The sequence below is a fragment of the Mixophyes fleayi genome, chromosome 1 (genome assembly GCF_038048845.1).
Source record: "Mixophyes fleayi isolate aMixFle1 chromosome 1, aMixFle1.hap1, whole genome shotgun sequence".
Lineage (NCBI taxonomy): Eukaryota > Metazoa > Chordata > Amphibia > Anura > Limnodynastidae > Mixophyes > Mixophyes fleayi.
Window position 1 is genome coordinate 313,724,125 of NC_134402.1, and position 130,646 is coordinate 313,854,770.

The 130,646-nt window shown below is 42.0% G+C and overlaps 2 protein-coding genes across 3 annotated transcripts; both read right to left on the reverse strand.

Annotated features, from left to right (window-relative positions):
* Positions 1-1,649: 1,649 nt before the first annotated feature.
* On the reverse strand, positions 1,650-55,745 carry SUPT16H (SPT16 homolog, facilitates chromatin remodeling subunit). Its single transcript, XM_075212126.1, has 26 exons — positions 55,397-55,745; positions 54,623-54,715; positions 54,193-54,363; positions 52,009-52,164; positions 51,355-51,501; positions 49,802-49,953; positions 49,482-49,654; positions 49,258-49,348; positions 49,091-49,164; positions 48,669-48,781; positions 40,268-40,333; positions 39,957-40,055; positions 39,641-39,756; positions 39,372-39,525; positions 38,496-38,623; positions 38,278-38,413; positions 32,204-32,330; positions 29,546-29,664; positions 29,313-29,438; positions 28,425-28,537; positions 23,522-23,597; positions 23,234-23,403; positions 22,386-22,515; positions 22,162-22,291; positions 21,884-21,961; positions 1,650-2,735 (listed from the first exon to the last, which is right to left on the reverse strand). Exons 1-26 carry the CDS (start codon positions 55,460-55,462, stop codon positions 2,629-2,631), a joined length of 3,111 nt encoding a protein of 1,036 aa, XP_075068227.1. The 5' UTR covers positions 55,463-55,745; the 3' UTR covers positions 1,650-2,628.
* Positions 55,746-60,493: 4,748 nt separating this feature from the next.
* On the reverse strand, positions 60,494-89,258 carry RPGRIP1 (RPGR interacting protein 1). 2 transcript variants are annotated; one of them, XM_075212173.1, is made up of 26 exons: positions 89,186-89,258; positions 88,874-88,976; positions 88,690-88,749; positions 87,109-87,241; positions 86,547-86,839; positions 86,065-86,146; positions 85,851-85,991; positions 85,545-85,650; positions 84,777-84,800; positions 84,181-84,327; positions 80,855-80,928; positions 80,626-80,765; positions 80,316-80,479; positions 78,430-78,732; positions 77,835-77,952; positions 76,278-76,724; positions 75,761-75,900; positions 75,242-75,590; positions 74,514-74,674; positions 73,939-74,160; positions 72,193-72,319; positions 71,556-71,653; positions 70,793-70,985; positions 70,528-70,618; positions 68,151-68,281; positions 60,494-61,606 (listed from the first exon to the last, which is right to left on the reverse strand). In XM_075212173.1, the coding sequence occupies exons 2-26, from the start codon at positions 88,953-88,955 to the stop codon at positions 61,467-61,469; spliced, it is 3,966 nt and encodes a 1,321-aa protein (XP_075068274.1). In that variant the 5' UTR covers positions 88,956-88,976; positions 89,186-89,258; the 3' UTR covers positions 60,494-61,466. The 2 variants fall into 2 exon arrangements, with proteins under 2 accessions (XP_075068274.1, XP_075068265.1); XM_075212164.1 differs by having other exon boundaries at positions 89,116-89,234.
* Between the last annotated feature and the right edge of the window lie 41,388 nt (positions 89,259-130,646).

Genomic DNA, 130,646 nt, shown 5'->3' on the forward strand with positions numbered 1-130,646 from the left:
AGTTTATAAGTGCCTAAACTCCTAGTCCACCTGCTATACCCCAATGTTCTGTAGTGTACCACAATGGTAGGAAAGAGAAAATAAGTTAACGTTATGCCAGTAAAAAAAAAAAAAAAGTAAGCCCAGCTGCCTTGGGCACTTAACTAGTTTAATGTATCAATGCTGCAACCCCCTGTAGTTTCTCAGTTTTAGTTTAAGTTCCAACTCCACGCTCCCCTCATACAACCCATTGTAGCAGTGTCCCCCAGATAGGATAACAGAGAAAAATAAATGTGCACAAGGTGTACATAAGGAGCTTGTCTTGGACCCTCTTCTACCTGAGAGATGAACATTCTTGCAGATAGTTTGACAAAGGAGGGGAGATGAGAAAAGCAGACTACAAAGTGGGCGAGGGATCTGGCAGGTTCCCTACCAAAAATGAAGGCCTTAGCTGGCAGGGCATTGTAGGTAGTTTGGTTTGGCACATTGCTCAGACATAACTGTAGATGTGGCAATTTCTGGGCACTTTTTGTTAGGAACAGCCACGTGAGTTTGAAATATCACCCCCAAATAAAATTCCCAGGGAAAGAAGCAGAGTCTGTGTTATCCAGTATTCAGATTCCTAAATTGCCACCCGCTATCTTAAGATACCAGGAACAGGATACACGGTGATGGCGGTGACATAACAGTAAACGGGACTGAAGGACCGGAAAAGCTGCACAGGTAGCAGTTGTAATATACACTCCTCATCATAGGGGACTAAGTCTCCACTTTACACACATCCACCGCTGGGGACAGCAGTGGGAGTGGAGCAGTCCAAAGTTCACAAGCAGGTGGATGAGGGGCGTGTGCCATAACACCCCCTGCATAACAGAGGGTCAACTGAATCCACAGCTGTGACCAAGGACAAAAAGATGCAAACTAGTTACATGATGAGGGGATGGTGCAGGCAGATGAAGGGGGTGCAAACTACAACTGACTGCACTCCATGGAACAACTGACTAAACGGCAAAATAAAAAGTAAAAAGAAGAGACAATGTCCACCTCTGGTGCAGGGTGATGGGGGCAAGTTTATTCTATCTAGTGCCCTGACTCCTAGAAGACAGAATATAATAAATTTGTGCAACTGAATTTTTTTTTAAAAAAAAATCATAAAATGAATCCTGATATGTATGGAGCATCGCAGTACTGTAAAATATGCCCTTATCTCATACCTGAAAGATATTTTCTTAACCCTTTATTTGGCAAGCATTGAAATCATACACCATCTAGTGATCAATATTGGAACATCTCAAACAACTGACTACTACTTTAAGCACAAATTTAGCTATTGCTAGAGAGCACCTCTGCCAAGGAAAGGATAAAAATGTAAACTTTATATAAAAGTAATGTGAATTTCATATTGCTTGAGAGCAACATGCAAATAAAGGCTTTAAATGATTAAAAAAACAACCCATAAGTCTGAGAATAGAAACAATTTCATTAAGCAATTAGATCTAACATGTTTACCGTATTTTGTTTCTATTTGCTTTATATTGCATTTTTATGTGCAAACTGTACTACTCTCTCTCTCCTATGATTTTCTTAAATAGTGTAAATGATGAGACTCATATGGGTCAAGGTATATCACTTTTTAAGCAGTAATCAAAACAGAAAAACCACACACCAGGTGGCATTGTATCCCTGAGGAATCTCATTTTATTGTTTAGAACAGGACTGAACAATCCAGGTGTCATTTACAAGTGCTGCTCAACACAATCTGAGTGTTTAGTAAAAATGGTCTGAAACTACCACAGAATTTCAAAAAATAGCAAACTGGAGGGAGAGGGGGGAAAAAAAAAAAAGGTACAAAAAGTTTTTATTTGTTTACATTTCTCCAAGTTCTGAAAAACACCATTTACACCTCACTGCTAGCAAAGAAAAAAAAAATAGAAAGCAGACAATGAAAAGGAAAACAAAAAAGGTAAGAAGAAAAACACCCCCCCCCCACCCCCCATTGTCGTGAAAGAGAGGAAGTCAGAAAAGAAAAAGCAGCCAGAATGATGAGACTCTTGATATTTTTAACAAGGTAACATTTTGCAAATAAAAAATAAGAGTAACATTTTACAGGAAAGCACAAGCAATAAGAAACAGCAAGCTATTAGATGAGGCAAGGGAATTGGTCAAATGCACAGAGGGCATAGGCAAATCACCCAGCACTATAGGCTGGCAGTGCCACGTTTTCCATTTAACCGCTACACAGCATCACAGAGCAATGGAAGGGTTTATAGATACAATGAAAATGTCCTTTCAGGTAAAAAGTGGAGTCATATTTCATATGTGCTGAGAAAATGTGTTATGGTTTCACCTTTGACCAGTCCAGTTTCAAGAAAGCCAAGAGGAAAATTAGTAATAAAATAATGCCATATTGGTCCATTTAACCATCACATAGCATCCCAGCAGTCTGTAGCAGCAAAAGCACAAGTGATGCACCGCAGACTCAAAGGGCAAATGAAAGAAAACCTAAGAAATTCTGAATTTAGGGAAGAGACATAACAAGGAGGAATGAGTAGAAAGAAGGGGGTATGGGGGGGAAAGGGGATTTTCTTCAAAGAAAAAAAATCTGTAGGAAGAGTGTAAGTGGATTGATGGGAAGAGGTAGCGTTGGTGTTACTTCCTCCTCTTTTTTGATGGGGTGGGAGCATGTCCATGACCCTTCCTCTTCTTACTACTACTAGTCTGTTCCTCTTCCTCCTCATAACGACTTTCACGATCAGCTACAAAGGAAAGATGCACCGTTAGCATTAACTAGCACCACTTTGCCTAAATATAAGTTGCTTCATATAATAGTCTACGGACAATATTAATTCCTGTGGAACACCACTAACAACTTTAGGCCAGTCTGAATATGTTCCATTTATAACTACCCTTTATCTCCTATCCTTCAACTAGGTCCTACCCATGTACATACTTTTCACCCTAGATGTAGTGAAAAGTATGTACATGGGTAGGACCTACCATATGTACCTACCATATGTACCAGACTTAAATGGAACAGTAGCAAATGGTTTTGAAAAACAGAAAAAATTTCTGACATTTGCTTTACCAAGAAGAAAGTTTTTGCCTCTTCATAAAACAATCCTATTTGTTAGACATGACTGATTCTTCGTGAAACCATGCAAACACTGCTATCTAATTATTTTCTACAATAAAATTTCAGAACTGCATCCCTTAGAATCCCGACAAATAATGTATACAATACTGAAAATCAGGGTTATAGATATAATTAATTTGTCCTCATTTTCTTCCTTAAAGAGTGGTACCGCATCTGCTTTCCAACAACCTTGTGACACAGACAAGGTTATGAGCAGGTCCATAAATGTAATAGTGGTCAATTACAAGTTACTTTAGCACACTTGGGTGGAAGCCAGCGGGCAAAAATGCTTTACCGTTCTTAAAATTTTCTTTAGGTAAGCGGTTTTACAACTCTGTGCTATATAAATTAAATGTCATTCTGCTACTACTAGTCCTCAAGGCATGGCAGCCAATGATACTGTCAATTTAAGAAAGTTATTAAAAAAATATTAAATTACACCTTGGACCATGCATCAAATACACTAGAAGAGGGAGCAATGTCTGTCAGTTAAAAATTAACAACCTTGCAAGAGAGGATTTTTTTATTCACTGTAAAAGCCATTTCTGACTCCACTGGGGGATAATGCGACAATAGGGCATAGTAGGTGGATCTGAAATAAAGACACTTTAAAACTCAAACTTTTTGAGTGGATAGCTCTTCTCCTACTATGCTCCTCCTAACCAGGAGCCATCCTCCGTTATCATATAACAAAGCCCATAAGAGAGGGTCTAACTAGGTGTAACAAGAAACATCTTAAAGGCAAATGACAAAACAGCCAGAGCAAGGGAAGGGAGCGCATTGTCCAGCAATGGAGTCAGAGAAATTGATTTTATGGTGAGAAAAAGAAATCCTCTTTTCTCATTCCTGCCACTGTGGGACAACGCAACAATGGGGACATACCAAAGCTGCCCCTAAGGGAGGGATTGCTCTGTAAAAGCTGCACCCAAAGATAGCATTGCAAGAGACGCAACGCCCTCTAGCTTGTAGAATTTGGAAAAGGTGTGGACAGACGACCATGTAGCAGCCCGGCACAACTGTTTGGAAGAAGCACCAACAGTTCTGGCCAAATGATCCTTTAAGCCCACCACCACCGTTCTAAATACCTGAACTTAAGCCTAACGAATGGTGGACGCAAGCCCACGAAGCAATGGATCGCTTAGATACCTGCCAACCCTGCTTGTGTGCAGTATACAGGATGAAAAGTTAATTAGTTTTACGAACGTAAACCGCCAGGGGGGGGGGGGGGGGGTTTGTGGAAGTGGGGCACCAAAAGCACAATCTTCTGGTTTAAGTGAAAAGAGGAGACCATATTCGGCACAAATTAGAGTTTAGTGTGATGTACAGCGGCCCCAACTTGTACACCCAACAAGCCGAATGGAAAGAACGAACACCACTTTACAAGTAATATAACAGATCAACAGGCTCATTTTTGGGATCTTGGTTAGCACTAAATTAAGATCCCACGGCTCAGCCGGATCAAAAAAAGGGGGCCAAGCATGTACAAACCCTTGTACAGACTTGCGCTGAAACAAAATGGAGAGCCCTGAAACTTTACATTTAAGAGAAGAGACGAAGACCTTTATCAAAACCTTCCTGCAGAAAGGAGAGCAAGCTGGAAAGACTAAAATGGAAAGAGTGAAACCGTGATTTCTCTTTCCTACCATTTGTGACACTGCAAGACATTGGGGTATAGTAGGTGGGACTAGGCGTTTAGGCACTTATCAACTTGTTTGTTCCTCACACTCCTCCCCTACTATGCCACTCCTCTCCAGCTCAAACCTCCGTTTTTGTTAAGAGCCTAGGACAGCGTTGGCTAACCTGTGACACTCCAGGTGTTGTGAAACTGCAAGTCCCAGCATAACCTCCCAGCAATAAGCTGCTATATATTGGCAAAGCATACTAGGACTTGTAGTTTCACAGGTTAGCCAACACTGGCCTAGGAGATAGGTCACTTTGGTATAGGCTCCTGCCTATACTTTAGTTAGTTTTAGTTATTCCCTTCTTTTTCAGGTGCAGCTCAAGGACCTCAAAAGACCCAGGAGTGTGAATAGCCTGTCGACTTCCTTCACTCTGGGTCCCTGCGGAGGGGGAGCAGCAGCCTTCCAGCTCACTCACCCCTTGCACAGATGCCGGCATTCTGCCCCTAGACAGAACGAGCTAAAGGGCCCTTACATATTTAGCTCACCATTTCGGTAGGACGTGACTAAGGATCACAGGTCGGGAGGGAGTGGAGCAGTTAATAGCCTCCCCCCCGCCCTGACTGAATTACAGGCATCTCCCCTTAAGCAACGAGCAGGGGGCACAGGTCACGATCGCACTCCACAGGAGGCGACCACAGAACCGGACAGGAGACCTAGATATTATACCTGTAGCATTTAGCGCCAACCGACATCCATACTATAGATAGGCTTTTCGGCGGCGTATGGAGGCGGCCATTACGGAGGAAGTCTGGGGGCGAAACTTCCCCCATCATCTACAGTTTTACCGGGCTTCAGCAGTCGGCAGCCATGTTCTGAACCTGGTGCAGTTATACACATCGCGCTGCACGCTTCCCTACTCGGCCTCTCCTAAAGGTACCTCTGTATTTTATGGACCATTTTAATGGTTAAAGGGGTGTTTCCTCCTGAATATTCTGTTCTTTAAACAGACAGAACTGCTTTCAGGGAGTGAATGGCTAAATCAGGAATTACTTGGTAGACAGACTGGGTATAAATCCTAGGACACAGGTTATACATATATATCATTTTAAATATATATAGCCCATGGTGTGTTTCAGCCTTGTATATTATATATTTGCCAAAACAATAAGATTTATTCTGTAACACTTTTCCTAGCATTGCATAATGTCTAACAATGGGACTTTTAGGGGCGAGGAACCCACTAGAACGTCTCCACTGCACTATATACGTTCCAGAGCAATAACATACAGATTTATTCCGCAACACTTTTTCTAGCATTGCATTATATCTAAGAAAGGCGCTTCAAGGGGTAAGAAATTCACTAGTACGTCTGTACTGCATTATATATGTGCCAAAATGATAAATACAGGTTTCACCTGTGATACTCTTCCTAACATTGCACTAGGTTAAAAAAAAAAAAAAGACGACTTCCAGGGGTAAGACACCTGCTAGCCCATCGGTGCTGCATTATATATGTGCCAAAAAAAAAAAAGCTTTATTCTATTAAACCTTTCCTAGCATTGCATCTAGAAAGGAATCTTCCAGGGATACGGACCCGCTGGTATGCCTGTACTGCATAATATATGTGCCAAATGTAATTTTTATATTGTCTTTTAAAAAGTCAAAGCCAGATGCTCTCTGTGCAGGAGTCTGCCAACAGTGTGCTCCCACTCAGGTGTCATCAGCTATGGAGCAGCCTGCCTACGCCAGATCACTGACAGCAACAATGGCCAAACTCACTAAGGTGATTTTATGGTCCGAAAGGGTACGTGAATATCCCTTTTCTCACGCATCTACGCACACTCAGCCCACATAGATCATATCTGTCGCAGGCACATCTTCCAAAACAGAAGCGGCATGCCTTTATCCTAGTCTGAGTCCACCCAGACGCAGACACATTTGCTCACCATCTCACAGAGATAAAGCATAATTTTGATTTTCAGAGTTGTTCACAGTCAAGATATGGTTCATTCCTCGGCAGAGGATGGCTAGTTGGATCTTGATTTACAGACAAAAGCATTTATATCTCTGAAGATTCCACATCTATTCACAGGGAGGATAATCTCAGATTAAGCGTTAGACACGTTTTATCCTTTGCAGAACGCGAGTCTGCGGTTCCATCCACACCCGCCTTATTTAGGAGACCATCTCCTCATATTAGGGACATGGTGTCTGACCTTTGGCAAAAGCCAAACAATTAATAGGCTGGGCAGATTTTCATCTCTTTTTCTTCTCTTGGCAGAATAAATAGTTAGATGGCCAGAAACCCCTGGGGTTGACAACTCTGTTGCTCGTCTGTTCACTTACTCTGCTATCATCCTATGCAGGGCAAGCGGTCATAAAAGGCTTTTCTCGAGGGGTCTCTTATTGTTAAAGTGTAACCTGGCCATCACTCAGCTTTAGTGAAGGCTGGCAGTTTGTTTAGACCCAACAGGGTCATAGCTTGTTTGCATAAGGCCATTCAGCTTTGGTCAGAGTAGTTAGCCAGAGGCATCCAGGATTGTGTTCCAAGAACAGAGCCTCTCACTTTTGCATAATTACAAAATAATATCCATGGGCCACTGGAGGTAGGAGTACCTCTCTTCCCTTCAGCTCCACCAGGTCACGACAAGGACGGTCTCAATCCTTTCATCTCCCCTTTTTTCTGTGGTCGGGTACCACATAGCGTGGTCACTCCTTGCCTCCCAGAGGAACAGAGTACATGCACATTTGCAGTTGTGTGAGGAACCTATAGACCTGGTGACATTCACGGAGGTTGGGGTAATTCAGCCCAACCTCCTCCTGGCTCTCAGCCAGACAGGTTCTTCCAGCCCATTTAAACTTGCAGGCCTCAATAGACATCAAGGAGTCCTTAAATGTACCATTCTGTAGGGGGCACTGGTGACTCTTACGCTTTGGCTGTACAGGGGTTGGTGTCGGGAATGTAGATTGCACTCCCATTTTTTTTCTTTTCCAGGGGGGATAGAGCGGTACGTCACACCGGGTATTATTGGTTAGGAGGATAGTGTCTGCATTTCTCTTGATGAAGGGGTGTGTGGTCAAGCTTGTTATTCTTCCTCCCTTTTCGTGTAACACGCTTCCTCAGCTGGAAGTGGTTTGTGCTCTTGACCGCACGCTCTCTGTCCGTAAGACTAATGTCCTCTTCGGCCTATTGGACACTCAATGGTGGGGCTGGCCAGTTTTTCAAACAGTCTATTACCCGCTACATCTCTCTCTCTCTCTCTCCAAGGTGGTGGTTGTTCCTTGAATGGCACGTCAGGGTGCTTCGGTGGTGCAGTTGGGTAGGTGGCATGTCCACATCTTCTGCAGTTTCTTGGTTCCATGGCTCTCCATCCGCTGACGTGAGTTTTGGACGTAAGATATTGTATGTAGCTGTTCCAGAGCATTCCCTCCCTTAGAGGCAGCTTTGGTATGTCCCCAATGTCTCGCACTGTCCCCCAATGGTAGGAAAGAGAAAAGAAGATTTTTACTCACCGTACAATAGATTTCTCTTGCTTCATTGGGGGGACACTGCGCGCCCTCCCTTGCTCTGAAAGTAGTGCTGTCTTTGGTGCTATTTTCTAGATTGTTTCTCCTTTCTTCCTGGCTTGGTTATACAAAACTGAGATCTGAACTGGAGAGCAGGGGCATAGTAGGGGAGGAGTGTGAGGAACAAACAAGTAGGATAAGTGCCTAAACTCCTAGTCCCACCTACTATAGCCCAATGTCTTGCAGTGTCCCCCAATGGAGTAAGAGAAACCGATTTTACGGTGAGTAAAAATCTTCTTTTTCACACCACTGGATGTAAGCTTTCCACACACGACAGTAATTAGCAGAGGAAGATTGTTTCCTTGCTTTAATCATAGGCCGCACAACCTTTTGCAAGAAACCCCTGGCCTGAAGAATCAGTGTTTCAGTAGCCACTCCATCAAAGCCAGACGACCTAAAGAGTAGCAGCGAAGAGGGCCTTGTACCACAAGATCTGGATGAAGAGGCAACCGGTAAGGTGGACCTACTGCCATCCCTAGCCTGTCAGACTACTACGTCCTGCATGGGCAATTTTGAGCCACCAGAATGGCAAAAACCAGCTCTCTTTAGTTTCTTGAGCACTCGCGAGAGCATGGAAATTGATGGGCAATAAGGACTACTGGGGAGAGGAGAGGCCACGGATTAGGAGATGATCGCACCCCAAGCAAACAGTCTGTTAACCAAAAGGGCCAGTCCCACAATTGGAAGGACTTGACACGATTTGCTCTGGTCAACCACCAAGTGAGGGATCGACACGTGGCTGAGGACAGAGCGATTATAATCCTTTAACGATGAAGGGTGGATTTTGACCATTTTCCGAGAAATTCTCTTTGGAGAGATCTTGAACGAAATTCAAACATTGATACCATGGTCCCAAGCAGCAGAGAAGGAACATTGTCTTTGGCCAGAAGGGACCTGGTCTTGTTTAGAAGGAACACCTTCTGACACACATTGTCAAAGTCACATTCATTGTGCTGGAATCATAGACGACTTTGCATGATTGAGAATACAGTTGTGAGTCTCTAGAAATTGAATAGTAATTTGAATGTGCTGTAAAGGGACATATTCGTAGTGCGCCTTTAACAGGTCGTCCAAATAAGGCATGATAGTGATGCTCCGAGAATGCAGGAGACAGCCATGATCTGGGTGAAAACCCTTGGGGCGGAAGCAAGACCAAAGGGTAAAGTACAGAACGGATAACGCTTCTTGCGGACTGCAAAGCAAAGACATTGATGCCCTTCCCATCCAGGGACCTGTAGGTAGGCATCCTATATGTCTAGCTACTAGCAAGATCAGCCAATATGATCCATACAGTTTTGGGACCAGGAAGAGGTTAGACTAAAACACCAAATCTCGTTCTAGAGGTGGTACCTGAATAATCACACAGGAAACCAGAAGTTTTTGAATAGTCTCCTGGAGTGCCAGGTTCCTGAGTCTACAGGAAGGCAGACCTGTGGTGAAGAACCTGCGTGGAGAGAATTTGATGAGGTCTATAAACATAACCACGAGTCACAAGACCGTGGTGGGATGTCCCGTTATACAGTGGTCTTGTCTGCCAGCTTGAGAGACCAATGTGTGCCAGGGTCCCGACCCCTATAGGAGAGCCACCCTTAAGGCTGAAGATCGCCCTCTGGCGTCAGCAGTTCTCGAACGTATCTCCACCTCACACATTGCATACAGGGAATCTGGGTCTGACTGACCACAAGATAATTTGAGATTACATTTGCACAGGTATAATTTTGCACAGGCTTTCTAGACCCTTTAGTCAAGGAAGTGGCTTTCTCAGACATATTGATGGTAAATGTCACACACCAAAAAAAGATCTACATAAACCCAGTAATAAATTTAATTTTGTCTCATTAAAAACAGAAAAATCTAAAATATACCCTTGAATGCCACATGCTTTGTACACAATAATTGGATTTTTAAATAAAATCCGTTTCTCTTAGTCCATTGGAGGACACCAGGGATATTGGGGTATAGAGTAGGGACAGGGCGAACTGGCACATTAACTTCTGTTTAACTAAGCCCTAGCTCCTCCCACTCTATACTCCACTTCCTGTCTGAGCTTCAGTCTATGTTTAACCAAGCTCACAGAAAGCGGAGAAAACAGGAAAAAAGAATAAAAATAACAAACCACAACAGTCTCTTAATAACAAGACAACATGTCATACAGTAGGAGAAACCAGAGAGCTAAGGGTGGGCGCCCGGTGTCCCCCAATGGACTAAGAGAAACGGATTTTACGTAAGTATAAAAATCCAATTTTCTCTGTCATCCTTTTGGGGACACCGGGGACATCCCAAAGCTGCCCTACGGGAGGGAAAGCTCAGAAAAAAATGGCACAAAGCACCTTTCTTCCAAATCTTGCATCTCTGGATGCAAACCCATTAAACTTGTAAAACTTAGTGAATGTGTGTAGACAAGCACGTGGCCGCTTTACACAGCTGTACACCGTGACGAGCCACCCAGGAAGCAATTACAGACCTTGTAGAGTGTGCCCGGAGATTATCTGGGACAAGCTCCCCAGCCCTACTATAAGCCTGATGGATAACAGCCGAAATCCACCTAGCAAGTCACTTTAGAAGCTGGCCAGCCTCTCTTGTGAGCATCAGAGAATCAAAAGATTCTCAGTCTTGCGCATTTATGTCAAAAGGTCTCAGAAACTGCGCAAGACTCGGACAACATCGAGATAACTAATAGAATTATCGTTCTCTGAAGACGAGGAAAAGAAAAAGTCAGGGCAGGAATGACCATGTCTTGATTTAGATGAAATCTTGACACGACCTTAGGAAGAAAAGGGGGCTTAGTTTGAAGAACTGCCCTGTCTTTATGAAAAACAAGTAGAGTAGACTTGCAAGATAAAGCACAGAGAGATCCCCCAGCAGACTGCTATAGCCAGCAACAGATCTGCTATTTCTACTGTAGATAAAAATGCAAAAGTCTTAGTTGCACACATTTACAAATGTATGTTAAAGCCACTCACCTCTCCACAGCGCTTTTGCTAATAGGGTGGTCCTAACTCTAAACAATGAGAGTCCCATATATTTGGGCCATACATATGTGTTTTTAAATTTCACGCACCTGCTATAGCCTATAAATTGATTGAGCAACTTCCATTTCTTTATGTGTCTGAGAGGCATGTTGGTGTCAGTAGCTGAGGGGGAGTGCTGACATTGGATTGCTATTTGGAGGCTTCTGGGGTACCTCTTTGGTAAGTTAGCTCTCAATTTAAAAACACATATGTATGGCCCAAATATATGGGACTCATTGTTTAGAGTTAGGGCCACCCTATTAGCAAAAGCGCTGTGGAGAGGTGAGTGGCTTTAACATACATTTGTAAATGTGTGCAACTAAGACTTTTGCATTTTTATCTACAGTAGAAATAGCAGATCTGTTGCTGGCTATAGCAGTGTGCTTGGGGATCTCTGTGTGGATCATCCCCTCCTGCTGCAAACTCTTCTCTCTCGGCCTCTCTGGTTATGTCCACACCTGGTTCACCTCATACCTCGCTAACCGCTCCTTCTCTGTATCCATGTCTGGTTCTTCCTCCTCCCCCTACCCTCTCGCTGTAGGAGTCCCACAGGGCTCTGTTCTCGGCCCTCTACTCTTTTCGCTCTATACTTCCTCCCTTGGCCTTCAGTATCACCTTTATGCTGATGACATTCAACTTTACATCTCTTCCCCTGATCTTTCCTCCACCCTCCTCGCTCAGGTATCTGACTGCCTCTCCGCCATCTCCTCCTGGATGTCGGAGCGCTTTCTCAAAATCAACATTTCCAAAACTGAACTCATTGTCTTTCCTCCTCCCAGCCTCCCATCCCACCATGACCTCTCCATTGTCGTTAACAACACTACCATCTCCTCTGTCACCCAACTCCGCTGCTTGGGTGTCACCCTTGACTCCTCTCTCTCTCTTTTGCCCCCCACATTCATTCTCTTGCCAAAGCCTGTCGCTTCCAACTACGCAACATCGCCCACATCCGTCCCTTTCTCTCTCAGGAGGCCACCAAAACCATCATACACGCATTCATCATCTCCCGCCTGGATTACTGCAACCTCCTCCTCACCGGCCTCCCCCACTCCCGCCTCTCCCCCCTCCGCTCTATACTCAATGCGGCCGCAAGACTCATCTACCTCTCACGCCGCTCCTCCTCTGCCTCCCCTTCCCCTACAGAATTATTTTCAAACTCCTCACTACCACTTACAAGGCTCTCTCCCACTCTACTGCCCCTTATATCTCGAACCTCCTCTCCATTCACACTCCCACCCGCTCCCTGCGCTCGGCCAATGACCGCCGCCTCTCCTCCACTCTGATCACCTCTTCCCATTCCAGAATCCAGGACTTTTCCCGTGCAGCCCCCCTTCACTGGAATGACCTCCCTCGCTCCATCCGCCTCTCTCCTACTCTGTGCTCCTTCAAACGTGCACTCAAAACTCACCTCTTTCTCAAAGCCTACCAACCATCCACTTAACCCCTCTCTCCCATTCCCTCAACTGGCTCCTCTTGTGCCTGGTCTGTTTAACCCTCCCTTAGGATGTAAGCTCGCTTGAGCAGGGCCCTCTTCCCTCCTGTCTCCTTACCCGTTCTTCTGCTCCGTGTCTATTGCATCTGCCTGCCTGGAGTTTCTGAAGTATTGGTACTTTTGGAGTTTCTGAAGTATTGGTACTTTTGTTTATTGTACTGTTATACCCTGTATAGTCTACTGTTTGTACTATGTGCGGCGCTGCGGAAACCTTGTGGCGCCTAACAAATAAATGATAATAATAATAATAATAATAATGTGTTTGTTCCTTTTAGGATAACCCCACCCTTTCACGCACCTGCTATAGCCTATAAATTGATTGAGCAACTTCCATTTCTTTATTTGCAAGATAAAGCAGCAAGCTCTGAAACTCTGCAATCCACTGTATTCAGAGGTTCAAAAGGCGGATGCTATAAAGCATTCAACACTAAATTCAAATCCCATGGTGGTACCGGAGAAACATATGGAGGTTGTACATGGAGAACGCCCTGAATGAATGCTTGCACATCAGGTATGACAGCAAGTTTTCTTTGAAAGATCTGACACCTGACCTTTAAGAGAACTAATACGCAAATCTGCATCCAACCCGTCCTGCAAAAACCTAAGTAAACTGGCCAAGCAAAAAGAAGAAGTAGGATATCCTTTTTCACACCAGCCAATAAATGTTTTCCAGACTCGATGATAAATTATTGCAGAGGCTGGTTTCCGAGCACAAAGCATGGTTTGCACCACACATCCGGGAAAAAACCCTTAACTCTTAGGATCATGGCTTCAACAGCCACGCCATTAAAGCCAGACGATTTAAACCTAGATGACAAAAGGGACCTTGAGTTAATCGGTCTGGGTGTAGCCGCAACTGCCACGTCCAAGCTTCTGCCATGGAGAGCACGTCGGTGTACCAGGCCCTCCTCAGCCAATTCGGCGCTATTAGAAGAACTGGAACACCCTCTCTCTTCACCTTTTTTAACACCCTTGGGAGCATAGCTACCGGTGGAAAAAAGTACACTAAGCGATACGTCCAAGGGAACGGAAGAGGGGAACCTTGTGTTTCAACCGGGATGCCATCATGTCGACATCCGGCCGACTCCACCGTTTCACTAACTGCTGAAACACCTCCATTTTGAGGGACCATTCTCCCGGGTGCAGAGTCTGCCTGCTTAGGAAATCTGCTTTCTAATTTTCTATTTCGGGAATAAAGATGGCCATGAGTTCCGGAACGTGAACCTCGGGTCACCGAACTATCGTTTCCCGCATTGTCTGACTGAATCTTCACTGGCTTTCCCTGCAGCAAGTGTTGCGCGCTTATAAGAGCATGAAACACCGCTCGCAGTTCCAAGACATTAATTGGAAACCTGGATTCCTTCAGAGTCCAAATACCCTGAAACAGAGCGTGAAGACAGACAGCCCCCCAACCTCGAAGGCTGGCCTCCGTTGTGATCAAAGTCCAATTCCAAATTGAGATTTTGCGTCCCCTGGCGAGATTCTGTTTGTGTACCCACCAAAGAAGCGAGTGACATGTCTGCGGAGACAGACGGAAAACCTGGGCTGCCAGATTCAGATGGGATTTGTTCCATTGCAACAGAAGTTCCAACTGGAACTGCCGTGTATAAAACTGAGCAAACTGGATCCCCCCCCCCTCCGGCTGCTCAGGCGCATTGTTGTAGTAGTTTCTTCTAATAAAACAGGCAGAAAAATGAAGAGGCAGTGTTACTGACCACTCTCCAAACTTAGAAGCCGGCAGCCGGGGATATCGTTGACTGACAGCCGCCTACGCGGCTCAGTGAGTCGCTAGCTGTCAGGTCTAGGAGACAAGTCTCCGATTCTTAAAAAGTAAAATAAAGTTTAAAAAAAACAGAAATTGGCTGCTAAGCAGCAGACACAGCCCGTTCGCCGGGCACTTAAACTAGACTGAAGCTCAGACAGGAAGTGGGGTATAGAGGGGGAGGAGCTAGGGCTTAGTTTAACAGAAATCAAAGTGCCAGTTCGCCCTGTCCCTACTTTATACCCCAATGTCCCCGGTATCCCCCAAAGGATGACAGAGAAATACTGATTTACAGTAAAGTTTGATCGCCAAGCATAAACTTGTGCCCACAACACTGTAGGAAGTGGAGGTAAAGGCACAGAAAAAAACCTCTGAAAAGCAGCCTACTATTTAAGATGGAACCAGAAAAGAGAAGGCACATACAAGTAAAGCGCTGCAGCAAGACTGCGTGTTACCACTAATGCAGGGAAAATGGCCGCTTTCGTGATAGAAAGTCCACCAACCATGCCTGAGGAGGACCCGCCCTCAGTACAGCCCACAAAGTAAGGGCCGTTATCGCTCTCACCCTCTCAAAGAAGACTGTCAAGACCTACTTATAGGTTATTCTGCCGTTTGCACGAGTCCTGCAGCGATATTCCCCCTGCTTCGCAATACTCTTTCTTTATTGAAAAGATCTGCTCGTTGCTAGGGAGATGACGGCAAGACGTTCAGGCTGAGAGAAGCAGCTTAAATGTTAAGCTCTATCATCTCTACAACCGCCTATAGTGTAATTAAACACAGTCCCCCCTTGATAGAGAGGACAGTGGCTGTCACGACATCAGGGGCAAGGGAAGCAGGCAGGCTGCACAACCTGACGCAGGGACCCAGAGTGAAGGAAGCCCACGTGCTATTCACTTTTTAGGAAAGGGTCCAGCGCTGTAAAAAGAAAAATAATAACTATTATTAATTATAAAGAGACAAAATGGGCAGGAGCCCAACTTCTAAAGCACTTTAACTAAAACCAAGTATGACTCATAGTAGGGGAGAAGCAATACACTCAAACAGTGTCGCAGTGTCCCCCTTCAATGACAGGAAAGAGAAAAGAGGATTTATGTACTTACGTTAAATCCGTTTCTCTGATTCCGTCTGGGGGACACTGCTTACCATGGGTTGTGGAGGGGAGCACGGGAGTTGGCACCTAGATAGTTAATCTTTAGCACTGGTGACAGACCCCTCCCCTCTACAATTCTCCTGCCTCTTCCTCTCAGTTAATTAAAAAGCCCCAAGGAGAAAGGTTAGTCAACCAAGAGCATACAGAGGAAAAGCAGAAGGGAGGGATCGCAGTGTCCCCCAGACGGAATCAGAGAAACGGATTTAACGTAAGTACATAAATCTTCTTTTCTCTTTCATCCAGTCTGGGGGACACTGCTTACCATGGGGACATTCTAAAGCAGCCCCCTAAGGGTGGGACCGCTCTGAAAGCCCCGCTCGTAGAGCACTATGAGCGAAATTTGCATCTGCAGAAGCAAATACATTAAACTGATAACATTTTTTAAAGGTGTGGACAGAGGACCAGGTGGCTGCCCTGCAAAGCTGGTCTGCAGAAGCCCCATTTCTCGCTGCCCATGACGCCCCTACCGATCTGGTGGAATGGGCCGTAAGTCTCTCTGGCACAGGACGGTTAGCCTTGATGTAAGCTTGCGTAATGGTTGCCGTAATCCATCTTGCAATGGACTGTTTTGAGGCTGGCCAGCCTCTCTTATTAGAATCATAAAGAACAAACAGAGAATCTGTACGTCTAATCTGAGAAGTTCTTTTGACATAAATGCGGAGAGCCCTAACCACATCTAACTTTTCCATAGACTGTTGATCCGAATGGGAAGTAGATGAAAAGACTGTAACTACAATTTCCTGGTTCAGATAGAAAGCCAAAACTACTTTTGGAAGGAAGGAAGGGAGGGTTCTCAACACCGCTCTGTCCTTGTGGAAAACCAGATATGGTTCCCGGCAAGACAGAGCTCCTAATTCAGAAACCCTACGTGCAGATGCAATAGCTAAAAGAAAGACGACCTTCCAGGTAAGACACCTAAAATCTGCCGTAGGTAATGGCTCAAAAGGAGGCCCTTTAAGCATATCCAGTACCAGGTTAAGATCCCATGGTGCTGTGGGTGGAACGTAAGGAGGCTGAATATGTAAGACTCCCTGAAGGAAAGTCCTGACGTCTGGCAAGTCCGCTAACTTCAGGTGAAAGAAAACTGAAAGCGCTGAAACCTGAACTCTTAATGAACCTAAACGGAGCCCTGCTTCCAGCCCATCCTGAAGAATAAGCGAGGGAGGCGAAAAAGAGACGTGTGACAGGACTTATTTTCGCACCATCTAATATAGGCTCGCCAAATACGATGATAGATGCGAGCCAAAACCGGTTTTCGAGCCTGCAGCATAGTGTTCACTACACTGGGGGAAAAACCCCTAAGCTCTCCAGAGGCTGGCTTCAACAGCCATGCCGTTAAACTGAGCTGAGGTAAATTCTGGCGACGAAAGGGACCTTGGAGAAGAAGGTCGTCTCGTGACGGAAGACGATATCCTTGTCCTACCGCCATGGATATTATGTCTGCGTACCACACTCGACGCGGCCATAAGGGAGCTATTAGAATCACCGGCCGACCTCCCTGCCTCACTCGTCTGAGTACTCGAGGAAGAATGGGAATCAGGGGAAACAGATAACCCAACCTGAATTCCCATGACATGGATATCACGTCCACCGCTACCGCTAAGAGGTCTCTTGCCCTTGCGCAAAACCTGTGAACTTTTTTGTTGTGTCTGGAGGCCATGAGATCTATATCCGGAAGACCCCACCTCTGAACTAGAGACTGAAATACTTCTGGGTGGAGGGACCACTCCCCTGGCATCATCGCATTGCGACTGAGGTAATCAGCCTCCCAATTTTTTATTCCTGGGATGAACACCGCCGAGATTGCTGGAACATACTGTTCTGCCCAAAGGAATATCTGAGCTGCCACTCGCATTGCGGCTGCACTCCTGGTTCCTCCCTGTCTGTTGACATATGCCACAGCCGTGGCATTGTCGGACTGAACCCTGACTGGGTGGCCCTGAAGAAGAGTCTGGGCCCCCCGGAGAGCTAAAAGAATTGCCTTCAACTCTAATGTGTTGATTGATAAGGCTGATTCCTGAACTGACCAGAGCCCCTGGAGCCTGAGGTGCAGGACTACCGCCCCCCAACCTCTCAGGCTGGCATCTGTCGTGGCTATGATCCATGAAAATGGAGCAAAAGACCTGCCCACCGCCATGTGATCCTGATTCAGCCACCACTGTAGCGATTCTCTCGCCCTCGGAGACAGCGAGATCCAAACGCAGGTGGGATCCTGACCATTTGGTCAACAGATCCCACTGGAATCCCCGAGAATGAGCTCGACCGAAGGGGATGGTCTCGAAGGAGGCCACCATCTTTCCCAGCAGCCGCATGCACAAGTGAATTGAGGGGCTGGGAGAAGACAAGACCTGAGATGTTCTACTCCGAATTGAACTGATCTTCTCAGCAGGCAGGAACACCTTTTGCTGACTGGTGTCCATGATGAGCCCTAGGAAAACCATGCGTTGACACTGAACCAGCTGGGATTTCTTTAAGCTTATCAGCCACCCATGGCTCTCGAGAACCGCCAAGGTGAGGGATAAGTGCTGATGTAAGCAAATCTCTGAGGAGGATTTGATGAGATCGTCCAAATAAGGCACGACCTGAACTCCCTTTAAGTGAAGACACGCTGTCATCACTGACATGATCTTCGTGAAGACCCTCGGAGCTGTGGAGATATGCGTCCTTTATGTCTATGGAAGCCATAAACTGATCCTTCTCTAAGCCGTTTATTACCGACCTCGGGGATTCCATCCGAAATCTGTCCACCCGTAAGTGCACATTGAGGTTCTTTAGGTTTAAAATGGGTCGAAAGGACCCATCCGGCTTCTTGACCAGAAACAGATTTGAATAAAACCCTTTTACGTTTTGGTTGTCTGGGACCCTGCAAATGACCCTTTGCGAAAGAAGAGAGGCGACACAAGCCTGTATTGCCTGTCTTCTTGTTGGATCTCGGGGTAGCGGGGTTACAAAGAAACTATGTGGTACCGGACCCAGCAGGTCTATTATGTACCCCCTTGATATAATGCCCCGAACCCAAGGGTCTTGGGATGACGCTGCCCACTGTTCCTGAAACAAAGACAGACGTCCCCCCACTGGCGCCACCTCCGGAAGAGTAGACTGGTCGTCAGGACGCAGGCTTTTCCTGGGTCTTGGAGGCCTGGCGCCTAGCTGCAAACAAGGATCTACCCCTGACAGAGGAGCCTCGAGCATTTGGTTGTCTACCTCTAGGCAAGGAGGTCCCCCTAAAGGGCTGACGAAAGAAGCTGAACCGAGGGCCCCGGCCCCTACCTGAGAATATCGGCAAAGAAGTGCCTGAGAAATCATAGTATCCAATTCTGGGCCGAATAAACCTGCTGCTGAAAAGGGAATGGTTTCAACTGACTTTTTTTGATTCCGAATCTCCTTCCCAGGATTTCAGCCATAATGTTCTTCTTGCTGAAATAGATGCAGCCTGAATAGAGGAGGACATAGACGCTGTGTTCTGGGCTGCCTCATAAAGGTACCCTGATGCCTCTTTCAAATGTAAAGCCAGGGGAAGTAAATCAGAGTCCTGTAAAGCCTCTGCCAGTTGATCTGCCCATGCTTCCATGGCTCTAGCAACCCAAGCTGAAGCAAATGTGGGCCTAAAAGAAGAACCCGCAGCCACAAATATAGATTTCAGCTGGGATTCCACTCTGCGATCATTGGCATCCTGCAGAGTTGCTGAACCTGGGACTGGTAGTAAAGTGTGTCTGGCCAAACGGGCTACTGGAATATCCACCTTAGGAATACTCTCCCAGCGAGCCACGTCTTCCTCCTGCAATGGATACAGGGAAGAGAACCTTCTGGGAACAGAGAACCTTCTATCAAGCTGTTTGCAGGCTCCCTCTGCAATATCTCTGAGTTCTACAGAAGGGGGAAAACGGATAGCCTTCCTTTTGGCCTTCTTAAAAAGACTTCTGTCTCTAGGACTAGGATCCTCCGGTTCTGGGAGGTCTAACGCTTGTCTCACCGCTAAAACCAAATCATTAATAAATTGTCTTTTAGTGTTCTCTTCCTGCTCCAAAGGTTGAACCTGGTCAGAATCAGAATTTGTTTCCCCTTCCTCCTCTGAAACCCCCTCAGAATCTGAAAGGACCATAAGGGGATTAGCGGATCTAAGCCGCTTCCTTTTAGCAGGCGGGATATCTGGGGATTCAAGTAACTGGTTAAATTTGTCCAAACCTTTTATAAATGCTGCGGACCATGCCGGTTCTGTGGGAACAGGGGGCTGGTCCGTAAGCAAAGAGGAAGGTCCTGGTATAGACGTTCCAATAGGACCTGTGGTAGCAGGGAGGTCCAAAGGTGTACTAGCATTATTAGCCGCCGAGGCTGCCACACTAGATAGCAACTGAGTAGATTGTGAGATCATCTGTGCTAAAGAGGAGACCGACTGTGTCAGGGAGGCCACCCAGGCCGGTTCCTCCGTCAGTGGGGCTGGAATATGCTGGGTTTGCGCAGGGGCGACCCCTGCTTCGCAGACAGAGCAGAGCGCCAACGGGTCTTTCTGCCCACATGGTAATTTTACATTACATCTTGAACATGTAAAATACTTTGCCATAGAGCCCTTTCCTTTATCTGTCATTTTTTTTTTACAAAGGAAGGCACACCAAACACACAGGCTTAAATTGTTAGATTTAGCTGAGAGACACAGAGAGAGACTGTAGAGAGAATAGTGGTAAAAAACAAGTAATCAACTAATCTGACATAAAAGTTGTACTTGTATTTTGTTAAACAACAATATAATATTTTAGGCAAGTAGGAGAACTACAATATAACCCCTACTAGCCCCTTTGCAGTCAGAGCAAATACAGTAATATTGTTTAAATAAATCAGATACTTAGCCCACAGGCCAAACAGGGGATAAGTCCAACAGCAGTGTCCTGGTGCCTGCTCCCTCGGATCTGTGTCCTTTTCCCGGGCTTCTCCTTGGCGCCAAAAGACCGGGCTAGTCCACTTTTCTCTGGAGGGCAGGGGAGCTCTATGTCTTAGCTCCCCCCCTCCTAAAATGCTGTCTCTCTTTACAGCTTTTCTCTGTTTTTCTTTTTTATAGAAAAAATGGTATGTAGCAGAGTAGTGGAGACCTCAAGAGTTGAGGTCTCTGCAGCGGTTTGCACCCCGATGCCCCTTCCTATGTATGAGGGGGGATCTTGGGTATGGCCCCCTTCTCCTCGGATTCAAGATGGCCGCCGGCATGTGTAATCTCCGATAACCGGCACTCTATGACTGCAGTGGCAGCGCCGGTTATCGGGGAGGCTCCAAGAGTGACAGCGGTCCGGAGAGACCGCTTGTCACTCTCTATTCAGGCACCCTATTCTTTCCTCTCGGTCAGTGAGAGCCTCTGGCTCTCATCTGACAGAGTAGTGCCTGCGCTGCTATTCTGGGAGTGTGTTCCCTATAATAGAACACACTCCCAGGTCTGCCACCTAGATAAAAGATCCTAAGGACTAACAAAAATGAAAAATAAATAAAATGAAAGTAAAAATTACATGCAGTACTAAAACACTGCCCAACTCCATGGGCACCTAAAAAAAACTGGAAGGGGGAGGGGTCTGTCAGCAGTGCTAAAGTTAACTAGCTAGGTGCCAACTCCCGTGCTCCCCTCCACAACCCATGGTAAGCAGTGTGCCCCAGACTGGATGAAAGAGAAATACCTATTTTGTCTCACATAGCAATGGATGTAACAAAGTTATCAGCCCTTGTTCAAGTAGTTGTTTAAGCCATTTACAGTACATGTCCAAATGGACTCATGCCTTCTTATGACTCAAGGAAAAGTTTTAGAACTCCTGATGCAGTTTTATAGAGATTCAGAAGCATTGCTAGGCACAATTGGGTCAATCCTGCAGGTTAGCCCAAGTACCAGAATCAGCGTCCAATTTGGCCACATTCAGCCATTTAGGTGCCACTTTAGCACCAACCCACGTAAATTTGAAGAGAAAAGCATACTGGCAGCGATTTCTCAACTAGATTAAAAACCATGGCCAATAACTCAGGTTATTATTGTGTTCATTTTAATGCCAACAAAATATACTGCAGCATGTGGCTTTACTTTATACTCTTCAGAAATCTGGGTAAATTTCGTCATCTTTAAAATGTTTTAAACATTGGTATTTTTCACACTCATCAACACATTTAAAACAATGAATTTCATCACAGCAAATGCTTACCTTTCTTAGCTTCCTCTTCAAGCTCATCCCAGTCTTTACCACTTTCTTCATCAGTGCCTAGAGATTCTTCACTGTAAACTGTAATTAGAAGTAGAAATTATATTTCACTCAAAACCAGTTCAGTTACCATTACCCTTCACACCAGATCCTTAATTTATCCCTTGGCCTCCAGAATCTTCCTCTGTCCGATAGTTTCATGAAAGTTATGCCACCTAACCTAAAACATCCTAGCGGGCCACTAATTCATATCTAATAAAATAAAAAATATCCATGCATACCAGATTCTTCTGTCTCATCAGAATAATCTTCATCACTGTCCTCCCCCTCTTCCTCATATTCATCTTCTGAGGGATTGAATGTCTCGTCTTCTACTTCAGACTCTGAACCCCCGGCTCCTGCATCACTGCCCTGAGGAACACAACACACAATGTACTTACAGAAGTAAAAGGGAACACTGTAAAATGCTTTATAAATTGATTATAGCCTTTCATTCTTGGCTCACCTCTCCCTCAGGTTCAAGGAAAGACCAACCACCCTGCTCAAAGAAACCCTCTGGGTCATCAACAATGGTTTTCATGATTTTAGTCCAGTTCAATGACTGAACTCCCTCTGTGTACTTGAGATCACATGAGCTGTGTGAAGAAAAAATGTGCATACCTGAAATGACCAAATACTGCACTTCTAATGAGTGACATTATAAAAGGTAACATAATGGAATACATTTTAATGTACTCTTGTGTAAAGAATACAGATTGTGAGGATGGCATTATAAAGGAGTAACATCAGGCTCCCATACAATCCTAGTCTGCTTCAGAAAGCTATTGTGCATCCTTAGGAACTCTTCAGACAGGATCGTTGGATGTCTCTAGTTAAGTATTGGTAGTGAGTGGAAGTATATGGGTTCTCTCTCAGTTAAAGTAGAGTGCCGTTTGCGTAGAAAAATGAAAATGTGTATGAGGGGCCTTTCCTGTTAGGAAACCATAGCAACATAAAAAGCTTCCCAACAGCCAATTTCCACCCTACAACAACCATCAACCTATGACACTATTCAGTGTGACCAACTTCATTTTGTATACACACATTTATCTCCTCTCTTTATAGGTATTTGCAGACCACACATGTATGCAACAATACATATATACGTTATATAAGCACTAAGTAATATCTGAGCTTTAATTGACAACCCAGTTTAGAGATTGTTGGCAAGAGACAGGAAGCTTGCAGAGAAAATGCAGTATTGCATGGAGTTCTGGTTTTAAAGAGATAAGCATTTTTAATTCATAATTGTTACAACAGTTTCAACTTTAACTGACAATTTACTCTGTTCAAACTACTAGTTGAAATACTCACTTTAACCACTCCTTGATTGGATCAAGCGATGCCACAGGTATAGCATTGATCATGGTGACCTTTTTGTTGTAATCTTTGTAGACTATGACCATGTCAAAATTCTTCAGGTGGAACTGGACTCTCTCAAAGTGTACAAGCTCCACTTCATCTAATGTTACAACAAATGGCGGCTGTGGATTCAAAGTCAACAAAAATGTAAAAAACAGGACCATTTTAGGAGAACTTCATAAAGCAGAAAAACTATTTTCAAATTTCTATTTGTGGTCACTCAAAAGGTGAAATACTTACCCATTCAGTTGTGTTCACCAGAGCACTGCTGGTTGGCTGCAAGAGACAGGTGCTTCTATATGGAGCTCCATTGAACCTAGAAGAACAACATATAATTTGAAGACAACAATAAGGGGTAGATTCAATTCCCCACGTTGCTCTTTAGAACAACGCAGCCCATACATTATTACCGATACTACTATAGCTGCGCATTATTAGTTACTACAGTAATTTCTCCGCTGAAATTACCATAGTAACTATAATAGTGCCCAGACCTCTAAGTGTTTTTACCTTAAATGTCACATAAAAAGATACACAACAGGTTTGTACACTTGTACAAAGGTTTGCTCCACCCAAAATATAGTTTTGGGGGGTTTTTTTGTTCTTTTTTAAAAAGTTGATTTTTGTACTTTACATTCTCAATTTATTTTCAGATGCTGTAGAAATACACACTGAATTCACCTGCTGCTTTTCAGTTCACAACTAGCACTGCAAGAATAAAAAGGAGCAGAGCCTACAAAAATCCCCACTTCTGCTTCAGCATTATGGAGGACGGATTGTGTGATTTCCAAATGCCACCCTCAGTAGGAAGGGAGGAATGTCTAAGAACAGAATGTCTAAGGACAAACTGCTTGGAGGACCTCACAACCAAAAGTGGACTCCACAAAGACTGCATTGTCAAAAATTTGTGGCAATTTGAAAAAGTATGTGGGTATAATCAGATTGCCTCTGCAAACCTGAGCCACTGATTCTCCAGGACCCTCGAAGGTCCAACCTCTTTGGTTGATTGTTTCACAAGCGCAGAGGGAACAGGTACCAGGACCACCTGGCCAGAAGTGAGATAGATTGGGCAAAGGCACTGCACCCCTTCGTACGGCCCTTATAAAAAAAAAAAAAAGGACAGACAATGCGACTAAATGGAAAACTTGAAGGGGGCTCAAAGGGAGCACCCAGGTTCTGGTCCCACAGGACAAAGAAGAACAGAAGGGGTGGCTGAACTGGCCCACTCCATGTAACAAAGTAGTAGTGCCAATTAGCACTGCATATGCAGAGTTTGGAAACCTGGGCACGGAGAGAAATCTGAGCGTTTTAAATGCCCCTCTGGAAGAAAATGAGAGATACTAAACACCAAAGGCAGATAAGGTTAAGAGAATTTTTGTACTTACCGTTAAATAATTTTTTTACGAATCCATTTGGGGGACAATGCTACCCTTGGGGATGAGGTGAGGTTGGATGACCTGTTAACTGTTAAACATGGAAGCTGCTTCCCTCTCCCAAATCAAAATTAAGTGCTCAATGATTTGTGCTTTTTCTGGGGGATGTTTTCCCCCAACACAGAAAAAAAAAAAGTTTCTTCTTTTCTTTGTCACAGCACTTCTGTTCTCACACGGTCATATGAGAATGTGTGCCTGTGTTTAGATTGTTGGAGGAAGTAGTACCCTGTTGGCATAACACATCTCTCTGCTGGTACCCAGTTAGGGAGATCATGCTACAGGGTAGTGTTCGCAGTATAACAGTATTCAATTCTGCACCGACGGGCTCGCCATTTAGCCAGTGCTGCGTTGCCAGTATTTTCAAAGGCGGCCATTGGGTCAGCCAATTCAATTCTTCCAGGGGAATTTTGTGCCACTTTAAATCCATTTATCCGATTCCATTAGTGGACACAGCAACAATGGGGTATAGTAGGTGATTTGGAGCAACGGCACTTTAAATCTCAAAGTGTTGAGAGAATAAATAGCGCCTCTCCTACTATGCCCCTCCTAGATGTTTTGTTTTTTTAACAACAAAGTCCAGAAGAGAAGACCTAACAAGGAGACTAAAACTCCCTGAAACAGGCAATAACCAAACAATCAGAGAAAAGGGAAGGAGCGCAGTGTCCCCTTATGGACTCAGAGAAGTGGATTTTACGACAAGTAAAAATATCTTTTCTCGGTCATGCCATTGGGGGAACTTGACAATGGGAACATTCCAATGTTGCCCCTATGAGTGGGATAGCTCTGAAACAGCAGCATGTAAATCCATGCGCCCAAAGCTAGCATCCCGAGATGCAAAGCCCTGCAATGTGTAGAATTTGGAAAAGCTGTGGACAGTCAACAACATAGCATCCCCGCACAACTGTTCAGCTGACCACGAAGCAACAACAGCTCTGATCAAATGAGCTTTCAAGCCCATCAACAATGACTATTCGGTTGGCTTACCTTCAAGTGGCTAGGCCAAAGTGATCCAACGAGCAAGAGACTGCTTAGTGGTCGGCCAACCATGCTTGTGCGCATCATGCAGAACAAAGGAGTCATTAGTCCTATGTACCGAAGCCATAGGGTCCACATAGCACCTGAGTGCTCAGACCACATCCAGAAGCTGCAAAGACGCATCAGAAGACAGAGCTAGGAAAAAACCTTCGGATGACAATCTCCTGGTTTAAATGAAAACGTGAAGCCACTTTTGGTACGGGAGGGCTTCGAGAGAAGCACTGCCTGGTCAGAATGAGACACCAGAAATGGGGGTGGGGGTTTAAAGCATAGCGCCCCCAACTCAGACACCCTACAAGCAGAAGAGATAGCAAGTAAGAACACTACCTTCCAGATGACATAACGGAGATCCACCAACTCCAACGACTCGCTCGTAAGAGCCTGGAGCACCAAATTAAGATCCCATGGCTCGACAGGGTGCACAAAGGGTGGCTGAGCATGTAGAACCCCCTGTAGGAAAGTCTACACATCCTTTAGAACTGCCAACCGGTACTGGAAGAAGATGGAAAGCATAGAAACCTGCAGCTTCAAGAAAGAGAGACTGAAACCTTTGTCGAGAACGTGCTGTAGGTAGGAGAGCAAACAAAAAAGATTAAAACGGAAAGTGTGAAAACTCTGATTCTCACACCATAGAATACACGCCTTCGACACCCGGTAGTAATTAGCGGAAGACTGCTTTCTAGCCTTTAATCAAACCTGTACAACCTTGTGGCCCGAAGAATCAGGGTCTCCGTAGCCATGCAGTCAGAGCTATATAACTAAAAATAGCAATGAAGCGGGTCTTGGACAAGAAAATCGGGGCTAAGTGGCAACCGGAAGGATGGGCCTACGGCCATCCCAGGGATGTTGGGAGTACCAGGTCCTGCGCAGCCAATCCGGAGCCACCAGAATGGCAGCCATGAGATTTATCTCCGGTTGGCTCCAATGATGGACCAGAAGAACTAAACATCCGTGTGATGAGACCATTCAACCGGAGATACCCTGTGGCATCCCAGTTCTCCATTCTCGGGATGAAAATGGTCAATATCGCAGGAACAGGTTGTTCCGTCTAGGACATGGTCTGAGGTATCTCCTTCACAGCCATGGTGCCGAGAGTTCCCCCCGATGGTTCAGGTAGGCAACCGCTGTAGCACTGTCCGATTGGAGTTCCAGGAGCTTGCCAGTCTGAATCCCCTGAGCCTGTAAAAGCTCATTGTAGATCGTCCCACATTCCAGCACGTTGATGAGCAATAGGGCCTCCTGTGGAGCCTAAAGGCCCTGAAAACAGAGAGCACCGATGACCACACCCCACCCAGACAGACTGGCGTTTGTAGTAACTAGGTTCCAATCCCACGATAAGAAGGAATGACCCTTGGTGAGATTTGACCTGGTCAACCACAATGAGTGACTGACAAGCAGTCTTGGACAGCCTGATGAACTGCTTTTTCCAGATGAGTGGATTTGGACCAATTTTGGAGACGCTCCTTCTGGAGTGGTCGAGAATGAAACAGGGTACTGCTTTGAACACAGATACCATGGTCTCTAGGCGCGGAGAAGGGACACTTCCCGCTTGGCCAGGAGGGACCTGGTCATTGATAGAACCTTGTCCTCCGGAAGAAACACCTGCTGACACACTGTCAAAGTTGAGGCTAAAAAAAGGAATGCTTTGCATAAAAATCAAATTACATAGGCAGCTGAATGTGTGGTAGGACAGAATGCAACAGCAGGTCATCTAAATAAAGAACATTAGTGACACCCTGAGAACGCAAGAAATCAGCCATGACTGCCATAACCTTTATGAAAACCCTCGGGGCTGTAGCTAGGCCAAAAGGCAAATCCTGCAACTGATAATGTGCATCGAGGTCAGCAAAGTAGACACTGATGCCCCTCCCAAACGGGGACATGGAGGTACGCATCCTTTATGTCCAAATTAGTTATATTTAATGCTGCACCAGACTAGTACAAGCATATAAAGGAGTACTACATGCTACAAGATATTGCATAATGTTATTAGATATAAAAAAAAATCAACTAAAGTCTGTCTTATACAAAAGAGTGATTAATAACATTCAAAAATATATGTAGACGTTCCTGTAGAATGACAGAAGTAGACACTTTACATTTGCAGTGCAAGCTATAGTCTTAGTAATCTTCTAGCCACCTTTTGCAGAAAATGGCTAACAATATATGTTTTCTGACAATGATTCGCTTCCAATAAGCTCCTTGAACTTAAATATGTATATTGGTGAAAGTAATTAGTAGCTTATTTGAAAACTTGGCATTTTAGGCTTGGTGGCCATTTTTATTAAACCACTGTGTCAGTTATTTTGGAAATGCTTTACATTGATAAAAGGATTAAAACAATTCTCAAAAGGTCACTTGACCTGCATCTAACAAGAACAGAAATCAAAGAGTCAAACATTTGTACAGTAGCAGCCAAAGTAGTATACTCCAACAGCATATATGCCAATAGACAATATTTTCAGCAACCAGAAAAAATGTGTGACGTTATGGAGGGTAGTGGTCTTGCCCAAAAAAATCCTTAATTGGACAGACAGGGTCACAGCCTATTTCATCCTGAATTTCTAATTGGGATTGTTGGTAGGTATGCAAAGGGGTCTTCAAAATTTAAATATAGGCTAAACATAAGAATACATTGAGTGCAATGAAAACAAGAGTGAAGAAATAAACATTACCCTAAATCTCTGAAAGGCACCTCAAACTCCATATCCTCTTTAGTCAAAGATTCAACCTTCTCAATAAAGTTCTTGAATGCAGTTTTCAGTTTATGCCTCATCTCTCTCTCCAGCTGTTACAGTTGTAGAGAAAGGATACATTGATTAAATTAGGTAAAACACATGTACACGGACTACAAATAATTAAGCAGAATGAATAAAACTGACCATTCCCAGGTACAACTTAATTTGTTATAAAGACATAGGGTATTTATGAGTATTGAGGCAGATTAATGGGAGCAAAACAAAGGAAAGTTTTACAAACATTTTTGTCCCTTGTCTACACAGACAAGTGAATGGATTATCATGGGAGCTGATAAAATAGTCAGAATAGAGTATCTCCTGAAAAGTGGGTGCCCTGGACAAGGAAATCCCTGTTTTATTACTTCGGTGGATTTACACTACCCTCGAAAACAGAAGTTCTCAGATATCAAGGACCTAGTGTTTTGCCAAGGTAAACCACAGTTCTAATTGTAGACTTTAGCAGACTGAGATATTCAAGTTTGAAGCCCATTCATAAAGTCACATAAAGCCCATTTTCCAAACTCAGATTGATAAAAGACTCCAGGTTATCATAGTACTCCACACATTAAGTGTCTTAAGGTCAAGCTCTTCACTGCAACAGGTCAGCATTGGTGACAGGCATACGAAAGTTACTGCCTACCAGTGAACCAAAACATTGTACCAAAACATGCAGCAGTCTGTGCTAGTGTGTGGCAATTTCAAAAGTCTGTGCTATTCTTATAGAAACCTAAATGAAGTACTCCACTGATTTTGTAGGAAGATTTTTCACAGCCACAGAATCAATTTCATCGTTAACCAGTTAAGACTATGACTGTTCTTGCTCACCTGTTCAGCATACAGGTCATCTCGATCATGCATGTGCTGATGCTTTCCAAGATCTGTGGTGATCTCTCCAACCTCTGTGTAGAACTGGACATCTGTGTGCCTCTTCTTTCCAAACATTATAGCATTCTATTTAGAGACAAAAATTGTATGGGAAAAGATGCCATATATTTTCCATAAAATATCTTCCAAATTTCTTTATGCATGTCAAAATAGGCTGTTTCATTACATTATACCTTAAGGTGGAAATGAAGTACAATAATCATCTCTCCATCACAAGGCTGGAAAATGGCATGTTTGATGTTGTTATATAAAATATCCACTTTATCCCCTCTCACAGAGGTGAAACGAAAGCCTAAAGCAGAGAAACAAGTATCACATGTTGAATTGTCTATAGACAAAATGCACAACCTGTCTTAATAAATTGCTGAAAAAACATGTTAAATTTGCATCTCTCCAACCAAGACAAGACTAAGCGTGTTGTAATACAGGCTATTTTTTTTTCACTCCAGGGGTTAAATGCATCATTCTCCATGTTCTGCAAGTCGCCAGAAATCGGCAACTTTGCAGTGAAAATTTAAAGCGGCGATGGCTTGTAAAGGCTTACCTTTACAAGCTATCGCTGCTTTAAATTTTCACTGCAAAGTCGCCGATTTCCGGCTACTTGCAGAACACTGAGAATGATACATTTACCCCTAGGTCTTTAATTTTTTATTTTATTTTTTGTCTAGATGGTGTCACACAAGCAGATTTCCAGCCCTCACAGCTTTTTAGAAAACTGCAGGCAGAATTATGGGCTAGCAGAAAATGAACTGAAGAACACAGGATGTTTATTCTTTATATTTTCATCTGAATCCATTTGGGGAATACTGGAGCTCTGGGGTATAGAGGCTCAGCCTGGAGTTTGTTCACTTTACATTTTCTTCACAAAGTTTGAAATTCTTCCCATCTATATCCACTTGCCTGCCAGGAAGTCTGTTATTTTTCTAATAAAGCCTCACAGGAACAGAGCAACTAAACAAGAGCAGAAAGGAACTAAATGAGAGAAACAACATTCTCCAACATCAATTAACTTCAAACTAAAAATAAGGAGAACTATAAAGAATATGGAGTGGGCGCACAGTGTGCCAGTATACATGTATTTAGAGAAAAGGGCCCTGAATTCAAAATGCTGAATCTGCAGTGAACCTGATGAGACACTGGTGTCACCCCCAGACCAGTATGTGCAGGTAGGCGTCCCTTGATGTCCATGGACACCATCAGCACCCCGTTAGACACTGCTGATCATAGATCTACACAATTCTATTTTGAACTTGTCCAGCCATAGATGGCTGTTCAGAACAATCCTTTATTTAGTGTCCTTGAAGGACTGGTCCAGTTTCTGGACTAAGAAAACTTTGGAGTAAAAGCCTCATCTCCTCTTTCCTTTTCTGGACTCTAGAAGACAGGATAATTTGAATGGCTAGTCTTGTGTGTTTTCTGGTAAAGCCGTGGTGAAAAATCAATATTGCAGTGGCACGTGAGACCCGAGACTCCCCCCCCCCCCCCCCCCCCGCCCCCTTTCCCCGTGATTTAGGAGGTATTCCCTTGTGACAAGTGTCCGATGTGTAATCACACTACATGTCCAGGTACTGGAGCAGCCATCTGGCAATCAGTGGAATCTAGGCGCCTGGATGCCTAGGATTGCATTCATCCCTGCTCATCTGCTGGTTTCAGGCTACCTCTAGGACACGCAGGCTAGGCCCTAAACTGTATTAAAGGATGAAAAAGGGACCGAAAGGAGCTTTAGATCTAGAATCTTTTTAGATGGAAGGAAAAACTCTTTCCCATCCGTCCGCCCCTCTGTAGACATGGAGATATTCTCATCTAACTTTAGGCCAAATAAACCCTCCCATGAAAAGGAGTCTAGAGTATTTTTGGACTCTGCATCAGCTTGCCAAGCGCAAAATCTGAGTGCAGGCCAGGTTGCCACCGCCGAAGTAGAGATCATGGCCTCTACCAGGCTTGCATCAATGGAGGTCTATCCTAAATATTTTGCTGCATCTCGTATGTGTTGAGAGTAAAGGCAATTCAGACCTGGGACTACCTGACTGCAGAACCTTCACCGGCTTGTCTGTCCACCATTCCACAGCCTTACTAACCCAAGATGAGGCCAGGGTGGGTCTGAGCTAAGGGTCACTTCCATTTTTCTGTCTACTGCTGTCTTTAAGGGTAGCTGCTCATGGAACCAGGATGGTGGTATATCTGGATAGGCATGCCACAGGCGAGTCAACCTTAGGCCGTGATTCCCACTTGTGTGTCAGCACTATGAAGAGAGTACAGTGTCTCAAGTCTGTAGGATACAGGAAAATGGATCTGGGAATCCCCAGGCCTCGCATAACAGGTCCTCTAAATGTGGTGATGATGGGAAAGGGACCACGTTCTCCTTCTGACTTTTAAAAAGCGATGCGGAGTGAACCACAGATTTCTCACTCTCCTGAATGTTCAGAAATTGACGGTCCTCCGGGGCCTCTACTCCCTGTGATCGGGTGGCATCTCCCTTCGCCATTGTGGAAGGCTCTGGATCAGAAAACTCCAGAATTTCTCACCTTCCTCCTGAGAAAAAAGACCCAAGATGGAATTGTCCCTGGAACACAAGACCGCAGGGAGCGGATGTCTACGGGATCTGGAAGTGGATCACGAGTCTTTCACCTCCCTGGAACGTCCGCTTCAAAGAGGACGACAACTATTCTAACCCTTGAATAGTATTAGGCAGTTTCTTGGCCCTGCCGAAGTACCTAGAACCGAATCTGAGAGACCCTGAGCAGGGGTTTAGAGCAGGTAAGGTTCAATTAAATAATACTGTCTGCTACAACCAACTGAGGTCTTTGGCTATATAGTTCATGTCAACTCACCATTTACATGGGCCTCAAGGGAGCCCTGCATTCTCTTCTGGGCAATGTTGGGTCTAATGTAAAGGTCCTTCAATTTCGGGTTACTACGGTTGAGGTTGATGACCAAGGAGTCTTGCTTGACAATGCCCTGTGAAGGAATTGAGAAATCAGTAAACACTAGTGAGCAAGGACAGAGGACAAAAGGTAGAAAGAGGATTTTTATACTCACGATAAATAAGTTTTTCTGATTCCATCTGGGGGACACTGCTACCATAGGGTTGTGTGAGGGGAGTGGAGTTTGGCACTTAACTAGTTAACTTGTTAATGTATCATGCTGACAGACCCTTCACCTCTGCTACCCCCTGTAGCTCCTCAGTTTAATTAAAAGCTCCAAGGAAGATAGGCCAAACAACATACAGTAGAAAAGCAGAAGGGAGGGAACGCAGTATTCTGCAGATGGAATCAGAGTATAAAAATCCTCTTTCATCCTATCTGGTGGACACTGCTACCATGGGGACTCTCTAAAGCAGCCCCCTAAGGGAGGGACCGCTCTGACAACCCGGCACATAAAGCACAACGGCCAAAACTGGCGCCCGCCGACGCAAAGACATTGAATTGGTAAAATTTTGTAAAGGTATGGACCCAAGACCAAGTGGTTGCTCTGCATAACTAGTTCGCTGAGGCCCCATTTCGCGCAACCCAACACCAACCCAAAGCCATCTAGCAATAGATTGCTTGGAGGCCGGCCACCCGGCCTTCAAGCAATACAAGCATTTATTTGATTAGCCAAGTAAAATAAATAAAGAATCCGTGCTGCAAATCTTTGATGTCCTATGGGCATAGATTCGGAGAGCTCCGACCACATACAGAAATTCCATAGAGCCTGTTCCAGACGCTTGTGGTTCCTCTGTGAACACCGGAACCACTATTTCTTGGTTAACATGAAAACCAGAAACTACTACAGAAACCACCCTATCATCGTGAAACACAAGATAGGGTTAGCGACATGAGATCTCCCAGCTCGGCGACTCTACAAGCTGACGCAATAGCTAGTAGAAAAGCAACTTTCCATGTTAAAAACTGTAACTCCGCCGTCCAGCGGTTCAAAGGGAGGTCCCTTGAAGCATATTAAGGACCAAATTAAGATCCCAGGGTGCCGTGGGCAGGACATGTGGAGGTTGGATGTGCAGGACTCCCTGTAATGGTATGTCCGCCAGGCGAAGGTGAAAAAACACTGAAAGAGCCCGAAATCTGCACTTTTAAAAAAGGACCCCAGGCGAAGGCCCCCATTCAGGGCATCCTGGAGCAAGGCAAGAAACCTTGACAGGCGGAACGAAGCCATGAGGCAGGTCCGGCTCTCACACCATCCAATGTAGTTAAACCAGTTTCTGCTCAGTGGCAAATACGAACAGAAACTGGTTTTCTAGCCTTAAGGAGGGTCTCCACTATTCGTGAAGAGAACCCTCTGAACCTCCAAAGGTTGGCTTCAACAGTCATAACGTTAAATTCAACCGAGGTAAGTGCTGATGTTGGAATGGTCCCTGTAGGTCTTCTCGAAGAGGTAACCGAAGACCTGGCCCTACCGCCATCACCAGAATGTCTGAAAACCAGACCCGCCGCGGCCAAGATAGAGCCACCAGTTTAACCGAAAGTCCGCCCTGCTTGACTCTCCCAAGGACGCGGGGAATCATGGAAATGGGAGGGAACAGGCATCCTAACCTGAAGTCCCAGGGCATTGTCATTACATCGACAGCTACAGCCAAGGGATCCCTTGCACTTGAGCAAAAATTTAGGAACTTTCGGTTGTGACGAGATGCCATTAGGTCTAGGTCTGGGGTCTCCCATCAAGCGACCAGAGACTGAAAGATCTCCGGATGAAGAGACCATTCCCCCGACATAATTGCATGGCAGCTTAGATAGTCTGCTTCCCAGTTCTGGGTGCCTGGAATAAAGACTGCGGAGATGGAAGGAACGTGATTTTTGGCCCAGGTCAAGATCTGAGTTACCACCTCCATTGCTCTTGCACTTCTGGTGCCCCCGTCTGTTGACGTACAATAACGCCACTGCAGTGTCGGACTGTAGACGTACCGGATGGCCGTGTAGGATGGACTGGGTGCCCTGTAAGGCCTTTAACATGGCTTTCAGTTCCAGTATGTTGATGGGGAAAGAGGTCTCCTGAGCGGACCAGAGCCGCTGAAGTCTCAAATGAAGGGCCACAGGCCTCCATCCCTGTAGGCTGGCGTCTGTGGATACAAAGATCCAAGACCATGGGGCAAAAAACCTGCCGACTAGCAAATTGTCCTGGGCTAACCACGATATGAGGGATTGTCTCGCCTCTGGTGACAAGCGTATAAACTGGCATTCTAACTTCTGATGGGATCCTGACCACTTCTTTAGATCCTGACCACTTCTTTAGATCCTGACCACTTCTTTAAGAGATCCCATTGGAAGCAACGAGAGTGAATTCAACCGTGAGAGAGAGTCTCGAAGGTCGACACCATCTTGCCTAGTAAGCTCATGCATAATAGGATCGATGGTCTGCGGCAGGACAAAACTCGAGTCGCAGTGTCCCGTAAGGATCGTGATGTGTCCTCTGGAAGGAATACCTTCCGTCTGTTGGTATCCATTATCAGTCCCAGAAAAGTCATTCTCTGGAAAGGGGTTAACTGGGATTTTTCCGATTTATGAGCCACGCATGCATCTGCAGGATCCTGATGGTGAGCTGTATATGCTGGTCGAGCAAATGAGCGGAGGCAGCCTTAATTAGTAGATCGTCCAGGTAGGGCACTATCTGCACCCCGCTGGAATGAAGACAAGCCACCATCACCGCCATTATTTTTGTAAACACCCTTGGCCGAATGGGAGAGCTCTGAATTGGTAGTGAGAAGGTCCCACTGTGAATGTGAGAAGAGCCTGATGTGCCTTCCAGATAGGAACGTGGAGATAGGCATCCTTGATGCCTATCGACGCCATAAACTGGTTTGCTTCCAGTCCGTTGATAACCGACCTGAAAGATTCCAGATGAAATCTGTTCACCCGCAGGTGTAGGTTTAATGGATTTAGGTTTAGAATAAGGCGAAAGGAGCCATCTGGCTACCGGAACAAAAAGATTGGAGGAGAAACCTAGTCTCCTTTGTTGTTCCGACACTTCCCGGATGACTCCTGTGGAAAGAAGAGAGGCAACACATAGGAGAATTGCCTGTTTTCTTTGTGGGTTGAGGGGCAAGCTGGTTGTGAAAAACCGACGAGGGGCTGGGCCCGATAGGTCCATTCTGTAACCTCCCGTCATGATACCGCAAATCCGACTGCCCTCCGAGGACTCTGCCCACTGATCTTTGAACAGAAGCAGACGTTCCCCGACTCCCGCAGCCGCTAGAAGGGGGGACACCATCAAGTTGCCAGTTTATCCGGGAGCTTGGAAGAGGGACGATTCGTGGAGGAGGAGGAAGACCAATTTTGGCAAGTGTCCCCTGGTGCCAGATGGTCTGGACCAGAGTGTCTGGCCCCGACAAGATGAGCCCCCCCCGAAAGGGCTATCTAAATGATCCAAACCTGGTTGTCCTAGGTTTTGGGACATTGACTGGTAGGAAGGTACTTTTGCCCCCTGTGGCCTGGCAACTTATGCTGCTCAATTCAGGCCCAAATAGCACTCCACCGGAATAAGAAAGAGACTATGAAGATTTCTTTGATTTGGTGTCTGCATCCCAGAACTTCAGCCATAGTGTCCTCCTGGCCGCAACTGCCGTTGCGGAAACAGATGAGAAAATGGGAGCTGCGTTCTGGGCAGCTTTGTATACGTATCCTGAAGCCTCCTTGAGGTGAAGGGCAAGGGGAAGTAAGTCTTGTCGTTTCACAACACTTGGAGTGCCCCAGGCTAGCCAAGCCTGGTATAGAGCAAGGTACCTTCATGGAATAACAATCCTGCGATCAGGTTGTTTCCAGGATGCTTCTGCGGTCTCTTTCAACTCCAATGATGGAAGAAAACAGATCGCCCGACTTCTGACCTTTTCAAAGAGACTCCTATCTGTAGTTCTAGTCTCCTCCAGGTCTATAAGGCCCAGTGCCTGTCGCACTGCTACCACCAGGTCATCAATCCCTTGATAACTGGGAGATTCCTCTGGGTCCATAACCTGTGCGGAATCAGAATCCTTTAAAACCTCACCCTCCTCTTCTGAGGATCTTTCCGAATCAGAGAGGGACAGAAGGGGGTCATTGGATCTGTGTCTTTTTCTTGGGTAAAGGTCTTGGGGCCTGCAAGAACTGGTTTAATCGATCTAGGCCTCTGACCAATGTTGTAGACCAAGCCGGTTCTCCAGTAAGAGGGGCTTGAGAGAAGACTACGGATGAATCCCCCGCCTGTCCTGAGGCAACAGACTCGGAGGTCCCTGTGATCCCCCCAGAATTAAGGGGGTCTACTGTTCCAGAGGTTGAAGGGAGTACCGCAGCAACCGCCGGAATCTCTGCCGGTTTAGAAAGCAGGTGTACCAATGTGGTAACTCCCTGGGTCAGGGCAGCCGCCCATGCTGGTACGTTAGCGTGTGCCTGCGCTATCATGGGAACCCCGCCGCAGTCAGTACAAAGCTCCCCCGGGTCCTGCTGTTCAATGGGTAATTTAACTTTACACTTGCAGCAGGAATAATACTTAGCACAAGGTGCTTTACCCTTGTCAGACATTTTAAGTTAACAGTGTATAGCAATAAAATGTAATAGGCAATCACACAAGAAATTCAAAGAAGATACTAACTAATCTATGACAGAAGTCAAAAGATAGTATCGCTGTAAAGGCTATGTGTGAGACAACAGAATATCTATGCAAGTAGTATTCTATGTTATAAATCTAATTGCATGAAATAAATTTTCTAATACACCCCTATTTAAATTATAGTGAGTATAGCAAAAAATAAGAATTTTTTTTGGCACTTAGCCTTCCATAAGGCTATGATGTCTGTAGCAGTAGAGGTCTGTCAGCAGCTCTGTGTCTCAAGAGTAGCTGCTGTCTTTCTCGGGCAGTTCTTTTGGCGCCTTCAGGAGAGTCCACAATGTCTATGCAGGCGGGGGAGCTCTATTATTTTAGCAGTCTCCATACTACACTTCTGTTGTCTGCCTCATTTTTTTTTCCAGATGTCAGCCTGGCGATTTACTGCCTCTTCAATAGGCAGTAATCGATAAAATCCTGCTGCTCTGCCACCGTTGTGGCTGCTGCAACTTATAACTAAGTTCCTCCACTCCTCCTTTTTCTGTGGACGGGACTTGGTATGCTCCTTAATGGCAGCCTCCGACCAGGGCCGGATTAACCCGAGGTCTAACTGGGCTATAGCCCAGGGGCCTCAGGCATCCTGGGGGCCCTTCAAAGTCCTCAGCAGCATTATTGATCGGTCCGGGGGCGCCCCCAGCCCAATCAATGCTGCTGAGCACTGTCAGTGCAGTCCTTCGTCCCCGGCGCCGCTCAGTAATCTGCTTACTGAGGAGATCTCGCGAGAGTTCACGAACTCTCGCGAGAGTTCACGAACTCTCGCGAGATCTCGCCAGTAAGCAGATTACAGCGCGCCGCGGAAGGAGGACTGCACCGACAGGTAAGTGCTTGGGGGGCGGCTCACATTGGGGGCCTCACGGGTTCCCTTAATCCGGTCCTGTCTCCGACGCTGATTACTGGCACTCTCTCCCACTCATTGTAGCCTCATAATCGGATAAAGATCAGTGCGACAATGGCTTATAAGCCACCTGTCACACTGAGAAGGGGGAGATACACGGACCTCCTGTCAGTGAGAGCCGTCCGGCTCACTGTGACAGCTGCCCCCTTTCACTGAACTAGTGTGCTATGTATAGGACAGAGCACACCCCTGTATAGTAAAAGAAAAAAAGAAAAATCAGTTAAATAAAATAGTAATAACCCCTAGCATAAGTAAGCCCAACTCCCTTGGGCACTCAAATAAAACTGGAGAGCTACAGGGGGTTGCAGAGGGGAGGGGTCTGTCAACTAGTTAACTTGTTAAAGTGACAAACTCCACTCCCCTCACACAACCCCATGGTAGCAGTGTCCCCCAGATAGGATGAAAGAGAAAATACAATATAAGTCCAACACTACATCCACTCACCTCCTTCTCCTTCTCCTCTGCCTCACGTGTCTTGTACCTTTTTTGCACCTCCTTGATAATGCGGAAAGCATTTTGCAAGTTAAGTGATGGCACAGCAGTTTCCCCAGGAGTCTTCATATTGGAAGCTCGGTAAGTTCTGAGAAAGACAGTGTTACAAATCAAAAGATCATGAACAAGCTACTTAAACTTAAAAAAAAAAAAAATCCATCTTCACTTACATTTCCTTTACAAAAGTGGCATCAGGGTTGGGAAATATGTTGCCTTCGTTTCGTCCTAAAGCACTGCCTGGGCAGTAGAAGTTGATTCTGAGATAAGTGTAATCGCCTTCAACTGACATACTAATGTTCTACGTAAACAAACAAAAAAGAAAATAAATTAAAGACCTATGCTTCCAAATCTTAAAAGGCTGCACATGATCACACGTAAGAATTGCAAAATTTACTGTGGATTTAAAATACACGACACAAATATACTAACAAATTGTGTGGGGAAGGAAATTCTTTCTGTCCCTAGAATGATAGAACAATTCAAATCCATCAGAACATTTACAAATGGCTATATAATACCATTTCTTGCAAGAAAGTCAACTAATTAATGTTCAAAGAAGCTCGTGGATCTACCACTTTTTTCAAAAGAAAAAGCAATGATGATAAAATGGGGACATTTGACTAACATTTGGTCAAGAGTTATCATTTGAAGCCTTCGCTCACTAAAATTTTTCAACATAAGCCCCAAACCATTTAGCATCAGTATTTGAAAACAGTTGAAAGGGAAGAGAGTGGTATATTGCTTTTTGAATCATAAAATATACTGCTAAGTTCCTAGATGGTAGGTTGGTATTTTGTACACAAATAGTGCTCTCAACAACCAAAATATTTGATTACATTTTCTTGAACATGAAAACGTCTAGAATTTGAGAATGACAATTATAAATAAAAGAAAAAGAAGAAACCCCACAAAGCACACTAAAACATGACACAGAGGACAACACAATAAAAATGTGTCAAAGTAAAATTAGTATTAAAAAAAAAAACACTTTCAAAAGCAACACTGCAAAAAACATGTTCAGGGTACATACAGACAGATGTTACTACCTTTATGGTGGCAATGTGGAAAGGAGTAGCAATGCCAAACACAGGCATAATTACAGTCTCATACTTCTTGTCTATATAAATCTTCATCTCCCGAATATCTGGCTCCTTTGGCATTTGAGAGGAGTTTTTGTATGAAACATTGGACTTTCGTGCCCTGGAGGAAGACACACCACTTACTACGAATGACTGTAATAGCACAAAACAAAGATGTGCAGTTTAGCCTAGACACTGACAAGTACGAGAAACATTTACCAAGCACAGGAACTTACTTCATTGTCTGCTGTTCTCCCTTTTGTTCAGTTAGTCTCCTTCGAGCCTCCTCATTTAGTTGGTTGGCAAGCTCTTTCTGATGTGTGCGCCGTTTCTCCTCTGCTGTCATCTCATTCTGTAGAATAGATGAGCAGTGAGAAACAAAAGAAGACAGCACAACAAAAACAAAGAAACAGGCAGGTGAAAGAACATAAAAGTCCAGACATGGGACATGAAAGAAGAACAAAGAACCAGAGGGACGAAAAGAACAAAGCACAACTGTAGTACTTCATTCATTTGCTGGGATATTTCACCACAAGAATATATAGAACATACTCTGGTCCTTTCAGTCAGGAGAGCAGCAGCTCGGGATCCTCGGCCTAAGAGGTCCTCTGCTTCATCTTTCTCCTCCTCCTCCTCTTCCTCATCTTCATTCTGTTGGAACAAACAGATTCTTATAGTGTTTTGATTGGAGAAAGAAAAGAAAAACAGTAAGTCACACTTCTAAATTAATGCATGATCAATTTGAGAACTTTGTGCTACATAAACGAAGATTCTACAGAACTAAAGCAAGGCTAAGGATAAAACGGTTAGATTATAAATAAATGCTACCGGGGGATCAAACGTCATTATTTTCTACAGCTCACCTTTAAGAAAATGCCCACATTCTTCACCTTCTTCTTAACACTGGTGAGAACAGTTGCGGATCCCTCCTAAATATAAGAAAGAATGCTTATTTACAGCAAGGCAAAATCTTACACTTGTTTGTTGGGTGGCACTTAATTTTATGCCATCTCAATAGAGCGGCTATGAATGAAAAATTGTTCAAAGAAAATCCCACTGACATTGCCATGTAATGTCACTAGACTTCCTCCTGGTAGTTAGGTCAGCAATTTTGACGGAGATAGCTGAACCAGCCAATAAATAAAAGGCATTACCATTAGATAAATGCTGACATATATCCAACAACAACTATTGTAGTTACTAATTGCATTTCAGTCTCTTATAACCCCTAAAGTCAACCCTGGTTATAGGAGACAAACAAGCAAAAAATAAACAAAAAAAACTACAAGACACAATATACTAAAAGTAAGCACATTTGGTTACCCCATACTCACGAGAACTAGAAAAATACATTTAAAGGAAAGTTATATAAAATATGTTACAGTAACCAAGCAAAAGAATTATGGAAAAGAGGATTTTTATACGACAAATCCGTTTCTCTGATTTCATCTGGGGGACACTGCTACCATGGGGATGTATGTGGGGAGCTTGGAGTTGACACTTAAGTTAATCTATTTAATACTTTCTGACAGAACTCCTCCCCTCTGCAATCCCCTCTAGCTTCAGTGCAATACAAAAGCCCCAAGGAAGGGGAAACTACCGCCGAAGACCAAACAGCAGAAAAGCAGAAAGGAGGGAACGCCGAAGTAGGTACTTAGCTCCATGAGGTCCAGTACACCGTGTCTCAGAGAAAGGAGCCTGTCAGCAAGTTTGTATCTGCAGACTCTTCTCCTCTTGTTTCTTCCTGCTTCAGTAAGAGTCCATGTAGGCTGCCAGGACATGGGGAGCTCAGTTCACCTCCTTCATGAAGGCTCTGTAGTGGTACCTGTTGGCTGTGGTGCTGCTTCTATGTTTAAGCGCAGGACAGCCATTACACCTATGTCTCTTTGCTAACAAAGATGGCACCAAAAGTGTGACACAAGTCCCCCCCATGCTCTGAAGAGCGGACGACTTGGTAGAATCCATCCAAATGGGCGGCGCAATTTACAGAGTACCGGCGCTCTATGCCCACAATGGCAGTGCTGGTACCCTTAACTGTAGTGAGCTGATGGTCTCTGTGCAAGGAAGGGGCTCCAGTGTGACAGCGGTCCCAGAGACCGCTGGCAGCACCTGTCATGAAGCGCTGGCAGGGAGAGCCATCCTGCTCTCACTGAACTGTCGGCTGTAGCTGTTTTCAGCATAGGAGTCTCCTTCAGTTCTGCATAGTATCCCAGCCAATGTTTGTGCTGCAGTGCAGCAAAGACACAGTTCGTAAAATAAATGAAAATAAGATAAAATTAGCAAGATGTAGCTGCAGAGCAGCCACAGTAAGCTCAACTCCATGTGCACTCAACAAACACTGAGGCTAGAGGGGATTGCAGAGGGGAGGAGTTCTGTCAGCAAGTAATAATTAAGTGCCAACTCCAAGCTCCCACATACAACCCCATGGTAGTAGTGTCCCCCAGATAGGATGAAAGAAGAGAGGATTTTTGCAATTACGTTAAATTTGTTTCTCCGATTCCATCTGGAGGACACTGCTACCATGGGGTTGTATGTGGGGAGCTTGGAGTTGGCACTTAACAAGTTAATTTAATTCTTGCTGACAGACTCCTCCCCTCTGCAACCCCCACTCTAGCCTCAGTGTAGTTCAAAAGCCCCAAGGAAGGGAAAAACCACCACTGAAGACCAAATAGCAGAAGAGCAGAAGGGAGGGATCGCAGTGTCCCCCAGATGGAATCAGAGAAACTGATTTAACGTAAGTACAAAAATCCTCTTTTCTCTTTCATCCTATCTGGGGGACACTGCTACCATGGGGACGTTCTAAAGCAGCCCCTTGAAGGGAGGGACCACTCTTTAAAGCCCGGCACGCAACACTGCGTCCAAAATCAGTGGCCGTAGGGCCCACAGCAACTAGGCAACGCATGTGAAATGGCAGCCAAAGGACTATATAACTCCTTGGCCAAGTTGATCCTCTAAAACACTATTAAGATAAAGCCAGATCAGCCCCACAAGTGGGTGGAATTGGCGCTAAGAAAATATGACACAGGCCGAGTCGATAGAGACCTGTCGGACAGAGGACAGAATGCTCCTAGCGAAGGTCTGCTTAGCAGACTTTTCCAACCTCCGTATGGAACCATATGATCAGAACTCTCTTCCTAATATTGGATGGCAATATTGGGCTAAATGTGGACTTACTATTAAAAATAGGCAGGCATCTCTAGAAGATGTGGTATCTGTATGTATGTATGGGGCTGGTTACTGATTGCATATATCCTCACAATCCAATGTAGCAACCGCCATTCAAACAGTGCTGTTAAAACAATGTCACAATAAAAACAAAGGGCCACGAGTCTGGGAAGGTTGGGTAGTGCACTTACCTCCCTCCCCAGATGTTGTGTCCAGATAATCTATGCAGAAGATCCTCCTTCCAGATAGCGATCCCGCTCCTGGCCGGTGTGTGCTTCTAACGACGTACCAGGAAGCAATCTCAAAGTCTCTGTCTGCAAATATTCACAACGCCATACTCGGTAGGACAATACCAAAGGTTAATCCAGGCAGTGAGAAAACTGATGTTTATATAAGGGTCTATTTTCCAGTCAGCGATCCCGCTCCTATACGTGGTGTAGATCTCACGACAAAGCCGGAAAAACAAACTCGGGGTCCGGTCCGCGCATGCGCGTATAAGACCATATGTGAATATTTGCAGACAAGAGACTTTGAGATTGCTTCCTGGTACGTCGTTCGAAGCACACACCGGCCAGGAGCGGGATCGCTATCTGGAAAGGGGATCTTCTGCATAGATTATCTGGACACACCATCTGGGGAGGGAGGTAAGTGCACTACCCAACCTTCCCAGACTCGTGGCACTTTGTTTTTATTGTGACATTGTTTTAACAGCACTGTTTGATTGGCGGTTGCTACATTGGATTGTGAGGATATATGCAATCAGTAACCAGCCCCATACAAACAAACATACGGATACCACATCTTCTAGAGATGCCTGCCTATTTTTAATAGTAAGTCCACATTTAGCCCAATATTGGCATCCATAACTGATTTTTTACATTTTACATATTTGTTATTTCTATATTGCTTCTTATTTACACTATCCCTTGTATCCCTCTTTTGCGCTGGGGAATCCATTGTTGTTTATTCCTAGGGGTCGAGACCACCTCTTCTATCTGTTCCTCCGGCTGCCTATTTTCATCCATCACGCGGATAGCGCGGATCCCCCACACTCTATTTTCTAATATTGGATGGCCCCACCACTAGTAAGAGACTTGACTCATTAGTGATCCCAAGTTAAGATGCTATTTTTAAGAAGAAACGGGGAAATAAAGAGTGAAGTTTAAGATGGATTTTCATCTTTACTTAAGAAATTCGTCATTTGCACAGTGGATTTTGCTTCTTATCTCCCTTTCTGAGCATGTACATGGAGTGGATATACTCAAGTTAAGCAAAAAAATGGCAGATAAGATCACACATGAATCAGGCCCAAGAACCCTATGTTAAAGTAAAAACCTCCAGATATAAGGTCCAAAGAGGCAGCCAGCTCGCAATGAACCAGCACCAAAACCTCCAGATTCATTTTGAACCCTAAAAGGCATTGAAAGCTGATCGAAGGGACTGAATAAGAAAAAGGACAGACTCCACGGGCGCTCTAAAGATGCAGTCCAATTGTTCTACCTTATATTTGGTTTTGAGTGAAGGAACTGTACGAAACAGCCCTTACATTGCATAAAATGGAGAACATGGTATAGCCACAAGGGACTATATAACCTTATACCCTGGACCAAGGACTCCAATACCCCGTGGAAACCACTCTACAGCTGAATACAAAGTTTTGATGAAGTTGGTAAGGAATGAATACCCAATGTCTTAGGCCCCCCTGGTGCTGGGGAAGGAATCCTGGAGTTATGTGCAGATCCCCTTTGGGAAGGGTTCGCACCTGTTGCATATCTTCAGGTCTCTGCAATAACAGAGCAAGTCCCGGAGGGAAAACTGACTCCCGAACAGTCAGGAACTGAGCCAGAGAATCTTCCTGCAGTAATCTGCAGAAAACTAGAAACAGGGAAAAAAGAAGTTGTGGTGCTCACCCCCGCCTACGAATTACTGAGCACCCTGTTCAACTTTGCAGCCACAGGTTTCCTGGCCACTATTGTGGATGAAAATCCCCTGAACCATCACAAACCGACCATAACGGACCTGAACCTGGGGAGGAGGGATGAGGGAAGAGGTCTGTGCGAAGCAGACGATTCCCTTCTACCTGGACCCAGCAAAGAGAATACGGCAGCCGGAACTGGTGCACAATTTAAAGATAGTAGAATTCTAAAAAGAAAAGGCCTCTTTCATAGAGCTCCCGGAGACTCAAGGACCCTGCAAAGTGGGAGGAATAGGTGTCCTATGTGGAACTTCCCTGCCCTGGTCCAGATATAATCTAGGTTCTGGTGACCTGGCAAGACCCCCTGAGATGTATATCAGGTAATCCACTGCTGGCAGAGCGTCTGAAGCTGTGCATGGAGAGACTGATTTCTCGCTGGACTGCTGTGACAGAAATCTACCCAATGAACCAAGGCTCTAATTTAATGCCTCCTGGCATTCCTGGTTCCACCCAGTCAATTGACAGGAATCCCAAACCTAAGATTGTCAGACTGAAGGAGGAATGGAACCCTTAAGGAAGTGACCGTGCCCCCTGCTAGGGCAGAAACATGTCCCTTGGTCTAACTTATATCTGTAGAGCACTCTCTCTGATCGGGTACCTGATGTTGGATACCGATCCCCTCTGTGTTAAAAAGACCAATGCTCTCCAGCCCCATAGGCCGGTCTCTGTGTCACAGTGTTCCATGAGCTCAGGGCCAAGGCCTTGTCTGTTGTGAGATGGTCCCGTCTCAGGCATCCATTGAGATATAGGAGTGTGATCCACTGCTGGTACACATCTCCCCGTCATTCAAGTTCCGTTTCTAGACGGATCCCCCCCCAAAAAGGGCAATCTGATATCCACTGAAAAGAACGGAGACCACAATAGATCTTAACCCAAGGTCGAGAAGATACAGAATGAGGGCTCAGAGCAAATATGGGACTCAACGGCCTAGCTGGCTGGTGAAGCAGAAGGAGGATGAATATAACTCCTCTGCCCTATATTATGGGATCCCGGCAGAATAAGCCTTGCTGATCTGTCTGTGGGATCCTGTGTAATAGTGCGGTACTGGACTAAACCAGATCCAGGCCAAGGCTCTTGACAGCCTTTGGAAGCTAGGACTCTGGGTGCCTCTCTTATGAGAAGAAAAATCAGCCCCTCCCTGAATGGCCCTGGCCGAACGGGGTCTGCTACGGACCTCTGTCAGATACACCACCCCAGAGGAACTGGCAAAAAAAAAAAAATCACTCTCAGAGCCCAAGTTTGTTTTGAAATATTCCACAGAGTAGGGCACTCACCTCCTGTGGGCCAACATGAAATGTATGTCAGCCTCTGGCCATACTGATATTCCAACCTGATAAGGGGAATTTTTACAAACTCTGTGTCGGCACAGGAGGACCTTAAATAGAAGGTCCTGCCACAGACTAAGGACAGGTAATGAACGGATACAGCATACCCTGTTTCGCATACCTGTATCCCTAAACCTCCGACAATGGCATGCCATCGGGAGCAGTGCCTTGTAACTGCACTGGCCGCTGGTCTGCTTAAGTTTTCCAAGCCCTACCTGCCTTAAGGTAGGCTGTGATGTCAGGTAGGTGTTTGTATTAAACAGATACCCGCAGTACAATACTTCAACGCGGCAGAGAATAAGGGTCAAGTTTTATAAGCCTTCCTTTTTACCATCAGGTTACCTCACCCCCCGTCTCTAATTAGATAGGTTCTAAGTCTAGGTGACCGGTCACCACCAGATCCACAATGTTCTTATGCCTGGAGGTTTCTTTCCGACCCACCGTGGGGAAAGGCAGAATCCTCCATACCTGTTCTGATTTAGAAGAGTCCTAGTGTTGACAGACTACGAGGGCAGGCTCGAGTTAAACCTTGTTCACTTGTGTTCATGGCTTCATGTGGGTGGAATCAAGAACCATGTAAATGGTTGAAGGTCTGCACTAACCCCCGAGTGAGAGGGTTCTCCTGGGAGGACCTCCAATGCTATGTGACCAAGCTGGCCCAGGCCCGTAACTACGTTAGGGTCGTACTTGTCCCCCTTCCTGGCAAGTAGCTGAACACGTGTCACTACTGACTACTCTCGGTTGCACACACTGACGTGTGTATATATCTGAGGGGGGGGCGTTACCCTGGTCCTACTTAACATAGGTGAGCCCCACAGTCTGCACGGACAGGCCCGGGTCTTTCAGTCCACAAGAGAGACTATTATTTATATTATAACCAGTAAATCTTTTAACCCAGGCGCTTCTTTTTTGCAGCCATTGTTCCTGAGACCAGGTAACTTCTGCAGCAAACCAGTTTGTCGTGGTTTTCCTACTTTAGGAAGCAACACAGTCAGAACAGGTGGCAAATATACAAATATAGATAACTGTTGTTTCTCAGCTTTCAGCCCAACAGTATCACCATCTGAATTAATATATGTGATATCTGTTTCAGAGTATACTTCTTACTTAAGTTAACTCTAGACAGGATAGTGTCCACTGCCCAATGTATATTAACTGTGGAATATCATTTGTCAGTTAGCAAACGGAGCATCTCATACTTAAATACATGTACACAAATAGGTGCTGAATATCATAATAGTGAACTGTACATATACACATATTTATACATACATACATATAGACATATATACAAATCCACAGATATACATATATACATGCAAATAAATTCATGAAAGTACTTAGCCCTCCTAGTGGCCAAGGACCATCAGTGAGAGAGGAGCCTGTAGTCATGAAACCGCCTTTCTGTCTGCAGTTTCCGCTTCAGGAATACAGCATTGTATTGTCGCAGATGAGGCAGAAACACCGAACTGGTCTGTTTCACCCTGCCTTCTCTCTTATCTATAATTATATCTGTCGATAAAAAAACGGTTTCTGCTGTGCTTCTCTAGCAAGCCTGCGGCAGTCTTATAGAAGTATGTCTTTTTTTGCGGGCCAAATAGGGATCCCCAGTCTTCCTCCGCATTTGCAGGGAGTGTTACAATCCGAATTAGAAATGGACGTCCACATTTGCGGTGTCCGACGCTCTCTGCCTAATGGCAGCAGCGGACATCTAGGGTGATAATTATTTTTTTTTTTTATATACAATAAATATCTATAATAATAACAACAACAATAGAAAAAAAAGCAGGTACTTAGCTCCATGTGATTTAGTACACCATGTCTCTGAGAAAAGAGCCTGTCAGCAAGTTTGTATCTGCACTCTTCTCCTCTTGCGTGTCTTTCTGCTTCAGGAAGAGCCCATGTAGCCTGCCAGGACAGGGGGAGCTCAGTTCTCCACTCCCTTCATGAAGGCTCTGTAGTGGTACCTGCTGGTTGTGGTGCTGCTTCTATGTTTAAGCGCAGGACAGCCATTTCTCTTTGGTAACAAATATGGCACCAAGAGTGTGTACCTAAGTCCCCCCTATGCTCTGAGAGCGGGTGACTTGGTACAATCCATTCACATAGCGGGTGCCATTTACCGAGTACCGGCGCTCTATGCCCACAGTGGCAGTGCCGGTACTCTTAACTGTAAAGACCTGATGGTCTCTATTGCAAGGAAGGGGCTCCGGTGTGACAGCGGTCCCTGAGATCGCTGGCAGCACCTGTCATGAAGCACTGGCAGTGAGAGCCGTCCTGCTCACACTGAATTCTGTAGGCTGCAGCTATTTACAGCATAGGAGTCCCCTTCAGTTCTTGCATGCTAACCATTTAGCAAAATAAAATAAAATAAAATGAAAATAAAGTAAAATCAGCAAGGTGTAGCTGCAGAGCAGCCACAGTAAGCACAACTCCTTTGGGCACCTAACAAACACTGAGGCTAGAGTGGGGGTTGCAGAGGGGAGGAGTCTGTCAGCAAGAATTAAATTAACTTGCTAAGTGCCAACTCCAAGCTCCCCACATACAACCCCATGGTAGCAGTGTCCCCCAGATAGGATGAAAGAGAAATATGTTTTTTCATATAAATGTAACTTTTTGTCCTATTCCCTAGCTAGTAGACATAAAAACAAAATTCAAAAACTATTTCAAAATTAGCACAATTCTGTCTAAAACAATATACAATTTGCTTGGTAAGACAGAAATTATTTCTAGTAACATAGAACGCACAAAACTATAATGAGCCTGATAATGGTGTGACCTTGAACAGGTTAAAAAACTTACCTCGTTCACCAGCAACGTGTCCCCAATAAACAAGGCATAAGTCTTTTCCTCCTGCTTCTTTCCCTCTTTTTTTGTGAGGTCTGCCAGCCCCAAGTGAACACTGAACACCATACCTAGAGTACAAACCTCTGTGTCAGCAAAAAGCACAAGTTACATTTCCCAGCAAGTATAAATGTATTCATGTGAAGACTACAGAAGTCCAACCCAAACCTTTAAATTGAGTTGAAGCATATTTTGGTGTGATATTAAAAACAAACAATCATTAAGGAGGTGGCCTAGCATTGTTTTTTACTGAATGCAGTACAACTTTTCATTCCAATTTATTGTTTGTCATATTTATACACATAACTGACCAGTGACAAAATATGTACAATTTGTCAATGAAAAAATGTTCATGGTATGAAACAGATTAGGCCACTTACCTTTCTTGAGTTTGTATTGATTTTTACTGTTGATTACAAGAGATCCTTCCCGGAACTCTATTCCCATTGCAAAGCTGCAGAGAAAAGAAAGAGAAAGGTCAATGAGAAAATTGATGTGGTTAGGTCATCCACATTATAGCATATAATGCAGAGGGCACTGTACACACCCCAGGTTCTTAGTGATCTTGCTCATGAGATCTGGTTTCTGCTTCTTCACCTGATCCATAATTGCCTGGTAGACATCACAAATTTTCGTGCCTAGTGTCAAGACAGAACAATGGTATGCAATCAGCAATTTCGGAAGTACATGCCACTTCATTTTGCATATATAATAGAAACAAAGTTATAGCCACAATATGCAGTGTCAGACCAATTCCAAAATGGCACATACCATGCTTGAGTTCCTTGCACAACTCATCCTGTAGCTGTAGCAAGAAGTTATAGTTGTCTTGCATTTCCTGTGTGGGGTCCACCATAAGAGTACGCACTAAATTGGAGCAGTAAGATTTATAGCGAACACCCATGGCACATGTGATCGCCCCAAAGTGCATGTGATTTTTGTCACTGGAAGCAAAAAATCCAAGAAAAAAAATAAATAACTAACAGTCCACATGTGAAACTGAGGGGAGAAGCATTTATATTTTGTATAAAACTTTCCTATATTCAGATGCCAAACCTTTTTCACTCCCTTCACTGAAGTTCAAAACTCACCTGACCACGCTGAACTTGAGGTTATAATTGCCCCCACTCTGGATTATGGGAGGATAACACATTTCAATGGTGGAGGGGTCTGTTCCCCCCAGATATTTTTTATCTTCAATGGCTTTCTCTACAGACTCAGCAAGCTTGCTGTGCCGCACTTTCTGTAATGATGAAATCAGTGTAAGTAGGTGTATACTGGCATTTGTTCCTGTGCAATAACGTTACACCTTTTAATCACAGTTACTGAAAACCTTCACATCTCAAACTATAGATATCACTACTTAACGCGACCAAGACCAAAGCTGTCAATTTGACATACATACAAAATGTACGTCATTATCATCACACATTTGTCTGAAGACAAAGATTGTAACATACAAAAATAAAAAATAAAAATATATATATATATATATATTTTTTTATTTTTTTAAACAATTAGCCAACTGAATATGCCAATTGGCGCTAGGTGAAACACCAAGTGCAAACGCAATATAAAATATACTTCATTTTGTATATGTAGTAGGCAGCTTCTTCTCTTTAGAACATTTGTTTGCAAAAAGTGTCAATCTAGGAAATCAGAAAATAAAGAGAGCGCCAACACAGTGTAAATCTTTAAAAACACATAAATAAGTGCAAAAAGTGCCAATGTGACTCGTACCAAAACGATAAAGATAGTATGCTTATCTAATGTATATGATGGTAATAGATCCTCCAACTTCCAGGGATAAAAGTACACACGGACCTATGGCTCAAACAAATAGGAGCAGATAGTGTAATACATTCCAAAACACATGTCTCAGTATGATCAAAGTAAGTAATAATCCAAAAATTTATTAAGCATAAAAGACAAGAAACTGCCCATACATTAGAATCCTATAAGAAGGCTTATCTGTACTCCACTAACAGGAACATTCATCTCAAGATATAAGTACTGGCCAGATGAAGACACACGTCCCAGCAAAACCCACAAGTGGAGGATACAGTCCGTCAATCCATGACGAGTTTTGTCATTTACGACTTTCTCTGATCGTAGTGTGGTTAAACCCTTTGAGAAAGTCGTGACTGGCGGACTGTATACTCCACTTGTGAGTTATGCTGGGACGTCTCTTTATCTGACCAGTACTTGTATATCTTGAGATGAATGTTACTGTTAGTGGACTACAGATAAGCCTTCTTATAGGATTCTAATGTACGGGCAGTTTCTTGTCTTTTATGCCTAGTAAATTTTTGGATAATTACTTATTTTGATCATGCTGTGACATATGTATTGGAACGTATTACACTATCTGCTCCTTTTTGCTTGAGCCATAGCTCCATGTGTACTTTTATCCCTGGAAGTTTGAGAATCTATTACCATCACATACATCAGTTAAGCATACTATCTTTATTGTTTTAGTACGAGTCACAGTGGCACTTTTTGCACGTATTTATGTGTTTTTAAAGATTTACACTATGTGTTGGCGCTCTCCCTATATTTTCTGAGATATATATATATATATATATATATATATATATATATATATTTATTTATTACACACACACACACTTTTGCATTTACTCACTTCATCGGCATCCACGATCTCCATGACACGCTCTTTGAAGAATTTGTTAAAGACATCAGACGTAATGGTAGATGCCTTTTTCATCAGGTTTAGTTCACCATCCTCTTTTACAGCAAATGTGTAAGCTACAGCAGCACTAATATCCATCTATAGAGATTGGGGAAGTCACACTTTATCTCTTTTCAGACATGTCAAATAAATACCCTTCTTAATTCCACTTATATAAAATCATTTTTTCCCCATGAAAAAAAAGTCCAGGAGAAATTCACACATAGCATAATTGAGCTACTCATGGTGGGTCACAAAACCTCACGTACCAGGAGCAGGTGAGAAAAATACACAATTTATAATTGAAGATGAAAAGGAGGAACAGAATAGTACAATTCTCTTCTCCCACTAAAAGTGAGCTTGCCATGCACTCTTGCAATATCTAAATTATGCCACCTAGCATTTTTAGGCATAAACTAAGCACACGTCGGCATATTCTTGATGTAAGGTAGACAAGAGGATTTTAAACAGAAAAGGTTTTATTTTTCTTGGTCTTTTTTGTTTTGGTGGGTGTGAGAACAATTTTAATAAATAATCTATTATGAATATAGCTTAAGTGTATGTGTATACACACACTTTTTGGCATAAAAAGGGTTAGTCTCTTACCTTATCCAAATCCTCTTTATTCAAGCAGTCATACCAGCTTTTCATAAAATCCCCAGGGAATTTGTCTTTGCTAAAAACACCAATGCGTTTTCCCTTCTTGCTGCCTCGAATGGCCTCTAACATCTTGTCAAAGTTTGCCTTGTTACTATCATTTTGCTGTAGATAAAATGGATAAGCAATGGTTAAGTGTGTTGTTTTTACATCCACTTTAACACTAAAACCCCAAATAAAAACAAATGCAAAGAATAAGAGGTTAATGGAGACAATTCTGGTGCTTTATTTACAAAAAAAAAACCCATTCTGCTAGAGCATATACAAAACAAAAAACAATTCAAGCAAGTTAGAAAAAGGCAGCCAACCCCGCCATTCTATAGGCTAGTGTCCAAAGCAGACTTTCTCCTAAAGCAGATATCCAATCTTATGGCTAGTATAAAATACAGAGAACCCAATCTGATCTACCTTATTTCCATCCTTTGCCACCCCCCTCTCCCACCAAAAGTTGCTCGCATACAGTTTCCCCTCAACAGCATTGAGCCCATCCTATTTGCGTCCTCCCATCCAACCTCCTCACTGCCATTTCTTTCCTTGTCATGCCACAATGCCGCCTTCTCTATTTACAACTCTACACACTCTGCTGTCCTTCATACTGCAGCCCCAGTCACCCCACTTCATCTCTACCAATCTACACCCCAAGGCTGGCAGTCCACTCTTACTTGTCTTCTCCAAAAGTGCCCCCGGTCCGCCAATCGGGGAAAACCCACTCCCTCGCTGACTTCATCCACTTTAAATCCATTCTTTCCTCCTATCATTTTACATCCCTCATCTCCGTCCTCACCAACAAGGCCCGGTGCCTCTACCATTAATTCTGCGTGTCTTCGCCCACCTCCTCCCCCTCATCCATCAATGACCTCTACTTTAAAGACAAAAATGACTATCCACGATGATATATGTTCTTGCCAGATTTGCCTCCCCCCACTCGTCCTCTCTATTACTCCCTCTGCCATCTTTGACTCCTACCATCCTGTAACTGTATCCGAGACACTCAATCTTCTCGACCCTGTTCCCTACAGGTTTCTCCGTTTTTCTCTCCCAATACCGTCACCTGTTTAACCCCCCCCCCCCCCCCCCCCCCTCCTCCACACTGGTATATTTCTCTTGGCCTGCAAGCACACTCATCTCCCCTATTCTCAAGAAACCTTCCCTTGACCCATGTTCTCTCTTCAACTATTGCCATGTATCTCTGCTTCCATTTGCTTCTACAATTCACAATAGACTTGTCTTCAATTATCTGTCCTACTTCCTCTCTTCTTGACCCTGTCCAGTTTGGCTTCCGTCCCCATCACTCAACTGAAACTACCCTCACTAAAGTAACATACGACTTACTCTCAGCTAAGTCCAAAGGTCACTTCTCCCTTCTCATATTCCTCGCCCACGCTGCTTTTGACAGTGGATTATTCTATTATCACCGTTTACTTCCTAGGTCTTCATGAAAGAGCTTACGTGGATTGTCTCCATTTTCTCCCAGTCGATCCTACGGATCTCTCACCACCTCTCTCTAGAATGTAAGCTCTCACAGGCAAGGTCCATTCTACCTATTGACCATGTCAGCCTCCCTCGTATGTCCTGTCATGCCTTTTGCTGCACTCTGCGCGAGTCCCCATAGCATTACTCCCACTCATCTATGCTACTTATGCGTATAACCATCTATTTGTTACTTGCTTCTGTATTCGGTGCTACAGAATCTGTGGCACCTTATAAATTAATAATTATCAATAATAACAACTAGTGTCCACAGCAAACTTCCATGCGGATGGTTCCCTAGTCTAGCACTTCTGTCTGGGATGCTGCTCTGGTGTCCCCGCTGGGTAATAATGCCAGACAAGAAACTGTTTGCACAGTGTATCTCATTACCTAACAAAGTGCACTGGAGAGGTAGAACACAAATACCATTAACAAGACACTTTCTTGGCACTCTTAGTTGTTAACATCTAATGTTAATATCTGCTGCCAGTGCCTCTTACCTTAGCTATGAGAAAGCAGGGAGTAGCATATGCTGCTATTCCAGAGGTAAGGAAAGCTGGTCCTCTTCCTTAACTACGGATCTGCATGCTAGTCATGCACATCTCCTTTTAGACCTCCATGATGGTGGTCTAGACCTAAAAGTTTTCCAACAAAAGTATTTACCTTCTCTCGGATGAGCAGCGTGATTGCTGGCGTGCCATTGGCATTCTCGTTGCCTTTTGTGTTTGCAATCTGTTTTAGAAATTCCACTTTTTTCTTGCTGGCCATGAAAATTATTTTCTCCTCACAGAAGACCATTATTGTGTCAGTTAACTCGTACCCAAAAAGCCAGGTCTAAGAAAGGCAAAAACAAAGGTAAACATATGACCACATTGCAGAATGCAATGATGTTCTATGCAAATTACAATTACAGACTCAGCACACCAAGAAAAATAACAGTATTAATACATTTTAATCTAAACAAATATTTAACTATCTCAGCCTTTCAAAGTAGTCTTACTTAGATTGCATTTCTTCACATATTTTAGACATTGACTACTGCAATAAACTATAATAACTTAAGCTTGCATTTCATTATATTGACCATTCTTACCTGTAGAGCAGTGGACTTGGCATAAACAATCTCTTCGTCTACTCCCACCGATACCACAATAGCATCCACATTAGAGAAATCATCTTCACCTTTCTGCAAAAAAACAAAACCCCACAAATTACTGTAAGTTGTAGCTTCCCCCCAACCCCTCACTATGTGAGTGAAAAAAGTAATTGACCACTACAGTAGAAACACAAATAATAAAACAATTTAAATGATACTGGGGAGATGTCTTTTTTTTGACAGCCTCAGTTAGTTGGTTACACTCAGACGCTGCCAGCACAGATATATTAGCATGGCAACTCATCACAAGCAATGTCAGATATTGGCAGGCCATTAAAATACAGGCACCACAATCTTCCACTAATATAGGTGTACTGAGCCGTACAGAACATGTAAAGGAGAAGCCAACAAAATATTTTTTAGCATGATGAACGTTACATTAGCAAACGTTACATTGTTACACACTGCTAATTGCTTGCCTTTCCAATTCTGGTGAGCCTCCGAAATGATTCACAATTATGTCACACATACATTCTTTAGCAAACAAATAAGCCTTTATTCCCACCATATAAAATTTAGGTTAAATGGTCAATTACGTTACATTTTGGACACCACGCGCGACAAATAGCACTTAAGACTTTGAAGTGATCTTCAACGAGGTACACAGTAACAAGTTATCTGATGCATGATCTAAATTTTTTTTTCCATGAAACCAAGAGAAACACGAGCGATTACATGTATATTTGTTGCTATAAATCAGCAATTCATCACCTTCCAGTTGCTGTATAGACGTTTAATACGCCGGTAATAGGCCTCTTTATCCAGACTGACCGCCATCCTGAACCCGGGCCGGGGCTCCTCTACTCCCTCCCGTACCAGGCCGGGCTTCCCGCGTGTCTTTCCTACTCTGCCCGCCGGACCACACTACAGGCGACTGGGACGTCTCCCTGGAAACACCGCGGACTGAAGGATGGCCTCTAAAGGCTCGAACCACTAGTAGCACAGCCGATAGCACGGAGAGCGGGAAACCCCGACCTGGGAGAAAGGACCGGGGGGCGGAGAGACAGGACCGAGAGAGGCGGAGAGAGCAGGGTCCACAGCGCCCCCTGTAGCCGGATAGCTGCAGTCAACACATCTATGACTTCCATGTGTACAGCAGTACAAATAATGATGATTCTCTGATGTTTACATGGCTTCATTCAAACCGCTTGATTGACGTCATATTATATATATATATATATATATATATATATATATATATATATATATATATATATATATATATATATAATCATCATCATCATCACCATTTATTTATATAGGACCACTGATTCCGCAGCACTGTACAGATATATATTTATTTATATATATTTATATATGTATATATATATATATATATATATATATATATACTTATATATATATATATATATATATATATACTTATTTATATATATATATATATTATATATATATATATATATATATATATATATATGTGTGCAGGAGCGGGCTGGCCCGGGGTGCAGGGCCACTCAGTCAGACCGCTATTAGGGCCGGGGGGTAGGCCGGCCGGCCGCCCCCCCCCCCGGATGTAATATACCATATTTTCAACGGCGGCCGCATCTGAGGACATGAGATGCGGCCGCGTCAGCGCACAGGCAGCCGCATCCCGTGTCATGGAATGCGGCCGCCTGTGCGCCCCCCGGGCTTCCCTCTCCCAGCCCGCGCCTGTATGTGTGTGTGTGTGTGTGTGTGTTGAAACACACACATATGTGTATAATTGTCTTCCCCACTTAGGTCATATTAACTCAGTTGGACAAACAGTCAGAGGTCAGAGGGTTGTTGTCTTGTGTTAGTTGTGTAGAGGGTGGTACACTGGACCCTCCTGAAGCCTGGACTTATAGAAGCAAGCCACATCATCTGTATTGTTTTCTCTGTAACACTGATGGGACTGGTGGGACCAGCTTCAGTCATCTCTGACCACAGTCTTCTGGGCTGAAGTACTGTAGCTGGTACCAGTGAAGCGCAGCGGGCGCACCGGTATGTATGTAATTGGTTTCGGCTGTACTGTATTATAATTATGTATTGAACTGCTAAACTTTTGCTTTTGCTAAATAAATCGATTGTGCTTTGGACCCACAAGAAATAGCTTAGACAATGCTTATTGTAAAATAATAAAATTACTTTAATAATTTGGGGGCTCGGAGTTGGTGGTTACGCTACCGGACGATACGCAACGCATACGGATTTTGGTTCCTCAACAAAGGGTGGAAGATACGTCACATACGGGAAAGAACGCAATGTGTTCAAAACCTGTTGTTCATTCTGTGTTGTGAAACCGAATGTCCGTTGTTACATAATCTAAAGGAGCGCTAACTTGAATCTAGGGACAAAAAAGAAAAATTTCTTTTTATTGTCGTTTTGCGTTTTATATATATTGCATTGCATAGCGTATGTGCACTTCCGGTATTGTTTGCCACGTGTTTAAACAGTCGTTTTGATAGTTTGTTATATGTATAGTATAATGACTTACTAAAAGCTTCTGAAACGTTACTACTATTGTTTGGGAAATTGATTTTACGCGATGAAAAGGTGCATTTTGTGTGATTTTGTAATCTGGATACACAAAGAGGTGATTTACTGTTGAAAAGACAGGGATATCGGTTGCTGCCTGACGAGGTGGACTGGACGGCCGAGGTTGTGTTTGAAAAGAGAACACTATTCTAGTAGTATGCGGTATTTTGAGTAGCATACGGTGTTGGAATTTTAGCAGTATACGGTTTATTAGTAGTATACGGTGTTGGATTTTTAGTAGTATACGGTTTATTAGTAGTATACGGTGTTGGATTTTAAGTAGTATACGGTTTATTAGTAGTATACAGTGTTTTTAGTATTATACAGTGTGTTTTTAAGTAGTATACGGTTTATTAGTATTATACGGTGTGTTTTTAAGTAGTATACGGTTTATTAGTAGTATACAGTGTTGTTTTTAGTAGTATACGGTATTTTGAGTAGTATACGGTGTGGTTTTTCAGAAGTATATGGTATTGTGAGTAGTATACGGTGTATTGAAGAAGTATATGATTTGAATAAGTAGTATACAAGGTATACGGTGAGAACAGGTTTCTAAACAAATGTTAGAGATGGTTGATGAGGTTAAGGAAGGGCCGATTGGTTCGGCGCGGCTTCTTATGCTTAAGAAATATGGTGCGTACGCAACGGCGTATTGCGACAAATGGGTCCAACGATTGTGAGAGACCTCTTCCAAAGATCGGTAGTTTCAATTCAGAGGTGTTGAATATTGTTACAGATAAAGAACAGTTGATTAAACAAAAAAAACCCGAAAATTAAACATGATGACTGTTTAAAATTGTGGCAACAAGAAGGGTACACGTGGCAAGGGAGCGCGTGCTCAGCGGAAGTAGGCGTGGCACAAAGCGCGCACACAGTGGAAATGACCATTGAGAAACGTGGAGAACTGAGCGCACGCGCGCCCTCGCAGCCAAATGCGGTTGGGGTGATAAGTACAGCTGATACCAAAAATGTTAAGAATGTAACCAGTAACTTGTATCCTATAATTTATGTTAAGAATAATGTATCAAGGGAAGAAGGTGAACCCACCGTCATTTCGGCCACTGCCCATGCTAGTAACATGCAAGAGGCACCACCTGAACAGGGAAACGGAACGGTTCCACCAGCAGGGGCAGCGGCTGAAATTGGTGAGAATAATGTAGAGATTAATAGAAGGGGGGACATCCATTATACTGCAACAGCAATTCCAGCATGTAGTGATTTGGTAGGTTTCCATCCTGTCCACACAATAGCAGTTCCCAATGGGTAGGCGGGCAGAGATGGCGTAGTTCCCATAAGACATGTAGAAATGCATTGTCCGTGGACTAGATCTGAACTGCGTTCAATTATGTCTGATTACCCAGATCCTAGGAAAGATTTAGCCAAGTGTCAGAAATTTGTTAGAGATTTAGGTTATGCACATGAGCCAACTAATAAAGATTGACGAGTGTTGTTTAGGGCCTGTCTTCCTCCCGGTACTGATTAACAAAAGTTTATTAAGGATTGTATGTTGGAGGCAGAGAAGCCTTTAACAGATGATGGTAATCATGAACATATTAAACGCATAATCTCTCAGTTGGCCATATACTTTCCTGTGGTAGTGGACTGGAGTAAAATTTTCACTATCAAACAACAGGATAGTGAAAATGCAGTGGACTATTTTTCTAGAGTTCTGATAGCGATGGCAAAATACACTGGGTTATCAGACATAAAGGATGATGTACACTACAGGGAGGTAGCTGTTTCAGTCTTAATCGATGGCCTCAAGGAAAATTTGAAAATAAGGGTGCAAACTTCATTGCCAAACTAGAGAGGGATCACTGTAGATGCTTTCAGGGAGTCAGCTATAGATCATGATAGAAATGTAAATAAACAGAAAGAGACACTAAGTGATAGGTTAATGATGGTAAGTTTCCAAGCACTAGAGGAGATTTAGATGCTGGTTGAGAAATTGCATAAGGTGAGAGGTGAGTTTTCAGAAGGTTTGAACACTAGAGGAAAGTCTTATTGTGCGAGGGAGGGAAACCCACAAAGTGGGTGCAGCCCAAAAAAAGTCCTGTAACCGAGAATGGGAGGATGTGGTGAGAGTGGAAGAGAGATGCAGATCTTGTACAGAATGGAGGTGTTGAGTTGGGAGATATTTTGAGACAAGTGAGGAGATGTATGCCGGTGCAATTTTGTTCATGGCCTTGTAGGTTAGTAGAAGAATTTTATATTGGATTCATTGAAAAACAGACAACCAATGTAGAGACTGACAGAGTGGCTCAGCAAAAGAAGAACAGTTTGCAAGGAAAATCAATCTAGCCGCTGTGTGCAAAATAGATTGTAGGGGTTCAAGTCTGATTTTGGGAAGACCAGTAAGGAGGGAATTACAATAGTCGATGCGGGAGTTGAGAGCATGAATTAAGGTTTTTGCAGTGTCTTGTGTGAGATATGTGCGTATTCTGTAAATGTTCTTTAGATGTATGCAGCATGACTTAGATATAGAGTCAATGTGGGGAACAAAGGATAATTGTGAGTCAAGGATTACACGTAGGCAGCGAGCTTGTGGGGTGGGATTTATGGTCATGTTATCAACAGAAATATAAATGTCAGACAGGAAGCTGCTGTTGAGTTGGCGAGAAGACATCCAAGATGAAATCGTAGAAAAACAGTCAGTAAACTTGTAGAACAGGTAACAGAGGTATTAACCTATAGCAGCCGCCTTTCCCGTAGAGCTGAACGTGCTCACAGGTACTCAGATGCCCCCAGGTCTTTAGCTCAGAGTAGTACAAGTTTATAACCTTACCGTAGCACAGGCGAGGGCCAGGTGGTAGAAACAGCAAAGTCCAAAACGGGCCGACGTCAAGGGGTACTACAGGCAGTGGTAGTGACATCCAGGCAGAGGTCAGGGCTGGCGGCAAACAGCGTATCCAGGTAACAGGCAGAGGTTAGGGTCACAAGCAATTCAGTCCAGTAAGCGAAACCAGAATCAATCCAAATAGTAAGAGCAGAGGGGCAGAGAAAGGAGCAGGTAAGTACACTTGAAGCAGGAACTTTAACCAGCATGGAGGTTAAACCCTCCTTGCCTAATATACCCAGGAGGACCAATCACAATAGGGTATGGTAATAATAATAATTCTCCAGCTGGGAATGAGTAATAAGAGGAACACGCACTCACCCGGCTGGCCAGCCGGCCGGGTCACGGCGGTGTTAGAGGAACGTCTCGACCGTCGTCATGGCGCATCTGTGGGGCCGGAGCGAGTCGCGGCGGTGCCTGAGCCACCGCAGCTCGTAACAGTAACCCCCCTATTGGGTATGTGTGCATAATAAATTGTCATTAAATATGTTTTGCTGATTCTTATCAAAAACTTATGTAAAAATGTGAATGGAACTGTATACAAACTTTCTGCCATTTTTTTTTATTTTGCTTTGTGTCAATGTTTATGCTACCTGCAGTGTTCAGAAGTGTTACTGTTTGGGGAAATACCATGGATTCTATGGGAATGCTCATTAAGTACATAGTACACTCTGCTACAGGGAAGCTTTGAGATGTGTGAATGGATGCTTTTCTAATGCTCTGTTAAAATGAGGACAAAATACAAGATTTTGTTTGGATTTTAACTTTATTTTTCTTCCAACGCTTGTGTGGTTTCTCGTCCACCATTCAACCACCACCACCTCTCAGCACTTCAACGTCTATGTTCTCGCTGCACTGTAGCTAGCACAGTCTTATGTATGTTGCAGAGGCACTACATCAGTAATCACTTTAGTGGCGAAACCTCTACAGAATAATGTGCTTAAATATTCACAGGCAATATTGAAAGGCTCATCCGCTGAGATTTGAAATATGGCTTGTGGAATTCTATAGATGAACTAGTCTATTTTTGAACAACCTTGGCTGATATGTTTAATGTACTACAATACATTCCCCGATTCATTTAGTTGTTATACAGCATACAGTTAACATATGTAAATATTTGTATTTCTGATTAGTATTAATTTGCTTGAGCTCTTCCAAACCATCCACGTTGTTTTGGGTACTATTGTCCTTTTTTTTATTGTTATGCATACACTCATTATCCTGCACATCAGTCGTAGCTGAGGACCTCATGTCGCAATGAGCCATTCTTCTGATACTCCAACATGGTTCATTCACAGTAGAATGTATTGAATATCGGACAAGCCCCCACAGGTCCTAAACCTCTGTTTTACATAATGGTTTTAAAAACTTAGTGTATGCGCATTTTATGGTGTTGCATTCAGGTCTTTATAGCAGTTGGTGTATTCATTTTGTGATAAAGAAAGGTGATGATGCACTTCTGGCCTTCATTCTTTTCTCTCTCTGTACAGCCTGAGCTGCTTCTCTAGCTTCGATCACCACACGAAGAGCTCCAATTATTTGTCTTGGATTAGACACATCCAAAACTAAAGAAAAATAGAACACACGTTTGTAAATGGCCACAAGCAACAATGACGTTCATCTCCATTGCAATAAGAAATTTGTGTTGTTTTTTTTTGTTTTTTTTTAAATATTGGATTGTCATGATCATGTAACAGAAGAGTGGGTGCGTGTATTTTCTACTCCACTTAATTGTCTATTTAATTTATATGAGATATGCAATAATTTACTATTTTATTATAATCTCCAGTTGATTATATCATTGTCTGCATCTTGTGTGTCATTTCAAAAATGCAAACAAGCTCTCCTAGAGGGCACCACTGATCAAATTGCATGTTCCTTTAAATCTCTAAAATTAAGTTAACACAATCTATACATGTTCTAAACTTAAAGATTTAGTTCAAAAATATCTATTTTGTTTTATATTGTTTACTGTTTATTACACATGTAACAAACACTTTATATAAATAAACACTTATACCTATCTGCTTACTCTAATGGACCATTCCCCAAACATAAATAAAGTACACTCCTTAAGCAATGTTATTTAAAATGAAGACCAGTGCACAGTCTGTGAATTTAATTGCTGTGACTATGTTCAAAGGTCATGGTTCTGCCTAGTCCTGGGACATTTATCATCTGTCATTGTGTAGTGTGAATATATATATGGGGCTAAATTCCTATTATCAAATATAAAAATAAAATATAAGTTATACATTTTTGGAAAAGGAATTTTGGCTAGTTTCTTAAAATTAATTTATATCTGGCCTATCTGGTAAATGTAAAACTTTACATCTATTTTAATTTCCCCCTGATTTTGAGATGTGTAAACAACAACACATCTTATGGGCAACACGGTGGCGAAGTGGTTAGCACTTCTGCCTCACAGCACTGGGGTCATGAGTACAATTCCCGACCATGGCCTTATCTGTGAGGAGTTTGTATGTTCTCCCCGTGTTTGCGTGGGTTTTCTCCGGGTGCTCCGGTTTCCTCCCACACTCCAAAAACATACTGGTAGGTTAATTGGCTGCTATCAAAATTGACCCTAGTCTGTGTGTGTATCTGTGTTAGGGAATTTAGACTGTAAGCTCCAATAGGGCAGGGACTGATGTGAATGAGTTCTCTGTACAGCGCTGCGGAATTAGTGGCGCTATATAAATAAATGGTGATGATGATGATTATCTTATATCTAATTAACTGTAACTGAATGACAACACTGTATTCCCACAATGCATTGCATTTTCAAGTTGCTACAACCTTGAAGAAGCATGCCATGATGTTTTAATGTATAAAGATTAAAATGTTTTCTTTATAATTCAGTATAATATTTTCAGTTAGTCTGTGACAACTATAGCATGTTTTCAAATGCATAAAAGTTATGAGAAACAGAAAGTTGAAACATAATATTTCTTACTGCTGTCATAAATATAAACAAAAAATGCATAGTTATTAAGCTTGGTGGTCACAGACTGACTTTGGCACTTCCAATGTTTATAGCCAATATTGGTTCCCAGTTCATGTAGGCAACAAAGTTATTGCATAGTGTACATGTAAACTATATACAGGCCCGGCGCTCCCATTAGGCAACCTTAGGCAGTTGCCTAGGGCGCCGGGACCTGCAGGGCGCCGCTGACTAGATTTTCTAATCTAGTCAGCGCCTCAGGAGAGGGTTGCCCCGCCGCCGCTGTTTTTCAGTGTCCGCGGCGCATCAGTGAAGTATCACACTGTCACTGACAGACAGTGTGAATAAAGTTCTTTCCCAGCGCCCCCCTCCCCTTCCAGCATGCATCACTCCGCCTCCTGTGTGAAGAAGGCGCGGATCAGCTACAGAAAAGAAAGAAAAGGTAAGTAAAATCTGTGATGTTATTGCATTAGATATGCTTAATGTTTGTAGACACTCCCTTATATGTTTAAGCTTGAATCTTTAGTGATGGTCCCTAAGACCATGGGGAATGCTGGGAAGTGGGTGTGGCCAGTGTGCAATGTACCCAGAGTCTGCAAATGGCTGAATAAAGAGCTCAGCAGTGCCCACCCATGCTTCAGTGTCCTGATGAACTGATTTACAAGTATATTAACAAAACATGGTGTCAGAAGAAGTTTTAACTGGACTGCTAGAGCTCAGAGTGTGAAAGGATCCTACAGAAGTCTGTAAAGCTGTGACACGCAGTGTCTGAATATCTGCCTTGTGCTCTGGTCACATCAAACAGTGAGTAACTATGGATAGGCTGTCTCCTCCAGCAGGCATGCTCATGTCTGGCAACTTGTCTGAAAACTGGAAAAGATTTAAACAAAGGTTTAATATATATCTTGCTGCATGTGGAGCTGATGCAATGGAGGATAAAACAAAGTCATCCATCTTCCTCCATGTGATAGGAGAGGATGTGCTGGACATTTATAACAGTTTTCAGTTTGCTGAAGGGCAGAATATGGTGCTATCTTCTATAATGCAAAAGTTTGAAGATTACTTTGTGCCAAGGAAAAATGTGACATATGAAAGATATAAGTTTTTCACCTGTGATCAGAAGTCTGGAGAAGGATTTGATCAGTATGTTACAGAACTGCAATCACTCAGCAAAACCTGTGAGTTTGGTGATTTAAAGGACTCACTGATTAGAGATCGTATTGTCTGTGGAATACCTGATAATGGACTCAGAGAAAGATTGCTGAGAGAGCAAGACCTAGAACTTGACAAGGCAATGACTATGTGCAGATCTACAGAAATGACCAGACTGCAAGCCAAACAGTTACACAAGGAATCTGATACTACTGTACATGGGGTGAAGAAAACAGAGCCAAGCAAACCACCATTCTCTAAAATGAAGCAGTCTAAAATGCAATCTAATAGGAAAATCTGCAGTAGATGTGGAAATACTCATAATCCTAAAATGTGCCCTGCTTATGGTAAAACCTGCATGAAATGTGGTGGACTTAATCACTTTGCCAAATGCTGTAGAACCAATAGTGAAACAAACAAAGTGCATGCCGTTGAACAAGCTACGTCTGAAGATTTTTTTGTGAATTGTATTGAACTTTGCAGTACAGACAAGAAAGAATGGATTGTTCCTTTAACAGTGAACGAGATTGTCATTCCCTTTAAGCTTGATACTGGTGCGCAGGTGAATTTGATATCGTTTCAAGACTATAAGACTTTTAGAGTAAAACCTAAAATTCATCCAGCCAATGTGAAAGTTACAGGCTACACTGGGGAGGAAATTCCTGTGAAAGGTACATGCCTAGTGACCCTGAGCTACAAAGGACAAAAGTTCAAAACATCGCTACTGATTGTGGATAAAGATGTACAACCGATTCTAGGATTAAGTTCATGTGAGAAGCTTAACTTGATAAAGAAAGTTTTCATGGTGACATCACAAGTAGAAGATGAATGCAAATCAGTGTTTACAGAATACAGAGACATGTTTGAAGGTTTAGGTTGTCTGCCTGGTGAGCATAAGATAAATCTAGACACGCAAGTTCCTCCAGTGATACACCCCTGTAGAAAAGTGCCATTTGCGCTGAGAGAAAAACTCAAACAGGAGTTAAACCGCATGGAAGCTTTGGGTGTGATACAGAAAGTTGATGAGCCTACTGAATGGGTGAGCTCCTTAGTAATTGTTGAAAAGAAAAATGGACAACTCAGAATATGTCTGGATCCAAGAGATTTAAATAAGGCTATTAAAAGAGAACATTTCAAACTACCAACCAGAGATGAAATCATGTCACAGTTTGCGGGAGCAAAATGGTTCAGTAAATTGGATGCATCTTCAGGATTCTGGCAAATGAAGCTAGATGAAACCAGCTCAATGCTGTGTACATTTAATACCCCAGAAGGTCGATACAGATTCCTTCGACTACCATATGGGATATTGTCTGCTCCAGAAGTATATCACAAAAGGATACACATGATTTTTGAACACATTCCAGGTGTTGAAACAATGATGGATGACATTATTGTCTGGGGATCTACAAAAGAAGAACATGATTCTAGACTGAGACAAGTAATGGAACTTATCAAGAAGGTGAATCTAAAGCTGAACAAGGACAAATGTGAATTTGGTGTGAAAACACTTACCTTTATGGGTGACGTGGTCTCGGAGGAAGGTGTGAAGCCTGACCCGAGGAAAATATCAGCCATAATAAACATGGAACGTCCTAACAACAAAGACGACGTGAGAAGATTCCTAGGAATGATTACTTACTTAGGAAAGTTTATTTCTCAACTCTCCGAACAAACAGCACCTCTAAGATGGTTGTTGGACAAAAATAATGAGTGGATGTGGTCACATGAACAAGAAGAAAGTTGGCAAAACTTGAAATGGACCATCACAGAGCAACCGGTACTAAGATTCTTTGATCCTACAAAAAGTATAAGAATTTCAGCAGATGCCTCGCAATTTGGCCTAGGCTCAGTGTTGTTACAAGAACATGAGGATACATGGCAACCGGTAATCTATGCATCAAGAGCATTGACAAGTGCTGAAACAAGATATGCTCAGATAGAAAAAGAACTTCTAGCAATCACATATGCATGTGAGCGATTTCATCAATTTGTGTATGGTCAAGCGTTTACAGTGGAAACTGACCACAAGCCATTGGTAGCTATCATGGCTAAATCGTTACATGACTGTCCCATGAGAATTCAAAGAATGCTTATAAGACTACAGAAATATGATGTCCAATTGCTGTACTGTCCTGGTAAATACATGTACATTGCTGACACACTTTCCCGTGCTGTGAACAAAAGTGAAGGTTCTGAAAGTCTGATGGATAAAGAGATAGACGCATATGTTAATTTGATTGTAGCTTCTCTACCTGTGTCTCTTGCAAGACAAGAACAGATAAGAAAAGAAACAGAGACAGACATCACAATGAAAGTGTTACAAGACATCATTCTGAAAGGATGGCCAGCAGAAAAAAATGCGTGCCCACTGTCTATTCATGATTATTGGATGTACCGCACTGACCTTACGGTTGTCAATGGTATTATTTACAAAGGCAATAGAATTATTATACCTGCACGACTAAGAAAAATTATGCTGTGCAAGATACATGAAGGCCACTTAGGAGAAGAGAAATGTAAACGGAGGGCGCGTGAAGTGATGTATTGGCCAAGAATGAACCAGGACATAGCACAGACAACAGCTACATGTGAACTGTGTCTTACGTACAGACCAAAGCAACAAGTCGAGCCGCTGAGTCCTCATGCAGTGCCAGAGAGACCATACCAGAAGGTAGGCGCAGATTTGTTTGATTGTATTGGAAAAACACACATTGTCGTGACTGATTATTATTCTAATTACCCTGAGGTGCAGACTCTACCTACAACTACTAGTAAAGCCGTAATCAGTTGCATGAAGTCAATCTTTGCAAGGCATGGTGTTCCTATGGAAGTGTTCACTGACAATGGACCTCAGTTTTCCAGCGCTGAATTTAGACAGTTTGCTGAAGAGTGGGAATTTGTCCATGCAACATCGAGTCCCCACTATCCACAGTCAAATGGGTTGGTGGAAAGTTCAGTAAAAACTGTAAAGAGTCTAATGAAAAAAGCACAAGACGGCAAAGAAGATTTCTACAAAAGTCTTTTAATCTACCGCAGTACACCTTTACAGAATGGACTCTCTCCTGCACAAATGCTGATGGGAAGGAGGATTAGAGCAAATCTTCCGATAAGTGACGAACTGCTTAATACGCATAACTCAGCATTGGTGAGACTGAGTAAGGTACGTCAACAGGAGAAACAGAAACTGTACCATGATAGGCGAGCAAAAAGCTTATCTGATCTAAGATCAGGTGACCAAGTCCGTCTCCGAGATCATGAGAAAGGCATTTGGATGCAGAAAGGTATTGTGCAAGCACAAGTAGCACCAAGATCTTATATTGTACGTACAGATCGTGGAACAGAAGTAAGAAGAAATCGGGTCGATTTAAGATCTCAACCCAACCATAGTGATGGCAACACGACTGAAGAATACCCTTCATCTGACATGTATGATGGACTTGATAATGGTGAACAAACCATGATGGAAGAAAGGTCCAACATGGTTGACGATACACAGACTTTGTGTGAAAGACCCATAAGAGAAATACGCAGACCTGAGAGACTCATTGAAACGTGTTAGATGATGTTCTTAATGTTATATCGTTAAATTGTTATACTGAAGGATACAGGGCTTATCTTTAAAGAAAAGAAGATGTGATGTTATTGCATTAGATATGCTTAATGTTTGTAGACACTCCCTTATATGTTTAAGCTTGAATCTTTAGTGATGGTCCCTAAGACCATGGGGAATGCTGGGAAGTGGGTGTGGCCAGTGTGCAATGTACCCAGAGTCTGCAAATGGCTGAATAAAGAGCTCAGCAGTGCCCACCCATGCTTCAGTGTCCTGATGAACTGATTTACAAGTATATTAACAAAACAAAATCTACTTATTTTTTTAATGTGTTCGCGGTGGGGGGGGGGGGGATGGGGCGCAAAATTTTGCCTAGGGCGCCGTGAACCCTAGCACCGGCGCTGACTATATAGTGTAGATATATAACATTAAATCATGATGTTCTATTTAGATATGTACTCACTCTGCAGAGTTTCCTCAGCTGGATCTACAGCTCTTCTCAGTAGGTGGCGCAGGTCCAGATAAGCATATCCCACATCACGACACTCATCTTCTTCATCATTCATTGGATCACTCACCACTGTGAACTTTAATCTTCATGACACCATGAGAAAAATGGAAACATGTTTTGTTTCAATGGCTCATTCATACCTATCTGCTTTTTTTTTTTTACGCTTTTCACATTTTAATAAATGCAAATAAGAAGAGTCAGGGGTTCTCACCACATTTACTGTGATTTAAGATTTTAACAATGCATTTAAAATTTTTAGAACACTGCACATCTTATTTCTCATGTATTTATGCACTCTACCAGTGCAATATATTGGATTTGGGTAAGCACAAGACGTGAAAAAAGTGCAAGAAAAACACATTGATAAAAAACATGCCCTGTGTGTTTGATATTGCCAATATGATAAACTGATTTATTTACCAACAGTAGGATTGCCTTTGTTCCATTAACAAAGCAAAACATTTCCTCTATGCCAATTTATTCTCAAAAAGTATATATATAATAGCAATTCAATGTATTACAATAATGTGCACACCTGTACTCAACTCATCCTGCTGCCTCACGCCTTTATACAGGTCAGTATAACATATGTTTTCTCTGTAATACTAATACTACTCTGTAATACTAAATTGTATTTGTTTTACTTTTTGTAAAACAATGCTTGAATTATAAAGTTCTATAAATAAAATTAAATGGTGTGAAAAATGTAGTTTATGCCCTCATTGTTTTAGCAGTGTTTGTCTAGGCAAGAAACTCCTCCTGCTCTTGTCTACTCCTCCTTGCTAAAACAAATAGGGATAGAGTGACAGAGTACATCATGCGAAGAGGAGGAACTATGATGGGAATACAAATCACGCCTATATATTTTGCTATTTTTGTTACTTCTAATTCTACAGTTCGCTGTAATGCTCAGATGTCAAGTCGGTGGAGGGAAAACACTCCTAGTCTCGAGAAACTGTGTACTGCAGAGGTCAAGATATAGAATAAGTTTATAAATGGTTCTGACATCACAGAAATGTATAAGTATATTATTGCCTAATATGTATTATAAAATTATCATCATTATATTTATTTAGGGTTTTCCCTTTAAATCAGGGGTGGCTAAAGTTTTTGTAGATACCTTATACGGGAAGGGTTAGGGGGCGCAATCTACCAAACAAAACAGGTGTACCTGTTTTACCTATGCTGGCAGTGTACCTTTAAGACAAGGCTTGAGGAAATATAGGAGCCAGCTCCAAAACTACATTAGCCAGATGAAAGGAGTTCATGCTAATTTAGGCAACGTTTGTGCTTATGTTTGCGTGGTTTTAGTCTGGAATATTGCATAATTCATTAGGGTTCACTCAATGGTAGAAGAGCTCAACGGTCTGAGGTTCATGAATCCCAGTGAGCAGGTCATCCACTCCATAATGAGAACACAGTTATTTCTGAAAGGAATCCTGCACTTTCTGTCACAGGCTCTATGCCCGTTCCCCTTCCCTCTGTCCACTGCCCTGGACCACTATGGCAAGTGCAGGATATCATGCTGTTGCAGGAACTCTTCCTGCTCCCTTCTCATACACTGGCTTCCTCTCAGCGATCTGTCCAGACCACTATGACACGTAGCCTATGTCCCTGCCAATGAATACTACCTAACCGAAGCAGCTCTCCGACCATTAGCTGGTCAGCTCACACATGAGGTTGCCTCAAGAGTGATTTTTATAGTTACCAGGGCTATAGGGAGGTTAACAGAATCTGCATGGATGGCAAAGCAAAGCTGTCAAATTATGCATCTTGCCTTATTCACAACAGATAAGGGATTATAAAGTAAGGTAATTAACCAGACACCAGTATAAAGCGTGGGGGGGGGGGGGGGGGGGGGGGAAACATGACTCTGCACTTAACATTACTGGAAACACCATCCACTTAGGGTCCTGCCCCGCTTGTTTTATACTATACTTCACATGGATGCAACCTATGCAAGAGGCTGCAGCTTCCTATGGGTCTTCCAGCTCACATCCAGTTTAAAGGCCATCTTAGAAGAAGCACTCCCATGGCTAAGTAGAAGTGGTATTTGAAGTAATTTACAGGAAGGGGTGCAAATCACAAATTCGCACATCCTAAAAGTTTCCAGTAGCAGATTTCTTGAACCGAGGTTGAACTGGGTTTCTGTCATAGTTGTAAGTATCTTGTTTGGTATTTGATATTCTACTTTTATTCATTACAGGATTTTCTAGGTTTTAAAGTGTGTAAATAATGGTCATACAATAAAACCACATATCGTAGCTGAATGTAAAATTTTGCATCACTTTTTTTTAATTTATACTTTTCTTTTTCCTAAATATAGTACCTGACTCTTTCTCTTGCAGTGTCTGATCCTTCCAGGAGTGTGCAGAGGAAATGTCTGCGATCTGCATGCTCCTTATTGTCTAGGTGTATTACTGTGTGAGGAAAGGGAAATTATTCCATTTACAACTTGTGACACACATATGTGATTGTTTACAAGTGTTCACATCTGCTGAGCAAGTGCAAAACAAAAACTACAGGAAAGAAAAAACATAAGGTGATAGTTATTGGGCTTTTGTCATCTAACTCTGCAGTGCTGCTGTTTTGACCTTTGCTGAAATGGTAGTATATCTCCTCGCCATTCCTTGGTTTGCGAAGTGACAAGGGGGTCTCTGTTTCTTCAGGGGGGACACCGGGAAATTGAAATTCCACAAATACTCTCTCCACTGATTTGTCACCAACCACCTCTGAACATGGATCCAATGTCAGTGATGCAACTTCCACCCGGATCTTGGTTGAAGGCTGTGTAAACAAACTTCAGTTACATGAACTGATTCTCGTACTTGTTTATTAGACTAAATAATTAGGACCTCATATGCATACAGACAAAAACAGGACAAATCACTTTAAAAGATGACTCTATGCTTATGTTAGGTTTCAATAAGTTCCCAGTCTTGAAGCATATAGGCCGATAAAGGACTATAAGCATAGCAGAGCACTTCTGACCCATATGAAAGTTGGCCCATTGTAGCAGTGGGAACGAGACACTAAAAATAATAGAAAGGCTCATCTTTAATAGTAAGATCTACTCAAAGTTTTGTTATTTATGAGTTTATTCAATGAGCTGCAAGTTATCAGCCCTCCTTTGTTATAACATAGAGGATTTAGCTGTAAATTAGGATGACAAGGTCATGCTATATAGCTCATATATGCAGTTTCATGACAAACGCCATCCCACACAATAAACCATCCCTGACCTTAATAGTTTACCTTCCCTTATTTTGATATTCAGAAGTTAGCTTCAACAATGAGCTTATCAAAGGGGAATTATAACATGAAGGTCATTTTATTTTCATCATTTCATGCACTCACCGGTTTATATGGAACTAGGGGTTCTGCTACTATGATATCATTATCATCATCATCACTCTCTGCAATCTGTGATTCACCACGGTCATTTAATTTTTCACCTGCGCAAAAGCAAAATGACTTTGAATCTGAGTTGTCCAGTGCATTAATATGTATCACCAATCAAGGAGGCATATTTATTATCCACTGCATATTAAACACGATTCATTATAGCAAAGATAAGGATTTAAATATTGTGACTTATTATTAAAATTCTTCACTAGGAACAGCAGTCACAATAAACTGCTGTTCCTTTTTCACTGCCTCTTCTCTCCCAATGACATGTGAGATCCACAACATGCCTGAAAGTCCATGTGCGCATGCAGCGCCCAAAAACATTGGGCATGCGTACAAACAGCACTTAAGGAAGGACATGCATCATGTGACAGGGAGGGATCACATGATCCCTCTACACATGTGCTTTGACTCTGCTCTTTGAAGCAGAGCTGAAAAATAACATACAGAAGTGTACGCCAGCATGAGTCGGCATACATTAACGTGAACAACTTCTGAAATTCTTTGATATGAGTCTTTCCCCCAGAAACGAGGATTATGATGTAAGAACTGATTTATAAATAGGCCCCAAAGGGTGCTACTTTACCAGCTTCCTTCGGTAGGATTCGTCTGTCTTGTTTAGCAGAGTGAAAAGAGCTTGTTTCCGGATCTGATTCATTCACGTCTTCATATATAAGTTGTTCACCTTGCCACTCTTGTCCTATTGCAATATCCTGAAAAGAAACAGATTTTTTTGAATAGTAAATCATATAAGAACTGTTCTTTGTATACAGGAATCTGCTGTATCTGCCTATTTGCATTTATATAAGCTTAGAAAATAACTATTCTTTATTAGTTGAAGCTTGGCAAGAGCCAACACATTGGCGTAACATATTTGCCATTGTTATCTTTATGCCAGGAACAATAGATGTGACAGAGATGTTAAACATTGAGGCTCTTATGTAGAGTTTGGCGCATTTTGTTTTAAAAAAAGTAGACTGTCTTCATTCTAAGAAACCTGTGACACAGCGTGATATGTAAGATGTGTCTGCTGCTCTATGCGTGTTACTATTACTAATGGTATGGTTTGGGGGTATCATCATGTAGTGGAGAGATGCCAATCATCATCATCAACTTGATGATGATGACTGGCATTTTAATGTGTTTTCTTCAATACCTAAAAATTTTTTTTCTTTCTTTTGTATTGTGTCTCCCCACCCAAAGGAGCTAAAGACAGTAGCATTCATAGCCTAGGCTGGTAGTGGAAATGTTGGGGGGATTAACAGTGTGGGGGTCCCCCCCAAGTAAACGGCAAGCAGCACTATGCTTTGACAGGCTGGGCAGGTGACATAGCAGGGAAAGCAGCAGCACATTCAGCGCAGGGCTCAATTCCTTAGGGGAACTAGGCCCGCAAAAAAAATGCTCCACACAGAAAAAAACAGCCATGTGCCGCTGGTGTGGGGGGTGTGTGGTGATAAAGAGTTAATTGTTAAGAATGTATTTTTTGGTGGTGCTTCACAGGTGCAGTCCTAAACTGCTTGGATGTGCTGGCACTTGTAGAACGAAAAGCGTCAGTATGCTCTGGCATCCAGGCCCTGCTGGGACTTGTAGTGAAACTGTAGAAAAAAAGACATTTAAATAAAGACAACCACACCAAGTTTTCCCCTGGGGTTGCTGTTAGAAGCCAAGGCTATGAATGCTAGTGCTAGCAGCACCTTTGTTTGGTGATGGTGTGTGTGTATGTTGGGGTGGGGCACACTGTGTAATTTTTTTTTTGTTTTGTTTTTTTTTACTTTATCATCAGCATTTTTCATGCATATGTCCATAAAATGGACTTTTGTCCAACTCTACATAAGACCGGGAAGTGTTAGTAGCTAGGCCGAGTCCATTTTTGCTGATCTGTATTCATTTTGGTAATACATGGCTTATAACAAGGTTCACTATAATGTTTCACACAGGAAGTCAGGGGCAGAAAATTGCATCATCCATGGACTCTATTCTTTAACCATCTTAGACAAATATCTTTGTGAATCGTATGGGGTGCTAATGATTTTGTAAACCTGTCATTTGGTTTAACACTATTTTATTTAAGATCTAAGGATTACTTTCTGTAGTAGCTGCACATCTTTTTTCCAACACATATAGCAAAATCCTGCTTCCATCCAATAAGCATAAATATTTTATTAGAGAAAGAATGGGCAACCACTAGCACTTCAGTTGCTGCTGAACGATAATTCCTATTCTGCTCAGCCAGTTAACAGCTACTGTGCCAGAGATCACCCACTATTACTGTACATACAAGATTATGACATGTTTCCTAATACACATTTTGTTGTATTAATCTCTTACTGACCTCCACATGTATGTCCATGTCGTCATCTGTTAAGCAGGGCTGTCTTTTCTCTTTCATATTTAGATTTTGATGATCTAATAAGTGAGTATCTCTCCTTCCTCTTTTGCTAGAGCTCACATCTATGTGCAGGTCACCCTCAGCCTTACGAGATTTGGTTTGTCTGGATCTGCTTAAATTAAATTTTGGAGCATCCTTGGGCATTGGCTTCCCATGCGATTGGCTCTGGCAAAATACCAATTTTTATTTTTATGTATATTAAATCATTCCCCTACACGTTGACATATTTGTGCACACAGGTCAAATCAGGTTTTATTAACACAACATCTCTTAGCTCTATACTGTAGTATGGCTGTTTCATCAGATGGCTGCTTCCAATCCCGTTGCCGTAAACTGAGAGCCTATTTGCAGCAGTGCTGTAAAATACCAAACACTAACAAAAGAGCATACATAAACAAACTTCAGAACACTGTCTCTATTTACTACCATTAATCTTCAGATGAACCCACCAGTATAAACTTGCAGAGCAGTCTTCATATAACACCATTATGTTAATCACTCTGTGTGCTCTCTCTTACCTGTGAAATTGTAACATCTTGGAGCTTCCCAGGAGTTAGGTGTCTACTGATGGTTGGCTCCCAAAGGCTCTGGCCCGGACCACGGTAAGGAAACTTCCATTCCAGGCTCATCTGCACTGATCCAGTACATTTACCGTAGGAATTCGTAAGTGCAAAATCACCTTTGAAAAAGGAGTAGTTAAAAGAAGATATCGAGGAAAAAAGAGCAAAATACCATAGGCTCTCTTAAAAATAATATCTATTAACAAGTTGAAAGTGACTTAATACACGTTCACTTATCAACAATGACAACTTTACAGCACATTAAATCGGATCTAAATTATTGCCTTCAATTTATTTGTAATTATTACAAGTAATGATATTATAATCCAATGAATGCAGCTCCCTCATTATTAACCTTGTTCTCACAGAGCGAAATTTGTAAATGCCCCTGACGTAGGAGTCACCATTTTGCTTATCCTGAAAATGGGCACTAATCTCTTTTCCAGTACCTGTCACAACTGCTCCTTCTAACCCTTTCAATGGGCATTACATCACATACAGGGGGCATTTATTAAAACTGAGGCCAGGGACAGAGGAATCTCCCTAGATGCCCCTTCAGGTCTCACTAAAGTCAGGAAGGGTAATTAAATATTAAAATTCTCAACAATTGGTTGACATATATATATATATATTTGTTAATATAGTGTGTTTTCCTTTTTGGCTTTAGTTCCACTTTAAGTTCTCACCTTGAATGCTGTTTCCCTGTGCCAGTGTCAACAGTGGTACTTCTGCTTTTCCCAAGTAATCTCCTGGCTGTGTCTCTTCATCATCAAACACATAAACATTCAGGCACTCATGCTGGAGATATCGTTCCAGATCGATGGTCGACTGTAAGGGGTAGACAACTTCATCCCCAAACTGAGGGTTGTTACTACAGGGTATGATGGAGGTGGCGTGGTCTGGGTAATGGTAGAAGTGATAAACAATGTATGGACTTGGTTGATGCCCCAAACAGCTCACTTTTAGACTTCTGCACCCCCAGATCCGGATGGTCAATTCATTCTGAAGTCCACTATTTAATGTTGATTTCCAGGACTGAGGAACAAAAAATTAAAAATGCATCAGTTATTTACGCCAATGTACATAAAGGTTATTTTGGTCTGAGCGGATTCTGATTTCACTACCCAGTGCTTAATGCATAATCTTCGTCCCCTCTCTTTGGTCATTTTATAGCACGTTTCTCTCTTCAACTTCATACTTCTCACCTTTTCGGCACCACCAGGTCTGCGAGTGGATAGGTAGCTACATGCTTTGTTTCTTTGTTTTTGGAGGCACTGAGCAAGAGACAGGGACCCGTGCATTCTCAGCCAGTAGTCCAATTCTCCTATACTTTCCCCATTGACATCTAAGGATAGCAGGGGAGTGTTATCATGGTATTAATCATTGATTTTCTTCTCATTTCAAGTTTTAATTATTATATAAAAAATGCACAGGAAATAATATACTGTTTAAGCAGAATGTAAAGTGCTGATTATCTGGTTACCTACTGCTCTGTCAACAGGAAAAGACTGGAGGTAAAGTGCAACTTACCTGACCTGAATATCAAATAATCACAAAATAGATAAAAATAATGAATAGTAAATAAACAAAAATGATGGAGTAAATACATAAAACTAATACTCAAAACAAGAAACCAACATCCAAAGTAAAGCACAGTCAGTTTTTCATGTTTTAACAGAAACCAAAGAATGGTTTATGGATTGCTATGACTAGAGAATTTACCAGTTAGAATTATAGAGCTGTGTACTCTGTCTGTAGTTTGCAGTACTGTGTCCAGTTTCAGCCGACCACGTGCCACTTCACAGTGCTCCCCACCTATAACTCGATAAAGCTCAACTGTTAGTGTTGCAACCCTTAGGTAGCGCAGGAATTCAGGATCTGGAGTTACGGCATAACAAGAAGTGAAGTTGTATTGTGGTCTGATGCCAGTTACAACGGGAGTAGCATGAGTCTCAAAGTCATACAATGAATATATACAGAAAGTGGTGGGTTGAGGATCTTCAATAATGCTTATTCCATAAGGAGTGAAGCAGATGCTGCCAATATAGACCTCAAAAAGAGTTTCCCCACGATGTAGAGAAGGTGGGGAGACACCAACTTCAGAAGTGGGAGAATCGTCAGTGCTAAGTCTCGCAGGATATGTACCATATGCAATGTCCTTGAGCTGAGCTGGAAACAAATAGAAACCAGATTCAATATATTGATGATATATTGAAGTACACAATTACAACATTTTTAACGTACAAAGTATGTACAAATCTAATAACCGAGCCAAGGATTAGACAGGAGCAGGAGTGGTTTTTTTTAAACGCGAGTGTGAAAAATTTTACAGAAACCAAGCAACATTTTTACACATTGGCCAAATGTCATGATTTAACAACATTTTTACATGTAACTGGCCTTTACTGAATATTCCTTGAGAAAATTCTCCACACATTACTCTGCATTTATGAACCAAACAATATGGACCTACTTTGCTTCTTTTTTTGTGCAAGTGCATCTAATTGTTTTCACAGCGCATTTGAAGGTGCAAACCAATTACTGAGTCTTTACAAACATCCCTAAAAGCAGAGTGCCTAGGTTTCTGGATACACATGGGGCTAGATTTACTAATTGCCTATAGCAACCAATCAGATTCTAGCTTTCATTTATTTAGTACATTCTCCAAAATGACAGCTAGAATCTGATTGGTTGCTATAGGCAACATCTCCACTTTTTCAAACCCGCAGCTTAGTAAATCTAGCCCATGGTGTAGAGAGTGAAAACACCACTACAAAGTCCAACCAGCTAATGCTGTAGGACCAGCCTCTTCATTAACATAAAAAAAACATTGCTCAGAGCCACAAAGCAGGGAACACCCATGCAAAGTACCTTCTCCACCTAATTATCTCTCACTGTGTGCTGCTAAATTTTGCACCTTACAGACACCATCTTTGCCCAAATTAGTGTGCATACCTATAAAAATTACTTATATTTGCACAAAAATAGGCACCTTTATGCAAAATTAGAAGCATAGTGTTACAAAAGAGAATTTGTGCTGCGGGTTTGCACTATTTTCTTGTTTGTAAATGAGTCTTCTTGTTTGAGAGTAGAATACATCAAAATGCACATTTATATATATATATATATATATATATTTAATCAAGAATCATTCAGAGTCTATGTAAGCAAACAATATATGCAGTATGGCTCCAATTCAAATATTTTGCACACTTACATGCACAATGTAGTGTATTTGTGTAACTCTCCAGTGTAAGAAAAATTTGGACTTAATGGTACCTTCCAACATCTGGATCCTGGAGCTGCGCTGAAGCAGCCTGGCTTCAATTTCACGCTCCTTTTCTTCTCTTTCTCGGCTCTCACACTCTGCCTTAAGTTTCACAGACTTCAGCTCCTCCTGTCATTGGGTGGAAAGAAAGAGCAAGATAAAAGAAGTGGAAAAAAATATATTGTACAATAAAATAAACATCAATGACATAAGAACATTTACACACTGTACAGAGTAATCATAGATGCAATAACTTGTAGATGCTTACTGTGCTTTTCCGACTCATTGTAGTGTTATTAATGTTGAAGTGTCCACGTGTAATTAATGCCTAACTAGCGCTTGGATATGAAATCTCTAGGCTATTAATTGTGGGTGACGCAGTGGTTAGCAGTGCTACCTCATGGTGGTGTTATATAAATAAATGATAATAAATAATAAAACCTATTACTTTAAGTAAGTAACTTTTTAATGGTTCAACCAAACTTGCCAAAGTCTAACACATATTGTCAATTGTTTAATGAGTAAACCTAATGGAGAATAGCAACAGGTCAAGATGATATATCAATTTCTTTTGGATATTAAGTCAATAACACTGTTTTCCCTTACCTGGTAATCCTTGTTAATTTTATGCTGCAAGAATAACATCTCCCGAATTTTCTCTAGTTCCAGAATGGTCTCAGCATGAGCAGCATCCATTTCCCGCATCTTCCTTTGATTATGTTGCTCCATCTCTCTTCTCTCCTCCTCTCTCCGGAGATCTGTACACTCCATATATGACTCTGCTTCAGGTTGCTTCTGGTTATTTTTTTCTCCCTCATTTACTCTTTTCCTCTCTCTACCTTCATCCCATAGATCCTCCTTCTCACCATCTGTGTCTCTCAATATTCGAAAGTCTTCTGTATTGCAAACCTAAATCAAGTAGACTAAATAGTCATCTTGCTTCTTGGCCTTTTGGCTAAGATCAAGTGAGTACCTGTCTGAGTATGGGTTTCTGTCCGCCCTGAAAAGGCCATGGGAAAGCTTGGTCTGGCCAAAAGGCCAGTAGCATGAAAGCCTGGGATAGTGCCCCTGGAGTAGTGACCCAGGGGTGCCTGAACTCACCTGGGGAGTGGTGACCCTCACTTGATTCAGCACTTAGCACGAACCCTTGCCCCGGCCTTTTGGCTAGGCAGGATCAATTTTTAACATCTCGGCCGAAAGGCTGGGGCCGTTTTACACGGCACTAATTTATTTATTTATTTTTCTCACTGTTTGTCACTTTACTTTTTTATATGTTTTTTTCACGGATTGGAGGAGGTGCTGGAGCCCTTATGGGTCCTGATCCCCGAGAATCTAGGGGGGAGGGGGGTGGTGTGGTCCTAGTGGCTCCCACCCCCCTGAAACCATCTGAGGTCTCCTCTTTCGGGGGGAGGCATAAGTGCCAAGGGAGAAGCTTCGGCAGGAACCCTTGGTTAAAGGGACCCCACTAGCATTGCGGCGAAGGGGGTCTGAAGACCCTTGCCCCCTAAGGGTCCTTATGGAGATAGAGGGACCCTTCCTCTTTGGAGGAGGGTCTGAACGACACCTTGGAGCACGTTTTTTTAAGTTACTCACTTATTTTTTCGAGCACTAGGGTGAAAGCACGATTTTGGGCTTTCAATAATAAAAAAAAAAATAGTCATCGTCTAACTCATAATCCTTCTTCTGCTTTCATAGTAGTTAGAGAATATGCAAATATGGAACTATAGTTGGCAAATGAGATCACATCACATCAGTTTACTGATAACTTAAAGGACATACACCAATCACTTGTGGCTGAAATGATCTAAAATTATATTTATCTGCACTACGACGAAACAGCATTAGTAGTAGAGAGTTTGAAAAAATTATTATTGGATCAATAAGTTATTTATTTTATGCTGTAAGATTTTAAAAGGAATTTAATTGAGTTTTTGCCCAAAATGTTTTTTTTTTGCAGTAGATAAAAGATAATATTTTTTATAAAAGCATTTCTTTAATATATTTTTGTTTAAATAGTGGAACTGGAAGCTGAAGCCAAGCATTGTGTACCACGCATGCTCGGAGCCCGTGCACATGCTCAGTAGATATAAGATATTTTGCTTTGCCAGTTTAGTATCGTGCACCAGGCAAGTTGATAAAGAATGGTAAATTGCAAGAAAAATAATGCAAAATAGAACCCTCATACCTTTATAATAAAGGGGAGATGTAACCAAATGATGTCAGCGGATCGGAATATTCACCATATAATGTGTGAATCACTAAAGTTATTGGCTCACTTTATTGTGTGGCAGAAAATGAAATGTACTAATTTCTTCCATGAGATTTACAGTAACTCAGAAGAATAACACTAGATTTATCATGTAAACCTCTCTCTTTTGTTTTTGTTTTTTTGGTACAGGGTTACAGCAATGTGTATTATTATCCTCATAAATCCTAGACGTAAATTTATAAAGTAAAGGTCAACTTGGATTTTGGCAGCAAATATTGTTCACCTGAGTTTTTTGTGATGTCATTTCCTGCTCACAAGGAACTTTCTTAGCAACAGCTGAAGATAAAACGGTTGATATTTTGTCCTGAAGATTGTGAATTTCTTCCATCTTTTCAAAGAGTTGATACTGCAGCTGGGAGACTTCTTGTTTTAGGTGAATAATTTGTTCTGAGAATGGCAGAAGATAGACTTACTTACTGTACTGTGCAGTGACATCTATAAAACTAATACTGCATTGTCAACAACTATATATCATGTTATCTATTATTGTTTCTGAATAATAGTTATTAGTTTTTTCCTTAATAAACATGAACCTTTCTCATGCTGAAGTTGCTCCTTTGTTTGTGTAAGATCAAATATGTGGCATTGATTTTGTCCCTCCAGTCTAGTAATCTGTGCCTTCAGCTCTGCTTCTGTCACTTTCCATGAGTTCATGCGCTCCGAGTCCATAGAGCTGAGAAAGCAATGAGACCAAGCTCTCACCCACTACTCATCCATTTATAAAGCCTTATCTGTCGTATCACATGACTTTTCTCATCTCACCTTTTAAGAAGATTCTCATAGTTTTCTTTGAGAAGTTCTTTCTCCTTCTCCAGGTCACAAACCCGCTCCTGAAACTACAAAAAGCCACCATATGACTTGTCACCTAAAGATAGCAGCATTATAGAGAGCAGCTCACTATCACAGCCAAGTGACTGATGACGTTATTTATACCACTGTTTACAAAAGAGACTATGGGAAGAAAAATGTTAGAACTCTTTACCATCACCAAAAGAAGGACCTAGCATAAGCTACTGAGCATAAGGTAAACCAGTTTACGTTAGAAATTCACAGATTGTCACTCACATGTATTTAGGGATTGCTCCTTTTGCACACGTGAAAACCAAATGGTTGATTGGTGATGATGAGTGTCCAGTATTCAAAATGACTGAATAAGAAGTGTTAAAAAGTGGCTATATGGGTGACAACAGGATGGCTGAATGCAAGACTGCATGTAGAGCATTTTCTTATAATCATGCATGAAGACAGGAACTCATATATAAAGCGCCCGCACATCAGTTTGGTTTTGCTTTGTTGCACTTAGAAGGTCCGCTCAGTGCATGTCACAGTGCACACCTACTTTCTGGAACTTAGAGATATCTCCGCAAAAACTAAATGTGCACCTCATTCTGCATGAAGGTCTGAAGAACCGCACTGTGCGAAAATGTCACATAAAAGTCCAACCTCCTACCACTTTAGAACTACCCCATTCATTGCTTTATTTTGCAGAACAGTTAACCGTTTGTGCTGCAGATAAGTTGCTGTTTGCATTTTTATTTCAACCTCTAAGCAGCATGTAAAAGGGCTTATATTTCCCTCCACATAGCCTTCTCTAAGCTGCTGAGCACTAGAGCACCAACATTATAGGCAGCTTTTGGCTCCAATGGATTTTTTATTGAAGCTTAGAGAATAGAAACATCTGGAGCCTTCTGAAAGGTGTTCAGGGAGAATAGCAACATCTCATATCTAAGCATATATACTGTATATTAAGTGAATATAGTGAGTGTGTGCAGACAGAGTCTAGTCCAGGGAAGTAGAGGAGGATGTTTTTGAGGTAATAAACTGAACAGAAGCGAATATAAAAGGAAGGCGCTAGTGGAGATGGAACAGTTAGTAGAAGTGGACAGTGAAAGAATGCACAGCAGAACAAATAACCTAGAACACTACAAACAGAGGAGAAAATATAAGATATGCTGGCCGATGAGGAGACAGGACTGCAGTTACACAACTGTGAGTTGTTACTACTCTTGTTATTTATGCTCTTCTGGTCAATGGATTATGCACTGTTATCTACACTCATGGCCAAAAGTTTTGAGAATGACACAAATATAATTTTTTCCAAAGTCTGCTGCCTCAGTTTTTATGATGACAATTTGCATATACTCCAGAATGTCATGAAGAGTGATCAGATTAATTGTAATTAATTTCAAAGTCCCTCTTTGCCATGACAATGAACTTTATCCTAAAAACAAAATTTCCCCTGCATTTCAGCCCTACCACAAAAGGACCAGCTGACATCAGGTCGGTGATACTTCCGTTAACACAGATGAGAGTGTTGACGAGGACAAGGCTGGGAGTTTTAAAAGGAGGGTGGTGCTTGAAATAATTGTTCTTCCTCTGTTAACCATGGTTATCTGCAAGGAAACATGTGCAGTCATCATTGCTTTGCATAAAAAGGGCTTCACAGGCAAGGATATTGCTGCTAGTAAGATTGCGCCTAAACCATTTATCGGATCATCAAGAACTTCAAGGAGAGAGGTTCAATAGTTGTGAAGAAGGCTTCAGGGCACCCAATAAAGTCCAGCAAGTGCCATGATCACCTCCTAAAGTTGATTCAGCTGCGGGATAGGGACACCACCAGTGCAGAGCTTGCTCAGGAATGGCAGCAGGCAAGTGTGAGTGCATCTGCATGCACAGTGAGGTGAAAACTTTTGGAAGATGGCCTGGTATCAAGAAGGCCAGCAAAGAAGCCATTTCTCTCCAGGAAAAACATCAGTGACAGACTGATATTCTGCAAAAGGTACAAACATTGGACAGCTGAGGACTGGGGTAAAGTCATTTTACCCTTTTCAGATTGTTTGGTGCATCTGGAAAAATGCTTGTCCGGAGAAGGAAAGGTGAGTTCTACCATCAGTCCTGTGTCATACCAACAGTAAAGCATCCTAAGGCCATTCAGGTGTGGGGTTGCTTCTCAGCCAAGGGAGTGGGCTCACTCACAATTTTGCCTAAGAACACAGCCATGAATAAAGAATGGTACCAAAACATCCTCCAAGAGCAACTTCTCCCAACCATCAAAGAACAGTTTGGAGACGAACAATGCCTTTTCCAGCATGATGGAGCACCTTGCCATAAGGCAAAAGTGATAAATAAGTGGCTCGGCGATCAAAACATCGCAATGTTGGGTCCATGGCCAGGAAACTCCCCAGACCTTAATCCCATTGAGAACTTGAGGTCAATCCTCAAGAGGCGGGTGGACAAACAAAAACCCACAAATTCTGACAAACTCCAAGCATTGATTAGGCAAGAATGGGCGGCCATCAGTCAGTATGGGGCCCAGAAGTTGATTGACAGCATGCCAGAGCGAATTGCAGAGGTCTTCAAAAAGAAGGGTCAACACTGCAAATATTGACTCTTTGCTTAAACTTAATGTATTTGTCAATAAAAGTCTTTGACAGCTATAAAATACTTGTAAGTTTACTTCAGTATACTATAGCAACATCTGACAAAAAGGTCTAAAAACACTGAAGCAGCAAAATATGTGAAAACCAATACTTGTGTCATTCTCAAAACTTTTGGCCATGACTATATACTTTCCTACTTTTTATACATTATCTCCAGGGGGGGAGTTACTAAAGGAGGTGAGCATGAATTCAGGATTTAATTTGCATCGCCAAGTAAGGACATCAATGCTTTTGATGAACGTGTCATTACTTCCTGCCCATTCAGTGTTCATTGAGGTGGGAGTGGCTTCATGACGCAGTTTGCAGTATTACAACACTACACATTCTGGGTTAATTATCTGCTGTCCTGAAACTCCCCCTAATTCAGGAGTTTCCTGGAATGTAGGTACCTATGCAACTTTTTTTGTAAAGATATTCTAAAATTAACACCTGCCTGGTTTCTTTCTACTGTTGCAAGTTTGTCAACCTTACAAGTTGAAGACAAGTAACAATGATTTGAAAGCATCTTATTATAATTTCATATATGAATTATAAAATGAGTTCATATTTTCTAGAAAAGCATCATAACCACAAACGTACCATTCCATTGTAAAATATCAGCTAAGGTCCTTAATGCTTCTCACTAGGGATGCTGAACTGATGGCTTACCTCAAGAAGGGTCCTCTGAAGGTTCTCCATCTTCTGCTGATCAAACTCCATTGCCACCACTTTACCCCTTTCTTCTTTTAGTTGTGAGCTGAGATCCTCCAATTGAGTCAACACCGCTTTGTGACTCAGTGTCAATGACTTTTGCTTCTACCAAGGTGAAAAAGATACATGATTAGCAGTATCCAATAGGACTTCTGAATCAGTACTTTTTAAAATTTCTATTGTGATTGCAGAAATTCAAACCCAGATTGAAATAATTTACCACCATTTTTGCCCACACCATACCCACAACTTCTCCATTGTAGAAGTTCCTCATGAGTGCATCCCATAGGTATAATATTAGTAAATGAAAATCCCAAATCAGCCTTTAAATGTGCAAATAATAAATATTCCTATGCAGCATAAAATGGAATCTAAAAACAACGATGTGCAATATAGTAAAAATACCCCATTTTTCACCAGCCACCCTAGACCCAGGCTAAATAGGATCATGCCCAAAACTAGGCCTGTCAGTCATGTAAGAGATTGTTTTAGACAGTACAAGTATGATAGAATTGGAAGCTACAATTAATATGGACCAAGTGATTAAAACCTACCTCTTGCAGCTCTGTCTCATAAGACTGACAATGAAAAAGACCAAAAAGGGGAAAGTGTCAATGACAATGATAAAAATGACTATATTAACACTTAAATATACAGCCTGACACACTGATGGGATATTTCAGAGGTTACTGTGCTCACTTGTGAGTGCAAAGAGAACACATGCTCAAAAATAAAAAAAAGGGAAATGGGTAAACCTGGTGGAATATGCTTTATTTACAAGGGACCACAAAGCTTTTACAGAGTGCAGAACATGCTGAATTGTTACACTTGTTTGTAGGACTTGTAAAAAAAGCATATGATTCAAACAAACATTGCTTAGACATGACATTTGAAAAAGTGTCCCCAATCTCTTCTGAGATCACCCATAAGATTGAGCATATTTATGCCTATCTCACTATATGCATCTCACTCAAAAAACACAGACAAACTGGTCTTCTGTAGTTTTAAAGTCCACTGTGTGTAAAAAAACAGTGTTTCCTGGTGTTGTCTGAGTGATATGCTAACTCGGGACCCCGGCAGTCAACCCTAACTAACTGTGTGCCTTAACTGTGTGCCCTTGACCTGGTTTTGGTTTTGGTCCTGACTACCTGCTTGCCTTATATATGATCAACCTAAAAACCTGACGACAATTAAATTGCTTGAGTTAATACACTAACAATTTGGATGAGATGGAAGGAATAGAGAAATTCTTTGGTCAATTGTCAAAAATAGTTTTGTCCTTATATGGTGATAAAAATACTTAAGTAACTTGAAGGTACAACCTCTTTGAGTTGTTGGAATTGTTCTCTGAGAGCGCAGAGATTTGTGTTCTTCTCCCTGAGTTCCTTTTGCAAACGGATATTCAACACATTTTCCTGGATAGTTGTCCTAAGAGAATAAAATTATTAGCCACTCTATGGCAACAATAAAGCATCTGTATTAAACTTACGGTATCATGAGATTCTGTACAATAAGAATTGTTATTGGCATAGTCTAGTAGATATATTTTGTGAGTTCAGAGCACTTAAAGAGTCAATGCTCAGGTGATATCTAAATTTCAAGATGTGTTTTGGTGAGTTAAAGCTCACCGCTGATCCTCAACTTGCTGCATGTGGTGCAGGGAAAGCATCTCTGTGCCTAGATCTCTTGGCTTCACAGTAGACAACTCCTTTAACGAGATTGCAGATTTGTCATCCACGTTGCAGTGCTGCCTTCCAATTATCTGGAACCTGGGGAGCAAGAGATTTATTTTGTCTCTTTTGTCAACTTCATTTTCATGGGACATTTTGATGGGATACTTACAGTCTGTCAATATCTGCTCTGGTTTCATAGCAGTCAGCAGTCACACGTGGGGATCCAATTTCCAGACCTTGCACACGTAGACCTGGAATTATAGTTAGTATTATAATCATTTCTTTATAAGGTGCCACAAAGGTCCTCAGTAAGGAGTAGAACAACAAATTACAATGTACAGTGCTGGGGAGGGAACAAGCTGGAAACAGACTAGCATGAGATACTGTATGATCAGACGTAGATACCGGGGTGAGCAGTAGGAAGACAGGAGAGGAGTAGGCAGGACAGCAATGTAGAGGGTAGATTATAATATGTGAATTAACTCATAGTATTTTAACTGTTGTCCCAAAGAACAACTGTTACCAGGCTTTCACTTACAACATTTACAATTTGGAAATTTTTACAAAATGTACACTATTGGTTATCCTTTAGAATTAGAAGCTACATAATTTAATTTCACTGATATTATAGTTACTCTGCATTTTACCCACCTTTCTTATATTTATCTGGCAATACTGTTTTTTTAACACCGGAATCTATTCTTGCTGTTACTGCACTGTAGGGACAATGCCTGCACCCATCCTGCAACTGCAGTCGTTGCTTATATGTAGACAGCCGGTGCTTTAAGGCTTCATTTCTGTGCTCCAAGTCTCTGACACGGTCTTGTAAGTCGTCAATGACTTCCTCAGCTTCCAAGTCTCTTCCATCTCTCCTAGCACCCAGTGTTTTCTTCCCCCCATGCTGTGCAAGATCCGAACTCAAACGGAGCAATTTTGTAGCCATTCTGTTCAAATAAAAGTCAGATTTCTTTTATTACTCCCCTCTGAGAGCCCAACATTTAATGGATTTACTAATTGATGCACATTTTGTTCCATATTATTACTATATGTAAAAATTGTCAAAGCATGAACAAAATTGAAATATGAGAACTTTGTAACCTCATTGATTTTTCCATTTTTACTGGCAGACAACTGCAGATATAAGCCCACCACATTATGAGAGACATAGCGAATAATTGGCCAGGTTATTATTTTGAAGAGTGGACTATAATACCTCTTAATTTTGTCCTCTTGCTTTCTGACATAGTCCTTTAGAACTAGATTCTCGTCATGGAGGCGCAGGAAATTGTCCTCTAGCTCATTTCGGGATATTAAAGACACTCTGTATCTTGTCTTCAGGTCTTTCTCTACATGGAAAGATTGACATTCAGGTATGAGCAATCATATCAATTTATACATATAGGGCATGATTCAGTAAGGAAAGTAAAGCAAAAAAAATTAGTAACTTTGCACCTTGACAAAACCATGTTCCTTTGGAGGGGGGATGTAAATTTGAAAATGTGGGGATAGTTTTATAGTTGGGGTAGGGCATGTCCTAGATCATCTTTAAAATTCAAATAAAGCATTTGTGTGCTATATGAAAAAACAGCCAATATTTAACTTATGTGCAAAGTAAAAAAAACGAATTTTCACCCCTTGCATTGTAACATGGTTTTGTCTAGGATCAAATGTACTCTTTTGTTTGCTTTGCTCTCATTAATGCATCAGGCCCACAGTGTAATCAAGCAATGCTCATCAAAATATGGAACTGTCAATGGGTGGATGGTTTAAAGGTGTTGGAGGGGTATCCAGGGTCCCAGGCCCTCTCCATTTAAACTTATAGGTGGAAATACGACATTGGCAAACCTTGAAGTAAATTTGAGGTGAGGGGGCTGTTATATACTTCAATAGACTTAGCGAGATGCTGTTTATTGCAGAATATTTGGGAATAAGCTGTGCATAACTTGGAGTAATTGTATATTCTAAATGAATGTAAAACTGAAGCGTAATTCAGAGTGGATATTAATGTTTTTATGAGTGATCAAGAATTAAATAAGAATGATCAAGTGTTTTAGCCTCTCACTGTATCTGTATTTAGTTATCCTCTACCACTAGACAAGTTTCAGCTACAGAGGGAGAAACAAATGTTCATCATTGACATAAAAATGGGAATTTTGGATAGTTTTAGAGGTGTTTATACAGAATCTTTTGCTAGAGTGTGTGTGTGGGGCCTGGGTATAATTAAAGTTTAGTACCTGATCACAGACATGAGTGAGCAAATCACATTCTGCATACACCGTGTGCAGTGTGTCTATGCCAGCAGAATTTCTGGGGACACTTTGGGAGGCATCTGTCTATGTCATAATCCTAACTATAGAATTTTACCTCCACATAGTCCCGATTATTGGATACTTAAAGAGTTTTACAAAAAGTCGGATGTGATTTGGGTGGATTGCGGATCAGTATTATAGAATTATATTGTAAATGTTGGGAAATGAGTCATCTTTTTACACAGGTTGTCCTTACTCCTTTGTCATAGATGTCACCCTTGTATGAGTACAGGCTATATGTGGAAATCTGCCTGCAGACATAGAACAATACACTTACCTTGAATAATATTACTGCTTACAACACACAATATACATTTATAGTGAGAACTGCATCCAGCAACTAAACTACTGCTCCAAAAATTGTCAGCAATAAAAACCAAGGACATTGTTTAGGGACAGAAAAGTCCAGGGAGAACCCTTCAAAACCTGAGACTGTCCCTATAATATAGGGACAGTTGCAGACTGACAGCTATAATATATTGTACCTTTTATTCTCGGAGCCTTTTGAGTCAGAGACCTATTGGAATGGGATCCTCTAATTACATCTGTAAAGCAAACATCAGTAACTTTATTTGTAACTATTTAAGGTCAAAGCAGACTTAGTAATGGGAGTTAAAGAAATGCAAATAGAAGTCAAAGTAAAAAAGGTATAGAGGATGAATTCATTACCTTGTATAGCCGTTATAACTACTGGTCTGCAATCTGTGTCTTTCACAGGAAGGTCTGAAGATGTTTCATCCAACAGTGACATATTCACCCTCTTATAGGTAGTCTAAGATATTGCCAACATTATATATGTCAATATATTGCTATTCAACGTAAGACAGTTAAATCAATGGCTCTTATGGTACTGACCAGCTTTCTGTGTAAAATATTAATCAGTACAATAAAATATTATTAATTGAATCTACCTCCTGGCTTCCACTTTATATCACCTATTTTATCCTTTCTGTTCCATCCTTACATTGCCCTGTGAATTACCTCTTGCAGCTCTCTCTCTGCGCTGTCTCCTTTTTCACTCTGTCACTTCTTCCTCAGGATTAAAGTGTTGATAATCTCAGCCCCATCTGCTCCTGGTGGGGGATGCACTGGCCAATCCATTGAGGATGTTAGTCAGACTCATAGTTGAGCCAAATCCTCACAAAGGAGAACATAGTAAAGATTTACAGAAGAGTAACAACACGATTAAACATTGGATGCTATGTTGTGTTCAATAACGGTATGGCAATGTTTTTTTAAATAAAAAACCCTCTCTGATATCTTACTGTATCGAGCTGCCGAATGTGTTAACTGCATATACATAAGACATAATAATTAGTATAACTGTTATTATTAAACAAGAAATAAATGCTGATATAATAGTATAACAGATTACAGTTATGTACAAAGGTACATTTATTGACTGAACTTAATTAACACTTGTGAATTTAACAATCAAAATGTTTTATTTACTTTACTAAAATAAACAAAAACATCAAAAATGTAAAAAAGAGCCTTAGTCCCTCAGGCAATTAGTGCCCCCAACGTTTTGCAAATATTGCTACAATCAGATAAGTTACTTAAATTGTGTTATAAAGTTACCTTAGTTTTTATCCCATTACATCATGGAATTACTGTGAGATCTATTTATTTAATGGCATCTTTAATATACCTAAATCATTATGTGTCTTTAATGAGACCTAGATCTTTTGAGAAAGTAGCTGTGTCACTTACTATGCTGAAAATGGTTGATGTCAATCAAGCCTCTCCTTTTCCCTCACTCACCTACCTGCTCATCTACAGTACACCTACCTGCTCATCTACAGTACACCATGTTTCTCAGTCTGTGGTGCATGTGCTACAGGGAAACTATTTACAGACTTGTAAATATGAGGGCGCACTTGGTGAGACATAAGAAACATAAAAGACATATGTGGTTTATTTAATAATAACTGGCGGTAGGTCCGATAGCCTATTGCGTTACCTATTGCCATAATGTATAATTTAATAATTTCATTTCAGTTCCACTAATGGACAAAATAAAATAATAATTAAATGTACAATATGTTATAACTATTGCTGAATGAAAACATGCTTTACTCAAATAATAAATCCTTCTTTAAAATGTATTATCTTCTGTTATTGCCATCATGAGAGAGTGTTAATAGAAGAAGGATTGACATAATATTTGTGCCACTGCATTTCTTGCTAAGTAGGCTATCGCCGTTGGTGACTCATTGATGTATAGGATGTTTTAGCTGGAGATAGGGCTTTTCACCCTAAAATAAATAGACCCATGTGTAAGGTTTATTAACAGTTTTTTTTATATATAGCATCTATATATAATATCATGCTTTGCAGATAATATTTAATCATTCGCATCAGTTCCTGCCCCAGTGGAGCGAACAATCTTTAGTCCTTACACACATGCCCATACTAGTCAGGAGCCAATTAACCTGCCATGTGTCTCTTTGGAGGTTGGGAGAAAACATGAATACCCGGAAAAAAAATCACGCAAACATTCAGAGAGCATACAAACTCCACATAGATAGGACCCTGGTTGCAATTGAATCCATGACCTCATGAGGCAGCAATGCTAACCACTGAGCCATCCCTCTGCCTAAATCTGTTTTCATAATATTTTTTTTTTACACAAATCCAGGTAGTATTTCTAATGGATAATCACTTTTCTCTACTTAATCTCAAGCATCCAGTTATCGGAATGTGGTTGCTGCCATGCAAAGCAATAAACCTACCTATATTGTAAACAAATCATGGAGCAGGGTACTTTCTATTTGTTAATATGATAGAACGGCTGTATTCTGGGAAATTGTATACCAGGGAGCAGTACACAAGACACTGGAGATCTGTATAATGGGGAACTGCGCATTGGCTATTGGTGAGCTGTATTCTGGAGAGGTATATATTGTAGAGACAAGGTGGTGTATACTGGTAATATAGAGAATATGCTGCACATGATAGCTGTATAAAGAAGAACAGGATGTGGCCAGATGATCTGCACTATGTGTGGTGCAGTATATGTGCTTTAATCAGTTCAATAATATGCCAAATATTAATGGCTACATGGAGGTACACAACAACAGTTTTGATAAAAATTTGATTTAGGACTGTAATTTTAAAATATAGCATAATCATAATATAATAAATAGGCCACCTATGCACACACGACATCCTAGTAAATAAAATATTATTCCTGAGTCCTGAACTAGGATATATAAAAGTATCCTATCTTTGTGCCTGCTACTTTCAACTGCAAAAAGATTTACTGAAGGCAGCTAAAAGGCTCTGCCAATAACATACTGTAACTGGTAGAACCTAGCATTTATTCTGTTATATAACTCCATGGTAAATGCATATAGAGACTGGATATGAAATCCCCAAATCTCATTCAAGATTTGTTTTTTTTTCCCCTATGTGACACCTTTGTATTTTCAGCCTAGATCAACCTATGTTCTCAGCATACACGGCAGGAAGATGACTGGGCATCTTCTCTGCCCGGGACACCAGCTCTGGTCTCTGCGGCAGATGCTCTGAAAATTGAGTTGCACAGACCTATGCTTACTCATAAAAATGGACGGTTAGAATCTATCTTGCTGCACATATTTTTCTACTCCTGCCAAGCTATAAGTTTCCATCCAATCCTCAGAAGATTTTATACTTGTACCATGGCGTGCAGGCATATTTTCCATTGATGAATGGGCATATAATATCTAAATCATTCTCTTAGTGCATCAAGTCTGAATTCTAAACGTAATTGTTACAAATATTCATTGACAATAACTGAGACTGTCTCATGCAAGGTATCACTATTAAATCCATGCTAAAATCAATATATTAGTAAATAGAGGTATAAATAATAGCGTATTAGTTGGGCAAAAATAACTTCTGAATATATATATATATATATATATATATATATACAAGTTAACCCGTGCATGATACTCATGCATTCTAGACAAATCAAGCTACTTAAGGTGTTAAAAAGGTTCTTGTCATGCATTTGGGCCTAGCACAGGCCTCCTCAGGGGCAGAGCGTTACTTCCCGACCCAAGCGCCCTTTTTTAACGTGGTTTTGTCCACATGTCACCACCTCATCATTTTTCTCCATCACCTCATCCTTCATCTTCATCGCCACATCCTTCATCAAGCTACTTAAGGTGTTAAAAACTCCCCACTGTCACCCCCGGCAACCACCAACCACTCCCAACTGTCACTTCTCCTTCAAGAAATATATAGGTCAGTGTATAACTCTGCCCAGCAGGTGGCGCTGCAGCTTGTTTTTTTTTTCCCACACACGCCACTAGGCATTTATATAGTAGATATATATATATATATATATATATATATATATATATATATATATATATATGTTTGTAGCTGCAGAATAAAGAAGTACAGATTGTATATTTTCACAAAATTACTGTGGATGAAGGTGATGTATACGTATACATTATATGAATGATAAAAATTATAAAATTATACTCACAAGAAAGTACAATGGTACTGTGGTAGAACGATAGAACGAATCCACTTTCCCTAGAGAGGATTGGTTTATCCGCCTAAGGTTGAGTTTTATGTTAATGTAATTTCTCCTATAGGTTAGTCATTGGTTTTATATTTTTTTATTTGTGTGTTAAAAAAAGTGTCAAAAGAATTTTTGAGCCCTTTATAAATAGTACTTTTACACTATACTTTAGGTACTTAACACCCCCTTTTGGATCCTGCTCCCTTATTAAGGACCCTGATGACTTCAGATGCAAACAACAGTGAATCCATTAACATTAATCTTTTTTTTTTAAGTAGGCCACATGTATCAGTGATAATGAAGTTGTTTAGGAATTTGTTTTTATCTTTAGTTGTAATCAGGTTTTTGATCCTGTTTGCTGCCAAAAGATGGCACTGTTGTACAAATTTTGCCTTAGCTTGTAATGGAAAACTAGTAGTTCTCATGTGAAGAAACAGTACCTGATTCAGCTTCCAACGCAACCTGCACGCAACTGCTTTAAAGAAAAAAAGAGCACAGATCTTGAACAGAATTCCGACTGTGTTCAAATCCAAGCAGAAATAAATATACATTTCCATTTGAATCTGGTTCTAAGTATGCTCTGCCTAGAACACAGTGCAGGATACACACCTACATTCATGTGTAACATAAAGTTCCATTAGAATGCATGCAAAAAAATATATTTTATACCGTGTCAGTCATCACTATCAGTCAGCACTTACACCTGCCCTGTAGCTGGTGCAAATGATACAACTAAAAACACGTACTTAAGAGAAACCCAGAACTTGAATTGGCCACATCTGCATTGGCACACACTTACTGTACATTGCCTACGTTCATCCACCCCTTCCTTCCCCCATTTCGCCCTTCAAAACGTAGGCAGTCGTAAGTGTCATTTGTGTTCAGACATGAATTGCATGCAATTGTGTTCAATGGCGTAAGTCCTGTTATGACACATTGGAAGAGATATTTTGCGCAAGATACGCCATGAAAATGGACTTACGTCTACAGATGAATCAGGCCCACAATGTTTACATAGCTGTTGTTATGACAGGGACAGTTAAACCAAGAGGACATTTATTACAATTTAGATGCTATTGAGTTGTACATCTAATAATACTTTTTAATATAAATCATGCTTCCAGATTTCTCAGTAATAAATAATTATTGTCAGTTAATTTTCACAAACCTATCATATTTATTATTATTTATTATTAATTTTTATTTATAGGGCGCCACAAAGTATCCGTAGCGCCGTACAAGGACAAACAATGGCACAGTACAAGGTGAAACAGCACAGTACAAGTAACAGTAAGCACTATAACTCTGGGGGCTCAGGCACAGCATGAAAGAGAGGGAGGGAGGGGAAAAGTGAGTATAGGCAGGTAACTATGGCCCAAGAGGGTGGGCACGGATGACAGGTTGAGAGTCACTGAGGGGAGCATAGAGAAGCGAGAGGAAACAGAGGGCAGAGGGACTGAGAGGAGGTGAGCTGAGTAGCTGGAGAGCGCAGTTAAAAGTGATGGAAACAGAAGGTAGGAGAGCCATGCTCAAAGGAGCGAACAATCTAAAGGGAGGGGAAGACAGACAGACACATGGATGAGACGGAGAGACGGGAGAAACGGAGACGGAGTCGAGGAAGGGGGAGAAGGGAAGAAGGGATGAGAAAGAGAGGTAGCTGACCCGTGGGAGTTTAGGCATGAGACTGGAAGGCTTTAAGGAAAAGGTGGGTTTTTAATGTTCGTTTGAAAGAGGACAGATTAGGGGAAGTTCTGATGGAGCGGGGGAGCTTGTTCCAATGGAGGGGAGCGGCGCGGGAGAAGTCTTGGATACATGCGTGCATATGACATATGTTAAATTCCCAAACAAGCGTGACTGCTAAAGTTAGGAAGAAACCTTTAGACCAGGGATGTCTAACCTTTTAGCTTCCCTGGGCCACAATGGAAGGCGACAAGTTGTTTTGGGCCGCACATAAAATACACTAGCACTAATGATAACTGATCATCCAAAAAAACATAGAAAACATTGCTAATGCTCCTTGTTGCTCAGTGCTTCAATGACATGCTAATGGCTGCTGTCAAACATCAAGTGATATTGTTACAACATTTTATGAAGGGCTTCAATACAGCAGTCATTAAGACAGGAAGATAAGGTCCGTGATGCTCCAGGACCAGGTGAGTTTATGCACTAGACAGCGTCCCTTGAAATAATAAAAAAAAACAAAAAAACCCCCTTAACTTACCTTTTAATCGGCTTGTTCTCTGATCCTCTTCTCTTGTTTTTTCCGTTTCACTGCTGCTGATAGTTCGCGCGGGTGACTCCTATGTGCTGTGCTCCGCAATGGATGTCGGACGTGATGACGTCACGCCCGACATTCACTGCGAGTGCCGCACGGAGGAGGAGACCAGGGAGGGACCGCGTGACCACAAGGTAAGTATTTTCTTATCTTTTTCTTTTTTTGCAGGATTTTTTTCATTAACAGTGCTGCCCCCTTGCCACAACCAAAACTCCTGCTGGGCCACATTTACAGGCATGCTGGGCCTGCATGCGGCCCATGGGCCGCGGGTTGGACAACCCTGCTTTAGACAAAGCACAGATTCCATATTTATTCATAAAATGTTAATTTATCAGGAAATATCAGTTCTAGTCATTCTGCTGTCAGAGGGGGCAATTAAACGCTACCCTATCAATGTTTACAGAAACTACAATAAACATGTATTTTGTTTGATCTAAGGTTTGGTATTGTGGTGCTTTGATTTATGTTTTAGCTGCAGTTGTTTTATGGTAGCGCCCATTAAGGTTTCTGTCTAAGGGTAGTTTGTATTACTATTTTTTTTTTTATAAATTCTTTATTTATTAGAAAGAGAAAGTACAACAATGCAGATTATCAATGAAGCGTGGTAGATATGCATATTGTTACATTTAGTACAATAATATTATATGTTAACAGAGAGAAATATGCAAAGTATATATGATAGAAGTCTATCTGTCGACAATTACAATAAAGCAAGCAAACAGTTGTTTCCTCTTTCTCTTTTTTTTTTTTTCTAAAGAATCCTATTGAACAGAATTGACACAGGAAACAAGAGAAAAAGAAGGGGGGTTAACACACGGTAGGAATTGGGGGAGAAACAAGGGGAAAGGAGGAAGGGGTAGGAGGAGAGGGGGGGGGGGAGTATGTGAAACTCTTCATGCTATTTTCAAATGTTCACGTGATGAATGGAGGGGACTGTCAAATCATATACCTGAGTAGGTGGAGGATAAGCCGATTTAAGTTACCTTATATAAGAATTCAAAAGATACATTTTTGAATGTGCAGCCCTCAATCGATCGAGGTTGGGGAGCAAAGAAGGGTCTTAAATTCTACTGTTTCCTTGAACTCCAACCAGCTGAACCAGGTGGCTGTGAAGTCTGAGTATTTATCTTTTACAGAAAAAATAATATCATCCATTGACATATAAAATTCGACTCTGGTGAACCAGTCCTTGAGTGAAGGGGGAGATCGAGATCGCCAATGCATTGGAATAACTGCTCTGGCTGCGTTGTTTAAGTGTTTTAAAAGTGATTTCTTGTATTTAGATGAGGGAATGTTGGAGAGAGATAAAAGCCAAAAACCCGGGTCTACCGGAACCTCATGACCAACAATGGTCTTAGAGAGCCTGATAACTTCATCCCAAAAGGGAGTAATATGAGGACATTCCCACCATATATGCACCAGAGAGCCAAAGGCCCCATTACATCTCCAGCATAATGAGGACATGTGAGGGTGATATTTATGTAATGTGGAGGGGCACCTATACCATCTTGTCAGAAGTTTATAATGGTTTTCTATGACCGAGGCACTCACAGAGCAACTATGTGTGTTTTGATAAATCTTGGGCCATGAGGTCTGTGATATATAAGGTGCTAAGTCTCTCTCCCATGGACCAGTATAAGATGGAGCTGCTTGAAATATATCATTCATTAGGATTTTGTAGATACCTGAAATGGTATGGGAGGGAGTGTTTTTAGATAGACACAGAGCCTCAAAGGGAGTAGGTTCCCTAGCCAGGGAATTGCTGCCTCTCACTGATTTAACATAGTGCATCACCTGTAAATATCTCCAATACTCACTTGAGGGAAGCGAGTAAGTAGACCGGAGCTCCTGAAAAGAATAGAATTTCTCTTTGACCACCAGCTGGCTGAGGCTGACAATCCCAGCTTTCGACCATTTCTCAAATGCACTTCTGGACAAGCCAGGAGGAAAATCTGGATTGCACTCGATAGGGGTCAAAGGGGAGGGGACTGACCCCACACTACTCCAGGTGCGAAGTTTATTCCACACCTTCAGAGTGGGCCCGATTGTAGGGTGGTTTATCTTAGGGACTCTAGGCAACCATGGAAGAGTACGTAGATGATTTCCACTGAAATTACCCTCCAACTCTACCCATTGCTTATCCTCTCCTCCTCTGGTCCACTCTAGGATTCTATTTAAATAAACTGCCTGGAGATAGCTTTGAAACATGGGTAATTGAACTCCTCCTTGGTGCTTTCGTCTATATAAAATAGAGTGTCTAAATCTGGGTTTTCTTCCTCCCCAGACAAATCCACTAATGAGATTTTGGAGATTGTCAATAAATACCTTCGGGATCTGAATTGGTAATGCTTGCATAATATATAATACCTTGGGTAATATATTCATTTTTACGATACCCATTCTGCCAAACCAAGAAAACTTCGGAAGGGACCATAATCCTAATTCTTTTTTAACTTTAGACAATAATGGAGAGTAATTCAGACGGAAAAGATGTTCATTATTTTTTGCAATGGAAACTCCTAAGTAACGTATATGTGACTCTTGCCATTTAAATGGGAACGCATCCTTAAGACCTGCAATCGTATGTTCTGGAGCGGAAATGTTGAGTGCGGTAGACTTGGAATAATTAATTTTAAAGTTAGAGAGATGGCCAAACTTTAAAAATTCAGACATTAAATTAGAGAGAGAGATGACTGGATTTGTGACTATTGCCAGTAGATCATCAGCAAATAGAGCTAAACGATATTCCTTTTTTCCAATCTGCAGACCCGAAATGTCAGGGTTACACCTAATAGCCCTCGCCAGAGCTTCCATACATAATACAAATATCAAAGGTGATAATGGGCAGCCCTGACGAGTTCCGTTAGAGATAGAGAAGGAGTCTGATAAAATACCGTTTATTCTGACTTTAGCTGAGGGACAGCTGTATAAGGCTAGAATTTTACTTAGACAGGAGGGGCCTAATCCCATATGTCCTAAAATCCCTCTCATAAAACACCAATCCACCCTATCGAATGCCTTTTCGGCGTCTGTTGACAGGAGGACTGTGGGGACTGAGGAGACGGAAACTGTGTGTATGAGATCAATTATTTTAGTTGTATTGTCTCTTGCCTCTCTTCCAGGGATAAATCCCACCTGATCGTTAGAGATCAAATTAGGTAGAAGCACTTTCAACCGGTTAGAGATTAATTTGGCAAATAGTTTGACATCAATATTTAATAAAGAAATCGGACGATAACTGGGGCATAAAGCGGGATCTTTCCCCTCCTTAGGGATGACCGTAATGTGAGCTTCTAAAGACTGGGGCGAGAAACTATTTACACTGGAAACATCGTTAAAAGCATTTAGAAGAATGGGACCAAGTTTTTCCATGAAAGCTTTATAGTATGAGATTGAAAAGCCGTCCGGGCCAGGGCTTTTCCCTGATGGGGAAGATTTAATGGCCTCTGACAATTCTTCAAAAGTGAAAGGAGAATCGAGCATGTCCCTAGTTTCTTGTGAGATCCTGGGGAAACTAATATCTCTCAGATATTTGTTTATCTCCTGTAGCCTAGAATCCTCATCATTACTTGAAGGGGAGGGCCTGATGTTATATAAATGAGAATAATATTTCCGAAAGGCTCCCGCTATATTATTGTCTGTGTGTTTCAAGGCTCCCTTATTATCTTGGATCGAGTGAATGTAAGTAAGGGATCTTTGGGCTCGTAAAGCTCTTGCCAAAAGGCGTCCTGGTTTATCACCCCATTGGAAATATTTATTTCTGCATTTTCTCCAGGCCAATTTCATTCTATCATTCAACAGTTTGTTTAGAGTAGATCGTTTCTTTTGTAACTCCACTAAAATCTCGGGGGAGAGAGACTGTTTGTGATCCGTCTCTAATTTTTTAATGTCTAAAAGGAGGGCATCTCTAACCTCAGCTTTCTGTTTTTTGAGAAAAGTACCCAGCTGTATACACTTACCCCGGATAAAACATTTGTGAGCCTCCCACACTACCAATTTTGAAGTCTCCCCATTATCATTTATAGAGATATATTCATCAAGAGAAGACTCTAATTGGGCTTTACAATAGTTGTCTTGTAAAAGTAATTTGTTAAACTTCCACATCCATTGTCTGGGAGGGGGAACAGCCATATTGATAATCATATAGACCGGGGCGTGGTCGGAATCTGTCACTTGCCCTATCCAAGAGTTTTCAACCAAGTCAAGAAACTTGTGATTAATAAAAAGATAGTCAATCCGGGAATTAGAGGAGTGAGGATGTGAGAAGAAGGTGTAATCCCTGTCAGAAGGATGGAAAATACGCCAAGCGTCAGCCAGCTGGTGGTCATGGAACTCCCCTCTGACCCTACGAGCATCCCTCAAAGACGTCCTAGGGGCACCAGTGGACGAGTCTATTCGAGGAGTCAGAGCCCAATTCAAATCTCCACCCAACACCACCACACCCTCAAGTTGGTCCCCAATTCGAGACAAGGTTCTAGTTATGAAGGAGGCCTGAGAGCTATTTGGTGCATATATGTTGACAAAGGTAAATAATTGGTTGGAAATCTTAACTTTAACCATTAAAACTCTACCTTCCTCTAGAATGGTCTTAGAGAGTTCTGTCAGTCGGAGGCATTTGGCAAATAATATCGCTACTCCTCTCGTCTTACTGGAAGAATAATTACTAAAAACGCCTGTTGGATAATGGTGATTACCAAATTTAGGGGATAAGTCTTTCTTAAAATGGGTTTCTTGTATAAAAGCTACATCCACCCTGTCTATATGAAGTGTGTGTAGTAGGCTTGATCTCTTTTGCGGAACATTTAAACCCCTAGCATTTATGGAAATAATTTTTAACTTATCCATTGTCGAATCTCTTCAGAGAGAAGAACGTTGAATCAGGCTTTTCAGGAATCTGGTAGATGAATTCATCGGGTGGCGACCATTTTTCCTCAGAGTATATCTGAAATAGAGTTTCAATAGGTTGGGGAAAGAGGGAGAGGGAAGGGAGGAAGAGGGAGGATAAAGACAGACAAAAAAGACATAGAAAAAGCAAGGAAATCATCACATTTACAATTAAGAACATAGAATCTGTAATGATTGAATTTGGAGACAACCGTCACAAATACCAGAGGAGTAAGAAAAAGAAAACCAACCCTCTGGACAAATTTTACAGGACGTAGTTAAGTGGGGTAAGGGGGGGTGTCGGGGCAGCACCAACCAGGCATTGGTGTGTATAAAGGAGCAGAGGAATAGAAAATAAACCCTGCTTATATATTACGTATGAAGCAACTGTATTTTAGAAACAAGAAGTATTAAGTGCATAGAAAATGCATATGTGAACTTTTGATAATATAGAGAGAAAGGGGGAAACCGTTTTCTCTATTAGGCTATATCCTAGAACTATGACCACATCAGCTTGGAATCTAGGTCAACATGTATATAGTTCCAAAAGATGATGGGACGAATATGAACTGTAGAAAGTGGCATCGACAACCCAGGCCATCTTTTCAAGTCCCCTCCTGATCCTCAGAGATGTCCAATGGGCGAGATCGCCTTCTATTTCTTGAAACCTTGTGCCAGGCATTTTGACTTGTTGAAGGAAGTGAAGGCAGCAGAGATGCTGGATTCTGCCAATCCGGAATGGATATTTTGGGAAGGTTAAGACTTTCACAGAATGAATCTATTTCTGAATGATTATGGATAGCGAAGACTTTACCCTCTAGATTCACTTGGATACTCAAGGGGAATCCCCAACGGAATCTTATGGAGCATTTCTTGAGTTCATCAGTGAGGGGTTTCAAAAGCCTTCTTTGTTGTAGGGTGGACCACGACAGGTCTTGAAATATCTGAATCTCGTGACCATTGAATTCTAGATTTGAAAGACCTCGAGCTTTTCTTAATATTGCTTCTTTCACTGTATAGTAATGAAGTCTACAAATGATGTCACAAGGCTTATCAGACTGTGCACCTCTTGGCCGCAGGGCTCTGTGGGCCCTATCAAATATAATTTGCTCATTTGGGTCTGCTTCCAAGAGTTCATTGAAAATCTTAGTCAGCGCATCTATGATGCCCTGAGGGGGTACATCTTCTGGTATTCCTCTGATCCTAAGATTATTTCTTCTCCCTCTGTTATCAATGTCATCTAGTCTCTTACGAAACTCGGTAGCATCTTTTGCTTGATGTATGACAAGATCTTGGAGTTTGTCAATACGAGAGTCCATCGCCTCCTTGCTTTCCTCAAGCGATACCACCCTATCAGCCACCTGGGTGAGGTCAGCTTTAAATGAGGCCAACTGAGACTGGAGGGTCTTCTGAATTTTATTTTCAAGTGCCTGAAAGTCCAATTTAGTGGGTAAAGTTTTTAAATGCGTTAAGATTTCCTCCAGGTCACTTTTGTCGTGTATGCTAGAGGCCGATCTAGAGGGCGACACTTGTGATGACCCCGGCATGTTGGAGTCGGTTGGTTGAGGTGAGTCTGGGGTAGCAGCTAGGGAAGCTTTGCTAGAGAAGAGTTGATGAAAAGCTACTTGCGTCGTGGGTTCTTTCGATTTCTTTTGAGTTTTCTTTAGAGGTGTTTTCTTATCCTTCCCCATTTAATCCCCTTGTGTAATCATTAATTCACAATTTGCATTCAGAAGTTGCTTTACATAGGAATCCTGATTCTGCGGAGCCCCGAGACCCCTTCCCCCAGGGGGGACATGCTATTCAGCCACGTCTATGGAGACAGGACCATTGTTACTGCATAATGCACGATTTACAACCTCCGTCCACTTGAGAGGATTGTATAACTGGATTGGATGACAGTCATTAATTTCAGAAATTTTCCAATATATATGTTCAATACTGAGGAGTGCAATATGAAGAACAGCCACTAGATGGGGATAGAGAGCTGGTTTATTCCTGTACGGAATTATATGGGGAATCTAGTCTTCTAATGCCACTGAATAAGTTTATACTTGTTGAGGAGAAACTATTCAGCACTGGAGTATTGTAATCAGCATACTACTGTGTTATGATGGTGTATGTGTCGATCCTTTATCAGGGGGTATACAGTGAGGTAATCTGCTTAGACTAATATAGGGCTGCTATTCTCCATGCACTCACCCTCTGCACCTCCAAGACTGTCTGGATCTTCTTGTTTCTGGGGTCACAGGACCACAGGGCGCCACAGTTAAGCCGCAGATCTCTTCTTGTACAGGGCTCCAGCGCCGACAAGGGATGTATGGAGGCTCTGAGCGGCAACTAAAATGGCGCTCCCGCCAATCAATTCACCGCCGGGGCTGCGACCCGTCAAGCGCTGGATCCCGCAGTTTCTAGCCCTCCAGATGTGGGTTAACGAACTATCCCTCTTGAGACTCACCAGGTCAGGGCAGTTAGATCTCACACTTCAGGCGGTGGGTTTATGAGGACTCTGCGTCTGATGTCCAGGAGCCGTCAGCGCGATCCCGCGCGAAAGGGAAAATGCTGTTTTTCTTCTGAAATGGTGTGACCCCAGCCTCGAGATTGGACCCAATCTGCAGCGCCTGTGTTCTGGCGCTGAGTCAAGGTAAGTACCTCTTTATCAGAAGGGACAGGTAGCCAAAAAGTATTTGATTTAAATTTTTGGTGGACGGAGCTTCTGTGTCCAGCGACCTCCTAAGATGGCTACCAAGCCACGTCCCTTGTATTACTATTTTAATGCTTATACAGATCCAAAATAACTTATGGTAGACAGTCTTTATTTCAAATGTCATAGTTGTAATATCAAATTCATTGTTATATTAGTCCCCAGCAAGGTACCAGGCACAGGGCTGCCATCAGGTGTGTGAGACACATACTGAGCTTGGGAATTGGTGATGGGAGGTCTATAGTGTCGGGCCCTTGCTGTGCTGCTTGCTCTATGGTAGATTCAACAAGAGCTGTCATCAACGTGTAGCAGAATATGCTGGCACTCTGATTTGTTTATATGGTAAGACAGTGTCCAACAGTGGTGGATTTGTTAGGAACAAGCAAGCTGAAGAGCTTGTGCCAGGCAGATGGTGAGTACGTCATGGGGGGGGAGGGAAAGGTGAAGTCAGCTATACATTGCTACAAGAGATTTAAGGTCTGCTATACACTCACCACCAGATTGTTGCGCTCCACAGCTACAGAAAGCTAAGTATCAGATTGGAAGGCTGGTTTACACTAGTCATCAGAATTAGAGGTCTACAATACACTATCCACCACAGATTGCAGGTCTGATGTACACTAGTCACCAGAGATCAGAGAATTGCTATGCACTAGTAAGCAGAGCTCTGCTAATTAATAGCCACCAAATTGATATTCATTAGCCATCATCTATATTCTAGGCACCAGAGATTGCTTCTTCACTATTCACCAGCTACCCGAGGTATGAAATTCAAGGAAATCTAGTTGCCCAGATTTGACTGTATTCACAAACCACCCCAAACTGAAAGTGCTTCTAGGTTTGTAGACAGTTGGAAAAATCAGAAGAGGTGCACTGTGCACGAATGTAAACGTCTCATCAAAGTCCAATTGACGATAAAATGTCTTTATTACATTTGGCTTTTTTTTTTTTATTGTTTAAGGTTTTTATTACATTGTCCAAAGTACTTCTTGAAATGCGGTTCCCACCACAGGATCAGGGAATCACATTATAAGTATGAGGATAAACCCATTGTCTGCTTTTTATGAGCTGTTGCAAAATTCAAGTGTCTCTGTGAATTGCAAATGCCAGTGTGCCCTACTGCAAAGCAGGGAATGCCCTTAAATTGCACACTCTCCCTGAAACTGCTCTGTGCATGCTCAGAAATGGACGTTACACCAGTGAACACAAGTGCATGCAATTCATCTGTAAATGCAAATGGCACTTCCGACAGCCTACTATATGAAGGGCGGAATGGGGGAGGGAAGGGGCATGTTCCCATAGACAGTGTACAAGATCGAGGGAACGGACATTCATCCGATTCAAGCTCTGGGAATCTCTGAGGTACGTGATTTTTAGCTGTATCACTTGCACCAGCTACAGGGCAGGTGTAAGTGCCTATTGATAGTGATGACGGTTGGGTATGTATGCCAGAGCATGTGTTTGCAATTAAGAGGAACTGTAAACATGCATTTTATGTCCAGCAGGCATTAATAACATACTGATAAATGTATATTTTTTTAAATATATTTGTATTCATGATTATAGTTTTAACAGGTGTTAATGTATTTAATTTTTTTCCTGTGCGTTCTGATGGGAATATAACGCACAGATTTGCAATACAAGAATTTGATTCTTATATTGCAAATATGCATTGTGGGTATCCTGCAGTGTGATCTGTATATCTGCATACAGCAAGTACTGAATAGCCAGAGCGTACTTCAAATGGAAACATTTCTTGAGATGTGCTTGTACTTGAATATGGGCATGCCATTTCCGTTCATCTTAAAAAAATGCAAATTGTGTTCACTTTCCGTTCCTTTATGAATCAGCCCCTTCGTTTGTAACACAGAAGTGGGTGTACACAGAGTATAAGCAGATTTAAATTACCCATTCCCCCACCTAAAAAAGCTTCTACTCACAAACAAAATTAAATCAGGATTGAGGAACGATTAATCAGTGAGGTAGGTGCGTGGTGAAAAATGTTGTTATACCATTTGGAGGCAGTCATGTTCAGATGTCAGATCAAACGTTGTTTGATCATAGATGCCATGTTCGGGCAGTTTCAAAGAACTTTAGAATCTATGGACTTTATGCAAAGTAGAAAAATGCGTTTATAAAGCTGAGTCTATAGAAGTAGTGCATCTGTTAAGACCTGAGCTGTTGAAGAATGGTCTGTACCTAAAGACTCTAAGGCAATACAATGTTTCTTAGGTTTTGCCAATAATTATTGGAAATTCATTACACACTTTTCTAATATGGTTCAACCAATTTATGCTCTCATGCGTAAAGGTGTTCTTTTCTATTGGCCTTTTCCTGCTAAAGAAGCTTTTTGTACCCTTAAGAAGGATTTTGAAATGCCAACTGTCTTGGCACACTCATACACTACTCAGGCCTTAGTGGTAGAAATTGATGCTTACAAAACTGCAGTTGGAGCCATTTATTCAAAACAAGATGACAAGCTACTAATTTCTTGTGCCTCTCTCTCTATAAATTTATCACCAGTAGAACAAAATGAATCAGTGGGAGACAGATAGTTATTAGCCATTTGTCTAGCTTTTGTTTTTCAACAGATCTAGTTTTATAGTCATCTTTAGTCCCTTCTTTACAAAAGATGGCCCTGCATCAATATCATAATTGTATGGTAGCTAGGCATCTAGGAAACATCAAGATGCTGTATCTTGTATCTATATATTTTTGGTGGCCACAGATCTCCAAAGACTTGTGTCACTAGGACTCTGCTTGTCAAGGATGCACTCTAACCAAACCATCTCATTTATGTCCTACCAGCCTTTATCAACCACTACTGATTCCTTTTTGCCTTTGGAAAGAGATTTACATTGACTTCATTACTGAATTACCTCCCTCACAATGGTTTACCACTAACTGGGTAGTCTTGGATTGTTTCACCAAGATGGCACATTTTGTCCCCATCAAAAAGATACCATCAGCACTTCAAACTATTCATTTGTTTCTGACATATATTTACAGATTACAAGGCCACCCAGAATATATTGTGTCAGATAGAGGAACACAATTCACAGCACAATTTTGGAAAGCATTTTGTAAATCCCTAGATATCCACCTAGATCTTTCCTCTGTACTTCATCAGTATAACGGGCAAACAGAGAGTCATAAAGGGGTTTTGAACAGTATCTAATACTCTATGTGGGGTTTCAGCAAAATGATTGGGCTGATTTAAACTCTGTTGTGGTTTAAAATGCATTGCTTCCTCCCTGTGCTTCATGTACCACAATTCAAACCTGTAGTACCCTCTTATTGGCAAAACCAAGCTCCCTGACCATAAGTATTTAATGGACATGAATAATTAATTGTAGAAAAGTTTTTGAACTCTCAGATTTTCCATGAAAAGTTGCAGTATCTTATTAAATGCAAAGGTTATATCTTTAATTGACAGTTATGGGAACCAACTGTCACGAGCCGCACCGCCGCGACTCAGTTCCTGTGTATTCGGATGTCCCGGCCGTCGCCATGGCGACCGGGACGTCACTTCCGGAAATCCGGCCCGACAGTTGCCAGGGCAGCGACCGGACGCCGGGAAGGTTGCCTAGGCGCTCTGGGCGCACTAGAGAGTAGGGCACATGCGCACTCTGGCGCAATCAGGCAGGGGCTGTGATTAGTATCAGAGTAAGCTCTGATTGGCTGATACTAGTACTTAAGGCAGTGAGATCTGCAGCCTCACTGCCGGTTATAGCGTTCTGTTCTCAGTCCTGCTGCCTGCTTGTGCTATCTGTTTTGGTTCCTGCTACCTTGGATTTGACTACCTGTGTTTGACCCCTGCTTGTTATTGGACCTGTGACCCTTCTCCTCGGTCGGCCCGCAGCCCAGTCTGTCCCCACAACTAGGGGCTCCAGCGAACACCTGGCCTTCAGAGTAGTTCCCGAGTTTCACTGTACTGACTTGGGAGTTCCTAACATTATAACCGGCCAAAAAACAGAAATTCCGGAGACCAACTTTAATGGAGGAAAGTGGAATCAAATTGTCTCCACTTCAAGTGCTGGCTGGCCATGTTGACACTGTGTATAAAATGATCCAGGGATTGGCCCAGCATTTGTCAGCGCAAGAAGAGACTTCCAGAGACCTGCAACCTCAGCAAGCTGCCTCTGGCGTACCTCCAGAGCCGAAGTTGAATTTGCCTGATCGATTCTCAGGAAGCAGGTCTGTTTTCCGCAACTTCAAGGAGAGTTGCAGGTTATACTTTCGACTGAGGCCACGCTCCTCTGGTTCCGAACAGCAACATGTAGGGATTGTTATCTCCCTACTCCAGGGCGATCCTCAGTCTTGGGCCTTCTCCCTTTCACCAACAAGTCCAGCCTTACAAACCGTGGATGCCTTCTTCCAGGCCTTGGGGTTGCTATACGATGACCCAGACAGAGTGGCCTCAGCTGAGTCTCATCTCCGGGCATTAAGGCAAGGACGTCGTTCCGCTGAGGAATATTGTGCGGAATTTCGGCGTTGGTCTACTGATTGTGCCTGGAATGATCCGGCACTATGGAGTTAATTGCGTTTGGGCCTTACCGAGCAAATTAAGGACTCTCTTGTTCAGTATCCTGTACCCGCCTCACTTGAAGATTTGATGCAGCTTGTCATTAAAATTGACCGTCGAATTAGAGAGCGGAAAACTGAACGTGAGTCATTAATACCTTCTGGCTCATCACCCAGTTCCGATTTTTCTTTGCTGGATACCCCTGAACTCATGCGGCTGTGTGTTTATTGCCTGCCTCCAGAGGAACGCTCCAGAAGATGCTCACTAGGCCTTTGCTTGTATTGTGGCCAATCAGGCCACCTAGTACGTTCCTGTCCCAGCAAGGCGGGAAAACACCTAGACTCAAGTGCTGGAGAAGTGGTGCGTTTAGGTCTCCAAATAACCTCTTCGGAAAACTCTCTGTTAGTCCCTGGACGCTTAGCCTTCAGACATCGTTCCACTGACTTGTCGGCCTTCCTTGATAGCGGTGCAGCAGGTAACTTTCTGGACATTCTGTTGGCTCAAACCCTTGGAATTCCTGAAGTCAAACTGGATTCGAGCATTACCGCCTGTGGCTTGGATGGTAATCCACTGGTTGGGGGCCGAATACTCGCCAAGACCCCATTGGTTCGATTATCCGTAGGCGCTCTCCATACTGAAGAACTTACATTCTTCCTGATCACCTGTCCCTCCGCTCCATTGATTCTGGGGTATCCATGGCTGCAAAGTCATAATCCCCTTATTGATTGGAAAAGAGGAGAGATCATCCGTTGGAGTCCAGAGTGCTCTACTTATGTTTGACCCTGCCTCTCAGAACCCTGCAGCCTAGTCCAGAATTGTTGCCTACTCCTTACCAGGACTTCAGTGACGTCTTCTGTAAACAGAGGGCTGATTCTCTCCCGCCTCATCGAGACTACGACTGTGCTATCGATCTTGTGCCGGGATCTAAATTGCCCAAAGGGCGTCTGTATTCTTTGTCTGCCCCGGAAACTCAAGCTATGGAACAGTACGTAAAGGAGAATTTAAGTAAAGGATTTATCCGTCCCTCTAAATCCCCGGTAGGTGCCGGCTGTTTAATCGTGGCTAAAAAATATGGCAGTCTGAGACCCTGCATCCACTACCGTGGCCTGAACGAAATCACAGTCAAAAACACTTACCCGCTGCCTTTGATTTCTGTTTTGTTTGATCAGCTCAAGTCTGCCACCATTTTCTCTAAGATTGACTTACGGGGTGCTTATAATCTCATCCGCATCAGACAGGGAGATGAATGGAAGACCGCCTTTAATACCCTCTCTGGGCATTATGAATATTTGGTGATGCCATTTGGATTGTGTAACGCTACGGCAGTCTTCCAGGATTTAATCAATGACATCTTGCGAGAATTCCTGGGTAAGACCGTGGTGGTTTATTTAGATGATATTTTAATTTATTCGCAGGCCCTGCCTCAGCACCGCCAACAGGTTCGGAAAGTTCTGGAGAAGTTACGTCAACACCACCTCTACGCTGTCACGACTGATAGTGGGTACCTGCTGTTGTTGGCGCAACTCAGAGGAAGGCGCGGAGTCTAACGTGCCTCTGGTATTCACCAGGAACCCCCGCAAGGAAGTATGGACTCCGCTGCAGGGACACGCAGGTCGCGGTCCTTCCTAGAGTCCACAGCGAGATACAAGGAGGTGTCAGACAGGCCGGGTCAGCAACGTTCAGGTAGAAGAGGTACAAAGGGAAATCCAGAAGAATGGTGAGGCAAGCCGGGTCGGTAACTTTCAGGGAGAACAGTACAAAGGCAGAATCCAAATAGGGGTGGTCAAACGGTCACAAGCAGCACGAGGATAGTCAGGAACGAATACAGCAACTGGTATACACAAACGCTGGAGGCAGGAAGACCTGATACTCTGGCACTGGTGAGAGGGCAGGAAAAGGTTTAAATACTGTGGTAGCCCAATCAGAATCAGCGCTGCAGCGCTGTCATACCTGCCGCCGGGAATCCTTCATAGCGTCCCGTTGCCTAGCAACGGGGCGCGTCATCACACCCAGAGGTCGGACGGCAGGGGGATCCGGAAGTGATGCGTCTGGTTGCTATGCAACCAGACGCGCTGTCAGCAGACAGGCGGCCGTGCGGAACGGCACCTGACATACGCAAAATTGGAGAAGTGTGAGTTCGAAGTCTCCAGGGTGGCCTTCTTAGGCTATATCATTTCTTCATCTGGCTTCTCCATTGACTCCAGTAAAGTCCAAGCAATCCAAGATTGGGTTCTTCCTACTAAACTCAAGGCGATCCAAAGGTTCCTTGGCTTCGCCAACTATTACCGGAGGTTTATACGCTTCTTTTCCTCCTTGGTGGCTCCGATTACCGCCCTCACCCGGAAGGGCGCTGACCCAACTAATTGGTCTTCGGAGGCGTTAGCGAGCTTTTCTGCCCTTAAAGTAGCTTTCACATCTGCACCCATTCTTAGGCATCCAGATCCTGAGCTTCCGTTCTTTGTGGAGGTAGACGCCTCAGATGTAGGAGGAGGCGCCATTCTCTCTCAAAGAGATCCTCAAAGCAAAAAATTGCACCCATGTGCATATCTGTCCAAGAAATTCTCATCTGCCGAAATTAACTACGATGTTGGGAATCGAGAGTTATTGGCCATCAAGTGGGCCCTCGAAGAATGGCGGCATTGGTTAGAAGGAGCATCTCACATTATTACCATCTTCACTGACCAAAAAAACCTTCAAAACTCTAAATCCTCGACAGGTCTGCTGGGCTTTGTTTTTCACCCGATTCAACTTCCTTATCACTTACCGTCCAGGATCAAAAAATACTAAGACTGATTCTCTGTCTCAAAGTTTTATGGCATCTTATCCTCAGCCCCCTGACCCGCAACCAATAATTCCCTTGACCTCCATTCATGTCGGTCTAACCCAGGATCTTGGGGCCACACTCCGCCACTTCCAGAAAATTGCTCCAGCTCAGACACCTGCTGATAAATTGATTGTCCCAGTTCATCTGAGGAAGTCGGCCCTCATTGAATGCCACGACAACCGCTCAGCAGGTCATCCAGGTATCCAGAGAACCATAGAAATACTTTCCCGCTGGCTTTGGTGGCCCACCTTGTCTTTGGATGTGGAAAACTATGTTCGTGCCTGCCCAGAATGTGCCAGGAGCAAGTCTTCCAGAATCCGTCCTCCAGGTCAACTTCTACCCTTGCCAACTCCAAACAGGCCATGGACCCATACTTCCATGGACTTCATTGTCGACCTCCCTTTGTCCTCGGGTCATAACACCATTTGGGTAGTTGTTGATCGATTCAGCAAGATGGCACATTTTATACCCTTGCTCAAATTGCCGGATGCCAGAAGTTTGGCCACCTTATTTATTACTCATATCTTCCGTCTCCATGGCCTTCCAGAAGACATAGTCTCGGACCGAGGGTCCCAATTCATTGCACAATTTTGGAGGTCTTTCTGCAATTCCCTAAGTTTGTCCTCAGCTTACCACCCTCAGTCAAATGGTCAGACGGAAAGAACCAATCAATCTTTAGAGCAATTTCTGCGCATATACATTTCCAAGTTTCACGATAATTGGTCCTCCCTCTTATCCTGGGCAGAGTTTGCTTATAACATTGCTTGCCACTCTGCAACACGTACCTCCCCGTTCTTCTGCAATCTTGGGTTCCACCCGAAAGCGAACTCTCTCTCCTCTGCTGTTACCATTGGTGATCCTGGAACACTTGCCTTCACTGCCAGGATGAAGTCAGTTTGGAAAAAGGTACATTCCGCTCTGTGTCAAGCCTGTCTTAGGTCTAAAACCTTCGCTGATCGCCATCGTGGTCCATGTGTATTAAAAGCAGGAGATCGTGTATGGTTGTCCACACGGAACATCAAATTGAGACAACCCTGCAAGAAACTTGGTCCTCGATTCATCGGCCCATTTTTGATTGAGAAGAAAGTAAATCCAGTGGCATTCCGACTCAAACTACCACCATCTTTAAAAATTCCCTGTACTTTCCATTGTTCTCTTCTGAAAAAAGCCGTTGCTCCCAGCAAACACAGTCAATCTTCCTCTAAAAGAACTCGGCCTCTGCTTATTAATGGAGACCGCGAGTTCATCATTGAAAAAATTCTGGACTCAAGGAAGGTTCAAGGGCAGGTCCAGTTTCTAGTCCATTGGAAGGGTTACGGCCCAGAAGAGCGAACTTGGATACCCCAGAAGCGTCTCCACGCTGAGAAACTACTTAAAGAATTTTTTAGGAAGTTTCCCACTAAGCCTGGATGTCGGGGTTCTTTGACCCCTCCTCAAGGGGGGGGTACTGTCACGAGCCGCGGCGGCCGCGGGCACCGCCGCAACTCAGTTCCTGTGTATTCGGATGTCCCGGCCGTCGCCATGGCGACCGGGACGTCACTTCCGGAAATCCGGCCGGACGCCGGGAAGGTTGCCTAGGCGCTCTGGGCGCACTAGAGAGTAGGGCACATGCGCACTCTGGCGCAATCAGGCAGGGTACTTAAGGCAGTGAGGTCTGCAGCCTCACTGCCGGTTATAGCGTTCTGTCCTCAGTCCTGCTGCCTGCTTGTGCTATCTGTTTTGGTTCCTGCTACCTTGGATTTGACTACCTGTGTTTGACCCCTGCTTGTTATTGGACCTGTGACCCTTCTCTTCTGACCTCGACCTTTTGCCTGGAATTCGGATTTTGCTTCTCTGCCTGTGAGTTTGACCCTTCGCTTGCCCTTGGATATTGCATCTGTGCCTGTGACCCTTTGACCTAGGATTCTTCTTAACTACAGTCCGCCAATCACTCCACTCCTGGGAACTCCTTTAAGTCAGTATACGTTACTCAAACCTCGGTCGGCCCGCAGCCCAGTCTGTCCCCACCACTAGGGACTCCAGCGAACACCTGGCCTACAGAGTAGTTCCCGAGTTTCACTGTACTGACTTGGGAGTTCCTAACACCAACCAAGAATGTACATGCCAACAAATCAATTCAGGCTTTTTACTCTCAACATACCACCAAGCCTGGAGTGCTTGGAAGCTGCCTATTAAGGAAGGGGGTACAAACTTCCGCAACAGTATAACAGACCCTGTTACCACTAATCAGATTGGCTATGCTGTCAGGGCCACCTTCTATGAATGCCCAAATTGTAGGTATTTCTTACATACTTTTCTGTCTCTGGTGTTCTAATTAAGATACAGGGGCAGGAGCATGTCCCTCCTGAACATGATTATTGCTACTTTTTAGCTCTTATATGCTCTATACTTTGTGCAGTAACACTTGCTGATACATATCAGAAATTTCTGTGTAGCAAAATGTTTGCTCTTCACTTGAGTATGATTGCTAACCAGTCCCTGGTGTTAATGTGTACTCAATTTTCATCATTAACCCTGGCCACAAGTACAGACCACCCCTGGGTATTAAGTTCTATGACAGCCACTCCAAAACCTGCTATGTGCCAAACCTTGTACATCAATCCCAATTCCAATATGCTAAGCTATAAGTGGCTTACTCATTTGGACAAAATCCTTTTTTTTTTTAGGGAGGAGGGGTGACTATGAGTGTGTGGGGGGTGAGAGGGCAGATATGATCTCCATTCTTTTGGATGAGATCCTTAATGGACCCTTTAGCCATAAAGTACATTAACTTTTTTGACTTCATAAAGCAGGAAATGCAATTTTTCTAGAAAGAACACAAGTGATTATTTGTGACCCTTCAGATTGTCAGTCTTCCATATTCTCATCACCACAGGATCCTAAGGCCACAACAAGCTCTGCAGGAACGCCATAATTTCCAGGCAAAGTAGGGAATTGCCACAGAAATTGGTAGCTGCAGTGGCTGAGTGGATCTGATATTATCAAAGGCTTGCTGCATGGAAGATTTAAGCCACAACATGAATTATTCTATAAATCAATTGGATTATTTAGCTTAAAGCTTCCTTAAAGCTGAGCAATCAAGAATGAAAAGAGTTAAAGTTCAATCAAATGAAGACTCCACCCTAACGAGCTGAATTCTCAATATACAGGATTTTTTCTAGAAAGTTAAATTTGTAACAGTAACATTTCCACATTTCTTAGCTTAGAGGGAACAGTGGTTGCAACACTTCTGGCCATGAACCTTCTGATGTAGAAATGACAAACTCTCTTAATGTAAGAGGTATTCATAACAGTCACAACATGAAAAAACTGATAACAGCTTTATTGGGGTCCTGTATTATCTCAAATGGAAAGACAATATTTCTCAGTTTGGTAAAAACTCCTACACTCACGGCATAAGGATAGCTTCTTTTACAGTTCTGAAAAGGCAGTTTGCTACTGCCACATTTCTTTCAATTTTGTGATAGTAAAGAATATCTCTTATATAGACAGGATTTGTGATTTTTTTCCTTTCATCGGCAACAAAAAAATGAACTAATGGAATGAAGGCAGTGGATAGTATCACTATTCTGCTGTAATGGAGTGACTCAGAGCAGCACACAATGTAAGCAAACAGTACAGAAGTTTATTTCACACATGTGCCCAATGCTTTGATTCCTAAAAGAGATCTTTATCAAAGACTAAATATATGTATTTTTGAAACTATATATACACATTGCAGATGAACACTTTGGATTTGGAGAAATCCGACAGATCTAAGATTTGGTGTCCCGAGTGAAACGGAATCATTTTCAGGTCTCAAAATGAGTCAAAGTGTAATATCCGGGAAAATATCGAAGCAAAACTCATGAAAGTATATATCTTTTATATATAGCCCTCCCTCGTTTTCTCATGTGCAATTTTATAACAGGCAGCGTGTAGGTTGGGATGTTAGCTGCAGTGCTCTGCTCTGAAAACAGCGTTTAAAGTTAAACTACAGAATACAGTATTAGACAGGGTGAAAGAGGGTCAGAGAAAACAATAGAATAATTTGCGATTATTGTAAAGCAGTTCTGTAGGGATCAGTCAGCTAGAATAGTTTGCTGATCAATTGGTTTCAATTTCAATCTGTCAGAGAGTTTCGATGGAGTAGTGGCTATTGGTTGTTATTAATGCATATATATAGTACTAGCATATAGACTGAGTTAGATATCATTCTGAACTAACTAGTTTACTTATTGGAGAAAAACACTGTACTTTTTGACTATGTGTATGATTATTAGCAGCAGGACCCAAAAAACAATTAGATTTAATTCTTTCAAAATTTAAAGTTTTTCTAGCAAAAGTAATCTTGGGGCAGTGACATCTGTACTAAGTAGGAACAAAACTGGATGTTTGTGTGTGAAGGTCAGTAGCAGAACCCATCAAAAAAACTGCTGCATTCTAAACTTTTTGTATTTTTCAATACTTGTGAAGTTGCTAAGGATCATTCAGTGGCATCTATATTAAGTGGGAAAAATGGGTGTTTGAATGTGAAGGTTTTTTTTGAGCATTTTCGGCATCCGGTGACGCATGTAGAACATTGCAAAAGCTGCAAAAAATAAGTCATCTGCCATGCCACCAGCTGAAGCAAGCCCATTAGATAAATTAAACAATAAAGAAATGAGCCTAAGGTGCAAGAGATAAAAATGGTGAAACACTACGCACACACTAAATTTGGAATGTTAGTCAGCATGAATCATGGAGAGTGAAGAGAAGTAGCAATCAGATGTCATTAGATGGACAGAGGCAGAGGTAGATATTTAGACAAGTAGATACCCAATTGTAAAGCGCTATGTAATTTGCTGTCTCTATATAAATAAATGTTGATGATGATAGACAAATGTGGCCTGCACCCATGCTACAAAACTTCAAAGACTACATATGCAATACAATTTGAATGTTACAGGGCATGCATCATAGACAGTTAAGTTACAGTAACAGGCAGAGGTCATTGAATGGACATTTATAAAAGTAAATAGATGAAGGTGGCCTGCACCCACACTAAAAAATTCAAAGACTAGCACTATGCTCTTCTCGATGAACAGAACATTCATCGGTAGCCAATGTTAGTGACTTAAAATTACTGACTATGTGCATGTCCATGCTCTCTCTTTATTGGCACTAGTGTGGTGTTACTATTTTTTTTTCACTGTAATTGGTCCACCTCTTCATGACTACCTTGTTTGTACAAAAAGTTGACGTTTACCCGCTAATGTTCTCATCTTGGAAACAATGATATTCACTTGGTATTTAGACAGTTTAAAACAAACATTTTTTTTATAATTGTGGGTCTGACGGTCTTACCTTGGGCCAGCCGGTTCTCCATCCTGCTTCTGTCATTCTCTGCTTCTTTAGTCAACAGCAGGAAACTGTTTATTATAGCTCCTTACTGCCAATCCTTGGCACGGAGCTCTGTCTTCTCGGAGCGCTAACACAGCTCTCTGAGGGAGCAGTTATCTGCAGGCTGATTAGCCTCCTGCATGCAGGCATCACTCAAGGCTACAAATGGCTGCATGCTCCCTACTGCTGGTCCAGATGGTCTATAAAGGAGAGTCATCATTTTCCTGTGCTCAGATGTATTTTCACAAATGTCAGTGATGGTTTCAAGCAAGGTAGTCAGAAAAGACTGCAACGCTGAAAGCATGTAAGAAATGGTGTAGCTGTTACCTTGTTCTTAGTTTTTTTCAAAACCTGTTTTCCAAACCATGGCTATCAAAAACATATGTAAAGAAAATTTATTATAAATTCTGCTTAATTTTAAAATCTAATCTAGATGTAAAACAAGATATGGAGAACTACAGAATTATTAATCTTTTATAATCCTGTAGTTCTGCCCACTCCCAACCAACTAGTAAAATCAAAGGAGATCAACTGCCAGGACCTCCAGCAACCTTGGTTTTCCTCCTCACATTGGCACACAGTTTCCACTATTATCAAGGCTGTAGCACCAGGAGAATTTATTTTTTCAGCAAATCTCCAGACAGTATGTTGCTAGAGATGACTGGATAATCCACGAATCAATAGCAATCTTATTCTCAACCCCTTTCTATAGGTGTATTTTTTTATAAATGCAAAACAGGAAGTTGTTATTTTGTTTAAGTCAAATGCATGTGAAAATGGTTATGTAAACACTTCTTAACCACATTGATAAAATACTGATTAAATAAACCATAAAAGCTAAAAATGAAGCACATGAAATAAAGTGGGTTCCAATGTTCCCAAAGCTCAGTTCCCAGGGGTTTTTTTAAATTATTTTTTTTATTGATTTATATCAACTTATAAAATATACATAATCGGATGAGTAAGTAAAAGGCAGTATACCTTTAATAAACAGAAATTATATTTTATCCATGTCATATGTGAATATAAAGAAGTATGGTGCGCAGGGCTATAAGACCAAAACTAGGCCTTTTGAGAAACTAACATTGCAGGGGCACATTTCCATCTGGGCAAGCAACCTATTTGTGCAAAGTGTTTGTCCCCAGGCACTTATCAAACAAAGATATTGGCCCTAACCTAGATATATGGAAGGCTAACAATTACAATAGTGCAAAACTAAACAAATTCTGCATATTACACTTTATATCTTGCAGTTAGTAAATGAAGTTTGATAGCTTTATAGTTCTGCCTACAGTATTTTTTATTAAGGCATGCAAAATGAACGGAAATTAAATTTTTCTTAAAACGCATTTAATTCGGGCATAAGCAGATCCGTATTCAACAAAGAGCGGATATGAAGAAACTTCGTTTGTTGAATATGGGTCTAGGTGTGCTCTGCTTTGTCAAACACAACACATTGCAGTATGCGTCCAATACATATATGGAATATAAAGTCCCAATACAACGCACAGAAAAAAAAAAGTATTTAATGATTGGCACCTATTAATAATTTAGTCATTAATGATAAAACATTTTAAACAAAAGGAATTTTATTTACATTTTTCCCCTCCATTAAATACATGTATCATAATGTAAGTACTGTCTTCTGTACATAAAATGCATGATCCTGATTGCAAAAACATGTTCTACCATGCATGCGCCACTGTCATCGCTATCACACGGTACTTACACCTGCCCTATAGCTTGAGGAAATGATACGGCAGAAGGACATTGTTATGTACGCTTGAGCTTGGCACACACTTTCTGTACATTCACTACGTGCATATGACAATTCCCCTCCATGTTCCGCCCCTGAAATTGTAGGCTGTCATAAGGGTCCTTTGTGCTAAAAAATTAATTGAATGTTGCTGTGGTCACTGGTGTATAATCTGGCTCTGGGCATTCGCAGAGCGATTTATCTAAATATAGCACTTATGTCAGCGTTTACATTCATTAATGAATCAGACCACTTGAGTATATTCAGCTTACAGAAAAGGTATTGATCATCATCATCATTAACATTTATTGATATAACGCCAGCAAATTCCGTAGCGCTTTACAATTGGGAACAAACATTAATAAGACAATACTGGGTAATACATACAGACAGAGAGGTAAGAGAACCCTGCTCGCAAGCTTACGATCTATAGGACAATGGGAGTTTGAAACACAAGGGCATGTGCTACATCATATTGCACAATGGACCAGCTAGAATGCAAAGGTAAAAGTACTGAGTGGGCTGTGTGTGTACCAATGTTGGTCAGAGGGTTGTTGTCTTGTGTTAGCTGTGTAGAGGGTGGTAATAGGGTAACCTAGGAAGATTAAGATGGTGGCTGAGGAATATCATAAGCTGGTCTGAAGAGGTGGGTTTTCAGAGAATGCTTGAAGGTTTGAAGACTAGAGGAAATTCTTACTATGCGAGGGAGGGAATTCCACAAAGTGGGTGCAGCCCGGAAAAAGTCCTGTAACCGGGAATGGGAGGATGTGATGATGTTCAAAGATCCAGTTGCTGGAAATTTGCTTCATACTCCACAGATGAAACATCCAAAATAAGATCAACGCGTTCTATGGAAATTAGGGATGTGCACCGGCGACTTTTGGTGTCTCTTTTTTTGTGTTTTGGATTCAGATTTGCTTGAGGTTTTGGGTTCGGATTTGTCTCGCAAAACACCTGCCGAAAGGTTTTGGTTCGGATTTAAGGTTTTGGATTCGCATTTTTTTTGAAAAAAGCATAAAAAGTTCAAAAATCAAGTTTTTGGGCTTATTTTCACTTCTACGCTATTATTAACCTTAATAACATTCAATAACAGACATTTCCACTAATTTACAGTGTATTCTGAACACCTAACAATATTGCTATTAGTCCAAAACGTTGCAACGAGGTATCTTTCTGGACTGCATAGTGGAGTGGTCCCCACAATATAATAAGAAAACCATCAACTGGTCTTAATTACACCAAAAATTGTACCTGGACTGCGTAGAGGAGTGGTCCCCACAATATAATAAGAAAACCATCAACTGGTCTTAATTACACCAAAAATTGTACCTGGACTGCGCAGAGGAGTGGTCCCCACAATATAATAAGAAAACCGGCATCAACTGGTCTTAATTACACCAAAAATTGTATCTGGACTGCGTAGAGGAGTGGTCCCCACAATATAATAAGAAAAACGGCATCAACTGGTCTTAATTACACCAAAAATTGTACCTGGACTGCGTAGAGGAGTGATCACCACAATATAATAAGAAAACCATCAACTGGTCTTAATTACACCAAAAATTGTACCTGGACTGCGTAGAAGAGTGGTCACCACAATATAATTTAAAAACCCTCAAATGGTCTGAATCCCACCAAAAATTGTACCTGGACTGCGTAGAGGAGTGGTCACCACAATATAATTTAAAAACCCTCAAATGGTCTGAATCCCACCAAAAATTGTATCTGGACTGCGTAGAGGAGTGGTCCCTACAATATAATTAAAAAACCCTCCACGGGTCTGAATTCCGAAAAAAATTTTTCTTGAGTGCGTAGTGGGGTGGCCCCGGTACACAACTTTTTACCGGGGCCACAATATAATAAAAAACCCTCCACGGGTCTGAATTCTACCAAAAAAGTTTATGGACTGCATAGTGTAGTGTTCCCCACAATATTATTTAAAAATTTTGCAGCAACAGTCAACGTTGTTTAATATCTGATACACCTCTATCTGGACTGCATAGTGGAGTGGCCCCGGTACTAAATTTGGTACCGGGGCCACAATACCTCCTCCAACTTCCAAGTGTAGTGTTTATAACATATAAACACTACAGTAGTTCTAGCACGTCAATACCTCTTGTTTTAAATTATGACAGGGCATTTTACTTTTGGTTTAATTTTTTGAATTTGTTGACATTTTGTTTTACTTTTTGAACATGGCAAACGACTGTTGAATAGTCACATAATGCCAAAAAAAGAGTTGCAAGATGGAATTGTCCTTGGGACCTCCCACCCACCCTGGGACCTCCCACCCACCCTCATGTTGTTGAAATAGGACATGCATACTTTAACAAACCAATCATTTCAGCGACAGGGCCTACCAAACAACTGTGGCTGAAATGATTGGTTTGTTTGGGCCCCCACACCAAAAAAACAATTCATCTCTCCCTGTACAAACTAAACAGGCTCTACTGAGGAAAGATGTCGTCCTCATCCTCAACCTCTGATTCCTCTCCCCCTACAGTGTGTACTTCCTCCTCCTCACACATTATCAATTCGTCCCCGCTGGACTCCACAACCACAGGTCCCTCTGTACTATCTGGAGGGCAGTGCTGTACTTCATTGAGGAATTGATTATTCATTTTTATAAACATCATTTTTTCAACGTTATGAGGAAGCAACCTCCTTCGCCGCTCACTGACCAGGTTCCTCGCTGCACTAAAAACTCTTTCCGAGTACACACTGGAGGGGGGACAACTCAGGTAAAATAGAGCCAGTTTGTACAGGGGCTTCCAAACTGCCTTTTTTTCCTGCCAGTAACAATATGGACTGTCTGACATGTCTATTTGGATGGTGTCAGCAAAATAATCCTCTACCATTTTTTCTATTGTGACAGCATCCAATGCAGCGACAGTAGACATGTCTGCAATGATTGGCAGGTCCTTCAGTCCGGACCAGATGTTATCAGCATCCCCGCCAGCTGGTCTTTTAGGGAAACTGAGCTTTTTCCTCGCAGCTTTATCCTCCAAATTTTTGTTCCATTATATGTAGCACAAGAGAGCGTACCCCTAAGCCACACACACTCGGCAAAGCCTTTAAAAATTATATGCGGCACAGGAGAGTACCACTGGACTTATACTGCAGAATCAGTGAACTTTGTAATATTGCAGTACCACTGGACTTATACTGCAGAATCAGTGAACTTTGTAATATTGCAGTACCACTGGTGGACTTATACTGCAGAATCAGTGAACTTTGTAATATTGCAGTACCAATGGACTTATACTGCAGGATTGTTTTTGGATATTTTTTTTTAATTTCTTTTTTTTTTTATAATTATTTTTTCTTTATTTTTTTTTATAACTTTTTTTTACATTTTTTATAACTTGGGAATAATGGGCAAATAACAATGCCCTTAGAAGGACAGAGCACAGGACACAGCACCACTGGACTGAACAGGACACAGCACAGGACCCAGCAGCACCACTGAACTCAGAAGGACAGAGCACAGGACACAGCACCACTGGACTGAACATGACACAGCACAGGACCCAGCAGCACCACTGAACTCAGAAGGACAGAGCACAGGACACAGCACCACTGGACTGAGCACAGCACAGCACAGCACAGCACAGCACAGCACAGCACAACACAGGATATAGCAGGGCAGAGGACCACCTAACACAACCTCCCTCTACCCTGATCAATGCCTGAGTGAAGATGGCGGCGGCCAGCGGGGAATTTATAGAATCCGAGTATCGCGAGATCCGACAACGGGATTATGACTCGGAGCCTCGCTTTCAGTTTTGCAATTGGCGGGAATACCCGGATCTGTCTCGGATCCGGCTTGGATCGGCAAGGTTCGGGTGGGCTCGGATTTCAGATATCCGAGCCCGCTCATCCCTAATGGAAATGGCAATTTATTTCTATATTTGTTAAAAATTGTGTGGAGTTAAATTTTCAACTATTCTGAAAGCGCTGTTTTAATAAGAGGAAGTGTAATTATAGAGCGGAGCAGTGAGCACAAGCTGCAGAGCAGGATGATGCTTCATTCTGAAACCATACTGCAGACAAAGGTACGTGATCTTTGCAACCACAGGTGCTCTGGATGGTTTAATGAGTCACACTCTCTTCTTTTACAATATGTTAGTTGTGAAATGAAAGTAATGCATCAAAACAACAAAAACATCATAAAACAACAAAATGAATGTGTTTTTGCCATCATTAAAAAATAAAATATAAACAAAGGAACAGCAGTTATTGCTATCACACCATCAAGTTTAGAATGAATTATATATCTCTAAGCAACTCCAACTGTAAACCCAACCTATATGCAATATATGGCAATAATAACTAAAAGGTGAACTATTGTGCAAAGAAAGATAATGACTGCCATTTTTAGGAGAAAGGTAGTGTCTGAGTAACCAGAACTGACTAATAAATACAATAAACTAGGGACATATACCTGTCTTGTCAGGGCCGTAACTAGGGCTGTGCGACAGGGGCGACCGCCCAGGGCGCAACGCTGAAGGGGGGCGCAATTTAGGAATATTTTAGGTTAATTTGGTTAAATTGAGGGCTAGGGGGGCGGCATTTGTATTTTTCGCCCCAGGCGCTAGAATTCTAAGTTACGTCTCTGTGTCTTGTGTCGTAATTTCTGGCAACAGAAAGGGATGGGACCTACCAGAAAAGTGGCATGACCTCATCCTAGATGAACATGGTTTGGTTGGGTGTGGAAAAGGTGCAATTTTCTAGTCTGTGGCATAAAATGTCCTGATTGTCCCAGGTATTGCTGCTACATATTACCACTATGGGCTGAAATACAAAAGATTCAGACAAATCTCATAGCATTGATTTGATCCTTTTCATATTTTTCTGTATTGGGGTTTCCACATTTGCACTTTGACACTTTCTCAGCAAATAATCTCCATGTCTTTGGTTTCACCAATAGGAGTTCATTGAAAGTATGATCAGAAAAGAAAGGCCTAGTTGGTTTGTGAGAGAATATACGTCATATCCTTAGGCCTAAGTGTCAGTGGTGGTTTCAAGCAAGGTAGTCAGAAAAGACTCTATAGAACTGGAATCTGTTGTAGATACTATCCAGTTTGTATATAAACAGTGTAGCAAGTCCATTACATCACAGAAAGTTTGTTGTTTTCTGAAGTATTTTCAAGTTACAAAGTATTAAAAGATCAGGATAATGGCCTAGACATAAAGACACTTATGAAAAAGTCAAATTACAGAGAGAAGCTTACTTTTTAATTTTCCTACTCCATGGTAGCGCTTACAATGGGTTAACCCACTACTCAGCTGGCTGTAGACAGGGAAAAATAAACACACCCAGAGGGTATATAAGGTGTCTCCTCCTCCATATCTGTGTATTTACCTTTCTCAGCTAAGAAGCAGTGTAGCTAGCTGTTTGCTATTTTGTGTGTATGGACTTACCTTAAATGCAGGTCTGGTTTTCTCCTGGGAAGCTTCCTACTACAATAAGGTAGCAGCAGCAGCAGAGCTTGTAAAGGTGCTGGTGTCATGACACTTCCTGGAGTCCACCTCTGTTTTTGGTGAGCCTTCTCCTTGTTGTAGTAGACATCTTGCTAAATTCCAGGCTCCCAGCTGGCACACAGGAGTATCCAGGGACAGTTGGGCACACAAAACTGATGTCAATCCCGAGGCAGTGTTACTTAAAAGGGGATGATGCCCAAAAACAAATGCTCAAGTTCCAACTTCATGGTGCATGTGAGTATGAGCTGCAATACTCCTGCAAACATATAAACTTTGGAATACCTGCACAGATAGACCTGGAGCCCACCCCAATAAAGCTGAAGGACACCCCTAGTTAAGCCCTTAGTAAGGGTGTTTGTAATGTTTTATAACAGTGTTTTTTCAGTTAATCGGTTAACTTTTTCTATTCTTTGAAAGAGTACCTATGTGGAGCCTGTGCTAGAAAAAAGATCCAGCCAAGGTAATTATTGTTTGTGTGGAGCATGTGACAAGCCATTACCAAAACACTATGTAGGAGTTTTGTGTATCCTAAAGAAATGGAGGATCCACAACCTCCAGAACAATTTAGCAAGAAGAGCTTTTTGGCTACGCCCATGGGCTGCAGACTTGCAATCAAAAACCATCTGTCCACACTCCAGTTTGAAGGTGCATTTCTTTTTGGTGAGAAACTTGATGCTATGATGGAGAAGTTTACTTAGATCTACTTGTGAGAAGATCTGATCATCTACCTCAGGATAGAAGAGGAAGGCGTTTTCCATATAAACAGTACCCCAGGCAGTTTGATAATAGTTCTAGACAGTGTTTTCGGCCCTTTAGAGCAAAAAGAGGCAGGTAAGGGCAACAAAGAACACAATGACACCTTCAAGTCCAACCTCTGTTTGTTCCCGTAAGGGCAGAATTGGAGAATTTGGAGACTCACCACTCAGAATCAGTGGGTACAAGAGGTTGTCAGCAAGGGCTACAGAATAGAATTTCTCATTTTGCCTCAAAAGGTCAATTTTGTCATGTCCCAGAATCCATCTTCCCTCCTGGAATGACAGGCTTTAGAAGACAGTCTTCAAACCCTGTTGAAAGCGGAAGTTATCGTTCCTGTTCCTGCAAATCAGGAAGGCACAGGATTTTATTCAAAACTATTCCTAGTTCAAATATCATCAGGAGGCTTCCAAACCATTCTGGATTTACAAATAATTCTTAAACAGTGTGTGCAAGCAAGACATTTCTGAAATGAGTCAGTCAACTCCATTCTCATTGCAATAGGGAAAGTAGACTTCTTTACCTCAATAGATCTGCAGGACGCCTATTTCTACATCCATACTGCAGTCCAGCACCATCAGTTTTTAGGGTTCTTTATCCAGGGTCGCCACTTCCAGATCACCTGCCTGCCGTTCGGCCTTAACACATCTCCAAGAACCTTCACCAAAGTTTTGGTGGTTCTTATGGCAGCTCTCAGGAAGCTTGGATAACCCTGTGGCCATATATAGATGACATCTTGGTCATAGTAAAATCAGAACATGTTGCCCTAAGTATAACCTCTCAAGTGATCCTTTATCTACAGCAACATGGTTGGGTGATCAAAGTAGCAAAGAGTAGCAAAGAGTATATTGTGCCAGTCCAGATGGATACTGCAAAAGAAACAGTATTCCTCTCCCAGGAAAGACTTGTCAAGGTTTTATCTATGTCACACCATGTCCAGTCTCAAGGACAGGTTTCAGCAAGGACTTGTCTCTGCCTGCTAGGGATGCTTTCTTCAACCATAGGCATTTTTCTTTGGGCAAGATGGCATATGTGAAACCTTCAATCAGATCTAATTGCCAACTGGGACCACAACTTAAAGTCTCTAGACTTTATGCTCAGTCTTACAAGGGTCACAAAACAGTCCCACAACTGGTGGCAACATCCAACACTAAAGAATTAAGGTATGACTCTTTCAGAGCCAGAGTGGATAGTATCTACAACAGATTCCAGTTCTATAGGTTGGGTATCTCATCTGCATATAGAAATAATACAAGGCACCTGGGTAAAAAAGGAAAAACATCTCTGAGGGAATGTTCTAGAAAAAAGAGCAGTTTGGCATGCAAGTCAGCACTTTAAGTTCTACATACATTTCAAACATCTAAAGACATTTGCTTTCATAAACAAGCAATGAAGCATCAAAAGCAGGAAAATGATGTCAGAAGTGACAGTTCTGATGTTGTGGGCAAAAAAAAATCTGAACTAACTTTTGGTCCACATGTAGCGGGCAAAGACAATATCATAGCAGATTATCTCAGCAGATGTCAGATCTATCCAGGGGCCTTATATGAAGATGTCTTTCCAAGATGCCCCAGTTTTAGTCCCATCACAGAGGCAACGGGGCTTTCAGAATACATGCCCTTTCAGTACCATGGAAATTCAAACTGGGATATGTGTTCACTCCTTTTACCATCATTACTCGCGTACTGATAAAAATCAAGAAAGAGGCAGTGGAGGCAATAGCAATCCTCCCATTTTGACCTTGCCATCCCTGGCTTGCAGTAGCTTGGAGGATGCTTCAAAAACAAAATTGGCCTCTGCTATGCAGGCCAGATCTTCTACACCAAGGTCCAGTTCTTCACCCGAATCCAGACTCTCTTTATTTGATGGTGTGGCGATTGTGTGGTTACTTTTAAAACACAAAGTGTTTGAGGAAGTTATACAAGAGAAAAAGGGAAATACAGTGCAGAAGATGGCCCAATTAGCTTGTGATATATATCCGTTCAATTAAAACATATAAATAACCATATGAACAATGCAAATTCAATAACTGAGTAAAGCAATGATATTTAGGGCCTGATTCATTAGGGAAAGTAAACAAAAAAATTAGTAACTTTGAACCTTGGCAAAACCATGTTACAATGCAAGGGGTGCAAATGAGTTTATTATTTTGCACATAAGGAACTGGCTGTTTTTTCATGTAGGACGCAAATACTTGTGAGAGTAACACGGCCCGTGCACTATTACCGTTAGCATGCGCGCTCCATTCATACAACCGCCGGCTGAACCAGTGCTGCTTCCGCAGTCAGACAATTATGTGGTAAATTCTAGCATGCTAGAGATGATTGGGCAAAAGCCCTGCAATTGTGAAAGTCTTTGTAGATAGTTAGTGGGATGAAATAGGGATAATAATCCAACGTGTTTCATCCGTGATAAACATCAATGGTCTTCCTCAGGGATTGGTACAAATCCTACACTAAGGGCCTGATTCTTTAAGGAAAGTAAAGCCAAAAAAATGAGTAACTTTGAACTTTGGTAAAACCATGTTACAATGCAAGGTGTGCATCAAACTTGACTGAAGCAAATTGACGAAATAGAAAGAGGTGAATAGCGGCGTTTAAAAGCCAGCTCAATATTTTTATCAATTGAATGTGAGCAGACTTACAGTTCTAAGCTGTCAAACAAGTTACCTTATCTAACCACAGATCGCGGCGAACCAGGGTTCCTGTATACAGACAGCACTTGATGCAAAGTCCTGTAGGCACCTGTGCACATCAATTAACTCCTCCTTGGATAAAAGCACCATAAAGGGTCATCTAGTTCCTTTGGAGCTGCATATTGGAAAACAGCTGATTTTATAGCAAAGTGCAAAAAAAAAAAATCAAAAAAAAATCTGTGGACGTGTCACATATGAATCAGCATGTGTAGATGTTAGGTCCGTGTTAAACAACCCCTTGAAATAAAGTCCTGACTGTTTGCATTATTCAAATGATAATTTCATGAGTCCAGTTCACAGTTCTACAGACAGCAGTATGAAATCTCCTTCAAGTCTCACCATTATATACACCTTTTGTTAAGAATCACTTGTATCGGCTGTAGAACTAAGTCTAAATTGCTTTAACATCCACTCAAACGAAAAAAAATAATAACCACAAAAGTAAAAAAACATACAACCATAAAAAAAGATGGTTTCATGATTTAACTTTAGGTCAATTACTATAAGTACCTATATAAACATTATATTATATTATTTGATCCCATATTTTCATTAAGTATGCAATTTGCATTCCTGTTTTGCATCTTCTAATATATTTAATAGCAAAAAATACTGTTCACACACATTCTACATTCTGCTCCAACCTACTGAGCTATTGATTGGCCTGTTTACATTTCCCAATCTAATAACTGGTAGTTAAGTGCAAAAGGAAAGATAGGTGAGAAGGGGAGAGAGGAAGAAAAAAAAAAAAGGCAGGAGGGAGGTGATCTCCAAATAGCAACTGGAAAACAATTTTGGAAAAAGGGTTAATAAAATATTTTAATTAAAAAAAAATTTTGGTTTAGGGGGAAGGATGGATATTAAAGAGGGGTCTTGTTTTAATATAATATAGTTCTTCTTGATGATATTTTCCACCTTACTTGATCTTCCATCATATTTCAAAATAAACGCTACATCAAAATTATTCGCACTGCATTCTGTTGTTTTTCATTTTCATTATTGGCAGTCCTCTCTATGGGTTCAATATTAATGTTCTCATTCCTATTTTGTTGAAAATCCAACAACTCTTTAGAATCCATTTCTTTCATTTTTTGATTTTAACAAAGAATCTCGAGCAATCCCATTAACATCATTCAGAGCCTTTTCCAATATCTGTCGCGGATAGCCTCTACCTAGAAAAGTCTGTATGAGTTCTTCAGCCTGTGCTTGGAACAAAGCTTCATTTGAACAGTTCCGTTTTAAGCGTAACAGTTGTCCTTTAGGTATGTTATCCCTCTTTGGCTTAAAATGCGAACTCTCATAGTGTAGGTAGTTTGTTACATCTACCTTCTCTTTGTAAGTTTTAGTAACAATTGATGAGTCCACAATAGTTAGAGTTAAATCCAGAAAATCCATAGTTGTGGTGTGAAAATTATATCTAAATTTCAAATTATAGTTATTTTTATTCAGTGAGTCAACGGAAATTTGTGCATGTTTCACCACCACCCCAAATTATAAATAAATCAAAGTCACCTTTGTATAGGTTGGCATAGCTCAGGGCGAAGCCAGTCCCCATGGCCATTCCCATTACCTGTAGATAGAACTTAAAAAATAAAAAAATTGTATTTCAAAATAAAATCTATAGTATCAGCTATGAATATGTGATGTTTTTTAGATAAAGAAAGATCCTGACCCAGAAATGATGAGGTATATTGCTGTAAAGGAACTTGACATCTAGCATCAGTAAAGCATAATTATCTCGCCATTTGATGGAATTAAGTATGGTCAATACATGAACAGAGTCTCTGATGTAGGATCTTAGTGTTTTAACTTTCTCTTGTAAAAAAGTCAACATAAAACAAAAATGCAGAAGTCAAGGAACCCAAACTAAAACAAATAGAACAGCCCGGTGGAATGCAAGTGTCCTTATGTAATTATGGCAGATGATAGTAAATTGCAGTGACCGGATTTTATGGAAACAAAAAGTAAAACTCATCTTTTGTGATAATATTAATTTTAAATGCATTTTCTATTAGAACCTTTAATTTGCATTGAAAGTCAATGGGGGGATCCACATCTAGGGGTTTATAAAAAAAAACACATTGTTGAGCTGTCTACATGTCTTTCAGAGGTAATGAGCTTGATCCTGAACGACAATCCCTCCACCCTTATCAGCACTTTTAATGAAAATAGAATGGTCATTTTTAATTAGATGTAGTCCTATTTTTTACGCTTTGGAAAGGTTACCCCCTTTTTAATTAGTTGATTTAGAGCATAGCTCTCTAAAGTAATCAAATGTGATGTGATAAAAACAGTCCACATGAGTCATCATGTGGACATCAGTCCCTTAGCCGAAATTGGAAAATTCAGATTTTTTTTCTTAAATTTCTTATTTTCTCAATACTATGGCATTGACTATTAAAACTCAAACCATCACTAGCCTCAGTATTCTTCAAAGATAATTCTTCCAAAATTTGTAATGCAAAATCATCATCTTTATCTAGTGTTATTGGACAGCCCTCAAAATTACTTTTTTTGAGTTGTTTATTGAGAAAATATTTTTTCCTGTACATAGAATGTACTTACCTATTTAAGTGTGTGAATAACTTAAAAAGGGTGGGTTCGGATAAATGGGCAAAATTGAGTCCTTTACCTAAAAGATGTATTTGAGTTTTAGTAAGGTCTTTTAGATGAGAGATTGAAAATGCCTCTTCCTACTACCTCAGTCTCTGTCTTCTTGGCTCTAACGCCTCCTCTTTTTCCTCTTTGTTCTACCTTATTCTTTTGGGAGTTTGAATGGATGGTTTCTGGAAGGGATTGGGATGTGAACGAATCCCTATTTCTCTCCTCTTTCTTACCCCTAAAAAAAATAATCATGATTTTGATACATATCAGATCCACTTTTCATATCTCTTTTCATGGGAATCTTGGGCCTTGCTCCATTTTTCCAAATTTGTCTAATTTTCCTTCCTGTACTAGATGAATGATAGCGTTTTTTAATTCTTTTCTATACGGGCAGTCACTCTAGTCTCAAAATCAGACCTTTTATAATGTCACAATTCATTTTTATTTTTCTAGGAAAATTTAGACAACTTCACAGAAAAATCATCCCCTTGTTTGAGGGCATTAATCTATAATTGGAATGATTATACAAGAGAAATTTGTCATGTTGGTAACTTTAAGGAAGTTATTAATATATTGATTTAAGCAAGAAAGTACAATTCTTCTATAATTTATTACAGAGTATGGACAAAGTTAATTTTGTGGTCAAAAGACAGGATTGAAGGCCCTATGTCGGCAAATATCCCAATTATTTTGGAATTTCTTAAAGATGATTTTGATAAAGATCTGGCTCTCTCTACAGTCAAAGTATAAATATCTGCACTCAGTATTCTTCTTTATACCAAGTTGGCATCACAAAGCCTTATTCATTGTTTTTTTCAAGCAAAGATTATGTCCAAGGTTAAACATTTTGTGGCACCATGAGATCTCAATATAGTTTTGGATGCCTTAATTTCAGATCCATTTGAACCACTACGAGACATTCCTCTCAAATGGCTCACCCTTAAAGTATTGTTTTTAGTAGCAATCACATCTGCTTGTCAAGTCCAAGATCTACATGCCTCGTGGTCAGGGCCGGATTAACCCGAGGTCTAATTGGGCTACAGCCCAGGGGCCTCGGGCATCCAGGGGGCCCTTCAAAGTCCTCAGCAGCATTATGGATCGGTCCGGGGGCGGGGGAGACTATGAGTCTCCCTCTCGCAAGATCTCCTCAGTAAGAAGTTTACAGCGCGCCGCGGAAGGAGGACTGCAGTGACAAGTAAGCGCTTGGGGGGCCTTGTGGGGGGGAGCGGCTCACATTGGGGGTCTCACAGGGGAATGGAGGCCCCCTTAGCCCGGCCCTGCTCGTGGTGTAAAAAACCTTTCTTAAACATTTTAAACAGCTATGCTGATAAAGTAGTCTTATGAACTAATCCTACTTAGTTTCACAAAGTTGTTTCTTCTTTCCATATATATCAAAAAATAATACTCCCGTTTCACTGTTAGAATCCAACTAATGAGAAAGAAGAAAAATTGCATATTCTAGATCTGTTTAGAGCGATATTTACTTATATCTTTCCAGAACAAGGAGTTTTAGAAAAAGAACACAACTTTTCGCTCTTCTTGGAGGTCCACGCAAAGGATGCGCTCCATCAAAACCTACCTTGGCGAGGTGGATCAAGAACATTTTTGTACAGGCCCTCAAGGGGAACAGGCGTTAAGTACCGGAGCTTATAAAGGCACACTGAACAAGGACTGTGGCTACCTCCTGGGCACACAAGGCTCAGACTTTGGCAAACAACATCTGCAAGCAGCTGGATGGTCTTCGATGCACATGTTTACTAGACATTGTTTTTTTTAGATGTCTCATCTGCTGCCGACGCGCAGTTTGGAAGAAAGATTCTCCAAGAAGTGGCTCAATAAAATTTAATTTATGCACTATCAATATTTTTGTTGTTTAGCCTGACCCTGTTGATTTATACCTCTTTGGTATGTCATATTGTAAGGGCTGCCATGGAGTAAGAAAGGGAAATTGGAGAATTATATTCATCATTAATTTCCTTTCCTTGAATGACTCCATTGTACCCCTATGTCCCCCCCCCCCCCATGTTGTATGTTTATGTTTTCGTAGGACAT

Coding starts and splice junctions, on each gene's coding strand:
- SUPT16H (XM_075212126.1), bottom strand. CDS start 55,462: ATGGCGGTCAGTCTGGATAAAGAGGCCTATTACCGGCGTATTAAACGT. Junction 49,954..51,354: donor AGATCGTGGATGCCGATGAA/GTGAGTAAATGC, acceptor TCATCATTACAG/AAAGTGCGGCACAGCAAGCT. Junction 29,439..29,545: donor TACTTCATTTCCACCTTAAG/GTATAATGTAAT, acceptor GTCTCTAAATAG/AATGCTATAATGTTTGGAAA.
- RPGRIP1 (XM_075212173.1), bottom strand. CDS start 88,955: ATGTCACTGTTGGATGAAACATCTTCAGACCTTCCTGTGAAAGACACA. Junction 85,651..85,850: donor CAGCAAGTTGAGGATCAGCG/GTGAGCTTTAAC, acceptor TTATTCTCTTAG/GACAACTATCCAGGAAAATG. Junction 68,282..70,527: donor ACTGCAAGAGAAAGAGTCAG/GTACTATATTTA, acceptor GGTGTCATGAAG/ATTAAAGTTCACAGTGGTGA.